The sequence below is a fragment of the Enoplosus armatus genome, chromosome 11 (assembly GCF_043641665.1).
Source record: "Enoplosus armatus isolate fEnoArm2 chromosome 11, fEnoArm2.hap1, whole genome shotgun sequence".
NCBI lineage: Eukaryota > Metazoa > Chordata > Actinopteri > Centrarchiformes > Enoplosidae > Enoplosus > Enoplosus armatus.
The window spans coordinates 20,718,464-20,844,768 of NC_092190.1; the positions used below are offsets into that span (position 1 = coordinate 20,718,464).

The 126,305-nt window shown below is 42.2% G+C and overlaps 4 protein-coding genes and 2 non-coding genes across 6 annotated transcripts; all 6 read left to right on the forward strand.

Moving 5' to 3' along the window:
- Positions 1-4,313: 4,313 nt before the first annotated feature.
- Positions 4,314-88,201, forward strand: tmeff2a (transmembrane protein with EGF-like and two follistatin-like domains 2a). Its single transcript, XM_070915171.1, has 10 exons — positions 4,314-4,503; positions 14,677-14,786; positions 38,555-38,684; positions 48,323-48,349; positions 72,841-72,937; positions 80,612-80,760; positions 82,650-82,709; positions 82,899-83,028; positions 85,922-86,080; positions 88,105-88,201. Exons 1-10 carry the CDS (start codon positions 4,314-4,316, stop codon positions 88,199-88,201), a joined length of 1,149 nt encoding a protein of 382 aa, XP_070771272.1.
- A 1,934-nt stretch (positions 88,202-90,135) lies between these two features.
- trnas-aga (transfer RNA serine (anticodon AGA)) lies at positions 90,136-90,217 on the forward strand. The gene has a single exon. It is a non-coding gene; the product is annotated as a tRNA-Ser (tRNA).
- Positions 90,218-97,352: 7,135 nt separating this feature from the next.
- Positions 97,353-114,030, forward strand: cavin2a (caveolae associated protein 2a). Its single transcript, XM_070914612.1, has 2 exons — positions 97,353-98,016; positions 110,218-114,030. Exons 1-2 carry the CDS (start codon positions 97,465-97,467, stop codon positions 111,091-111,093), a joined length of 1,428 nt encoding a protein of 475 aa, XP_070770713.1. The 5' UTR covers positions 97,353-97,464; the 3' UTR covers positions 111,094-114,030.
- A 1,273-nt stretch (positions 114,031-115,303) lies between these two features.
- On the forward strand, positions 115,304-115,385 carry trnas-cga (transfer RNA serine (anticodon CGA)). Its single transcript has one exon. It is a non-coding gene; the product is annotated as a tRNA-Ser (tRNA).
- Positions 115,386-115,992: 607 nt separating this feature from the next.
- nabp1a (nucleic acid binding protein 1a) lies at positions 115,993-119,098 on the forward strand. Its single transcript, XM_070914644.1, has 6 exons — positions 115,993-117,065; positions 117,305-117,443; positions 117,627-117,698; positions 118,056-118,140; positions 118,391-118,460; positions 118,743-119,098. The coding sequence occupies exons 1-6, from the start codon at positions 116,972-116,974 to the stop codon at positions 118,943-118,945; spliced, it is 663 nt and encodes a 220-aa protein (XP_070770745.1). The 5' UTR covers positions 115,993-116,971; the 3' UTR covers positions 118,946-119,098.
- Positions 119,099-122,280: 3,182 nt separating this feature from the next.
- Positions 122,281-124,007, forward strand: LOC139292015 (C-X-C chemokine receptor type 1-like). Its single transcript, XM_070914128.1, has 2 exons — positions 122,281-123,221; positions 123,573-124,007. Exons 1-2 carry the CDS (start codon positions 122,281-122,283, stop codon positions 123,586-123,588), a joined length of 957 nt encoding a protein of 318 aa, XP_070770229.1. The 3' UTR covers positions 123,589-124,007.
- The last annotated feature ends 2,298 nt before the right edge of the window (positions 124,008-126,305 follow it).

Consider the following 126,305-nt stretch of genomic DNA (forward strand, 5'->3'; position numbering starts at 1 on the left):
CTGCCAAGATTGAGGAGGACTCATAGTGAAAGTAAGTTTGGCAACTGTGTTACAGGTGTCAGTGATGTAAGCAAGGACTACAGCTTCCTCTCCACAGCTGTGTTATTGAAAAATAAGCAAACACTTCATATGAAGGGCTCTCTATTGCCTGCAGAGAAATGGTTTAACCAACTTCTCAAATTCCATTACACCAAATCATATTTTACTCCTGTGGTACTCTTCTTTCACATACCAGATTATACATAAGGTTGCCTGGAAAGCAGGAAATGTACAGTATGCCCAAAGGCTTCAGTGGACAAATGAAGACTGCTGGAAGCAAAGAGAGAAGCCTTGCTTTGAATTCCAAATTAGCACCCGTACGAAGGCAGCCTGAGGTTGCCTTGCCGCTATTCTGCTAGTTAGCCTTCTCCTTTCCTCTTCCTTGTCATAGTTTTAGGCTCCCTCTATACATATTCAGTCAACTTCTGTTGCTGTCCTCGCTCTGATTTTGCTCTGACAGACACACGTCATTAAACATCACATTCATTTGGCAGAGAGCAATTTGGGCTTCAGTGTCTTGCTCAAGCGAGTGGAAGCTGGCGACCACCAACTCTTTGATTATCAGCCTACGTGCTCCAACATCTGGGCTGTGGCTAACCCGCCATTATTTATACCTACTAAACGTATATTTCTATCTTCATTAAAAAAAAAAACTCAGCAAAAGGTTCACTTCCCACACAACATTATTCTGAGCTTTCACCCGCATTTTATGGCCTTCATCAGCTGATGGATATATATGTCCACCTTTTATCACGTGACCCAAATTCCATACTCATGTCACGTAATGACAACTGAACCATTTCCAGCTGATGAAGACCATGAGATGTTGCTGAAAATTAGTTACAATAAAATACTTTTTTGTACTACTGTACAACTACTATTTCCAAGGTCAATAATGAACCTTCAAACTCAACTTCATTTGTATTGTCTAAATGAAATGAATGAACAATGAAATGACAGATTACACACACAAACACATCATGCACGCACAGTGTAAAATGTACACACAAGCCATGATGTCACAGCAAACCTGTGGAATTTCTATAAAAGGAGTAGATTATTTATTACCCTTAGAAAAACATCTACTTCAACCAAAATGATTAGCCAAAATAAACTGACCCAAAATGTAAAGCTACATTCATCCACTTTTAGCCAGTGTGCGTCAGAAATACATCAAAACAGATGTCAGATAGATGCACAGCCATACTTCCACATGGATACTTATAGTAACACTATTACCGATGTTTTTATACCTGTATTAACAATGGATCTGATGACTGTGTATGTGAAAGATGTTGCTCATAGAGACAGATAATTATCTCCAGAGTCTGCAGTTGCTCTCAGCTCTACAGAGTATTTTTCAACTCATTTTTGTTTATGACCGTCAACTTTACTGTTTTGGTTCACTTTAACTGCTCTCTTCAGCATCATTTTCAGATGCAGCAAAGCTCTAAAAAACCCACTGATACGCAGCAGACACAGTTAGCAACTCGCTGTTGAAGATAGTGGAGCATTTAGCAGCTAAAGAGAAAGATATGTCCCTCAGGAGTTGAATGTAAATTCATCAGGTCTCCAGAAACATGCCTCCAATGAATGTTAAAGTTGCTCTGTATCTGCTGGATGTGTAAATAAGCCACTGTTTGCTAATGAGTTTGCAATATCAACCTAAAAGGTGATAATAATCAGTGTTGTGTTTACAGCTTATTTCCGCTGCCCCCACGTGGCCAGAAAAATCAGCTGTTGCAGGTTTAAACATCCAGCAGACACAAAGCTACATTAGCATTCATGTGGTGTTTCTAGCCACGTGAAGTGGCTCATTCTGTTTTCATTTCCACCAACTCCTGAGAAAAATATCTCTGTCTTTTGCTGCCAGATGCTTGACAGTATTTAGCTGCCACTCTGTCATACTGTGTCTGTCTGCTGTTTGGTGCTGGGCAGGTATAGAGAAAAATGTGTTTACCAGTGTTTTTAACTGGAAAAGGCTGCCTGTGGGAGTTGAAGAGAGTATTCATATGCTCGCTCAGGAGGCTTAAACCCCTCTGAAGAGCTGCGGGGATGATTGATAATTCTACAAGAAAGCCTTTCACATTACATTTAGTACATTCAAATTCAGAACATATGACCAAAGAGGTGTCACATCATGTTTACATGTGCAATGTGCAAAGGAGCTAAGATGTTCCTGTGGTGGTTTGTACTGCCATGAGAATAGCTGCATGATGGGGTGCCTTCATTGACAGATGTGTCCTGGTGCACCTCTAGGGTCAGGGTGATAGATAGGTTAGTGTCATCAACCCCATTAGCTGAGACAAACGATGGATATTCCCATGCAATGATCTTTAGCTAAGTGAAAGGAAATACAAGCTTTACTTGTTTACAGGCAACTCCTTTAAATCATGGGGTCAAGTGTCTCTATAGTCGTGACAGGCCTCAACAGCAACCCCTTTGTTTCCTCTAGATATTCCATGCGCATGGCTTCTAATTTCCTTGGTTCAAAGAGGGTGAGTGTTCTCAACCTTATGTTGGACTTGCCCTCTTTAACTTGTACGCAGATGCTGTACACTTTCTAGGGCTTTCATGGTCGAAAGCCTAGTAGCTGCATCCTGCCCTGCGTGACAGCAGTAGGTTAGGCTATGTCCAAAACTATGTGAATAATATTGAGGTCTCTCCGGATTGCCTGGAGGCAGAGACCCAGGAATAGCATAGCAGTGTCGTTTCAAAGCGGAGCAATTATCCAAGGCCAGGCTGGGCAAAATCGATTCCTGGAGACTTTTTAAATGCTCCTGGCCAATTATAAAGGCAGTGCTTCCTCCCCTGTACCCACTGCCTATCAGTGGTGTAGGCATCACCAACTGATAGGACTACAGCACTGGAGCACTCTGTGTTTCTTTACTTTTCCTTTTCTTTTTTATCTCTCTCACTCTGTCTTCCTCTCCTTTGCCTACTCCACCAGTGAGATATTCCAATTATTACGGAGGAGCACGAACCCCCTCCCTGCTCGGATCATGCTCCACGTGATCATAACCAAGATGGAAACCAGCTGCTGGTGAGAGAGAGAGAGAGGGAGGGAGAGAGAGAGAGGGAGGGGGAGAGAGAGAGAGAGGGGAAGAGAGAGAGAGGGGGAGAGAGAGAGAGAGAGAGAGGGGAAGAGAGAGAGAGGGGGAGAGAGAGAGAGAGAGAGGGAGGGAGAGAGAGAGAGGGAGAGAGAGAGAGAGAGGGAGGGAGAGAGAGAGAGAGCGAGAGAGGGAGAGAGAGAGAGAGGGAGGGAGAGAGAGAGAGAGAGGGGAAGAGAGAGAGGGAGGGAGGGAGAGAGAGAGGGAGAGAGAGAGAGAGAGAGAGAGAGGGAGAGAGAGAGAGGGAGAGAGAGAGAGAGAGAGCGAGAGAGGGAGAGAGAGAGAGAGGGAGGGAGAGAGAGAGAGAGCGAGAGAGGGAGAGAGAGAGAGAGAGGGAGAGAGAGAGAGAGAGGGGAAGAGAGAGAGGGAGGGAGGGAGAGAGAGAGGGAGAGAGAGAGAGAGAGAGGGAGAGAGGGAGGGAGGGGGAGAGGGAGAGAGAGAGAGAGAGGGAGGGAGAGAGAGAGAGAGCGACAGAGAGAGAGGGAGGGAGAGAGGGAGAGAGCGACAGAGAGAGAGGAAGGGGGAGAGGGAGAGCGGCAAACACCAACTCGCTGCGACTCTGAACGCACCGCACAAAGTGAACGGGAGGACCGCTGCGCTCGTGCAGGAGAGAGCTGCTCGTTTCAGCCCGTGGATATATTACACAGCTGCCGTCGTCTCCGAGCTCTGTCTGTGGGATACTCTGGCTGCATCCTCTCTCAGTTTTGCAGTTTTTTTATTACTTCCTTTTGTATCACCCCCCCCCCCCCCCCCCCTTTATTTTTCTTTCCCATCTTTCCTCCCCTCTCCTCATACTTGAGCATCATCCCCTTCTCGCAAGTCTTCTTGCCTGCCTGGCTAACTTTTCCACCCGACTCCATCCCACACAACCTCCTCCATCGCTCACCAACCTTCGGCAGTCCCCCCCCCCCCCCCACACCAGCACCACCACCCTCACCCACCCACCCCCCCAGTCCTCCGCTTATTGCAGCAGCCTCCCCTGGATCGGGCGGAACCCACTTGGTCAGTCTGCACGGGGCACTGCTACATGGGGCGCGCGGTGTCGCTCGGAAAATGGTCTGCTGTCGGTCTCTAGGCGCCCCGTTGAACCTGCCGGGATTGGAGTTGTCGGTGCGAGTCTGCGTCTCTTTCCCTCCTCGCCCGTGCTGTCGGGGCCAGTGAGATATGGGTCCCTCTGTGGCGGCGCAGGCACCGCTCGAGGAGCCCCGACGGCTGCGCCAGTGGAGCGGGACGGCGGGAGGCTGGCTCAGGATCACCCTCGTCTCGTTTCTCGCCACTTTACCTGTGGAGCAGCTGCGCGCCTTCCCCTCCTCCCTCAGCGACTGCCAGACGCCGACCGGCTGGAACTGCTCCGGTGAGAGTCATGAGAGGGCACCGTTGCAGTCTTGCTGTTTGTGTTTTATCTAGATGTGCGACCACGGTCCAATTAGACTAGAAACCCACCAGGACTGAGCGGCATTAGAGGACAGAGTCAAAGTTTAGAAGCGCTCCTGCAGCCTGACTGACGCCTCGGTCTTGTTATTGCACCTTCGTGTGTTCCTCCAGTGGCTAAGCCCTGCCCGGGTCTGCTGCGGGTGCTGTGGAGCGCAGCCTGCGGATACAGAACACCGCAAAGCCCTGTGATGAGAGGATGCAGAGTTTTGTTTTTTTGGAGGGGGAGGGGGGGGGGGGGGGGTCGCTTGTTGTGCGTTTAGCCCTGTGTTGAGTTGGTCTCGGTGCACGACAGCGAGGCATTCACTGCCAATAATCACTTGGCAGACAAGGTGGTTGTCTCCGGATGCTTTCGATCCGAGACAGAGTGAAAACAGCAACAGCACGAGGATCATTTTAACGAGAAGTGTAGCACCGGACACCGGGCTGCAGATCACGGGCTACTTTATCTGTCTAACTTGGACATTAAAGGTCCTGGTCAACTCCTGGGTGTTCAACCTTCTGACCACAGATAGGTTTGAGCATTGGCTCTAACCCCCCCTCCCCCCTCCCAATTCTGGAGTAAATCGCGCCGAGAAATGATACATCTAATTTGATTGGCTCCTTTTGGCATCCCAGCCGTTTGATCAAGTGTTATTTTAAATATACCCGGAGTCGTTTTCATTTACAGGCCGCCGAGCTGTAAACTTGTTTTCTCCTCCTCGGTGCCCAAAGCGGTAAAAAGGAGCGGACCGGGCTGCAGAGCACGGAGCCTCGCCTTCCCTTTGTAAATCAGCCGGCTGTGCCGCCATATATTTCCCCTGTCGCCTGTCCAAGTCTGAACCCTTAAAATAGCTCCGAGCCGATTCCACACACTCGCGGGCAGCAGCACTATTGATATTATAGCTCATAACAGCCACGCATCAATATGGAGTCATGAGTGCCGCATGCAGCCTGAAACTGGCCCTCGGTGGGCTATACTTGGGTGACATGTTCATGTCAAGAGACACGTTTTCATGATATATTTCCAACACCATAGAGAGGGTCCGTGTAGTGACAGGTAGCTGGCAGGAGATCCAACAAACACTGACTGCTGTATGATATATTTCAACAAACAAGGCTCCCCAGTCAGAAGACAGGGACCTCATTTGGATATCAAAGTTTTTTTTGTTCCAAATGAATTTGATTATGATAATAGGCTAATTAAGGATCTTAGTTAAAACACAAACAAGCCCAAAGGAGAAATGTCTTTTTGATTACTGTGATTCATAACATTTGGAAGATTGCTGTCATTATTTTATGCATCGTTGGTATTTCAATTCTTTAACAAGAAGAAGCTTCAGAGGGACTTCTGTGACAGTCTAGTTTTCCTAGTGCTCTGAGTAGCTGGTTTTTCTGTTTAAAGACACTGTTTCAGTCTTTAGAGTAAATAGCAAATGCCAATAGTAGAGATAAATTAGCTCATCTGTTTTAAAATATTACTTTGGAGTGACTCACCCTGGTATCTGAGCATATACTCTATTTCCAATTCTCTATCGGGGAATCTGAATAAACGTACACTAAATGGACTATGTGCATGTGAAAGGCCTCCGTACTACATGTATTGCACTATATTGGAGGATACATGTATTGTATTGCATTGGAGGATCATTTTGTGCTTCTGTTGATGGTGGTGATGATTTACTTATGATGACAGATGATGGTACACATCCTGTCCAAATACACACTTGCCTGCCTCGCCACTTCCTGACACACTCTCCTATGCATTTCAATGAAGGCTTTTATCAAACAGGCCTTAAGGAGGCTTAAGTGCATATGCTCAGAACAATGCATACACACACACACACACACACACACACACAATCAATTAGAATTAATAAAGTGAAACGTGGTCCACCGTGAAAAAAAGATTTCAGTGATAATAAAAAAAAAAAACAGACAGTAATTGCACAGGGCTTAATTATCCACTCCTTCCTGCATATCATGTACTTTAACAGCAACTCTAATGTGTGACAGTCTTCAGTCCAGGGAGAATAAGGCAGGCGGAAAAACAGTTTGGAGTTTGAGTTCAGTGTCACTTTAGTGCTGAGACGCAGATAATTATGGCCAGTGGTGTCGTGAAAATGGGAACCGGCGGCCAGTTTCAGCAGTGCTGCCTTTGAACGAGCACTGAATGAGATTCTGTTTCATGGAATAAAATGGAGGGGGGGGGACGTTTTTCACAAAGATTGTCATTCTGTTTGGTTTGCATCAGTGGATCGCCATGAACAAGTGCCATTGAAGGCTTCACTGAGGCAGAACAGAGGACCCCAAAATGATGTTGACACTAAGTTAATCTTTGTTCTATTGTGAGTGCAGGGATAGACTTTGTCTCGAGATGCCTTTGGTGAACCCAGTGTGTCATTGGCATAAATGCAATGTGTAAAGCGGCACCAGGCAGGATTTGTGCGAACACTTAATATGTGGGTCATATATCAGTGAAACTGCAACAGAAAAGAGCACTTGTTCCCACTTCTTGACGTGCTGTTTGTTTTGCAAATTAGCCAAATATATGGGTGCTATGTATGGGTATGGGAACCTGTGATCTGAAAAATAATGTTATAGGTGATGAGTAAAGGAGAGAGAGGCACTTTTCATATTTTGACATGTGACAGGAAGAAAAGCACAGGTGTAAATACTACAGTTTGGCTAAATTCCATTTAGTTGCTTCGGTTTCTGGTGAGACTGAACTAAAGCAGTGAAGTTGTGGGCGGTAAAACCAAAACAATGAGCTGAAAGGCGCTCAAACACATGTAGCTGAGGGGAACTGTCGAGTCTGTGATAATTCTCTCTTCGCTCTTCATCACTATGAGCAAAACCTTTCATTAGCTCATATGAAAATATTGCAGCTTTAAGTCGTTTTTTAAAACCAACTCCCGAAAACCTGATAAATAAGCAATGTGGTGCTTGAGATCTCGTAACAATGGTAAATTACCTACATGGGAAAGCTGGTACTCCATTAATTGAGTTCCTACACAAGTAAATGAACATGGAAAGCCAAGTCTTCTCAAACAAATTGGACAGTTTTTTTATATTCATCCAGCACAGTCGACTGTGTAGTCAACATTTTGTGTAATTATCACAGTCAAACCATTGGTGGCATTCTGCCTGTAATATTTGGCTCGCGTCGCTTAAGATAAATGAGCGAAGTCTGTGTTATCTTTAATAGGTGCACTTTCAGACTTTGGCCCGAAATCCGCTCGTGTCTTTTTGCCATTTCATTCATCCACAAGTTGAAGCTGCGAATGTTAATATTCAGTCCAGTTCTGTTTAATCAGAATTAAAATAGTTGTATTGTAATGGTGGTACGACCCCCATGATATACCTTGCATCCCCTGTGGGAGAATTTTCTGTGCAGCGGCCACAATCCCCTTCTTCACTGACCCCCCCCCCCCCATTGTTAAGGCCATGTGATGCTTTGATAGTTGAAGTGACAGAGATGAGTGCAGAATATGCAAAGCCCCCTGTAAATCCCATCAAGTGGAGTGAATTACCAGTAGTCTGGCGAGAATTGGCCATCTGCTTGGAACTCTGTCAACACGGAGGTCAAAAGCACTTCTCTTGCATGCAGGTCCACACACCTCTGACAGAAAAGCAGCGGCAGAACGCAGTGAATTATAAGACGAGGTGGCGGTAAGGAGGTCTAATCAAAAAGGGATCAAAAATTACGAATTGGCAACTGGCTGCAGTCAGGGAGTTTTTAATAGTGACTGAAAATGCTTTCTTTTCCAGAGCGGAAAAACACATTTAAAGACTTTCTGTAATTAAAAGACCCAGTTCTGATTATGATTTCAGTGCTTTTTGGGCCTTCTAGCTCAGCATAGTGAGGGCTGAACTATAACTCTCTCCATGACAAACATCTGAAAACCTGTTGCAAAGTTATAGGGAAAAAAAATCCCCCGGCACGAAAGAGGTCAAGAAAGGATGTCTCACCAATGTGGTTGTTCAACCTTCATTATTAATTCAGCCTACTTAATTATTGATCAGAACAATGCTTAAAACAGGGGGTGGGGGGGGGGGGGGACTCCTCGTTCTTCTTAGTGTTGTGAAATTCCAGGTAGGTAGGAGGAGATGCATTTGGCTGACAAGCTCTCTCTTTTAGACAAGTAAGTGCTTCGCTTGCCATCTTAATCGTTAGCATACAAACATTACCTTTTCAATATTTGATGTTTGCCAGCTTGTTTTCGTTAATTATTCAGCCTCACTGTAATCTCCTCCTGGAACGGCAGGGTGGGAGCAGGAAGTGTAAGTTTCCCAGGCCTCTGACACCGTGCAACTCATGGCCTGTGCACAGAACCCGTATCAACCGGCACCCATTAGCATCCTGGGGACGTCTGTACGAGAGAGGGAGATTTCGTTCTATAATCTGTGTGCTTATAGTTAAAAAAAAAAAGTAAGTGAACAGGAATTATACAAAGAAAATAAGTGCAGAGAACAGACAAAGTGGCACCACACCTCGTGATGAAACCGTGAAGTAAACAGTAAAGAATCACAACTCAAATCGTCATGAATGTCATATTGAATGTTATTAATAGCACATTATTGCTCACTATTGCACAGGAATATGTCCTCCTTCCATTGTTAAGGTGTTGTCCGGTTTCTCTCACCATCGCCTGCTCTACAGTGACTTTTTGCAGTGTTGTTGATGTAGGAATTGGAGTCTGTTCCGTTTCTACAGTCTTTAAATGTTAAATTGTGTATATATATATATATATATATACATGAATGTAAAAAAAATATATATATACTAAAGAGCTTCTTCTAGGTAGAATTATTTCCTTGCTAATTACTGAATTTTCACTTTAGGTTTTATGGAAATTGTGATTTGAAAAGTGAGTATTTTTTTGTCGTTTTTTGGACTCGTTCTCCCCACAGTGCACTGTGCGATAGCCGGTGTGTCACATTATCACTCACCAAGACACCTGCCCAGTTCTCCTCTGGTCCTCCTCCCTCCTCCTCATTTCTTCTAATCCTTGCCGGCTCCCTGTCCCTCGGAGGCTTGTAAGGTTGTTTGTCATATGGGTATGGATACATATGTCAAACTTCATCAGTGTAAATACTATTATTGGGATTCATATTTCTTATTTTTGAACTTGGGCTTGGATGCTCTTCCTTATGTGACATCATGTCCAGTTTCTCTGTTTTGAGGTGGAACGCTACCTTACGAAATGGAGATTCATGTTGAAAATCCAGTCACTACATTACTTTCACTGAGCTAGACACGCCAACCTAACAGTTGCTCTTTAAGCTCCAGATTATTGACCAATTATAAGACAGTGTTGCAGTATTTCACATCATATTAAAGAAAGATTCCTTCACTTATCAAGACCTCCTTGATAATACTCTGCTCCCAGATACTGACAGTTAGGGTTGATTTGTGTCTGTGGGTGATTATATTCATCCTGAAAGACAGTTCTTATCGCAGGGACGTTGTTTAAGTTTGGGAGATCTAAGAGTTGGAAGGAAAGAGGAAAAGTGTTTTGCAGTGTTTACTGTCACTTTTTCTTTTTTACCCAGGCTCTCTGTTTTTTTCTGTTTTGGACAGGCGCTCTGTGTTTCAGCTCAGAAATGGATCCCAGGTGTTGGGAATACAACAATAACAGTAAATGCTTTATTTTGTTAAATGGTGTGGATGTGGATGTTGCAGCCAGAAAACTCTATGGGTGCGCACACGATTTGTGTTTGGATAAACCTAGAAGCCCAAGTAGTAAATGTGGACGTTTGGAAAGGTGCTGTTGAACGTATCATGTTTAGATTTAAACCAGACTTTGAGTTGTTTCATACAGTAAGCTTAAATTTCAAATCAGACAGCCCTTGTTTTATCCTTTGACTTATGTTCTTTTTAATGGCGCAGGGAAATTGCTTTGTTATATCAAATCTTTGTTAATAGTGTTGCTGATGTTTTCAGAATTCAAAACAGCTCAAGAGAATCTGAAAAGGGATTGCAGCAGTGGCCACATTTGTTTTATGGGTAAAAGACACACATGGCAAGGATGGTGAAAATTAACTTGCATGTCGGGGGGTGATTGCGTGTCATTTACTACTGTGAAAGTAACGACATTTTCAAGAAGATTGCATTCCCTGAGCCCCCAACTGACACGCATGAGAAATTGCCTCTCAGGTTGTACCAGTACTGTAAATCTATATTTGTACTCGCTTCAAGGCAATCATTGTCATATAACTAATTGAGATTTGTGCTGGAATTCCTTTGAAGCCCAAACCCTGTTGGCCCTGATGTTTCTGAGAGGTGATCATCTGGGACATTTATTCTATTATGTTCTCTACTTGTTTCCTTCAGAGGCTCGACATCCATAACAAAAGCCGATACGTCACTCGTGAACAGTTCACAGAAACTGTGATTCTAGGCAAATTATTTTTTAATTTATCTGTACGTCTTGTTGTTCATACGATGATGAGGATGACTCCTCCCTCTAAGTTATTGTTTGCCAGTGATACGTGTGTTCTTCTTGCTCCCTGGCTCCTGAAGATGTCCAAGCTGCACATCTGTTTCTTGGTGAAGAAGAGACGGTTTGATGGCACGAGGAGGAGCCGCATTCTCTCTTTTTCCTTTCATTTAAAAACAAATGCTGCTTTTTTTTTTGTTTTGGTTTTCCACTGTCCAGGAGACTAAAAAAAATCTAACTATCCAACTAGTAGCTTGGAGTGATTTCACAAAAAATGACAATACAAAGAGAGTCTACCAGCTGGCGTGAAAAGGATCTGATACTCTCCAGTCATTTCTATACACCTAGCCAGTAGTATGATTGTCATCATAACAATGCCTCTCTCTAGTGAGTTTCCTCAACATGTCAGTTGCATGGGTGCCAATTTTTTAGCAGGTTTCCAGATTGCCTCGTATGGCCCTCTTGGGGCTAAGGGCTTTGTTCCATCCATGCACTCCAAATGTCGAGACCTCTCATGTCACTGTTCTTGGCTGGATGATTGTATATTTGCACAGAGAGCTTGCACTTTATGGTCATTCAGGGCCCTGGCAATAGCAGGTTCGTTTTAGCATTGGGCCTCTCTTCCACGGGGTATTATTGCCTGATAGGTTGTTCCATGCCAGGGAGGGCTTTTAGAAGTGGGAAGGGGCATTGGTCATTAGAGTTAGGTTACAGAAGTGTCCATTACAATAAGACACCTATGAATAGAAAGTAGCATTGTAAAATATCTGGCTCTGTAATGTGGACGAGTCCAAAGCTGAGGTAAATATTTCTCTCTTTTTTTTTTTTGTGATAAAATGTGCTTGTTAAAGTTTCTACCAGACCAAAGACGAGCTGTTCATGGGGTTCATTTTTAGTTTCATTAAACCTTTTATTTGAGAACAGAACTTGTGAGGTTTTGTTTCAGTAGTATCTGGAACCCTCCTGGAGATTAGAAATGTAAAGGGGGTTTCAATGTGCTCTTTTTTGATGAACTGGAAGTGATTATCACTGAAGCTGATGCAGATTGGCTGTTGTTTGAATGCAACTCATCTGAGTGATGTTAAAGCCTTGGGCACATATGACTGAGACATGTAGTAGAGCTACATGCTGGGGTGGTGGGTGGGAACAGTGTAACATTGTGAGAAGACTGCTGCTGAAGTGTCCTTGAGCCTGACAGCAACATCTTGCCTCCTCCAGGCGAGCTGTTAGCAAACTGAACTTGGCGTTTGTGCTCCCTGTAGAGGACGGCATACCAGAAGAGAACATCTGTATGAGATCAGTTAAGCACTCAGTTAGGAGATTTTTGTTCACACTGGAGTTTCCTGGTTAAATAAGGTTAATTAAAATAACCTGAAATGTATTTCTCAGGTACTTACATCGACAATATGTGTAATAAAAGAGCACAGTCATTAAACTCTGTAGGGTTTAACTGTTCTGAATGTAGACACGTAGGTGAAATACTTTGCATGCGTAGCGTCCTAGTTTACACAGTTTTCCATAAGGCCACAAAGCATGAACTGAGACAAATAAAGGAACAAACCCCACATTGTTTGTCTTCGACCCTCAGAGATGAGTATCTTGGATATTTAGCTTCAAATTCCAATTTCACCATGCCTTCTGGACTAAAGGCTCTTCTTGAATTACAGTATTTGTCTAATTTAATGCTTCCGTTATAAATTTTATAAACGTATAAAACTGCCAGGCCCAAAAGCTGCTGTGAAGCCACAAAAACATTATCTTGGATGTCAGTTAATTACCCTTACCAGTAGGCACAATAACAACTGTTACATAAGGTGTTGCGTCGGTATCCAGTCATCACAGTCTGCACACTTCTGTGTGTTGTGTTGCAGCAATGGCCCTGTTGTGCTTTATTTGCAAGCACAGTGGGAAGACAGCTTTGCCGTTCTCCAGAAATTGAGACGCAAAGAAGTGTTTGTTTATTTGTGCTATAGAATAACTAGCAACTTCATGCTTTGAAAGAATCACAAATGTGCGTCCACCGTGACACAACAGTTTACAGTTTACAGCTACAGTTGAAGACATGTAGCTACTTTTAATCGGTCTGCTTCTTCGCCCTGCATGTGCAGCCAAAGGTGAGAAGTAGAGCTTGACCGATGGACTTTCAAGGCCAACAGCAATAATCACGTTTGAGTGTAAAAGAAAGTCTCATATCTATGTATCTTATATTTCTTTGTCATCAACACATTAACACATTTCTTTTTTGGCAAGGATCCTTAAAATGTGACAGCTGTATTATTATCTAAAGTAACTTGGCTTAAGAAAAAAAAAGAGTTAACTACAAACAGATGCAGCAATTCAATGCAGTTTGTCATTCATGAATGTGCTGTAATTTCGTGATGTATCTGAAGATTTATGCAGATACTGACATGCCTGTGATGAGCTAATATAGGCATTGTTATATCAGTCGAGCTCTCTTAAAGAATCTCTCTTAAAGCTGCTGATACACTAAGCTCTCCACGTACGCACAGAATAAACAAATCGAGAATCAGAAAAAAGTCTTCTTTTGGCAATAAACTACATCTCCAAACAGAGTGTAATCAGATCCCTCCATGTTACCATCAGGTAATTAGTTGTTCATCATCAAAATGACCACGAAGTGTTTTATTTTTCCATGAAATGTTCCCCTTTAACAACTTAAATCATAGGGTATGATTCCAAACTAGCTTCTGCAAAAAAAATAATGCAGCTGGAAATGCTTTGCTCCCCATGAATTAGGATGACTGTGGCCCCTGCACATATCTTCAGAATCATGAGTTTCACTTTTTGAATTCATATCTACAGAAAACTTGGAATAATCTTTTGCCTTGAAGTTAATGAGATTATACTGTAGGGTACGTTGGCCCCACTAGCACAAATCATAATGCTGTCTGCTTTAACGATAACATTTCCAGCTCTGTAGCAGCTGGAATTCGGTCAAATTTAGACCTGTGTCCTTTGAAATGCAAAAGCCTACATGTACATGGTATTGCTTTTGGAAGCAATCAGTTCAGGTAGACTAATAGCCCCTAGCTCAGTCTACAGTCCCATGCCCATGTGACTCTTTGATTTGATTCAGGATGCTTTGTCGGAGTCATTTGAGATCTCTAACGCAGCCTGAATTGGATCATATCCCAGGTTTGCCTCTCCAGGACAACGCCCTGGGAGTCAGCCTCGTTGCACACAAACTAATATTATCAGGAACAAACCTGAATAAATGAGAAAAGAAACATGATTTATGCAGATGCAAAATGATGTGAATGATATGCTGTGGCCTCTGCCGTGACCAGGTGTCACCTGTAGTGAACGCCTGTGTGAGATTGTGGACCGACACCCGAGACAGCGCTCTCTCCGCCACCGTCATCAAAGCCCCAGATGAAGAAATATCTTTTGTTCATCCCTCCAGTAGGGTCGAGAGACCAGTGTTTTATAAATGTATTTCATCATGTTGGCAGCTAAGGACAAGAATGTGCACTAGCATTGTGTTTTCAAAGTGCACAATATGTGATCAAAGAGTGCATCGTGCTGTGGGAGCCATGACTAATGGCTGAGCCTCATTATGAGCGACCCTGAATGGGGCTCAGGTCAGAGTTGCTTGAGGGCTGAACAGAGAAACACTTAGTCACTGATGTCTCTCGTTGGCTTTGGTCCTCCAGGTTTTGATGACCGTGACACGGACCTGTTCTTGTGCGACACCAACACATGCAAGTTCGACGGGGAGTGTCTAAGAATTGGGAACATGGTGACCTGCATTTGTGACTTCAAGGTAAGACCTGTTTATTTATTTCTTTTGAGGTCTTTTTGGTGTTAATTGACTGTTCACTAAACCACTCTCCAGATTGTCCAGTCATAGCTTAGCAACCGTAACTAGCAACAGCAGACTTGTCAAACTTCTGATGTTGAAGCGGTGTGCATGGTGCCATCGTAGAGAATTTGAAGGGTGGTGTCTTTTTTAAAGCCTCTCTAAAACTGAAAACACAAGAGCAAAGAGTGCAAGGTTGGCTTTCTTACTACCGGTGCTACCACTATTACTACTACAGTTGTAACCAGGCATTACTCCCAAGGCCATTTCATTAACTAATTACATTCATTTGTGGGGTTACAGGTTATGAAAAAAAAGGATTTGGAGATGTTTACACTCCAGCAAGACAGTGGTTAGTCCTCATCCTAAAAGTCTTTTCTTTTGTAACGTTGAATGTGAAACATTGTGAAAATACGAACAGTTGAGCCGAAGACAGCGTTTCCAGCTAATTGGTGGAGCTATCGTTGGGTTAATTAGATAGTGAGCTGCAGCTGATGAAATCTGCCAGTGGCATCTGTCACTTCAGCCGACAAAATTGACGGTCACTGGCTTGAAGTGGGAAGCCCGCTTATGCACCATTATCATTGTAAACTGCGTATTTGAGACAACGCAAAGTAAATGCGGGCAGCAGGGCTTAGCGAATGGTCAGTCGAAGGAGGGATGACAGGTGTTATGGGTTGCTACAGTATTTAGTTGTACAAGATTTTGTGAAGAATTTCAATCATCATTTGATGTAGTCTAACAGGCAGGTGAGAAGAGCTGCAGTGTAACATGCCAGCACTACACGTGTCTACTCGTTATTTTGATTTCAACACAAGACTTCTAAATAAGAACATATGTTGCTGTGACTTAAAACTGTAAAATGATTCAGATGTCAAGTGCTCACAGTATGATTCACAGCACTTTGTGAAAGAAAACTTGAAAACTTGGCAAGGCAAACCATATGTTGATGAAAACATGTCACTGAAAACGTGTTGAGTTGATATATATTCATATATTCATATATAATATATTTTAAAAGTCAAACCATATTTAAAAAAAAAAAATATATATATATATATATATATGTATATATATTAACGATATATATAAAATCAACTGGATCGAAGTCCATTGTCTTGATTGGACAATATTAGCTCCAAGGGGAGGTGGTTGCATAGCCTGAGCCCAGTTTATAGCTCCCTGTGAAACCCCACTCTCCTGGACCGCTGTATGTGCTCCTCATTCATAAACAAGACTGCCAGTGATGAGACCAAAGACTGAAAGGCCGTTAATGGCATAAATCTGGGAAATTATGCTGTTCTTGATAATGACTCATACTTAACTTTACGACCAGACCTATAATAAAAAAGGAGCAAACCAGTCAGCCGAGTATTGATTTTGGTGTAACGTTTGCAAGCGTTGCCGACGAATATGCTATGCAGAGAGGCCTAGATAAATGAAGCCTCTGAGATCTGAAGACATAGCATGTGTTCTCATCCGTCGCTTTTATCAGCACGTCATCGGCGCAGCCAGGCACTAGGCACGCTGACACTCGATTGGTCACCAGCTTTTATCTCAATTTGGTACTTCCCTCGGAGCAAACGTTAACAGAGGCCTGTAGATAAATGACATTACAGCTCCATTCCTCTTCAGGAGATCTCACACTGATACTGCTACCGCTGTGCACTGAGGCGCTCTCTATGCTTTCAGAAAGGAGCAGGTCATACCACAATGTCTGGCTTAATACCACGGGTCTGAGGTCAGCTCAGCTATGCATCATCTGTTTGTTTGTGTGGAAGGTGTCTTCATTTCATCAGTCAGCGTAAACATGACCTTCCTAGCCTAGCGACTGTTGCCGTGCCCTGAAATAATCAGTCACTCCCAATCAGTATCAAATAAAAAGGCCCAAGATTTTTCTCCGGTTGGCAGTTCATTTAGGACTGTCAGAGGAGACATGACAGTTGTATAAACTCTCATCTTGGATGGATTTTCTTTTGTTCTAACAGAATCTATCGGTGCGTGCGCACACACCCTCGCACACAAAACCCCCCAAGGAAGAGACATGCTAGGGGCTGTGTGAAGAGGAAGTGAGTTTGGTGCGGTGGAATCAATGGACACTATTCATTGCCAAGATGCATTAGATTCACCTCACACTGACTATTGAAAGAGGCAAGACTTTCACTCACTAAATGGAATCAAACTGCTTCAAAGCAACATGCTCTCTCGTACCTGAAAATTAGTTGCTTTTGTCAGCTAACACCATACCCTGACTAATCACGTAACATTTCTTTGTAATCCATCTCACAATAGCTGCTGGGAAAAGCTATTGTTGCCCGTTTGGCTTTGTTAATGGCAGGTCACAGTGCTGATTCCCGAAAGGGTCGTCCGCTCTAAAAATATGTGCGCTCATGGCGCCGTGCAACACTTCAACTAAAACTGTCCACCAAAGGGTAAATGGCACATTTCATTGCTTTCTGTAATGGAGTTTGGGAGTCACTGGAATTGTTTCTCAAAACACACAAACTGTACACGCAGCTCTGATGTCCTGCTGAGTTCTTGACAAATGCAGTTTAAACACAGGAATCACAGGAAAGTGTTCGAGTTTTTTGATATGATGTTGCTTCTTGTTTTATTTTCCTTTATGATTGTGTGCATTTAGTCCATAATTCAGTTACTTTTTTTCCTGCAATAACTGTTATTATTCGCTACTGTATATTAGTGGTGAAGACGTAACAGTGCTGCTTATTAGTGCAACAGGTCAGTTAATTGAAGTTATGGAGAGGAGGTTGGTGGAGGATACGGTTTTACCAGGATCAGGAGCGTAATCAGGAACATAGTCCATAGATGCATGCAGGTCTGAAATAGGACTTTGCATTAAAACAGTAGCTATTTCATTTGTCTTTCACATAAACCTGTATTTATTTGACTTCTTAACGGTTAAATCACAATGCTAAATAAAATGAAAAAAAATAAACAAAGCCCATCGGCAAAACATCTGTGCCTCTGAAGTTATTATTTGTTGTTTATTAAACCTTTTTTTATACATGTGAGCTAATACGACAACCTGCCAACAGTAAGTTAAAATGGCCAACAGTAGAAAAATGAATGAAAATACTTTGCAGTTTGGAGAAAAAAAATTATTGGACACAACCAAAGCATCTAATGAAACTCTGTGTAGTGCTGGGATGTTACACTGCAGCAGATTGTGAGTGGAATATTTGTAAAAGCCTCCAAGGTTTAAGGAGACTCCTGCAAAAGATTCTTTGCAGATGAATGCGGGACAGGTGTTAACACAGCAGTAATGTCAGTAATGTGATGGGTCATTTATGTCAGGATTACTTACAGCTCAACGCTGCTGACTACAGGCCTGCGTCAAAAAGTACTTCTAGTCTTCCAGATTTGGAACACGTGTCAATAAAACAAGGACAAGAAAGTTCAGCCAGTCACTGCACATTATTTTTCTGTTGTTGGCACCGGAAATCTCACACCTACTGAATTGAACTGATATAGTACTCCTGAATAACGTCTGAGGAATGAGGTATGGTTCACAGTCAGGACATCTTCAAGTGTAACCCCAGAGCGGCACTGTCTTGTTTGGAATGTTTTGCAGAATAAACAAGACAGATGCACCAAATTGTATGTAGTGATTATGTTTCTGGCATTTTCGGGCTCTCTCTGGCTCATGGTGGTGTTGCTGGCTACAGGCGTGTGGGGAGGATGCTTACTGTGGAGAGGTAGAGGGCATCCAGCTTGTTAGGGATATTCTAGGAACACTTCAGTTTATAACACCATATTGAATGATGCTGATGATTCTCATTTGGGCCAAGTTATATATAAATGTTTGTTTTCACATAAGAATGATGTATCAGACAGAACTGCCTCTGTCGCTGTTGACATGTTTGTGATGTGGAGTCAGGCACATTAATCCAAGTGAGTCATGTTTGACGACAAAAGTCATAAAACTAGAATTACTGTCTGTGTGTGTGTGTGTGTGTGTGTGTGTGTCTGTGTGTGTGTGTGTGTGCAGCACCATACCTTTGCATGTCGTCCTCCAAATGACTATTCCAAATAATTCACAGTTGCTCAGGTAAATTCCATCACTCCAGTAATAAAAATGTATTGTAGTGCAAAAAGCAATGATTGTTGTGACTGCAGGCTTCAAGAATGAGGTTTCACCCATGTTCAAAATGTACTGCCACAATGTGAGAGTGCAGGGACGTGTGTAAATGGTAGTTAAATTTAAATGAAAAGGCCATAAAGTCAACATTACTCAGAGAATTTTGTCTCTTCCCGAAAACACAACAGCTCTAATGCTGCTTCAGGTAGTGTGTTAAAACTTCACAGTATTGTCTCTCTGTGTGTGTGTGTAAATAAATGGACATTGCAGTCACAACAAATGAATTGCAAGTTTAAATCACGGCAGTCTTAATGTTCATACAGGCACATTACATTTACAAGCAGCAAAGATGGAAGTAGTGTATCGATGACCGCTGTTCACGTCCGGTCTCCTACCAACTGTCAGTGCTGGTTACTTTTAACCGTGACCACGATCTTTCCCTAACTTCAACCAAGTTTTAGTTGTCTAGACATTGTCATTCACTTTGCAAGACTGTTCTGTTTATTCTACATTAAGGCTCTGCATCAGAGGTAGACCGATAAATCAGCCAGGTCGATATATCACCCGATATTAGCCTATTGCAGATAAATCAGTGTCGGCATATAAGCAACAAGAAACTGCCGTACAGAAATGCCCAACTAGGTTTGAGGTCATTTAGAAACAGTGTCACTATTACACAGTTTCTGTCTAGTTGATGTTCCAGCTGTAAAATGTCCCGATCAGTATGTATCACGGTCCCAATTCTTCTAAGAAAAAAATAGTTTTTACATTGATGCATATATCATCAGAAACTCCCAAATATCAATATCAGTATCAGTCTTACAGTCTGCATTCGTGGACGTGCTAACACATGTTTAGTTAGCTTAGCACGGTCATAAATGTCGGGGCAGACATCCACACTGGCACCTCGTGGACGTGGGCAGATGAGCGAGTTTACTTCACACGGACCCTCGCGGCTACGCAGACTGTGAAAGTATCATTTGAGCTTACGCAACATTAGTTGACATGTTAGTGGCTTACAGCCATTCCTCTACATGCGGGCAGTATCCTCTGACATCCTAATACACAGTCAACTTTATGGTAATGTGCATTCGGTCAGCATGGCATGGTTATTGACTTTATATAAAAGAACTTAGGGTAATGTTGGCAGCACATTTGGTCTTCAATATGCTCCCTGCTGGTTGTTTGATGTGGCTACTATTCGCTGTAATGCCTGACCTCAAATTGCTCTCCCGCTTTTCACTGCCGGAAGCCGCCTAATGTTTGGGTTGTGATGGCTTGACTGCTGAAGCTCGCCGCACTTCAAAGAGGGATGAGAGCTAATGTGGGTTCATATGATGTTGATGGGAGAGTGTGGAAGGGCAGCGCGCCCTTCATATTGCACTAAACAAGGACCCGTGAAAATGCTTTGGTACACACCTTTCAAAATAACACACACACCCACACACACACACACACTGGCCGCAAATGCTAGCATGGTGCTCCAACTGCTGGAACAAGCCTGACCCTCCCTCTCCAACCTCCTCCACCTTTCCTTTCTCCAACTCACCTTTCACACACACACACACACGCACATCCGCTCAAACACACGTTTATGATAGAATGTAAAATAACGAAATACCCGCGATTACACAGATACACACACATTCAGACAGGCCCAGGTGGTACTGACACCAACTTCTGATGCAGACCCCATTCCATATATTTGCATTCATTTGTAATCCTTTTATCCAGGGCCATGTGAACCGACTGGGACTGAGATTTTGAATAATGGTGAATTTATTTTCCTGATGCAGGGAAGCTATAACAGCAGGCACAGATGATGATAAGCATTGGACTGTGACTTAGGTGACAGAAGGTAAAATGCCAACCTGATCTCAGGGTTACTTATCAGATTTTTTATAAAAGTAGATGCACCTTGGTTTTCACACTGTGCAAAATCAGTTGCAGCACTTGATAAGATTAGCAATGAGGGGCCTTTCAGTTTATTTTGAAAACAGCTAAAGACTAAAGGTGATTGGATGTGCCCTACTTTTTCAAAATAAGTCATTTTGAATGTAGCTTGATTTGTTTATAGCCACAAGTTAGTTTCATACCTATATTACTACATTATGAAAAAGCAAATTCCCATCAATGTGCATAACAGTCATTTTGTTAAATTAAAGCCAGTCTCAATTCCTAATGAGTAGTATTACATTAGATGCCTTACTGTTACCTGAAAACAATAAAGCATTTACTGTAAAGTGCTGAGATTCGTTAGGAGGTATTTGTAGTTATATACTGTAGTTTGCATTTTATGAAAAAGCATTCCACATACATCCAGCTTAAAACTTTTGATGCATGTCATCCCTCCTTACTGAGGGTTTTTCTCACGCTGTGCTACATACATTCACACTGTAGCGAGGACATTTTCAAGAAAGATAACCTCAAAAAACGGCACGTTTTCTTATTGGATTGGTGATGGTGATGGTGTTGGCTGGTGAATAAAGTCCATTCAACGCCCCCTTGTTCTAGCTAAGCAAATTAATGTATTCCCCTTCTACAAGAAGATAAGCGCTGGATTGTTTCATCAGTGTTTTGCATAGCCTGATCCTCTTTACTCCAGTTCTTTCAAGCCTGCATCTCCTGCTGTCTCCTCGCTGCCTGCCGTTTCTTTCCGTCCTCTCATCTGTCTTTTTCCAATCACTTCTCTCGTGTATGTGGTCCTACTGTAGTTTGCCATTTACCCCTAGTGGCTTCTATCCACGCAGATAGATTTGGGTTTTATCTGCAGAGGTTATGAGATATCCATGAGATTTCTGCTGCAACTGCAGTGCAATGGATGAATGGAATTTTGTAGTTCTAAGCATTTTGTCATCCTTCAAAGTGCTTGAAACTACTTTATACAGAAAAAAAAACTCTCTTTGAAGATCTCTGGATTATCCTGAGTAGTTTCTGTGAAGCGTATTGAGTTTGTCTAATTTTTCAATGCTTGTGAATGTAAGTGAAATTCCATTCTCCTCCATTATAGTGTATTAGAGCAGCAGCCAAAGTGATCTGCAGATCCAAACACCACCTGTGAGAAAGCATGTATGCATTTTATGTAATTGGGGTCGATCAGTTGTTCAGGTTCTTGCTTCTCTCCTGTCAGAGGTCTCTGTGGCGGGGCTCCACCACCTCTTGCCTTTGCATGATAAATATACCAATTAAAATCAGCAAGACGAGTTAGCACAGAGGCACGTTTCTGATTCATATATTCGTGGTCTGAGCTCGCGATGATGAAGGAATAGAGTATTGTGGCACATGCTGGTCTGTTTCATGGAGTGAGCTGTTGACATAATTGTGTTTGTGTGACGTGCTGTTATGTGCTATTTATATATTGTTAATTTTCTGTCCGACAGGGATACATTCTTTTTTTTTACGGGAGCTTTAAACAGCATGTATAAGCTGTATGAATGTGTACTAAGCTTCGGGCTACGGTGGCCCTGAGGTGCAGAGCACAACATTGGAATGAATATCTCCACTGTTTTGTGCAACCACAATGTTGGGGACGATGAGGTGATATTCTTTCGTCCTGCAGTGGTCAGGACAGGGCGCTCGCTTCTCTCCTCAGCACAGCCCCATCCGAGGTCGCTCTGTCCTCTGTGGTTCTGTGTGTTGTCTGTTGATGGTGACACTTTCGCTTCCTTGTGCTTTAACATTTTTTATTTAATTTTGGGCTGCGACTAGCAATTATTTTTATCATCTATTTATCTGCAGATTAATTCATCGACTAGCTTATGAAAAAGCATTCCGCGTTAATTAACTATTTTCTATAAAATGTCAGAAAGTATTGGAAATTGTCCATCCCAGTTCCCCAGAGCAGCAACAAAGCCTTACAGTTAAGAAGGTGGAACCAGCAAATGTTTGTCATATTACCTCAAAAAGTAGTATAATGTGTGACCTCTATATCAAAAAAAGTCGGCCATAAGTTTTAAACGGTGCCTGTAGCACGCTTGTCCTTGTAGCACTGTCTCGTTTGCACTAGAGAAAAAAAAATCCTGCACCTCACCAAAAAAACAAGACAGGAGGCCACCCTAATTATTATTATTATTATTACTCAAGTTATTTTTTGGGGTGTGGTTGTGTTTTCTAAATTGCTGCATTTTATGTGATGTTTTTTTTTTTCTGATTGTTTGATTTGTTTTTGAGATTTATAATTTATTCATGTGTTTTCATCAGGCAATTGTCATCACAGCTTGACTTTTTCACATTTACAATTATATTGAAACACCAAGATGTGGCTGCTTCTTTACATTCCAGCTCTAGCACCAAGATATACTGTATATGATATCCATTTATCAATGACAAAATGAATTTCTACCACATTGGAGTTGCCTGTTACACTGAGACGACTTAGTCAAGGCGGAGAAGGGAGACGCGGACTTGGGGAGGAATTGTGTCGGGCGTCTCTCCTGAAAAACGGAGCATCTGTGTCAGCTCCTCTGTGGCTCTGGCTGGCCTGTCAGACACTATTACAGAGGAGCCTGTCTCCTGTGACTCGGCTGGGGAGACTCCGCAGGGACTGGCGGGCTAGGCCCTAATCAAGAGAAGACTGCCAGGCGGTTAAAGAGCAGACGCATAAGCCAATCACCTCCCAGTCTCCCTCTATATCTCTCCATCTTGCCGTTGTCACAGTAACTCCCGTCTCTTCCATTACTCTCTGTCTGTCTCTTTCTCTCCCTCACTTGTCCAAATAGCTCGCCCTCCCTTGTTTCTGTCCTCTGCTAGTCTCTCGTTGTCTCTCCTGTCCATTGTGAGGACTTGACCAGTGTTTGTAAACAGGGCAAGGCATCATGGGAGAAGAGTTTGTCACTTACGCAGACAACGCTTGACACCCCTCTGTCCAGGAGGTCTGTGGAATACAACACGGTGTCAGGCACAGGACAGATTTGTCACTCTGACGGCACTCCTCAGGGATCTATTGTTGGTTTGTTGGGGTTTTTTTTCCTGTTCACCTTCTCTGACATCGACTGCCTCTAAGTGTCTGGGGTACGGTGGTTAAAGCTTTTCTAAAGCAAAAAATTTTTGCTGGGCCGATGGAACACAACATTTGTCTGCAAGCCTTTTTTCAGTTGGTACTAACTCCAATCTCTCTGGGAAACCAGGTTTGATATGATTCATATAATTGATTAATAAAATTAACCCAACTCTGTCTGTGACCATTATCTCAGACACACCAACCACGCCACTCCTTTTCTTCCTTAGTGAGCACTCCTTAGGGTTTTGGTTGTGTTTGTTTCCCCCATGAAACAAGGTCAGTCCCCCAGCATGAGGCTAATAATCTACAAATACCTGTTTCAGACTTAACACAGTGAAACGGGATAAACCAGGTGGATCTAAATGGGCTCAACTCGTGCTTTTGTGAACCTTCTTCCAGCCAACACAGGTCTCAAATTTTGATATAAAAGGATGAATGTTTCTATCCGAGAAGATCATTTTGTTTAATACGTTTGAAGTTTAAACGTTTTTGTTACTAGCCTCTTGACTAGACTACATCTTGTTTCAAAATGGCAGTGACGTGCCAGACCGAGTCTTGTTTCAAGATACTTAAACTCTTGAATCAAGGGAAATTGTAGAATTATCAACGAGAATGTTTTTTTGGAGACTGAGGGGGATAAAATGACCTTAGGAGGCAAATTTTAAGCAATTTACTTGATCCATCTACAGCCATAATGGATTAATCATTAAAGCAAATACAAACGCTGTCAGTATTTTTCCTAAATGAAAACTTTATTTAAGCAATGGAGACACTGTAGGCTGTATTTGCAAACCAACCAATTAATTTAACATTTTAAATAATAATTATTCATCAACATAGGCACATTATTTGAATCATAAATTAAAATGAGGAAGAACGCTATCACTCAAAGATGCTCCTGCAATCCCTATTTATTACTCAACAAAAGTAATAATTCTGCAGTCTGTTAACTGTCAAGTCCTTAATGAAAAAAAAAATCTCAAATCAGTTTTGCAAGAGAGTACATATGAGAGAAGTATGTACAGAGTATGATCAAAGGTCCAGCCATATTCCCATCACGTTTTCTACACTGTTTTCCATCGTTTAAGGTTTGACTGGCGCTCTTTTAATAACGGCATCTCATTGTGCCCTCCTCCTTCTCTGCAGTGATTTAATGGCACCCGACTGGAGAATTAGCGCCACCAGCTGTTTATCTCGATGTGCCTGACTCCTAATGTTCACATAACAGAAGTGGATGGAAACATGCATTCATTTGCATATCTCTTGCCGATTTTCAGTAAAATCGTTTAAAATGTGCATTACATTTGGATGGAACCCAGACGGTAAGCCACGGCAGGGATTAACCTGTCACAGTAGCCTCATATGAGTGGCTCAAACAGAATGCATTGCACTGATTTCATTCATTAATATCGAACACAGTATTTGTGCGCTAAAAGACGCACTCTCCCTCCTTTCTGAGCTCCCTTACTACCCCGCCCCAGCACCAGGCCATGTCACAAACGCTGCACCAGACGTCAATCACATGGCGACAGGGCTAGCTGATGGAACGAAAGAGGGCGCATCAGAGACGCAGAGGAATCTTGGTCTAGAGCGTCTGTCTCTTGTCATGAGCCACAGGTGCTCGCTGCCACCACCACAAGCACTGAGGGGTCTCTGTCAGAGTTGATAAAGCTGCAGCTTTGATAAGTGCGAGAAGGCATAAGTAAAGATTGTGCCCGGGGATCTCAGCAACTGAAGACAAGTCTTGTGGAAAGCAAGTGCGGCGCTCGGTATGGGCCGAGCAGACAGAGGGTTTCAGAAGTAGAATGTGCTGGGCGGTGCCGTCTCCATCCTCTGAGGCTAGCCCTAGTTTCGTGGAGATGTTTATTATTGATAGAGGTGGATGATAGCCTTGGGATGAATTGCATAATCTAGAGCCGCCTCTAATGGATACAGGAAATGGATCAGGCTATCAGTCAAGTCTCTGTGGATGAAGGATGTGTCTGTGTTTGTATGTGTCTCACTCTGTATGTGTATGTTTGTGTGTTTGCACCAAGGCTGGGTAAATGAATAATAATATGCATTGTGTGCATGTGATTACCTAAACATTGCAGCATCTTTGGGTTTAACTCGTGACAGTCCTGAAAAAAGAAAAAGAATAAAAGGTTGCAGGGCTTTCTCAGTGGGAGTCTATAGCACACATTACTAGAAAAAAAACCCAGCAGTCTCAGAGGAATGGTCTGTGAAATGTCAGGTGTGTTTATGTTTCTTCATGAGCCAAGCTCTAAATATATTTGAAATCAGCTTGAACACAATAGAAATACATTGCATGTATTTCAAAAGCACTGATCATTTGGTGTACAGATTTTCCCAAGAATGTACAATAAGCACATACTTGAAGAAGTAGTGTCAACTGCAGACACCTGTGGGTGTGAAATTAATGGGCAGAAGTAGTTCATAGCAAACACCAGTAGTGGTTCAAGGTTTAGTGGATATCCTTGGCTTAGCCCAGAAACCTGTGGACTTCTAGGCCAAGGAGTCTGGGAAGATCATTTGACAGATAAATACTGCAAATGAAGTAAGGCACACTTGAAAATATAGGTTGAAGAGGGTGAATTGAATAATGTTCACTGCAAAGTTTAAAATTTAAATCCAAATAAATTCTTTCTGATCTAAACAGGAGACATGGGCGGATATTACAGGGGGGACAGGGGGTCTGGAAAAACATGCAATGTCCCCCATTGTAAACATAACTATATCATTTAAATATATAATAATAAAGATTGAAAGGCTTATTGCCTTCACGCACTCATTAGTTGGGGCGTCCTTTTCCACCTTTCGAAAAGATGGAACAAATGGAAGAGCTTCAAACTTTAATATAACATTTTATACACAACTCGCCTCTCTTCTGATGTCTCTACATCATCTGTCCTAATGTGTTGCAGTCTGCGCTTGAGCACTTGAGCCTTGCTCTGATAGCTACCGTACTGTCGGCTCCTGGAGCACATCCTGTCACAAAACAAATATTTATTATTGAAACGGGTTCAGTCATTTCAGTGCAACTGAAGTATTTTTGTATCTCAGGGTTAGCCACTTAATACTATCCAATTGCTCCCTCTAATTCTAAAAATTGCATTCTATCTACAGTATGTTTACGGGGCTCTACTATAATGATGGGTCCAAAAAGACACTTAACCAGATGCAGTTTATTGTGAATCCTTAGAAGTCTATTGCTTTTTAAGTTTTGTTATATTGCTCTACCTCAATTTCTCACAAATGAGCAGTTTTTCTGTACCCCTTAGTTTGTGTGTGGCTTCATCATCCTTTCCATACTGCAAAAGCCAGTGTGTACGACCCACAACACACGTCCTGTTTGGAGTAGATTAATTTTTTCAGAAAGGAAACACTCGAACAAAACAAAAATGACATTTAAAATTAACATATTTTTGAAGTGCTGAATGGGAAGATTTCTGCAAAAAGCACCAAGACATTGAAAGTCTGAGCACGATGGCTGTGGAGGCTCAGCCTCCTCTTCCTCGAGACTGCAAGTCATTATGTACTGTTATAGAAATAATCATTACATCCAATATGTATTTTTATGAAACATCAAGTTCACAGCAAAATAATGTGATTGAAAACCTGTGTGGCAGAAAGACCCATAGCAACTGTAAGTAAAAAATATCAAGCAGTCCTCCAAATTAAACAACAAAATACCCTCCAGAACAACACACATAAGCATTTTCAGATCTGACACCATTATCAGCAGGACAACATCATTCGTCAGTGCCTTCCAGAATCGTTACAAGTCATGGTTTCAAAGATAAAACTGCTTTCTGATCTGACACAGTAATTAAGTCAGTTAAGGTTTAGTTGGGTGTAGGCACTGAAATTATTTGGTTAGGGAACAATCATGGTCGTGGTTAAAAAGAAAATGTCTGTTGAAAGGAAATTGGAAACTCAGCTGAGTCCTGTGTCAATGTCCAATGTTTTGTTTACCCATCCATCCACTGTGACCTCCTCCTTCGGACTTTGTGGCTCTATAAAAGTGTCACTACACTCCCTTTACTCCCAAGAACAAGTCAAACTTTTCCTCTAGAGATGTGGATGCTGTTTTTGTAGCTAAATAAAACTACTGTCTATAACTGGATTAAGGCTCTTGCAGCCCACATCACAGTCTGAGGAGTCATGGTGAGAAATGTCTGTCTCATAATGTAGTTGTGAAGTTTCTAGCAGCCTCCTTGAACGGGGAAATGGGGTCCAGGGAGAAAGATTCAACAGGCAAACTGGTGGGAAGGCTGATGGTAGCCTGGTTCCACACCTCTGAATCAACCCCACATTTCACATTTGTACATTTCCATCTGTGATGAAACAAGATGGCAATTCAGTCTGATTATCAGGCTGGGCTGAGGGGGCTTTAGAGGTGACTGTGCAGTTGAAAATCTAACATCCCTGTTAACTTGTGCATCATAATGTCTGAGAGACTCTGGAGGAGTTTGCGGCAGGTGGAAGAGGAGGGCACCGGTCCTTTCTCTGCTTCTTTAGGCGTACTTCATTGATGCACAAACATGTGTCAGGTTTGCTGTCAATTCCATGTGTCTTTGTCTCCCGTCAGGTGGCTTTGGATACACTCAGACATTTCAAAGGAAGGATTTGAAGGCCACGTGATGTATTCTTGCAGATCACCTTAGCTCCCAGCTGGGATCAGTGGATTCCATCCTCTTGAAACAGTTTTCTACGCCCTGACAAAATGTCAACGTTGTCATTGAAATTCATTCTATATGCTGCACATGCTGATGAAGGGATAGCAGTGTAGCGAAGCATTTCATACCCCTATTTTATGTTGGGGTAGTGCCTGAGATGCTTGCACAGAAAGCTTCCCAAGAGTGTCCTTCAGCTGAATGAAATCCCTTTTCAGCAGTTCTGAGCCACTGGCTCTGTATTTAGGAGGATACTCAACAGTGCCCACATGCACTATCATTCTCTTGAGATATGAGCATTCGAGTAAAAGTTGTTGAGTTGGCCCTGTTATCCTACTTACAGTAGTGTCATGTGGACTGTTGGTTTCTTTTTTGTTGGCTTTTTGCATCCTTAATTGTTGTCTCCCGCTGTTAAATTGTCAATGTCATTGCATTTATTTATGTCTGAGCTCGGCAGCATTCCTGGGGCTAACATTAGCAGGGTTAGCATTGGTGGCCTGCACTGCTGTATCGGCTCATATACTGTAGCCTCGTCCTGCCAACTCTACCTGTGATGGCATGTTTGAGTGGAGCGTTTGGAATCAGTATTGGCCTCAAAAGGCCTCCAGCATCGGCCGGGCAATAACTTTATGTAGTAAACTTTGCTGAAAATAAATTTGTATCAATAGCAACGAAAATATGTTTAGGATAAGTAAATACTCAAATATATAAAACTACTATTCATAACTAAAATGAACAATAAATTAAGCAGTCTGTGGTGTGGGCAAACCTGTGTGACGACTTCTGATGTATTGTTTTTGATATCGAGAAATATGTGACTCATGTAAATTTAGCAACTGCCCCTTTAAAATAATGCACACGTCAGAGAAAGTGGGAAACGTCAAACATTGAAATTCTGTATTGCTATTTTGTGAAACATTATTTTGGTAATGATTAAGTTTAACCTCCTAAGTTGTGTTGTCATGGTGGTTGTAGACGAAAATGACATAACTGTAAAATGAACCTAATAGCTGAGATGAAGAGGTTTTGATCATTATCCATGGTGACACTGTGTTGGAGGTCACATGTTTATTTATACCCACCCCATTATCACGGATTGCCTATCAGCTGTGAGTGTGACCTCGTACTAAGTAACACTCTGTAGTGAAGTGACTACAGCGGGGAGCTGCTGTTAACCAGGTGCTCGTTATTAGCTGCAGCATTAGCACGCTCTGTTCTATCTAACCTAGGGAAACATGGTGAAGCTTAGTCTTTGATTGTTCAGAGTCAGCATTGGGGGTGACAGGAGAATGATAAGTTAGCAAGGACTTGCACAGGTTTCTAATTTGGTAGATGATCCTAGTTAGATTTTAGTCTTAGACATGAGACACTGGGAGTGGAGGCATTCAGCCTACATGTAAGTCCATACCAGTCTCGGGACTGCGAGTCGCTGACAGAAAGGCTGCCACAGTGAGTCCATTTGAGTTAAGGCCTTCTCAGAGAATAGCGCCTGCCAGATTGCCTACATGCGCAGCAGTCCCTTGTTAGCATGGCAGCACTTTAAATTTGCCAAACCGAGCCAGTCATATCATGAGGTTGTGATATTGTCTCTGTTGATACTTGTGCAGCTGCTGTCTAAATGTGATGCAACAAGGCAGGGAAATCTGTTGACCCTGTGTTTGAGGACAGTGTTAGTGTCCTTTCAAGAATATTAAGTGCCTGTAATCTCTTGTTGATAAGAATTATCAAATTATTTAAATCTTTAGATATTTTGTCATAACTGTAGCACCTGTACAGTGACATGTTGCCTCACTTCATCAGTCAAGAGCCTCTATGTAGAGAAGGACAAATACAGCAAAATAGCATAAGTGGCATAAAAATACCTCTATACTGAAATGTCAGGGTTATTATATTAATTGTTGTATCATATTCTAAAACTGTTATAGAGTTACATAGTCATAGTAACTCTTCATTCATTTATTATTTATGTATTAGTAATGTATTATATTTTTCATTGTGGTAAAATACACTGCACATACACACATATACTGTATGTATATATGTAGACATATACAGCGACCTTGTCTGAGTGTTTACCACCTGCAGGCACTTCATAAGTGGACATCAACATAGAAAGAATGGGCAGCTTATGAGTATATCAGTGGGGATTGCATTCCATAGGGGCAACATATGGACAGCTGAGAGTCAAATGTGTTTGGTTTCAACTGATGTTTTTGTTTCTGGTGTTTAATTAACCCCCTGTAGAATGTGTACTGAAGGGTAAAAGCCCTTAGGTATAGGTATCGATGCCACGGCTGTTATTTTTTGCCCGTGTTTATCATAGTCGTTGAGTTTCCCATAACTCTCTACTGAGCCAGTTCTCAATAAGTTGAGTTCATGTCCTGAGCCAAAGTATCAAATAATTTGTTGCTGAAATCATTTTATTTTTGATGGAATGATGGAATATGTTAAAGTCCACGGCAAAGTACTGGACAGTCTTTATACTCCCAACTGTGCCTGGAAATTTCACCCAGTAATGTACATATTGTAACCCTTTATGTAATGATCAGGTCTGGAGGCTTAGCCGCTCATCTTTATGTATCTGTGCACTGAACATTAGTGTAGTACAGCACCTGCTGTCTCGGTGGAACGCTTTGCAGATGCAGATTCTCCATAAGGGGCAGCTGTTATACAGGTGGCAAACTGTGCCTATAGGACAAGGAAGTAGAAGCAGCATTGCTACTGGCTTTACTCGTTTCAAGGTAGGCCCTGTTCATGCTAAGTGTGAGCCATTAAGATTCTGTTATTTAAGAAAAAAAATCAAAAGGTGGTACGTTAGGAAAACTGGACCAGTAGATGCAGTGTTCATTCCATCTGCTCTGTAAGTACGGGGGCTGCAGCTAGATGCCCTGTTACATCTCTCACATTAATTCTTCCAATGGAACAATCTATCTGCATTATAACTGTTAAATAAACAGACAAATGTTTGTAGTGGTGCTGCAGGCAGCGGCATCTGCTCACAGTTCACTGAGCTTCCTCTAAGGCAGCGAAACACCACATAAAAGCACACAACGCAGTGAGGGTCAACTATGACAATCAAGCCCAAGACAAAGAGAGTCGAGATTTCTGCTAATATTGTGGAGGTTGTCAGGTACATTGTGGTTGTATTCACAAGTGACGGTAAAATGAACAATGGGATTAAATGCCAGCTCGATCCAGTAACTGCAGTAATGCGTCAACAAACACATGACATGCAAAGTTACCTCATCTGAAATGTGGTTTCATTGACCATAAGGAGCCCCGGGGATCTTGAGGACTTTGGGAATCTGCTCCTCTACAATGACATACATTGCTTCAGGCATTTCAGGCACTTGGTAAAAGTGTCCCCCTGGGTGCCTCCCTTTTAGAGGTATTTAAAGTACAGTAACCTGGCATCAGACCCATGGGGCAGACCGAGGCCACACTGCAGGGACTCCCAACTGAGTGGGAAGCACTTTGGGTTCTCCCATAAGGAACTTTGTTGCCATTTTACGCCGGCAGATAGGGTGTCTTTGTAGATAAATGTATGATATGACTCAACCGGTCACCGAGAGTCCGGTTCTGTTCAATGTTTTTCTTTGCTGCTTTCCTGCTTGCTCATGGTGGGAACTGTTGGGTCTTATGAAGAGTACGTTCTAGACCTGCTCTTTTGAGATAACATTTGTTGTGATTTGGTGCTATATAAATAAAATTGAACTGAAACTGTTAATGGCCATTTGACACAGTTTGCAAAAATGCCACTAACTAACCCTTCTCAGTCATAACTCAAATCTGAACATACAGTCAGAAGAACTTCAGACCTTGCCTCCTAATCATCATGTTTGATAAGGTTTCTTCAGGATTAAAAGTAATCCAGTGATAGTTGTCTTTACATCCTTGGGTACACTGCAAACAGGAACTGCTAATAAATGTAAACAAATAAACGCTATAAAACAGGGCTCAAGGTGTAGCCCACAGTGTAACCCACTGAATCAAACCTTGTGCTTCTTTCCTGCATCGTCCAAAGCATTACTGGGAACTGTAGTTCCAAAACTTAGAACATGATTATGCCCTAAATCAGGGGTGTGTCCAGAGGGGTGGTACAGGCCCTAAAATGTGCAAGTGGATATCTCACTTCAGAATGACACCCCCCCTGCTGGGCTGCAGTCCACGCATACCTCAGTGTGACTTCTGTCTGCAGAATTTGCAAATATCTGACGAATTGTTTTTTGGAATGATGATCATTTTTGCATATGTGAAGATGGCAGGGTTTGGGTGGAGTGGCGCTCCATTGGACGGGCAGATGAGTCATTTGTTTTCTCACTTATTGATGCTGATATCCTGTCATGTTTGCTCTGGCTGCGTTTCGCAGAGCTCTACTCCTCAAATTGGCATGCTCCTTCCCTCCGCTACATAGCCACGCACTGATGCGTGGACTGGCCTTCACTTTGCATCTCTCCTCTCCTTTGTCTCATGTGGTTTCCTCTCATGTGCTTTCTGTTGTGCATGTCCCACCCTACCCCACATTGTTCCCCTCATTCCCGACATTGCTATCGTGCTGTCATCCTTCCGACCCCATCACTTACACTCTTTCACCTTTCAATCTCATCCTCTGTACCCCCTCTGCTCCTTCACCCTGCTGGCCTCCCTGCATCTCCCTTCCTCTATCTCTTACACCTCCCTTCCTCCCTCCTTTTCCTCACATCCTCCTCTTCATACCTGCTTTTTCACTCTGCATCCCTACTCCTCTGCCTCCCCTCCTCCTCCCACCACCTGTCTTTGTTCCACCCGTCAGCTGGCAGTTATGTCGGATGCTCGGTGAAGTCAGCATTGGGGGCTGCTATAGAGGCACGGAATGAATGATGATGGTTCTGCTTGTTTTGCAAGGTTGTTGTGTGTTGCGACCTGGTAAGGCGCAGATGCCTTTTTTTGTACAAAGTGCTCCAAACGTGGATGTGCCGGTTGCTTTGTGTGTGTGTCTGCACCGATCCCAGGCAGGTAGAGAGACAACAGGTCCTGGCTGCAGTCCCAAAGCTTAGTTTTTGTAACTCAGATGAAGAGAGATGTGGGTAGGCAGAACCACAGCAGCCCCTGCAGGAGGTTTGTGGAAACAAAATTTCTCGTCACAAGAGAACAGAATGGGTGGGAAGGGCCTTGAAATGGCATGAAAGAATAAAGAAAGAAGAATAGAAACTAGCTTAAATGCACACAAGATGCTGTAACTCTGAAGAACAGAAATGTGGGTGTGTAAGTATGAGCAAGTGCACTTCACCTGCATAGATACACATTCTCTTCCATATTTCCTGTCACTTCCCGCTCCAGTCACACACACACACACACACACACACACACACACACACACACACAGGATCATCGACACCTCTGCTGTCGCTGTGTTCTCAGTCGAGACGCCGCACGACTGTCCAGGTTTTGTCACAGCGGAGGTGTGGGGCAATGTCTGCGACTTTTGCAAAGCCTGAGCCAGCGGGCACAGAAGGCCGTGCCATATGGCCCCGGCCAATGGCCCCCACTACCCTGTCTGCAGAGAATAGTGGAGGATCAAATTGTGTCACCTTCTGTCTCATTCACCCCCTCCTTCAGAGTCCTTCCTTCAAATGGCTCTATCTTTCAAACGCATACGTCAGATTTATTTTGGCACTCTGTCTTTTTTCATTTACATTTAGCTGACAGTCATCTGGGCCAACTTACAGTAAAGTGCAACAGCTGACGAAGCTTATATTTGCAGACTGCCGACATCACACGCTGCTGGTTATCAAGTAAACTTGAGGATCAAAGCTGCAGCGCCCCGACAAAAGGCTATAACAAGAATGTCTTTGTCTCAATGTGGTCATGTGCTGTGTGAAGAAATGCGAGTCTGTTTGAAAGTTTGAAATCTGTAACCTCAGCTCGCTGTCTTCCTCACTGTCACCTCAAGAGAAGTCCCAGATGAATAAATAAGAACTTGGCAGATGAGTGTCAAGGTTTTTTTTTCTTCAACAAGACTGGTTGAAGATCAGTTGAAAGATCCAGTCAAGATGAAGACATGCAATGTTTTGTGTCTTGTCTGACTGTCTTATTTTATGTTTGGCAATCTATTTCCGCTCCAGACCTGTCTAAGTCACTCACTTCTGGTCCGCCTCACCTACAATACAAAATGGGGTACACTCAACATGCTTTAAGAGTCCTATAAGACCCAGGATCCTCCTTTATAGGGTTAGGGATGAGTATATCTTGCACACAGCTGCATCCTCCGTCTTGCGCTTCCTCTTAGGGAGACGCAGGTTTTAAATCACCCATCCTCTCCCTTTCTGCAGGGGAGAGAGCCAAATACCGGGGAAGATCAAGAGATGGGGTGGGGGAGTTTTCACGGAAAAGAAGACACTCTTAAAAGACACCCGCAGGGTTCTGCCGGGCAGCTTTCCCTTCCGTTGCATCACGCCTGGCATAAAGTGAGAGTCCCCAGGTTAAGAACAGCCTGAGCCAGATGGGAGAGAGTGTGAGTGTGAGGCGAGGGGGGGACAGAGGGGAAGGATAGAGGATGGCAAAAAAGCACGGGCCCTGCAGTAAGCTATTCCAAGCGCCTTTGTGCAGTTGCCATTTTTTCATTCTCTCCCGCTCCCCTTTGAGGGGATTTTCTATTCCTCTCCCTCTCTCTGTCTGTGTCCCCATTTCTTCTTCTCATTCTTTTTTATTTTTTATTTTATGATGTTCTCTTTTTTTTTTTTGCCTTGGTTTCTTCAGGCGCTGTGGTTCTTTTTTATCGTGCCAAGTTTGTTTAGCCAGGGCTCCATCTCTCTCGCTCTCTCTCTGCATCTCACTTCTGTATTTTTCTCTCCTTTCATTAGCCCTCAGTCCCCTTCTGTCTCACTCTCATCCATTTCCACTGACTTCTTCTCCCCCCTAAGCCCAATTTCGCTCATCAAGTTTGCCTCTCGTGTTCTGTACAGCCTCTTTCCTTCCTGCATCTCAATCCCTTTGATCAAGAGCCATTGTGCAGTTTCTCTTTCCCTTCTATACTCCACCTCCTCCTTTTGCTCCCCCCTGTGTGTTCTGCCGTCTTTTTCCCCTCAGCTGGTTAAAAACGGTGTTCACACTTGATCGTTACGATGCTCCTGGGCTCCTGAATCGATGGCGTTCTTATTTTTGTGCTTCTCCTTGCGGCCATCAGACGTTTGTGTGTCTGTGTCTCAGCTGACATCCACACCAGCTAAATTCTGAAAAATGTGAAAGCGATGTGTGTTTACACTACTGTTTTCAGGTCCCGTTCTTTAAGATCTCTGTCCACACTCAAACACCTGAAACGTAGGAAAGCTAATCTCTTAGAGGAGTTATGTTATATATAAATATATATATATATACTGTATATGAGTACAATGGGGCTGGGCAGAGATATAAACATAAGGACTGGGTCAAAGCACAGAGTTGAATTGTTGGTCATTATTTGGGGGAATGCAAATACAGTAAATGGCTGCCTGTTTTCCCTTAAGTCTTAATGCCAGTGTTATAGCTTTGCCATGTTAACAATGTGAACAGTAACTCCTGTGCTACTGTGAACAAAATGTCCTCTGATAAACAAGCATCAATACAGGTTATTGACACCTGTACTGTGTGATCGGCTATACTGGCATTTAAAATGAGAGCTCATAGAGTGGGTTAGAGGTGTGCATACGTTTTCCTCTTTACTGCTTCACAGCACCTGACTGTGTCACAGCAGGCTTACGCCATCGTTGTAACAAAGCTCTCTTGTTTTCTCATGTCCATGCTAAAATTTGCGGCAGAGATTTTCAAATGTCTTCAGAAACAAGCGCCTCACATTTCAGGCTTAGAGTGAGCCAAGGGCCAAAACGGAAATAAAAAAAGGATGCATTGTCAAATGTAGCTGGCTTAGTGTGGATGTAGAATCAGCGTGTTTCTACCATGTTGGAGTTGGAGTGTCATGTGCCTGTAAACATACACAGATTTGCATGTGTTAATGCCTCTCCATACTACGTCCTTTTTATGAGAGCCATGTAGAGTCTGCGAGGGCACAGACGGATGATTTGGCCCAGTGAGAACAAATTCCAGGTCAATCCATTAGAGACTTAAAGGGGAACAGAAGTGGAGACAAAGAGCCATGAGCTCCTTAGGCTTGTTCCTTTGGGGACTCTCAAGCAAGCCCCTTATCCTTGTGATGTCACACCCAGCAGGAACACATTTTCTCACATTGCCCATTTTTCAGCACTTTAAAATGCAATCAGGTTATGGGCTGTGACTACGGAGTGACAATTTCTCTGGACCCCTCTGATAGCCATTCATTCTTCGCAGGCAATAGAGGGGAATATTTCTCAATTGAATAATCACGTTTGTTATTCCTGTGGTGTAGCACTGGCGAATCAATATCAAATCAATTGAATATCTCTCCTCTACAGTCAAAAAAAAAAGAAAACTAAGACCCGGCGCGCTAGTGCCATCAGTCATCTGAAAAATCTAGAGTTGCTCCGAAGCCAACAAACCATGTGGGGAAATGAATGAGTAATGGTCTCCAGTGCCTTAGCAGCTATTTTGCTCAGTGCCCTTGAGCAAGTCACTTAACCTGCTGCTGCTCCAGCGGAGCAACAACAGAGGTGAGCAGCAGTAGATGGTGGCTGTTTTTTTGAAGATATATGCAGCATGAATATGACCCATTTTCTTTTGTTGCTAATTTTTTTTAAGTTTAACTGACTAAATAAGTAACAACAAAGTAAGAAGAGAAACAAATTAAGACTGAAAAACTGAAAAACAAATATTGCTAAATCCTGATTGGTGCATGGAAGTACATGACATCATCTTTTTCCAATTGAGCCCCCCCATTACGACAAGCACAGAGAAAGAAGTACAGAAATACCTCATGTGAAAAACCCACAGTAAGAAGGTGATTGAGAAAATATTTTGCTTTCAGGGCCTTTAAAATTGTGAAACGTTCAGTCTGTTTGTACTGTTGTACAGTGAGTCCTGGGCTTGCTTTGGTGACTCTAATTTTAGTTAACAACCTATTTAGCCATTAATATCTAGTTATAATCTAACCCATCAGGGACATTGCAAGGCTGGCAATTTCACACTGAGAAAATATGCTAAACATCTTATGTTATGTACAACAACAGAAAAACAAACACACATCAACCCTTGACACTTAGTCACACATTATTATTCTTTTATTAAATTGTGTGATGGAAGATGTTTTTTTATTTGGTAATATCCAATCTGGACCCAATATGGATTCCAACATGTTCAACTGAGGGCATTTTATTTTGTTCAAAGTTTGAATCGTACACAATTTTAACCCCCCTGAACCACCAAATTTGCACTGAAAGGACTAATGGGGTCATAAAGGAACAACAATCTTTCTTTCTATAATGTCATTTATTTCTGTTTTGTTTACCACCGCATATTCATACCCCAACATTTGACAAGCGTAGGTGGTAGGATTGCTCCAAATAAAGACAGGAAATGGAAGCTTTATGAATCCAAACAAAAAGACATTCTTATATCACCTACCTACTGGGGTTTTCAAAGGTTGAGTGTGTGTTTCAAGTAGTTGCACTTGTTGTTTATTTTCCTTTCCAAATGTACGTTTTATGCTTTTATTCATTATTCATTTGTGGATTGTATTTGTAGGTGAGAATATATCTCTTTTTCCATTTGAAAAGTCAACTCTGCGGAGAACAGAGAAATAGCAAAATACAATGACTAAGTCAGTTCTTCACATTTGTTTTCTAAAGTGGCTTTAATGAAATGGAGTTGACCCTTACCAATGCCTCACAGACAGCATGTGATTAAGTGCGTAGCAGTGTTAAGTAAGTACTTACCCTGTCAAGACAATGGCAAGAATCCTGAGTTTCATTTGAGGACACACTCTCATTGTTTGTTGTTTTTTTTTTTAGATGAACTTGATATGACGACGCCAGCTCATCTTCTTACCTGTTTTCTCCTCTCCTGTCTGCAGTGCAACAATGACTATGCCCCAGTGTGCGGCTCCAACAATCAGAATTACCAGAACGAGTGTTTCCTGCGCAGGGATGCCTGCAAGCAGCAGTCTGAAGTACTTATTATGTCAGAAGGTGCCTGTCCTGCTGGTATGTACATTTACATTATGGCACCTACACAGTTGTATACACAAATAAATACACTTGCACACACACACACACACACACACACACACACACACACACACAGAGGAGCGCTGATACCAACACACTCCTGCAGTACACACTGAACATTTCACTGAGCATTTCCTGCACGGTTGTCTGTAACCATGCAGACGATACAAAGCAAATGCAAAGCTAAGATGCTGGAAATGTGAACCTAATCCAATTGTAACGTTTTATATGCAGTGGTACAATTTTCAGGCTTAAACATTATATTCATCAATACATGCTTCCAGTGGATGGGATGCAGTAATTACAGACTGACGCATTACTTCAAAGGAATTACAAAAAACGCATGATGAAAAAATTGCTAGAAGGGACAGACTGATGTAATTTTCCCAACTTTAGTGTAATAAATACGACTCCAATGACAATGACAAGCATTCTCATTGAACAGGTGAAGATTTCATCATAGCAAACAATGTCCTCACAAGAAGCCGAAGACAGCATTTGGCCAACAGGCCTGTTGAGCAATGCAGAGAGTTAAACAAGTTCATTATACAGTTTGTTTAAATTTGCCATGTTAAACAGAAAGTAAAAGAAAGCTTGACAGCTATGACCTTTCGTGATGTAATTTTTAAATAAATGTCAAAAGGCATAAAATGTAAATACTTGCCAAATTGTCATAGGTAGTTACTGTAACATTGGTGCCAAGAGGCATGCTCAACAAAGCAGAAAATTGAATGACTGAATCACACATCATCTTGATGGCCATTTCCTTTTTTTCTGGATTGTGTAGACATTTTGTTTTCTTTTATCTTCTTCAAAGAGTACTTGAATTAATTCTGTAAGGGATCCAGTAAAGCTGCTTGCATTTTTTCATTTTCAAATAAATACTTATTGTATGACTAATCTCTAGAATACAAGAAAGAATATATTTAGAAATTATCTGCTCACCGCTTTGTATTCGCAAACAATGCATTCAATTTAATTACTCTCAGTGACACCTGACACTGAATATTTTAATGTCCACCTCACAGTTAAAAGATACATTTTTAGCTATGCTTGCAGCGGGGCTCTTGGGATGGCAATGTTGGACCGTCTGTCAGTCAGCCACTTAAGTAATTAAGTCCCGACTGAAGTATCTCGGTGATTCCCTGACTTCACCGTAAACCGTACAAAATTTTAAATTTTCCCAAACTAGACATTTCCAGCCTCAGACGTTCAGTTTTTAGTGCTAATTAGCAAACGTTACCATGCTAACACGCTAAATTGAGATACTGACAGTGGTGAACATCAGCATGTTAGCACTGTAAGCATGTTGCTATGCTGACGTTAGCATTTAGCATCTCCATATTTCGTTATCTTAAGCCATATCCAGTGCAAACATTCATTTGACTGCCGTTGTTGCACTTCATCCAAGTGAAGGAAGGAATGCAAATGCAATTACTGATGATGATGATTGCATGGAAATAGTCTCCTAAAGAAATATACATTTTTTTGTCATATCCAGTGAAATCTTTCAGATTATTGCGCCATCACTAACTGAATGAAATAATGTAAGTAGCTTTGGGTATATAATGAATGTGCAACATGGATCTGTTCAGTGTGCACAGAAATCAACAGGTGAAGTGTTGTGTTGACCTGTAAATCTATTGGGGGGCACACAGTATATGGTGGAAACTCTGGCACCCCTTAAATCCAGCGTCAGTGCAACATGTTTGTAGTAGAAATAGCTATTGACGTGGCTGATTCTCTTGAGTCTTGGTTAAATCTGGACACTCCTTGGTTCAAACTTGTAGCATCTATTTTTTTTGTTTAAAGAGACTATTGGCTAAATATGAATAAACTATGTTTTAAGTGCTGGCAATTGGCCATGGTAGAAGCAGGATAATACTTTTGCCAAAAAAAAAAAAAAATAGAGGCAAACCTGCATCAATGAGTAATTAGGTTCCCTCTTGTTTTTATCTTTTTATATTTTCAACAACTGCAGGCTTGTAGATTATCCCTAACATGTAGGGAATTTCCATTTACTTTGACGAACAAGTATATTGTTTCCTTTTCTACCCTTGCCACTGATGGCATCACCTGTTGTTTTCATCTTCCCATTGGCTGGAAAGAGAAAGCACGGCGTGTGATTATTTAACATAATTGGGAGTATACTGTTCGCTCATATAGTTTGGTGTTTAAATTGCTGAGCGGGCGTCGTCAGTCAGAAAAGGTCAGCCACTTCATTAGCCGTGTTGCGGAGACCATGTGCTGCTCAGAGTACGCAGTACTACATAGTTATTTAAGATTCTTGGTCATAAAAGGTTTAGTAACCTTTTGTTATATTCATTTACTCTATACAAATAAGATCCTCATTACTACATTTTCATCCCAATGACTGAGCATAAGCTGTGACTGTTTTATTTCACACCCATTTTTACCAATGTACAACGTTTGTTATCTTTAACACCCCGTTTCTTTGGTGTGCTCTTTTTGAAACTGACCACAGTGACTTAAACGACTAATCTAATCTAATGAAACATATGTTGCCTGTGTTCATTGTACTATCAGTCCAAGAAATTTCTATACACAAAAGCAGGCTGTGATTTTTTTCCCCCTCTGGTTTTTATTTCATTAGAACATGTGTAATTAGGTTTGGCCTATGTAATGTGTTCAATGCTATGATGACAAATCCAATGAGCATATACTTCAGAACAAGCATTCCCTGACGCCCACAAAGGAATTCTTTCTGAATCTACCAATTAGTGAGTCACGTTCTGAATAATATGCTTAGTTGTGAATGAGTGAATCTACTGGCAAGGTGATGTTGGCTGTTTTGGAGGCATATGTGAATCACTGCTTATTGCTGGCTTGAGTTGAGCAGTCGCTGACTCAGTGACAGGCAGCCGGCAGAAGTCCAAATGGGCACGGCGCAGCAGAGGGAACATGTGGGGTTTGAGGTGGAAATGTTACTGCAGTAACAGCAGTGGTGTCTGTGTGCCAGTAGGCAGGGCTGAGCACAGTCACATGAATTGCTCAGCCAGTTCTCTAAATTGCTTGTTTGTGGGTTGTGTGTGAGGTCCTTTTCAAGACATGTGATAGTGCAAGCCAGTGTGTGCGATATGACTTTGTGTATCTTTTGAAAGAGAACGGGATAAAGAAGTATTTGTGAGAGCCCAATGCAGAGTTCAAACAAGGACGTTTTTGTGGTGCAGTCTTGTGACAAACACACCATGACAGTGCTTCTATATGCTCTATTCACTGTCTCATGTTACATTTAGATGTAGACTTTATCCAGAGCACAGCCACAATAAACAACTATACTTCCCTCTCTCGCTGCCAATGTTCTATTCAGGGAAGTCTGATTTATTACCGAATGTGAGTTGCTCGGTGCACGGTGAAAATGTCACTTCATTCTAACGAAATAGCCGTAAATAACGTTCACTAACGCAACGCTAACTTGCTAACTTACCATTAGATGAGTCGACTACCCGTACAGCTACTGTAGCTAACGTTATGTGGCGCTCAACACGTTCATAAAGTTGTTTTTAGTATGATTGTTTTGACCATGCGTTAGCTTGGTGGCTGGCATGAGCCGCTCAACACAATATCACATAGGACTAGTCGCTTTTAGATGTTACATATTATACCTTTAAATCCAATATGAATGCAGCAGTGCCCCAGAGACAAAAAATAATAATTAAAGACTATTTCAACTAATTAAAAGACACAATGTAAGTGTGCTGCTGTACCTCTTTAATAACATTGATGTGATTGACCGACTACCTAGGGATATGGAGCTGTTAAGAGCAAACTACACAGAGAAATGAAGGTATAAACCCCCCCTGCATTCAGGTTTATCTCCTGGTCAAAGGCTGGTGCTGTGTCCTAACTCCAATCCACTGATTATATGAGTTATACTATACACATTGTCTTAGTATACTACTCGCAGTGAACAACACATTAAAAAATCATGCCCTCGCAGCACGACTGCTGGCTTGGCTTTATCACACATAGACAGGTGTTCTGCCACCACGAGCCTCCAGAACAACTTCAGTGCTCCTTGTCACAGACTCTCTGAGCTCTACTGGAGGGATGAACCGCATTCTTTCATTTGATGTCTCGATGATGGTGGTGTCGCTCGGAAATCTGCTATAGGTGTAAAATAAAAAATACATTGAACCTTTTCTCCGTTAGATACAGTTTTCATTGAAGTACATGTCATACCGACAAGCTATTATGACATAAAGTGAAAGTCAAGTTTTTAAGTTGAATTCTATTTTAAGCACCACAGCAATAAAATAACTTTTTTTTTTTTTAACTAGTGCTATCTTATATAGATTTTGTAAATTAAGAGGAAGTATAATTGTTAATTGACACACTGAGTGATTTGTTCCAAATGCAGTTCATTTAAAGTGGCGAAATCTATGATGTCATTAAGATATTTAACAGAAGAGTTACAAATGCTTGCTTTTCATTTGGAGGTTAAACACATGAGATTGCTGTGTGGGAGCTTTCTTACATAACCAAGTGTTAAACACAAACCTTTCATGTGGAAAAGTAGGCCAGGCAGTTACTTCTGAAGTGTTTCCTCTCTGCTCTCCTCACCACTTAGCCATTTAGTTGATACTCTCAGCTAAGCTAACTTAAAGTGAGTGCAGCTGTGGAAAACGTTGGAATATCTCGATTAGCAGCGATACATTTATTAATAGTAAAGAACGCAAGTGTCAGAACTACTTTACCCAAGCTGTACATGTACTGCCACAAAACCTTCTCTCTCTCTCGTTCCTTCCCTCCCTGTCCCCCTTTACATTCCCATCTTCCAAAATCCCATTAGCGGCAACAGTACACAATGTAATGGATATATGTCAGCTCGCCGGTGCCAACTTGTTTCCCTTGCCGGGGTCAGAAATGGTAGCTTTAGATGTAGTGTTCATAGTGCAGCTCTGGCTCTCCAGTCATGTTAGTGGATCAGTGTCAAAAGGCAGGGGGTCCTGCATTGTTCACTTTAAGAAAACAGTCTCACCACAACGTCCATTTGGTAGCTGTTCTGGGACTTTTGATCATATCACATGATCTTCATCTGTATGTGGAATTTACATAGGTGCCGTGGAATTGTAGGTAGAATTTCAGGGTTGTTTTTTTGTTGTTGTTTTTTTTTTAGCACTTTAAGGACTTTTATCTAAGTCTGACTTAAATCTGCATTAATTGGTTTTCGTGGCCAGCATAACAAGCTGTAAACAACAATGGCTTATTATTACTTTATTCCGAACACGTTTGACGCTGTCTCTTTAGCTGCTAAATGCTCCACTGTGTTCACCAGCTTGGTCTCTAACTGTGTCTGTTTGCCGTTTGGTGTTGGGCAGGTAGGGTACAGTGGGTTTTTAGAGCTTTTTCCCTGAAAGTTGCTGGTTATTCATCTTCCTTATTTGACTCTTGTTACATTACCAGTCTTTTCTTGGGCTTACTGAACATGACGGCCCTGCAGGACCCTCCTCGATGTTTACCAAACCAAAGAGCCACCTGACAGCACAGTTTATGTGTTCTCATTAACCCTCTTGGATGCTGCTGAGGCCAAGAGGCCAGACGTTAGAGTCTGCTGTCATTCCAAACAGTAAACAGGAGGCCTGCTGAGGTGCCAGTTTCATGCTAAGTGACGGTGCTGAGGCATAGACAAATATGATTTCATAGTAGCCGTAGCCTTCTATGTTTTTGTCCCCAAGGAAAAGCGTCTTGTAATGGCTTCTGTAGAAAAGTGTGCGCATCATGCACAATGTTATATCACAGAGGTTTAGATTTGTGACATCCTACAAAGTGGGGTATTTTAGCCCATTATTGACTTTTTCAATCCAACGTCTGTCAGATGGAGAAGCAAATTTACACTTCCTTTATTCCAATTCACTCCAGTCTTTACTATCTTCATGTCATCAACAGATAAGGAAGTTGTGATTTAGAAGTCGATATCAGGAAGAGCTCTCTGCGGTACAAAGCCAGTAAAAGCTGATTATCACAGGATGGTACCACTTTCCTATCATATCAAGTGCTAGCCCGGCCCACTGAGGAGCGTTAGCTTAGCGAAGTGAAACAAACTAAGCAGTCTATTTTCCCCAAAGGAGAGCTTTAAGCTAAGGCAAACGCTAACATAGCATTTTCCAACTCAGTTCACAAAGTGAGCAGTGTGACTTCCAGGAAGTCATTAAATGGGAAGGTGGGAGACGGTTTAATTGACACATTGTTAAAATGTTGATGACATGTTTAATCACCATTTTGTTGCTGTGAAATCCCTGAGCGCTGACAGATGACAGGAGCCATATGTTTGGCTGATGATTTAAGAAGCACACTCTGGGTTATCAGTAGACCAGGAGTTCAATGAGAACAGTAGCATTACAGTACAGGAGAAGTCATCAATACACCACTAACTCTCTGTGTACAAAAAATATCTGTCTCATCAGTGCTAATGAGTTGCAAATTCTATCTAAATTCAAAGTATGTTAAGTAATGATAATCTAATACATTATTGATCTGATTTTCCTCCAAGGAGGTCAGAGGTTAAGATGAGCAACAGAGCAGCACCCCAGAGGGGATTCAATGTCTTTCTCAAGGACTAGACTAGAACGTCACTGTTGGATGATTCTGCAGAATCCTTTGATTACATCCAAATGTGTGCTTCCTGTAAGATCTGAGCATGGCAAATATGGTACCGTTAAGATTAGGAGAAGACCAAATATGAACGTTAATTGCAGGTCACCACCACCTCCACACCCGTACTTTCCGCCTCGGTAAATAAATGGCACATCATCCAATATGCACATCATTCCTGGGAACACTGGGCTGGTTGGGGCTTTTACTTCACTTCAAAGACCCAGCTCACTTCTGACCTTATAATTTTGGATCTTTGTTCCATCTAGAAAGCTAAGATAGATCCTGGGATCCACTAAGGTCAGTAGATTAAAAACCCATGTTTCCTACTATGTTGAAAATGTTCCTATCAAGTTATGCTTTCATCATTTCAAAGGTGCCCCAGACAGAAGCCCTTAAAGCTGATTTTTTGCAGAATTCGAATTCAGAATTGAAATTCATCATTTGTTCATGCCAACATCACAAAATGTGAGGAAATAATCTGCCTTTTGTTGCTGTTGGAAATATTGCACATGCGTCGTGTTTGCGAGAGAGTGTCTGCAGCCATATCTTCTACTGAAGCCTAATTTTCAAGCCTTATTTTCAGTAGAAGGTGGAAAGTTAATGTGCAAACAGGTAGCGATGTGTGTGTGTCTGTCCAATACTGTCCAGCCTGTGGTGTAAGCAGCACAGTAGGGTTAATAATGATTCCCTTAGAAGTGTCCTCTCTCTCCTTCTACGTGTTCTCTCCTCTTCTAATCATTCGCTCCAAAACGGACAAAAAAATCAGCTATTGTCAATGAGGTAACCATTTTTTTTCCCTCTTGGCACCTCTCCTCTGCTCTCTCACTCAGTCTTCAGAGTCTCTCACAAAATAAAATTGTGTGGTATCTCCTCTTTGTGACCCTTCATTTGGCAGACAAGCGAGCAGAAAAGTAAGCTTGTGCCTATCTCCCTGGCCATTTTGTTCTATTTTCCAATGCCAGCCTTTCTCTCCTCAAACCTCTGCCCTTGTACAGATACTAAAGGTTTTTATTGATCTCCCATGAACCCCTTCTGACTTCAGCCTGATCCTTCAAGCTAAGCCTTTTCATGAAACACTGCACATTTAGTGTCCCACATGTTCCAAGGTCACTGGAAGTCTGCAGATTTAAAGGGAGGTGAGACAGAGGAAGGCAGTTTTTGTGGAGGATGTGCATGGAGATTTTTTTCCAATATTAAAGGAGCAGTGTGGAGTTTCTATTTACATTCAGTGTCACTGAACAAAACGCATTGTGTGTATCCTTCAACCCCAACCAAGATCAACCCCTTACTCTTCCATTCATTATGTAATTATGTATAATTACACCTTACCTCTGCTTTCTTTCACTCAAGAAGGAGTTGAGATATTTACCTACATTACACACAGTAAATAAAGCAATAATATACAAAAATATCACCATTATACCAAATGCAATAAAACATACAAACACATATGATATGCAAACAATAAAACAGACTTGATTGAAATAATCAATTCATTTGCAGATACATACTGCAAAGAAACTTAAACGACTTATTTTTTTTATTTATATTGTAGGTCTGTTTTTAAAATGACCTACTTTTTTACTAGATTCTTGAAATATGAAGTATGACAGACTATTCCATTGAGATGTGGCTGTATGCATAACTGTTTATTTCTGTTTGTTAGCGTCGGTCTTTGAATTGAGGCAACTGTGACCTCTCCTCACCTGCCTTGGCTGTTAATTGTGGATACTTCCAGAAAACAATATTTTTGAATACAAATAAGGTGGTTGTTTTACAGCTTAGACAAAATGTCGTGGTTGTTAAAATAAATAAGGTTCGGTGGAAAGTTTGCTAAATGATTTGAAAACATGGTGTCTGTGAACCTTTTTCTCAATTTGTAGTAACATGTAGATCAGCTGATTCAACACGCAAGTGCGAGTTCATTGAGAAGCATTTATTCTACCCACAGGCTTTTTTTTTTTTTTTTTTACAATACAGTTAGCCCCAACTGCACTATTAAAGGGACTGGATTATTCTATGAAAAAAATCAGTCAAACAGAAGAAAAAAATATTTTTTCCTAAAATTAGAATTTCAAATTTGCCAGTAATATAATCATACTTTTCATTTTCACTTTCCCCATTGGCACAACTGACCGTCTGCTGCTCTGACCTCAACGCATCATCACACTGGAGACACGTTACCCCGTCAGTAATGTATTTTATTGAACCAAAGCTTATGCCATTAAAGTATCAGGACAGCTTGCTGGTCAGACTTCATGTGTTTTGAGGCTGTGATGGCCCTAATACTCCAGTTAGTGTGTGCACCACTTCTTATAACCCCCCCCCCCACACACACACACACACACACACACACACACACACACTCACATGGGTATTCGTGTGGAGCAGAGCTATTATCCCCCCTTTAGTCCTCTGAGGCCCTGCGTCTGGTCTCTGGCCGGGGCATTTTAACAGATCGCTTTATGTTGCAGCTCAAGTTACACGGTGCCTGTTCTTCGAAGTGCACATCGATATCCCTTCCACATCCATGCTGTTAAACAATTCAGTGAGCTCACTGTGTTTGAGGGAGCTTTACACGGATTCAGTGGGAAAGCCATGGAGAAGGAGTCGCTGACATGCAAACACATTGACAACTGGAAATGGAGGTTATACCACAGAAAGGTCCACAGTTGGAGGCGTTATCATCAGCGTACTGCTGCTGAATGGGGACGGTGCACCTCCGGGCGTCCTCGCTAGCATCTCCTTTCTGTTTCCCTCTTTTTTAGATCGGACTCTCAGTATCAGTCTCTGCGCCATCTTTAGAGAAATCCCGGCTCGCTCAAACACACCCACGAGCATGCAGAGTGTCTTACTCTTCACACGCATCCACTCAGGCAGATACTCACATTGGCCAAGACACACACTCTTACATATGCAGACACACACCCGCTTATTCAGCTTATGTCTGGCTGTGTGAGCCTCTGGTTAATAACTGTGTTTGTTCTCCTCTGCAGATGCTGGCTCAGGATCAGGAGACGATGGTAAGATTACTCACCTCCTCCTCTTCCTCCTCCTCTGTTCTAACTCCACATGCGCTGCTTTTTAATATGTTTTTCTGTGCTCATTGTCTTCCTCCACCAAAACTAGGTTTGCAACACAGCAGCATATAAACAGACATGTGAACTGTACGTCCAGAAAATCAAGTTTATTATAAGAAAATTGGATTATTCATGGCCCTAAACATAATACAGTAAAAACATAAAACAAGTTTGATTTGAATGTACTTGTTCTAATTATCATTAAATCATTAAAAACATCCAAATAATGAACTTATTATTACTATTAAATTATTATAATTGAAATATATTCGTTTTCTTAATTCGTAATGTTAGGTTGCTACTTTTGAATTTAATGGCATTTGTAAAAATTATTGATTTATTTAAAGCTGCTATAATCAATCATTGTACATTACTAATGGATCACATGACTATTTGCATGTGAAGAGGTCACTTGTAGTGTTGAATTTACGGAGAATTATCAGCCAGCTCTGCAGTTCCCCATGGCCCCATAGAGTGTTAAAGCGTCTTTTAGCACATTGTTTTGGTTTGATGGCCCCCAACTTTAATGTTTTGGTTGAATCTCACTGCTGTCATGATGTGTCTGCAGCTGCGGCAGGCAGCTGTTTTCAGCCATGAAGCTTACAAACCCAGTGTACAATACCTGCCCAGCACTGAACAACAAACAGACAAAGTTAGCAACTAGCTGGTGAACATAGTGGAGCATTTAGCAGCTAAAGAGCCAGATATTTCAATCAGGAGGCCTACGTTCATCAGGTGGACACACACAGGACCCCATATGAAGGCTAATGTGGCCCCATATCTGACAGATGTGTAAATACAGTTTGCTAAAACGTTTAAAATAGCAACTTTATAATGTGATAATATGTCAATGTTGTTTACAGCTTGATTCCACTGCCCCCAAGTCAACATCATTTCAGCTGTCTAATTTGATACGATCAGATGTGATATCATTGTCAAACAACAAAAGAGCTTCTCTGCTAAACATTAACATGCACTAACCATGTTAATTAAATTTAAAACAGCTAACCTTTTTCAGTCTCTGTCTTATTTGTTTTGCTATATGTAGCTGTGTCAATAGACATTGCATTGCATTATTATATTTTGTCAAATCAAAGAGTTCTGAAAAAGCTCTTTGCTCTCAGCTGCTGCTGTGAAGAGTAATGCAACCGTGACAGAAAATTATAATAATGAAAATAAAGGCTTGTGATGGATTTTTTATGTCAAGCCTCAGCAAGATAATTTTCATATCGAAGGCAGGAAATTATTTGAGAAATTGAAAGCAGGGTTTGGAAAATCATCAGCAATTACACAACTTTCGTGTACACGGTTACACAATTCGTAGTTGATGTTTTTTACTAAAACATGCAACATCTTTGGCACAGTCCTTTTGGGACTCCTAATCTCATCCTGATTAATTTGACCAAGGTTTTTTTTTTGTTGTTGTACAACTAGGAGGCCCCAAATACAAATCCACTTATAAAGAACACATGCACTGCCTCTATAATTGAAAAAAAGCACTGAAAATACTCTGTCAGGGGTAGTCTCAGAATGACGACATGTTCCTCTTTAGGATTGTGTGGAAGTGGAGGAAGTGTTATGTGTTCTCCCTCTCACACTGCTGAGAGAAAGGGAGTAACAGTGGCTGTTTTCTCAGAATGAATGTGTGGACAACACTGCAATTAATAAACACTGGAGCTGAAAGAGGATGGGAGTTTGAAGGGGGTGATAAGTATGTGAGAGTTTATTGTAATATGATTGGGGTTGCGAGTGACTTTTTATGAATAACTTTTGTGTGAGTAACTAATCATGTAAAACCTCCAGCTGATTAATAATGTGCCATTCAACTAAGACTTTAATTTGTTGCCTAATTGACTAACAAGACTCAGCTCTAAAGTCAGGGCAGACAGTACACACTGTAGTCGAGCTCATCTGTCAGTGCATGTTGGTACGCATGCATATATTGGCTCTCGTCCGTCTCTATCTGTCCCCCTGTGTGTTTACCCATGCAGTTCCTTCATTAACTCTCATGCACGGGGCTTCGGCAAGCATATACGAGAGCGAGATTGGGAAAGAGATTAGTCCTCCAAAAACGACGGCATACAGACGGATGAACGAGCGGAAATGAAACTGGTGCTAGGTCAACCAGAGAGAGAGAATGAGAGGGTTTTGGTGGTGGGAGGGGGTGGACAAAGAAATGGCCCAAGGAAAGTCGCAAAATAGATAACAGAACTGAGGAAACAGGCGGCGAGTGATTCAGAGATGGAGGGAGTGAAGGAGGGCAGACAGCAATAAGTAACACGAGGAGGGCAAAAGAAAATGACACACACATTTTCACATACTGTACGTCTTCTGAACACTATTCAGAACATTTGCTGTGCTTTACATTGAACTTTATCATTCCCTGTGACGCAGCAGGGTAAGAAGCATGAGCATTAGCACTGTGCTTTGTTTTCTTTTCTTTTTCTTCCTTCAAGTAATGCCATGTAAGCTGGGTCTAACTCTGTGCTGTGTTGTTTGGTGGGCAAGGATCACACTTCCCTGGGGTGTTTTTGCAGTATTTTATGGCAAGGCAACCATCTTATTTTCCCTGCACTTGTAAAGAAACAAAGCCTACTCTGAGCTTTCCTTGGGAAAAGTCTAGAATGAAAAGAGTAACGACGAGAGCATAATGTGCTCTAACAAAACAAAAAGATCAATAGAATTCTCATAGAATAAATAAATAATCAAATTATTACAACCCTCTGAAAAAACAAAAAAGTCAAATTAGTCAAAAAAGACAAATTGATAGCCTTGTATAAACATATAACTCACCTGCATTTGCTAAACCCCTCCCCCAAATCCATTGTCCAATCATAGCTTAGCAACTAGGCATGGCAAAACCTTGCCTAGTTAAGACCTTTTCATAACCAAAATTAAAAGTGTAAGGAGTGGATTAAAAAGTGTGTTTCTCTGCTCTAACATTTAGCAGCGTTAGCATGTCCGGCTAACTTCCACAGAATCCACATACGATTTTACGTGAATGTAAAATGCTCTTTACAAAATTTTGAACAACAACATGCAGACTACTAAAAATTGCATAAAATGAGTGTATTGCTATAAAAAAACGGGGTGAAGAGTTTAGTGTCATTGTGCACATTAAAATAGGCCGTCGTCCTCTAAAAACAAGTGAGAAAGTTATTTTCTGAATATCCCCACGAAAGCTCATAATGAATGCTAACCTTTAAAGACCTCTGGGCGGTTTAAAGTAGGAGCTCGAGAACTGTCCTTATTCTCAAGCTGTCAGATCAATGTGACGAATCGATCATTCAGGAGGAAAAGAGACAATTAAGAAAAAATAGCCCGGGGGCAGAGAGGGTATTTGTGCAGTAGAGGAGTGAGAGGCGAAGGAAGAGGGCAAGGACAGGAGGAGGAGAAACACAAACACACCCTATAAAGATAGAATCATAGCAGAGGTCAGAATAGATGGAGAGATACAGTAGAAGAGTCGGAAGGGAAGGAGGAGGGGAGTTGGCAGGGGTGGAGAAAGAGGAGAGCTGCTGGTGTTTTATGAGCAGGGGAGAAGGTTAAAGAAAGTGGTTGTAAAAGGCAGGGTGGACTCCTATTGAGGAAACCAGCAGTGGAGATCCATCCTGGTAAAAATCAAATGTATTTTAATGGCCAATGATAAATCTACACACATAAAGCTCAGGTCAGCTGCGTAGTTGCCAGTTTCATTGGCTGTATATGTGTGAATGTGTGCGTGCAGGGTGCAGGCTAGCTGCAATGCATGTCTGCATTTATGCTTGTCTTCTCTTGTGAGTTGGTGTTTTTTTTTTTTTTTTTTTGATCTGATAAGTGAGTCAACTGTGCAGGGAGATGCCCTGAGGACATGAGTCTGGTCACATGGCCCCTTTAGTCAGAATCAGACATTTGTGCAAATCAAATTGTACAGTGGAGAAATTGAATTGCACTCACATGATCGTGGAGGGACAAAGGACAATCAAAGCCTTAAACCTAAAAGACTTCTGTGTGTACAACAAGTGTATTTTTAAACAAGACTAAGAGTCTGCGGCCATGCTAGCAGCTCAGAGAAGCTGCAATACTCATTGTAAAGAAAAGCAAAGATACAAGTTGTATGTGGTTGGGAAGACATTTCGCTCTTTGCTCCCACTGGCAGGAGTTGGCAGCTGGGGAAGAGTGGGTAGGAGATGCACGTTCATGTCTGATAAGTTAACAGACACAGATGTTATCACCAGTACCAGTACCGGTTTGCAGCAAATCACTGATCTATCTGACATCCAATCCACAGATAGTATACACATAGGAACAAAGGCACAAATCAATACAGGTACCAGGACCTCACGAAAGACACGATACATACAAGACCAATCATGTCTTATGCGTTGTTGACAAGGTATAAAGTCAGTTTCTGAACATTTAGGCATGAAGTATTTGAATAAGTAGAAGTATTTATGATATGTATGGTACTGGCTGTAATGTCTGTGCAATTAAAACAACATTAGTCTTTTTATTAATGTCTCCCACTGCTCTGAGTTTAGCGCATTACCATGCTAACATTTCCTAATTAGCATAAAGCACAGCTGAGACGGATGGGACACTCATACATTTTGAAAGTATTTGGTCGTACACCAAAGTATTGGACACACTGACATTCTGACTTGATGATGTTGCCAGAGGAAAAGTTAAGGGATCACCAAAGTTCACAATGACCATGAACGTCTGCGGCAAATTGCACGGCAATCCTTCCAACAGTTGTTGAGACATTATACCACAAATCTCAACCACATGGTGGCACTAGAGGAAAAGTCAGGGGATCATCAAAGTTATCAGGATTCACTCACGTGAAACCGTGAATGTTTGCACAAAATTGAATGGCAATGCATTCATTCAAGATATTTCAGAAGTGGTGGACCGACTGACCAACATTACCATCCCTAGAGCCATGTAGCTAGCATGGCTACAAAACAGTACATGGAGTTGATCACTAAAAACCTGTAAAATATTTTAAAAAATGTACGAAAAAGAAGCACATTTCACGTTTCACCTCTAAATGATCTTTCCATATTGAATCCAGCCTGTTTAAATGTTAGTTTGCCAACCAACTTTAATTATTCACTATCTTTTTAAAATAACTAAATGTACTTTAGGTCAATGCTTTTCTCTGTGGCTTTTTCAATTCAATATTAAATATGTACTTTTTGACAAATCTTCTTGCCGACCTCAATTAGTCCGAAATAGAACCAGCGAGAATACTGGTTAGGAGCCAGCAGGATACTGCTGCCTCAAGGCCCAAAGTCAAAGATTTAAACTCTGTCATGCTCTGTGAGCTACTGCCGTTAAAGTGACCTAATTTCACTGCGGTTTCGAGGGGTAACTCTTATCTAAATGAAGTGCTTTGTCAAGGTCAAAACAGTGTCCCGTAACTTATCAGAGCCATTTTTCAGTTTGAATGGTAAAAAACGACTCCATTATGAGTCCTTAGCGGCAGGGAGAGAGCATCGGGACTGTCTGCAGTCTAATTACCAGTATTTATGGGGCATTCGTCTAAGTGTCCCTCTGTCTTTTCAGCTACCTGATTTCCTTTGTGTCTCTCTATAATTACTCGCTGAGCCTTGTTTTAGCGGAGACTTTTCAAGCACTAGTCCTTCAGCACCGTCAAAAGTATACATTGTGTGTATTAGTATGTTCATGTGCACATGTGCCACACCTCCACTCAGTATTTCACATTTACTTTTCTGAGTGTTGACTAATGAAAGGATAAACACTGCACTTTGCTTAATTGAAATACAATAGCCTGATTGGGGTAATTAATCTAATGATCAGACCTACAACAGTATGGATTTGCAAGCACTTCATTAATTTGAATTAAGGGGCGAGGCTCCACTATGGTGCAATTATGAATTCAATTTCAATTGATCTCCCATGGTCGATATGCAGCAATGCACAAAAATGATTATATGAGGTAGCGCACAACACTATTATTTTATCGACTCTCCAAATATTGTGGAGCAACGTATTCAATCAAAAGCCTAATGCTCCTGTAATATTAGCTAAGAATAATAAAGAGTAATCTCTGACTGTCTTTAGTGTGCAGGGAATAGATGTTGGCCATACGGTGACTCTATCTACCTGGTCTGACTCTGGAAACAATGGCAAGTTCGAACAGAATAGAATAGAACAGGATGGTGAGTTAGGTAAAATAGCTGGCTGACCTGCGGTTCCCCTGGTGATTGTTCCATCCGTCTATTCCCGCTTCAGCAGCCTCCACAATGACGAGCTGCTGCCCTAGTCACACTGCTATTGCTATGGTAACCAAGTTAGAGGTTTAGGGAAGTGAGTAATCTAATCTTCCCACTTTGTGGCATAGCGATAAGGCTCACCACCGCCAGCCCACCCGTGTGTGTGTGTGTGTGTGTATGTGTTTGTGCGTGTCCTATTTGGTCATTCTCTGCTGCATGTCTTACTCACACACACTCACACACACACACACACACACACACACACACACACACACACACAGAACCTATCTAGCCAATATGTTCCACCCTAATAGGCAGGTGAAAGCCGAAGGGCAGATAGGCTTCCAGTCTGAACCTCACTGAAGTTGACATTCTGCACCAATATCTTCAACATTAAAGGACAGCTGCACTGCTTTTATTGCAGAGGTTAGGTGAATTTTGAGTTCAAACAGAAAGGTTTGACTTGTGTCAACAATTTCTGCAATATCAAGTATTCAGATTTAGATCATAACATAACACTGCCAAGTTACCCAGCTACACGCACACAGCACGTCGCCGTGAACGTGTTCAGCTAAGTTCATTTGCTGTATATGTTTCTTTAGTTACTGGACAAAACAATGGAATAATCATGATGATCATCTGTCCATCAACTGACTGGAAGAAACAGCTGTAAAACAATTAAGAAATGCCTCAGATTGTCACAAACACTCTTTTTTCTATTATCACAATTTGAGCCAGTAGGTTCGATAAAAACTAAAATGTTTTGCAGATTCATATCAATGTTTTATTTTATTGTTGTCGCTGACGTATGCGGGGAGTCAAAACTTTTTCAGTGTATATATCGTTAGAATCAACATTAGCCTATCTTACATTTACGCTGCATTAGACTGTGTTTCTGCATGTTATTCCACTGTTGGCTGCCAGTGGTCCTTGTCTCAGTAGGTCTACTGGTTCTGTTGGCTTAAAGAGAGTCCAAAAGAAGCTACCAAGAAGAGAGTAATTGACCACTGTCTCTGTAACTGAACACCTTTTAAATCATTATATACATACACACACCTCTACCACCGCTCAACCAAAAAACTGTGCTAAAAGTTTATGTAGCCAGTAAGTTGTGAATACTGAACATATATACGGGGTTTCCAGGACTACAGAACTTCAGCAGCAAACATTAGATAAATTACTGAAATAAGAAAATAATGTTCCTGGTTTATGATTTATAAAAATTGTCTTTTAAGTTTAATGTTGTAACATTTGCTTCACTGGCTAACATAGGTGCTAATAAAAGCTAGTTGGTGTAGCAGTGGTTGGCAGAGTTTTTTTTTGCCCTAAATAAAAATATGTTATGTAAAACATTGACACTTTAAATCCAGCAGCGTTGTGCATGGTACACATTACCACGTCATTCCTTCGCTTTTCATCATACGTAAGTCACTTTAGATAACATCTACCAAACGGCAGCATTACACACCTGATTTCAAACTTGCTTGGAGAAGGTTTTGGACCTTGGTCTGGGAAACATGTTGTGCACACACACAGCCTCATGGAAAAGGAAGAGCACATGAGGTTTATTGTAATGTACGTCAAGATAGTCCCTACGTTAAAACATATCTATCTCACGGCCTCTCAGAGCATACGTTCAGGCAGAGCACATGAGAGGCCGATAAGCCTTTCTTTAGGCACGAGGGATAACGCCGTAATATAGGCTGAGAGGGATAGGATCTGCAGAAGAGATAGAAGCAAAGTCGTTAGATTCCTTCATCCACTCACGTTCACTCTCTCACTCGCTCCCTCCTTTTTCCATCTCTCACCTCTGCTGCTTTTGCTTTTCCTGCGTCTCTCCAAGGGAATGTATCCAATCATACAACTCTGAAATTATTATTAAAATTTCCATTGCCTCTGTGTGTGTGTGTGTGTGTGTGTGCACAGCAGGGGCTCTGAATGAGATGAGTTGGGGTGGTGGTGGTGGTGGTGAGGACAGTATCTGGTGTGAGGAGGGAGCGTAAGCGGCGAGTGGCAGCCGCCGTGTGTCAGAGCTATCAGTGGAGGTGGTGAAAAGTGGGACGGAGGCTGATGAAAATAGCGGGGTCACCTTTGGGCCAGCCCTCGCTCTCGCTGGCATCAGGGATTTTATTGTCATTTTTTTTTTTTGTCATCCTGAAAATAATGGAACAGGGCTGAGACGGAGAGAGTGGCGCGGGAGGGGGGAAGGAAGATTGTGCCAAAATCGGGGCCAATGGAAAGGGAGGGACACTGGGGTAGAGAGATGGGAGGATTGGACTTCTTTCTGTAATGGCAGGATTTGACTGGGATTAAGAGAGGGAACAGGGGAATCAGGTGGGCACTTTTGGAAAGAGTGTGTGTGTGTGTGTGTGTGTGTGTGTGTGTGTGTGTGTGTGTGCGAGGGGGCGTATTCACGGAAGGATTTTAAATGGCTGCTGTGAAGTGTCCCCCTTCCTGTTTGAGTGTAAACTCACGGTCAGCAGTTGTGAATCTTATCTAACTTGAGAAAAATAGATTGTAAACGTGCACACACAGCAGCAGCTCCTCGTATTGTCAAAACATACAGTGGGTAATAAAACAAATGACAGATTGTATCTTCATCTTCCGGGGGAAACCTGGCATAATATATGTCAGCCCAGTGATATTCAGTTATATTGTGCCATAACCATCTGCTGTATAGTCTTACAGTGTAACTGTCATGGCTGTAAAGACTGTACTCAGGGAAACAGATAGGATGTCCCAGATAAATGAAGGCTCATAATCCTTCATGCAGCAGCAGTGGAGACATCCACCCGACCTTTTGGCCCTCCCCTGGGGATTTCAGGTCATGCCTTCTTATGTAAGCCTGATAAAAACATTTGTAATGGGAGAATAATGCTTGTCTCTGCTCAGTTTCTCTGTATCAGGATTTAAAAATGCTGCTATTTTTACTACTATTATTTTCAACATGCCCTATTTATTCACAGCATCATAGGTGTTCAGTCACATTGGTGATAGACTTGGTTATTTCCCCGTCTTTTTCTAGATTTTGAATTCCAAGCTCAATTGATGCTCGTTTTAGAGTTTCTCTTTCTGCAGATCATTTTCCTCAAGTTACAGTTTGGTCAAGTCCCCCACTTCTGTAATCACGCCAGCTGTCTTTTCCTTTTGTCAGCAGCGAGCTAGAGCGGCTCATTAGAGGCCGTGTGCGGCTGGATGATGCTAGCAAAGCAATTTGAGCTGCGAGCTCGCAGAGAGGTGTTGGCCTCAATTTCAGGTATGAAGAAAGAAAGAAAGAAAGAAAGAAAGAAAGAAAGGATGGCGAGGAGTCATATTATGGCTTCTCTTGTGGGTCATTCCAACACGCAGAAGAACATTTTCTCATTTGCCTGAAGATAATTGCAGCACTTATTATTCTGCTCAGTTAAGCAGCAACCCAGAACAGGTCATTTTATATGGGACTTATAGTCACAGCTAAGGTGTAGTATCTGGACACCTTATTTGTTATTGACCTAACACTGGGCTCCATTGTTGTTCTTTTCCAGTTAACATTAGAAATCATGAAATGAAATACAAGAATAAGGTAACAACAATATAACATTTAGATGATCTAAATGTGCTTTATAAAACAAAATATTTACAATGTGAAAGACTATTTGCTTCAATATACAATATTCTGTAATATTTCCTCCTTAACTTAAGTAGTTTGAACCACCATTTCTGATTCTTCTGATCGACAGTGCAAATGAGCTCTCCGCTCACTCTCTGGAGGTCTTTCGGTAGCGTTGTGCTCCATATGTAAACATCTGAAGGCTGTTTATTTGCGGGCTCCAACGCTCTTCCCAGGAGGCGCTAAAGACTTTGTGTTTTGAGAGCAGAACTCATAGGTTGTGCTTTGGGAATGCCCAGCGAGGCTGGCGGTTTGTTTACATTACAGACATGGATCATATTGAGGGTTGAAATGGTAGATTGGCAGCAGAGGGACAGGCGGCGTGTTTATTTACTCCCTGAAATTGTGTCTACGGGAGCATTGTGAAAGTGGTCAGATTAAAAGTGCTGCGTGATGAAGTGAAGGCTAGTGAAGAAAATATTTATTTGTTCAGCAAAGGCCTCTCAATATTACAGTACATTGTGAGAGAAGGACTAGCATTCAAATGGGAAGTCAGTCTGCCTCATCTCTTTCAGCGTTTTCGGTTTTTATATCATGTTTCCCAAACATTCCTTTCAGCAACCTCTTGGGTGATATTCAGCTTTTAGCGACCAAGTTTGTCGCCACCATGATGTAACGTGATTTGCCACCTTCACTGGTCAATATCCAATCACATCCTCTGGGCTTTTTTTGTCTTTGAGGTAGCTTAGGCATCGGCTACAGGCAGGAAAAGCAAGGAAAGACCTGGTGAGTAGGTGAGGATGGGCTGCGAATGGGCCCAAATGTGCAAAAAATTGTTATTAATATCCAACATACAGTTTAAAAGAAAGATTATAAAAAAAATACAGTACCTTAGATAGACATCGCTCTACCCTAACTGACACTGGACTTAACAGTGAAGTAGGAGACGTGAAATGTCTGAAGTGAACAAATCTGCTTATTTATAGATTCAGTGAGGAAGAAGGAGTAAATGTCATTTTGAGAATTTTTAACAAAGTAACTGAACCACCCTATTAGATGCAAATTAGTATTAGTATTTTAAAACCTGTCTGAAAGGGATCTTTTGTGTTAATGATTACGTTCTCTGTTGGGCTCATTCATCTTTCTTCCTCTGGCTTTGGCTTGCTTTTCTACCATGTACCATCAGAGTGTCACGCATTAGGAGAAAGGAACAGCAAAGACGTGTTGAATAGCTGTCAATCACATTTCTACTGATGGTGCTGATTATTAGGTCACCAAGACAATTATTAAACTTTGCAAATCTTTCGAAGAGCTGCAATCGGCAAAAAAAAGAATTCACTTTGGTGTCTGAGCATCTTTGCTCTGTTGGAATATTGCCCTGCCACATTTCTCCTTCCAATGCTTTTCACTGCCACGGAAAACTCAGTCAATCCAAGAACAGACGTGTCAGAATTCATTGGCAGAACGTTGTTCTCATATTTTTGCGCTGCAATCGATAATTAAACTTGTACAGTATCACACTTTTTGAAGCAAATCAAAGTGCTATTTAGACATCTTGTAGCTAAATCGATATTTTAAATAAGTTACATAAATGAAACATTAAATAAAGGCAAATATTGAGTAGAAGGAAAGATTTCACTCTTAAGTACATCAAGGCAACAGCCCCCCCAGAGAACCTTGTGTAGTACATGCAGCGTTTGTACCTTTGTTGCACAGCGTCCTCTTTATTGGATTGTTTCTGTCGTTCTCAACAATAACTGCATTAAACGAGGCTTCCTGTGGGAAGGAAAAGTAGAAATGCCTTGAAAGTGTTTATGTAGTCTGCTGCTGCCACATCCCTTTTTGCTTGTGGTGACGATGAGCACTTCTGACTAACACAACTAGCTGGTGAACATAGTGGAGCATTTAGCTGCTGAAGAGCCACATATTTATCATGGGAGATGGTGGAGACAAGTCCTTCAAATGAAAACGACAACATACCTCGTTTGTAACTGCCCTTTAAAGCGACCTGACTAACTGTTACAAATTAGAATAAAAGAATCCTGTTTTACGATGTGACAGTGCTGTAGTTATAGTTAAGGTACAAAAACGACTTGGTTAGCTACAGGGAAAGATCATGATGTGGGTTAAAATGACTACTTTGTAAAGGTTAGAGGAGCTTCATTGTCATGGTTACAATAATAAAAATGTGGTTAAGGTCAGGGATCATGGTCATGCTTAAAAACAACACCTTTGACTGTCAGTTGGAAACAGTTTTTGTCTCTTGAGTGAAAACGTATGCCGTTTTTGGGCGCTCTCCGGAGGACAGTCTCAAACCAAACCAGAGCTAAATGGAGTGTGAATATTGAACTCACATTGTGAGGGGGACAGAAACCCCAAATGAATGCTAATGCCGCTCTGTGTCTGCTATATATGTAAATAAGCCACAGTTTGCCAACAGGTTAATGCAATGTTGTACTGATGCACAAGCTGCTGCACTGATAAATTGCATTTTCTTCGTTATGATTTTGTTTCAGTGCAGATATTTGTGTTGTCAGATATCTCGGCCAGTGACCACCAGCTCTTGCCTCTTCCGTCCTTCTCCCCCGACTCATATATCCTCCACACCCTGACACGGCTTTACTCTTCCTCCCTTTTCTCCAGCTCCTTTCCTTTCGCCTGGTCTGATCCCCAAACCTCTATCCCCTGTAGCTCTCTCTTTAGCCGCGGCCAATCCTCTCTGGCGGTCTTGTGCACACAGGATTAGCCATTAGTCTCATAGTTTTCTCTCCCTCTTCCTCTCGAGACCAAACCCTGCCACCACTGACCCACCGTCCGGCTGTCCAAGGCTCCTCTCCAACTCTCGGCAGTGCGAGATTGGCCCCCGCAGGCTGGTGGTGAGATTAGACGTGGCACGGTGGGGATCCGCGGGCAGCCAGCTGACACCGGTGGAGTTGGTACAGAGTAGTTGCAGGCTGGAAGCTGACATTTCCCGAGATTTTCTGTCGCTGATATATAATGCAGCAAGCAGGTGATGAGGACAGAAGGGGCATTAGTGTGCCAAGATCAGCAAAGTGTGTGTTTGCCGAAAGACAGAGTCACTAGATGGGAAAGTCAGGGGAGTGTCTGCTCAGAGAAGGTGTCCATGCAGGTACATACAATGTTCTGTCTACAGTATACATCAAGTCTACGTTTTTGTTGAGCTTGATTCCCTTAAACTTAAAGGATGGATAATGAAGTTTGTCTTAATACGATACTTAAATGCCAATTGTACGTTGAAAGAGTTATTGGTTACTGTGTCCTCATGGAAATCTGTAAGATGGGGAAGAAAATCCACAGTCCAGGTTCAGTGTTATATTCAGCGTGGAACACAAAGGGTCTCATTCAAGAGCATATTCATATTCTTATCCTTTTTGCTCTTGAGTGTCCCAAGTCAGATTCACCAGACTCTGTTACCTGGACAAAAGCTGTAAATCGCTCGTTTCAGCCTGACGAATGCGACCAATAAATAAATAACATAACACAAAAGAATAATAATAATGAATAACTAATAAATAAAAATTAAAAGATGTAGCAAAGTATATAATCACTCCAACAGTCCTGCAGAGAGACAACAGAGGGGGGGGGAGTGTCCTGAGTGTCCCAAACACTGGGAAAAGTAGGTCTGTGAGTGTTGTATTGTGTTATAGATTGGGGTCACCACTATGGTTGAACAGTCCGATGGCAGGAGGTTCAGATAAGCACCTGAAGCGTCCATTTTGCACCTGGGTGGGATGATCCGGTAGCTGAGAGAAAATTACAATTTTGGTTTCTTGGAGAGATATACACAGCAAATACTTTGTGCAATACAAGTGATTGAAGCGCTTCTAAATGGCTCACAGCAATAAGTAGCAAGATGGAAATGGAGCTTTTGAAACAACTGTCAGGTACTGACAGTCCATGTGAGCAGGAAAGCTTTTTAATAGTAGCTTCCTACGGGAGAGCTGCTACCTCTCTGGCTAGTTGTTCGTGATGTCTGCTTCAGTATGAAAGCAGTGTTTTAACACATCAAAAAATACAAGCCTCAAGATAAGATTCAAGCCTGGACTGATGCCAGTTCAAAGTCAAAGCTAACTTTTTTGTCAATGAGCTGATGTTGAAGAAGTTAGATTTTTTCACAATCAGCCAGGGTCAGTAAAGGCTTCGAAATACCCACTATCACTGCCAAAGTGCCTTGCATTAAACAGTAATATGCTTCAGGGCCACTGGCGCGAAATATTTATGTGTAGGAGGCAAAATTGTATATTATCAACTGATTTGCAAAGTGGTTGATTAAATAAGCTACATTTATTTCTTTGCTGCTTTGTTTTTTCATCATAGGTCACAAATAAATGTACAGTACATGAATATATGCCTTGAGCGTTTGTCTCCGTGCATGCAGAAACAGGCTTTTACAGACAAGGGCACGCACGTATTTGTGTTGCTTTACCTGTGAAGACTTTCACTTGACCACCTTCACAAATGTTTTAATCAACCTAAGTCTAATGCTAACATCCTGCTAACTATAACAGTAAAGCTCAGTCTAATCCCTGCCATATCATACACCTAAATATAATGATTATATGCTAAACCGTCCACATTTTCAATCCTTGTGAGGACTTTTTGTTCCTCATAGCTATAAATTCACATAAAAAAGACTGAAATAAAAGCACGCACAAAAGCACTTTGTCTGGCTCTCTCTGTCTTTCTGTATCATTTCTCTCTTTTTCTCTGTTATTTTGTCATCTTTTTTATCCTTCCTGAGGGATATACACAGACTGACAGATGATATAAAGGGCCATTTTGTTGCTTTTTAACATTGATCAGGTAATACTTTTGGGAAAGTTATGTAAAAAAAAAAAAGAAAGAAAAGCTCCACTGAAAATGTCTGATACTAGCTACTACAAGCAGCCACGCTTGCCATGTTTAGCAGTAATAACCACCAGCAAATGACACAGTATATAATTACACTGCTGGTCAAACGTAGCATTAGCTTACAGAAACAGTCATTAGTGAGCTGCTGTCTTGCCTGTCTGCCATGTGGGCTTGCCACCTGCAAGGAGAGGAATCAGGGAACAGAGAACAGCAGGATTACGTAACAAGTGGCAAAATTTGGATGGCCTTAGCTTCCAGTTGGGACTTTCGGTTTAACTTTGAGCCACAAACTTAGTCAGCAGCACCAGGCTAGTACCCCCCCAGTTCTTTTTTTATGCTAAGCTAGCTAATCGTCTCCTAGCTCTAATTCCAGATAATGGACAGCACAAGGAACTCTCAACAAAAAAGCAAATAAATATCCCAAAATGTCAAACTATTGCTTTGAGTCTCCATATGGGACATATTGGAGCTGTAATTTGACATCTAATTAGCCATACTCAAAACACCTAGAATAACTTGGTAGTAACATTTTTGCTTGGGTCTATAATTTGGGTAATTTTAAACATACAATGTACTCAGTATAATGAAGTGTGTCTCAGGACATATCCACTGAAGCTCCACACTGCAGCATAGGTCAGGGTGGGCTATTTGTGGCCCCTAGTAGCCACATGGGACTGGATATTCTTTGTATGAAGGACCACTCTACAACTAAGAGTGCATCACAATTTTCCACATGGGTGAATAGAAAAAGCTAGACAGAGAAACAGAGGATGTGTGTTACTCCCTGACAGCTCATTCCTGTATATTCTCCACATTGTGCCGGGGTTTGGAGAATAAATACACCAAGGTTAGAGAGGCCTAGCTGCTACTGCGAACTGCGAGGGAATTTAATTGAATTTCCAACGAGCATGCTGATCTGACATATGGATATGAAATTCAAAATCCTTGTGAGCATGAGGACAAATAGTGGAGTAATAGTTGGAAGGAGAGATGGACAAAAAGAAAATCATTGGCCAAATAATGCCCATCCGTTCCATTTTGATGCCTTGGTGGTGCCCCATTCATATAAAATTAAACAGACTTGAAATTAAGCCGAAACAAAGGCATGACTGATTTAGTGCAGGTGATGAAAAAAAAAATCACTTTCCAGCTTAATAGACAGTGAGTGCTGTGGGCCAGAGCTGTGGCTTTGTCATAATGCATTAGTAAAATCAAACTTAAAATAGATGGGTGTCCTCTGTAGGGAGGAATGGCCTGCTTTCTCCCTGTGTTATTTGAAGTCCAATGTGACTTGCTTTAGGCTAGTTCAGCGTATTTCCGGATTATAACAGGAATCTTGTCTGGGACACAACACAGGAAGGGACTGTTCAAAAAAAGGGGCCATGGCAAATATAGAGGAAGAAAAGCACAAAAGCTGATTCCACACCCTGTTGTTGGCGAAGTAGTGCACTGTGAAATGATTTTAGCATAATACTGAGCTGTATTGAGCTTGTATTTTTTATGGTATAAATCAACGTAAACTCAAGTATTTATAGTGGTTTTTATTTCTCTTGTAAAGGCACATGACTGACTGAGGGACTATATGAAGACATAACCAAGGGGAAGCAGGGGGAAACTATTAGCCTGGCTCTGTCCAAAGTTCAAAACTACACCTACCAGCACCTCTCAATCACTAATAAACACATACCTCATTTATTTAATCTGTACCCAAACAGTAAAAATGAAAAGTTGTAGGTTTATGGGGAATGTATGATTCTTTCTTGGCAACAAGTGTTAAAGAGCCAGACTCTTTAATTAGGAATACAGAAAATAGGAAGGTGTAGACAAGCCAGTGCGGTTTTTCCAGCAACCTGAATGCACTTTTCCAGAGCTCTGGTTGACTGCAGATAGGTGACAGGATTGAAAGACAGTCACTGAGCCATTCAGGCGAGAGGAGAACAGAATGCCGAGTCTAATCCTCTCAAAGCTGGGAAAGAGGAAGTTTTAAAGCCATAATTCCCTCCTTTTAATCCATTCAGAAAGGCTCTGACCCAGTTGGGGACCTTGTTCATGGATTCATTAACCGCTGCTCGGTCACCAATGGTAGCTGTACCTGGCTGCAGCTGCTCCCAGGTACTGCAGGATTTGTAGTGAGTCAGAGGTCATTGTGTTTGTGTTGTGCTTAAGGTCTGAATATGAATTGAGCAAGCTGTGTTAAGAGTTTTGTTTTTGTTGGCTTGTTCGGGGGGCAGGGAGGATTTTAGACAAACATTCATGGATGCAACTGAACTTGCCCTGGTAGCCATCTATCTTGATTCACATCCCCCAGGTCCATCCCACAGAGCAATGCAAGTATACGTTATCGTCTGCTCTTTCTCCTTGCTCTTGCCTAAAAGCACAAATAAAAAGGGCTGCTTACCTGCCTGAACAGCTGGCATCTTTGAAATTAAGTGGCTGCATTTTCAAAAGGCAAAACTTGTCCAAAGTTAGTTAGGCTGCTGTGTGCAAAATGCATTAGCTACAGTTTGTCAGCCACTCAGCCAAATTCATTTTAGTATGTTGTATGATGTCTCTGAAGGTCCGACTGAGTTTATTTCAGAAGACCAGTCTCTTATTTGGATGGTAAAAGCTTGAGAAGGAATGTGTTTGAGTGACAACTGATACAACCACAACAACAACAACAGATAATGCAACCAATGATTGCCAAAATGTCAAGTGTAAGGACCAGTTTCTACTACTAGCTACTACCTAGCATGCTGACCGGAGGTTATCTGCTGAAATGTTTTGGGATGTCAGATCCGAAGTACAGAAGGGTTTTCTGGCACAGCAGCAGGTCAAGGGTACTAAGCAAGTACACAAGCATCGGAATCAGAAAAAAACTTTATTGTTCATGGCAAAGCGATGGACATTTTTCTTTGACGTGGCTCTGCCATTGCACCGCAAACTACCGGTGAAAGGAATGAAGAGAATCGACAATATGTTGTGACAGTAAAGCTGCAAGGTCACATGCGAATCATCTCTTCAGCATTCACCAGCATGCCTAAATTACAAATGGGCGCTGTCATTTTTGATTGGGTCTTGCTAAAACATGAGAGCGAGCTAGTAATAAATCCAGCTCGGTGAGGACATTATCTGAGTTATGGTGTGCGCTCAGGCCAAACTTGGGCGCTCGGGCAAAACGCGCTCACTGCAGCTCAACAGCATCCCTCCTTGTGTTATTTCGTGGTGCAGTTATAAACAAGGATATTTACAGTTAATCTCAATCATCCTGAATGAGAGGTCAATCCCACCCACCTCTTGAACTGGCTGGAAAGCCTGGCTATGTCGCTTGTCAAAGTTAAATTAGATTGAATTCTGCACAAGGCGAATGCTCCCTCATTTGAATTAGTGGAAAGCAAATATTGGTCTGATCCAAGCACCTTCAGTCAAGGTAACGAACTCCAACAGTCAAAATCTGAAGCCTTTTTGTCAGTGGAAGGAAATAAAAAGCACTTTATGTCCTCATTTCCAACCCTCTAAGATATTGCTTGATGGGTTTTATGTTGTTCACAGGAGCAATACTACATGGAGTGTGTTTTGTGCTTCCCTGCCAATGCCCACAAAGCATTTTGATAGTATCATTATTTATATCACAGTCATTACTGCCCCGTGCCTGATTCATTTTGTCATTTGCGTCACTGGAACAACCGCCCTTGGCTCACTTTTTGGCGGAGCTTGGCTTCTCCTCATCGGCCTTATGGCTGACAAATGACTTTGTGAAAAGCGATATGGTCTCCTGCAGGGAAGAAAAAAGAATAGAAATTGAATCCTGGCCTCTGTCGTCAGTCTCATCTGTCATCTTTTCAATATTGATGTCCATTATGTTTATGGATTATTTGGCTGTCTTCTGTTCTCTGGCCCAGGTCGCCTTGTCGGATCGGCCACTTGGGGCAGCGGCCCGTTGATAATGCCATTTTGATTGATGGGCTTCATAGTTTAATTGTCAGCAGGGCCTTCTTTTAAAGGAGCTCCCCTTGCAACTGAAAGACTACATCTTAGATGAGTCAGATTTCAAACTGCATGTATCGCTTGCAGTGTGATGCCATAGATTCAGTATCATCATCCCGGGCCCATTATCAGCTGTTTGGCTCATGTTTGTTGCTTCCTGTATCACCTTTCATGGATCACGTGTCTCTTTACAGGAAGAAAACAGGCCTGGATAAGATTTATCACACCTGCCAATGGGCAACTAATGCTGTCTAATGCAACAGCCATGTACCTTCATGAAGGTTGTAATGTTTAACTTTTGTTAAAACTGTTTTAGAGAGTGTTGATTCAATTTAATTGAGGCTGTGTTTTGTGTTGCTGTTTAATTGTATTGTGTTGTACTGAGAGATGTTACTAATATTGTGTCTACCTCATTTGTAGCAATGGCTTACAATAGGTACTGCATGCCTATAAAAGGCCATATTATAATATTACAGCACATGGCCATCACTCTGAACCAATCAAATGAGTAAAATGCTCCGGGGGGTTGAATAAATGGCTTTAAACATGTTTAGTCTGAACCCAGTCCAAACCTTTTGAAGGGTGGTTCAGTAACAGGGAGCCATGTGGGGTTTACACTGACTCTGTTTCAGCGACCACACACACACACACAGCCTTATGTAGGGTGCATCAGCCCATGTCTCTTTCCCATTCTTCTCCTCTCCGTCTGTCCCCGGTGTGTTTGCAACCAAGGTCGTAGTGGTCTTGCTCTGTTTTCCAGGGGTGTGTGGGCTTCATTCATCATCCGTATGATAGCCGCATGCTAGAGTGCGCTAAATCTCCTGTCTGTGTCTGGGTGTGTGTCTATGCTCAAAGAAATCTCATTCTCTCCGTATGCCCGCTCAAATGAATGATCTCTCTTCCTGTTTTTCTCCATAAAAACCAACACACCACGCCTGTGCCTGTGTCCTTTTACACACAGCACAGTATATGCTCATGTAGAAAAATTATGCTAATAATGTAAAATCCAGATTAGATATTGTGAGGAAGAAACGAAGGCAGACAAAGAACAAGAAAGAACCTAAAAAACAAAATAATGGACCTCACTGTATTGTAATTTTCTTCACTTTAAAACAGGGCTTTATATCAGAAGGATGAATGTTAGTGTAGCTCTATTGCAGCGTCTTCCCTCTGAATGCATTTTGGATGTAGCTGACGTGCTTTCTCTGTGATTTGTACTTTTCATAAACTTGTCTCAAGGTTCAGACTGAATGCATGGGCGGTCATAAACGGACGTAAATTTTGTGTGGGCGTGAACAGAATTTAACAGAGTTGAAATGAGACAAACTTAATACTCCAATTCATGAATGTATGGCGACAAAAGGAACATGAGAGTAGTCTGAAGGAAGGTAATTGAGGTTCCTGGAAAGTTTTGAGATCAGTGAGCGAGCCAACAGCTAACATCTGTACTGTGTTTTGGCTGTTTTGGGCGAATAAACTAATTGCAGAAACAGTCGCGCATCGTCACATTTGTCTGGAATGTTCCTTTTGTTGTAACGTAGTCAAAAAGTCTCTTTGTAGTTTTTGCCAGAAAAACGACTGATCAGCTGGTCAGCCCTTCCAGATGTACTTCACCTAAAATTGCTTCCCACGATGATATAAACCAGTGATCTCCAGTCAACTTATTAAGGGAATGAATACTGTGATGAATGATTTTATTCTTTATACTTGTCCTTAATTTATATATGATTTGCTGTATCATCACAGATATACGTTTTCCAGCTTGCCATGCACAGCGGCTGTTCTGTTCAGTCGACCAGTGCTTGTTGTGCAGCCAGCTGCTGCAGTGAAATGAGCTCAGAGCCTGTCACACTGGTGTCCTCCTTCACAGCAAACCTTTCCCCTTCTCTGTGGGAAAAGGCTGCAGAGTGCACGGCCAGCGTGACCTGTGGAGTCTCAGGTTTAAATGAAGAAGTCACGGTGTTGAATTTTGTTGTGTGTTTATGTGAATCTGTGTGCCTACATGCATGCAAATAGTATTTACAGCATGGACACCAGTAAGGAGATTAAAGACACTCTTTAACCCCCTGGATGAAGCTCCACAGCACCTGTGAGAACCATTTTTGCTCTTCTGTCCTTTCATCTCTTATCCTGCTTATCTCCCCTTTAACTCATCATTTCTCTCTAATCTCTTCTCCTCTTCCTAGTAACTTAATCTTAACATTTTCTCTTTCTTCTTCTCTGCTACACTTACACAGAGAAAGCATTGAGTTTATTAACGCAAACTAAAAGAGGTGTGAGGAGGAACAAAGGAAAGAAGGGATTTGGTAGAGATGAAGGTGAGGATAGGGCAGCAGTCGCCGCTCTGGTCCAGGCGTGGATCAATACTAGGTGATGTAGGAGCTGGTGGGGGGTGATTGCGGGGGCAGTAGAAAGGCTAATCATTTCAGTCATTACCCAGCCGTGTCTCCTGATTCCCGGGATTAGCAGACGCAGAAACAGGGGAGGTGTTGTGTTAGTGCTACAGGAGACTCTATCAGGGATTTGAGGAGTGGAAAACACTGCCTGTCCCTAGTCGCCTTTGGTAATTGTGCCTGCAGCACCGTGTATGGGGATCTGGGGAAGAGTGTGTGTGTGTGTGAGAGAGAGAGAGAGAGCTATAGAAAAGGACAAAAAGAAGAGGGGATGGAGACAATGTTGGCATTTGGGTCGTGCGCGTACCTGCATGCACACGTGTAAGAAATATGAGCGGGCGTTACAGCATCGTGTACAGTCTCTCTCTCTCTCTCGTGGTAGAGGAGAGTCGTGGGAGAGCTTACATGATTGCCTGCCCACAAGCCTTTATGTGGAGCTGATCATTTGACAGAGTGCGAGCAGCTCGAGGGCCCTGCCGGAGCCCCGGTGAAAACTTCACACGCCACAGCAACATACACGACAGGTGGAAATAAGGGGAAATTACATTCACGTAAGCGGTCAAAAAGTCACAACTGGCTAATCCAATCAGCTGCAGCCGCAGCCCCAGTGTCAACAGCACCTTAAACTCTGATGTGAGACAAAAAAAAACACAAGCTCCATATAATTGAACTGTCATGCACAGTTGAACCCTTGAGAACAACACAGACAACATGCCCTGAAAGTATATGAATTAACAAACATGGATTTGCAAGTATTGCTTGCATTATTGAGTTTTAAAGTGGAACTTCACCGATTTCTACGCATCAAGATCAGTTTACTCGTCGTGAAGAGTCGTACTCAGTGAGTGGCACTGTGAGTTGTATAATGTCTCCTGTGGCTCAGGAGGAAATAATAACCCTTGTGATGGAGACAACACATTTCTAACAGAACACCCACCTTACAAACTGGGGGTATTGGGTTTGAAAGACATGGACATTTACCGGGGCAGGGAGGCTCGAACAGAAATATGCTATTGACTTACATTACGGGTTGTGTAGGATCTGGAGTTTGAATCACACTAGGGACTAAAAGTACTTCAGCTGATAGAAGAGAAAATGATGAAAAAATCACTATTGAATAGCTGCAACAGCACATATGTTACTATATGATGAATGAAAACCAAGTTGAATTTTGACAAAAACCCTGCGGTATAAATATAATGTAGATGAGTAATTAGTAATTATTATACAAATGTTATATATGTACATATCTATATGGGGATGTTCTAGGAATATTTTACAGGGCCTGAACTGATGAAGTAGGTAAACTAGAGCTCCAGACATTTGTTTGTATTCTTTTTTTTAGTCCCTAATATGGGTCTAGCTCCCAAAACACTGGATCCTACCATACATTTCCCACAGTACAACTGGTCCTTTCAATCCCCACACCTCCTGTTTGTAACAGTTTTTATTTAAATTTCAAACTTTGGAAAGCTCCCTTGAGAGCTACAAAAGACATTGTCCAACTGTTTTCACTGGCTGATTTTCCTCGTGACCAGTAAACTGAACTTCATGAGTATAATTGATGGAGTGGCCCTTTAAATAAATGAAATGAGAAACAAATACAGCGTAGTGGCCACTTTTCTTTATATTGATGAGTGACCAAATGTTTCCCCTCAGGTTTCTGTCAGGAGCTGATCGATCTGGAACTGACATTTTACAGATAGTTTTGTTAAACTACGATGAGATTCATGATATCAGTAGGGAGTAATAGAGACAGTCGACACAGCTCATTATTGTTGATATTAATTAGCCACAACTCCACACCACCGTGAAACTATAAGCCAAGTTTTTCAGAGATAAACGGCCATTATTTTGAGATGCCTTCACTTTATTCTATGCAAAAAAAAAAGCTGTTTTCTGACTTAGTCTTTTTGTTTAAATAGATTGGATTCTGGAATTGTTAGAGTCTTTGCTGACCTGGTTGCAGCGAGGACTATTTGGTGTTCAAGCTTCACCAGTGGGCTACGCGCCAACGCAGCTTCACACCTTGTAGTCTTGCCAGTCCTGTGACCTGAAGGTAGAGCGAACCGAACCAAAGCTGTGAATACAGAATGTACATCTCGCCACCTGACTGCAAATGTTCAGCATTCAGAGGACATGCCGCCTCACCGCCATGGCTGCCTTCCAACACCTGCAGCTTCAGACACAGCTTCAAAAGGGGAAAAAAAACATTTAAAGCAAAGCAGGACATTTGAAAGGAGCTTAACATCCTCAGCAAAGGAACTTTTCACTCTTGTAGGCTGCATTGTGTTTTTGGACACAGGCAAAACAGGCGAATGAAGCTGTTGGGATAATCTGACCCAACAGCCACGAAATCCATACTGAGAGTTACGGAGGAGGCAAGTCAAATGCTAACTAGATTCAGCAGTGAAAGACAGCGAAGTAAAGTTAACTGACTTTGACCTTAAGATAAGAGTCAAACCCAACTTAAGCTTGACAGCGGAAAATCAGGTTAAACCTCTCCACCAGAGTGCTTTCCAATTCATCCAGAGTGTCACCAGGGATCACAAGAAATAACAAAAGTTTCAGAGGGGAAAATGAAAGCAGCGACACGAGGGAGAAATACATGGTGGCAGCAGCGTTGGTATCTGTGCATGTGTGTGTGTTGGGGGAGATTAAAGATATGACATGGGGAAATGATGCCAAGTTCCACCTCTTCGTCTTCTTTTCCAGAGTTGTCCTCATGGGCCCCAGTGAGTTTAAAAATAGAGCTTTTCTAATGGAGACGAGGGCCAAGGGGAAAGAGAAGAAGAGAGAAAGCGTGCAGAGACTTGAGGAGTCCTCTGTGGTAGGAGAATGCAATTTGAGATTGGCCAGATTGCTTTTTTTTTTCTTTCTTTTGGTTCCTTCTCCCCCTCGGCCGCTCATGAGGCGTGATATGCACCGGCGGGGTCCCTAAGCCGCCATAAGCCTGACGCCAGTACCCACACGGCCACCAAGGAGTCGTCGCTCTCACAGCGTGAGAAAATCAGCGCCGATAAAATAAAAGAGGGACTCCAAAGAGATCAGCGGGGATATTGGGAGTGATAGGTGAGAGTCAGGCAAGGAGGAGAAGAGGGTGGAGGAAAAGGAGGAGGAGTGGAAGGATGAAGGAGATAGCTGCGGTGGGATTACGGCGGGATATGGCAGAATGTAAATGCACTTGAGTTGTCCCGGGCTGATTTCTCACGGTCACACTGCATTGTAAGAGGTGCATTGTTACGGGCCTTTGTTACAGGTTTGTCCTCCCGCTGAATGAACCAGTTGGTGTTTCAGACAAATATAGACACAGACAGGAGGTGTTGTTACAAACCTGTCTTGGATGAAACAGGCATTGAGCGCTTTCTTCTGTCTCTTTCTGTCACCTTTCAGGAGGAGAGGGCTCGGCCGAGGCAGGCCAGAAGGAAACGTCCACATGCGATATTTGCCAGTTTGGGGCTGAGTGCGATGTGGACGCCGAGGATGTTTGGTGAGTTTGCACACACCCACAAAATGCTCGAAACTGCCATTTCTTGTCAAAGCCATGCGACACCAGTTGACCTACACAGCAAGACTCAAGTCATCTTGACATAATTCCTATCAAAAAACACCCCCTGTGTTTGTTATTTGCAACATTTTAGTAAGTTTGAACACTAAGATGAGAAGTCTTCTTTATACTGCACACCCCCACCACTGAACACCCACTGAGGTTTAGTGCATGGTTGACCATTTCATTTAACCTCAATTACTAGAGCAGGGCACAGAGAGAAAGGAGATTTTCGCTTATTCTGGAAATCCAATTACATCCTTACAGGACTTGGCAATGTCAGGCCAAAAATGACTTTGGCTCACACAAGGAAAACTAGTTCAGTGAAGGAACAACGTTTGTCAGAGATTTAACCATTTATTGCAGATGAGACGGGTGCAGGTAATGTGTTATCAGCTCCCCCTCTCACGCATTAGCAGGGAAGCAGCTCAAAACATCCTCAGGGGTACATAATAAACATGCGAGTGCAGAGCCCAATTAGATGAAGGCTCGACTGGCGAGTTGTTTCCCGCACCAGACAGTAGCATCAGGGTATTTGCTTTCTACAGCATGATTGAAGCGTAAATGAAGCAACATTACTGATTTGGTGTGGAACAAGGATCTGCTGCTATCAGCAAAAGGAAGGCAGTGCTTACACAAAATCCCAGACGTACTGCTAGAAATTAGAAGTGCCCTGAGAGTATGACTCTATCAAACCGCTTGATGTAATGGAAAGATAATGTACCCTGGTGTGCAATAACCGTAATGCCAAGGAACAGTTTCATGATGCATTCTGAGCCTTGTTGCAAATACCAAACAGCTGGAGTCCACTCCTGCTGATGCCACCCACTTTCACAAATGCAACTTAATATTCTACTAAAACACAGAAATTGGATTTATTGGCAATTTCTTAGTCCCCGCAGGTGGAATTCATAAGGCTACAACAACACAATGTACTGTGGATGATGTGTGCACACCAAACTAAAAAACATAAAAGAAAATGGAGCCTCTAGTGCGTATGCAACATAACTGGAACAAGTCAATAATGTGTCTCGTTAAAAAAGCAGTTGACATAAACAGACATATGAATATTTCAGTGTCCCTTCTTGTAAAACGGAAACTACAAGTGCTCCTTAATCTTTCAAAAGCCCCAAGGTGTTTTGATAGGACTTATTCTGGTGAATAATCAGACAGGTAATTGCAAACCAACAGCAGGTAATTTTCATCAAACAGCAGCCAACCACTGGCGTAGCGAAGGATCATTTTGATTAAAATGACAGGTTATTCTAATCAGGCGGCAGCTGATTTTAATCTGACAAACCATCAGTTAATCAAACAATGAGTGGAGGGAGATGACTGTAATCAAAGGCCAGGTGACGGTAAAGTGATGGGTTTGTAATAATGCGTTATTCTTATTTTCATGCAAACAATACAGAGTGATAAATAAATGCTGTTCTGTAAGTCGTGAGCCACTGTTGGAAGTGACACTTAAGGATATGTGGTAACTTGATAATCAGACTGAAGTGCCATTTTGTTTTCTCTCCATTATTCTGTGTTTTCATTTCGCCCTAACCAATCAGTAGTGAGTGGTTTATCCATCCGGCCAATGTTATATTCAACCGCCACAGAAGCTTCGTTAGAGGTTGCCAAGAGCAGTTAACTAGCGTTGGTCCGAGAAGTATTCAGTTTTGAGGGACTTGTTCAACTTCAAGGGAAATATGCTTATGCACTTTCTTAGTTAGATGAGAAGATCAATGCCACTCTCACATCTGTAAGGTAAATATGAAGCTACAGCGAGGAGAAGGTTAGCTTAGCTTAGCATAAAGACTGGAAACAGTCCGTCAGATAACAGTCCCACTAAAACCACAACTTGTCATGTTAAACACCATGTTAAACAGTTATTGTACGAATTAAAGAAACATGTTAATTAGTGAGCTTTAGAGGAGCTCGTAGGCGGGCCTTGTTAGCTTTTGGGCGGAGCCAGGCCAGCTGTTTCCTGCCGTGTCTTAACCAACTGCTGCCTGTAGCTTCATATTTAACGGACAGATATGAGAGTAGTTTTGATCCTCTCATCTGAATCTCAGCAAGAAAGTGAATAGATGTGTTTGGAAAAAAATTCTAACTATTCCTTGTTGCTGTTTCTGTCAGGATCAGACTGTACGGTCACTGTGTCAGATTGTACAGTTTCCCCCCGGGGATCAATAAAGTATTTCTGATTCTGAGATCAGGCGATCATGGAGTCACTAATTTTTGCTGTAACTTGGCCAACAGACATGACTACAAGTTAGATTCCAACCAATTATGCTGTCTTTCAATGACTTGTAGCGATTCAGTGGTCTGGAACCATGCAAGACTCAAACGACTATAAAAGTGAATGAATGCACTACTTTTCAAAGTGTAATGTCGAGACACTTGTAACTGCTGGTGGCATCATGTTGCCTTGGTGAAAAATAATCCATCAGAGTGGATTGGATTGGATGTTTTTGTTTCATTTTTTTTTATACCTGCTTATTATTCTTAAACAGTTTGACAGCATAAAGGAATGCATGCCTATTATAATGAAGGGTTATTTTCATAATGTGCTTCGAAATGATGCTCTGACTTTCATTGAGCATGAAGTCAGGGGAAAATTGCTATTTTATTCTTTATCATGATTTATGACTCACCATCTGGATTCAGATAAGAAAAATGTGCTCAGTGATGTGGCCGAAACACTGTATGTTGGCTGAGCTATAGTGCGTTTGACCCCGCTGTGGCAAAGAGCCTTGCTATCCTTGCACCACCCCCCTGTACCTCTCTGTACTCTGGAGGCAGGCTGCAGGAAAAAAAGACTAATTTGGGATTGATCTTTAGGATCAATAGAGTGTCACGAAAAGCCATTTAGATCCATTTGTGGTGTAAAACTGTAATTACCCACAAAAACCCATGCTTTCAAACCCATCAATAGCACCCGTCGGTGTTGATAGAATTAAAGTAGAGGAGGAGCAGATAGCAAGCTAGTCATAGAGAGGGGCTGCAGGGACACTTGCTGTGTGAACGCTGGGTTTAGACCTCTTGAGAAAGGAGCTGGAGGCTTTTCAAAGCTGGCACTTGTGTCCTTATTGAGGCCCATTCTGTGGAGAGCAAAAGGGAATTTCCATGAAAAGCCAGACAAGTCACAGGCCAACAGGCAAGGTGGGAGACTGCCTTTATTTTCCATGCACACACACATATACACACAACATCCACTGGCAGCCCTCCACGCATTACTGACATGGACAGATGATGAGACAATGGTATAGACATGTAAAAGCCTGCATCTCTTTGTCATTGTTTTGTGACTTTGTAGTCATTTTGTGACTCTTTATAGTTGTTTTGTATCTCTTGGTGGAGGTTGTGCTTCTCTTTGTGGTTGTTTTGCGTCTTTTTGTAGTAGTTTTGTGTCTCTTCGTGGTGGTTTTGCATCCCTTTGTAGTCTTTTTGCATCCCTTTGTAGTCATTTTGTATCTCTTTGCATTTGTTTTGCTTCTTTTTGTAGTCCTTTTACGTCTCTTTGTGGTCTTTTGCATCTCTTTGTAGTCTTTTTGCATTTCTATGTATTTGTTTTGCGTCTTTTTGTAGTCCTTTTGCGTCTCTTTGTAGTCTTGTCGCCTCTATAATTGTTTTGCGTCTTTTTGTAGTCATGTTGCGTCTCTTTGTAGTCGTTTTGTGTCTCTTTGTAGTCATTTTGCACCTCTTTGTAGCCATTTTGTGCATCTTTTTGTAGTCGTTTTGTGTCTGTTCGTGGTGGTTTTGCATCCCTTTGTAGTCTTTTACATCTCTTTATAGTTGTTTCATTGACTTTCCAACAGAAATGTTAACCGTCACTTCAAACAGAGGCTGTTATCTATCCATTATTACTGAACTCACAATGTTTAGTACCACAAAGTACAGCAACATTATTTCTGTGTGTGTGTGTGTGTGTGTGTGTGTGTGTGTGTGTGTGTGTGTGTGTGTGCGTGTGCATGTGTATTCTTAAGTTTTTTCTGCCTCTAATCAGTTGTATACATATAAATATCCTCTCTTCTCTCTTTCTCCCTTTTCCTCTCTGTTTCAACATTGCTGATTTGTTATCTGTCAGTATGTGTGTCTCTCTCTCTCCTCCTCTCTCTCCCTGTCTGTCTGCCCGCCTCTCTCACTCATTTTCTCAAAGGATTACAGTGAAATTCGAGGCTAAGGATTATGAAAATCAATGCAATGTTCAGTTGCAATAAGGTTTGCTGCTAAGGATTTGTACACATCATGAGGCAGTCAGTGGATATGTTGGCTTCAGCTACTCTGTGTGTGTGTGTGTGTGTGTGAGAGAGAGAGAGAATGTGTGTGTCTTACAGTGTGTGCGTGAGTGTTTACATGTGTGTAAAGTGGCCTTTTCAGTTGAGAGCCAGCAGACAGTCTGGGGGCGGGGGTGGGGGATTTTGATGGGAGGGAAATAATTGCAGGGAACCAATCAATACGACACATCCTGCTAAGAAAGTATCCTCACGCACACATGTCACACACACACACACACACACACACACACACACTCGGGTATGTACAGTGCACACATTCACACACACCGCTAACTTTCATTTAACACTTCTCGGCCCCTTTGTACCTCTCAGCAGAATGTGTGAAGCTGTGATTTGGTGTGTGTGAGAGGAAAGGGGGAAAACAAGGTTTATCACAAAGCGATTGCTGTCTCGTGCATGTATATGACTGTTTGTGCACGCCTGTCTGTGGGTGTCTGAGTGTGCGTGTGAGTAGTAGGATGTGTTGACGCACTGCAGTCTAGTGGTATAATGCCTATTGTGGAGAAAGTGAGAGGCCTCATTAAAAATGTATGGAGCCCCGACATCAGCCACCGACCAACCGCGGCCTCTCTGAAGGGGGGGGGGCGGGGGGGGTATACTGTGCATTCATACATGTACATGTGTGCAGTGTTAAGCCTATACTTTTTAAAGTGGTGGATGTGTGGAAAATTTTCTTTTAGCTCAGAAGCTCTCAAGATTTTGATTTGATTCTTAGTTCCTCACGATTCTTTCATGCTGAGACTATTCTCATTTAGATGCTTTTTACGATAACGCAGACACTTTAATTGTAAGCCTGATCTTGTCTTGAGGGTGGCTGTTGCAAAATTAGAGTCTGCTTTATCATCTTTAAAGGTTAACCCAAACTACAGATATTTTTCCTCATTTGCCTCTGGTGATATGTAGCTATGCAGATAATTTTAGCTTTAACTGATGGGGTCTTTAAGAAATCTGCTTGCACTTTAATACAACGGGAGTAGGGGCGTGTATCTATCCCTCTTAGAGGACTTGACACTTTCCACACACAAAGTCCATGATCTGACACAAAAAATTATAGTAGGTAAATTTGCAACAATGCACTGTGATTAAAAGCCAATACAATTACAAATTAGGTGCGATTTGGCAGATTTGATATTTTTACTTTTTCAACAGAGATATATAATTACTAAAGGAGACTATTATTCGCCACCGGTACATGTCATGATACCGCTGTGTATTATTCAAAGTGATAATTCAATGTAAAGACTTCAGGCAGTGTTGTACACGGTAGAGTCTGACACTTTTTTCAGTTTAGACGGTTTTTTTCTCCCTAGCTTGCAAGAGCAGCAAAACATCTTTTCACAGACAACATGCTCACTATGGATAAAACGGAGTGGCAAATTCTCCACTTCCAATGGAAACTGTTGACAGCGAGGTCTTGAGGTCAAATAAAACCCAAACTATCTGCATGGTTAGAGATCGTCTCGAGGTAGAAAATATTATGTTCTTTGAAATGTATTTTTCAAGTCATGGGGCGTAGTGTAACCCTCTGCAGTGGCAGGTCATTCGTGGCGGCGTCGGCTCACCTTCAGTGTCGTGGGGTTTCGGATTCTGCACGCCTTTATGCAACTGTGTCTTCTCTGATGCATAACGAAGCCTTTCTTCACATCATTCTTACTTTGCTGATCCATCATTACAGCAGTAGCTGAGCACTGCCACGCTTTGCTGCACGGCGTTTCAATCAGCATCAATGTCAGCAGTAAGATTCATCATGGCTGATTGTGAAGGTGTCTGCGTGTGTCTCTCAGTTTGTGTGTGTGTGTGTGTGTGTGTGTGTGTGTGTGTGGGCACACGTTTATGTGTTGGCGGGCGCCCACGTGGGCGTGTATGCAAATGCAGCTGTAAGACAGCTGAATGCCTGTGCTTTACTGAGAGCTTGGCACCAGGGGAAAATGAAAAGACCGGGAGAATAATGACAGATTTATAATTACAGAATCTAGCGTTGAGCGCTACTCAGCAGCAACTGTCTGGGGAAGGCAATCTGAGTGTAATTTCTGCTGATCAGGCCTGCCACACACTCAAGGGTCACACTACACGTATACCAAAATACACACACACGCACACAGGTGTGTGTGTGCGCTCACTCCCTCCCTCTGTCATTTGTGCAGATGAGCCCACACACACGCAGAGACACACAAACACAGAATGTCTCACACTTAAATTCCACCCGAAAATTGTGGTGCGACTGCAAATTGCCCGGTTAATTTGCGAGAGCTAAAAGCATCGAGTTCGCGCCTGATTCTCTGAGAGATGAATACATTGCAGTCTGCCACAAAAAATCCACCAGAAATATCAGCTTTCTGGAGGGAAGCAACTGATTCAATATGCAGAGTAGACAAAACAGGACTAATTTTAAAGCATATGGATGTAAGCAGCAATTGACAAAGACAAAAACTGAAAAACCTTGAACTTGCACTTAAAGTAATCGTCTGTTGTAAGCAGTAAATTCATTAATCTTAAACTAATCAGTGATTATAACTTGCAACAGAGAATATCCATTTGAAGGTAATGAACGCCAGGCTTTAGCTCTCAGCTGCGACAGCGACGCACCAGACGTGACTGTGGCCTGGAAGCCAGTGTTGTCCTCGTCGTCATCGAGATCATTTTTTGAATTTCTCAGCCGAGCGGCTTCCATTGAAGGACGCTATAAAGACACGGTGTAATACCAGAAACAAACTGCAATCTTCAGTGACTTCTTGTCGCCAAGCTGCTTCAGCGTGCTCTATGATAGCATTAGCTTAGAAGTTATTATTTTCTATTTAAGCTGTTTTGAATGTTATCGAAAATAAATTATGTATCTGAAAGCTCGAGAATGGTGGCTGTTTTTTTTTTGTCTGCTACAATTCCCTCTGCAACACTAAAATGTACAGCTTTGTTATCTGCAATTCTTTCATTATTAATAGCTTCCTGCCATTGTAACGGTACATCGTTTGTCAATCAAGCCTTCTGTGCAGCCTGTCTCCTTTTTAGCAAAGTTAAATCCATTTCCTATTGTGTCAGACTGAATGTGCCAAAACCCAGTCTGAACAGGATTACTATGCATGGTCCAACATCCTGACTGAGTGCAAGCTGCACTGTGTTTTTTTCCTTTTTTTTTTCTGTCTCATTTTTAATCCCTGAACGAATTTCAGTTCGTGTCCCTCGCAGTCAAACACATACATAAGTCTGTCCGGAATAAAGATGCACTCATTTTCATTAATATTTCAGATCTTGTTTGTTTTAGATCTTGACATAGATGGTGAATAAAACACCGGGACATTTACTACTCTTAACATTACTTCTTGCTCCGCAGGTGTGTTTGCAACATCGACTGCTCCCACATCAGCTTCAACCCGGTGTGTGCCTCAGACGGTCATTCCTATGACAACCCCTGCCAGGTGAAGGAGGCGTCCTGTCAGAAGCAGGAGCGCATCGAGGTCAAGTACCTGGGCCACTGCCAAGGTCAGAGCCACACACACATGCATACATTCACTCCAAAAGACACAACAACGCCTTCTCTCACACACACACACACACACAGCGGAAGCCGTCAATCTGTCTGGCAGGTGTTCACTTCAAGTTGAAGTGAGGCCTTGGGGGCAGATGAGGCAGCTTGCAGAGCTAAACGCAGACAGCATGATTCCATATCTCCCTCCAGCTGCACTTCCAAACACATTTCATAATTACAGATATTTTCACTCAATCATATTTTGGAAAAAATGTGCAAAGATAATCCTCAAAACCCTGCATAGCCTCCGCTGCTATGTATATTGATAATTTCACTGAATGGTAATCCCCCCCTCCCCCCTTTTAGTATCTTTTATTTGGGTGCAGTATTTGTTTGTAACGGTTCCAGGGATAAAGTTATTCTATTAATCTCTGTGGTTAAATCCCTAAACTGAGTCATATTGCTAATCCACGTGGGCGAAGACAAAGGCACATAAGACTAAATGTGTTTATTTTATTTTTTTTATTTGAGGAATGATCCACCAACATCTTAATTTCTTTCTTATTTTGCGACTGCAAGACCTGGCTCAAACTGTCATCAGGTGGAGAGAGAGGCAGAGGAGGTGTTTCAAATCTCAGTAGTCAGCGGCTTTTATTGTGTATGAGTACATTTGCGAAAGCATTTGATCGGCTCTGCATTCACCCGGGGACAAACGGGACAATTGATCGAGGTGTGAGAGCCAAGACGAAGGCTTTGAGAAGTAATGGGACGTAAAGCAATCAGGGCTAACCAGCTCTGGAACACAAATAAAAATCTGTATTCCCACACGTTGCACCCTTTGCGTCAGACCACCCTGATCGATTCAATCATGCTTCCACGCCTTCTGTTTCAGCCAGGAAAGTGGAGAGAGAAACAAATGTCATGACGACTTTAGAGCTAAACCCCGTGTCAGCCAGGATGCCAAGGTGGCACCTTGATATTTAGATGGCTGGTCTACAACATTTCCCCGTGTGCCACTTTATATTATATATTATTGGGAAACAGTTTTATGTTTAATTCTTCTTATTCTAGAAATAGTCCTGCTTTCTACTGTAGCTCATACTGACCAACAAAAGATTTTTCATTTTTCATGTGTGCACTTACGGCATCATTAAGACCTGAAGTTGTCATCCATGTGTGGGGCTAGTAAGGAATTAAAGGAGGAAGAGTGTTTTTTAGCTGTCGTCTGTAACGTCTCTCCTCTGAGCAGTCTTAAAAAATCATTTAGTCTTGTATTTGATTTTTCCTGCACGGATGTCAAACATACAAGACTTCTGATCCCACCGAAAACGCTGCTTTGTTTCTTTTCTTTCATTCTCCCTCTGGTGTTTTACCAGAATAAGTAAATAAGAAAAGTAAATAAGAAATAACAAATTAAAAGATCCTGGCACATTTCCTCGCATCATAAAGCTGAGGATTACTTCCACAGACTCAGTTTGAGGGAATGAAGTCACTGACCACTGGAAGAAAAATCAATTATAATAAAATGATAATGACTGGAGGGAGGTTTTGTCTAGCCATTGTGAGAAGCGGAATTCAATGCCGCGTCAATAAGGTGAGCGAAAATGCATGATTCCCTCTGATCCTTTGTGCCCGGTTCTGCCCCATTCCTCCCTTTGTTCAGTGCAGTACATTAGGGGGGAGTGGTTTCTGACTTTTGAAGAGAATAGTTCACATTTGTACGCATTAGCCAGGCAGGTGCACACACCACATGGCGGCTTTGTCAAGATGATATTTCACATTCGACTCTCTCCATCTGCACTGGCATCAGTTTGAGCGTGTCACCCATAATGGAGGGGGTTGGAGGTATGGGAGAGGTTGCAGTGACCAGAGATCAGTTTGAACGTGTCTTTGGCCTTTCCAGGCGACATCATAACCGGGAACAAAGGCGGAGATGGACACTTCGCACGGACCGACCTCACGGGTGAGTGCATGTGTAATGGTTAGCGGACTGGCAAATAACATGTGCTGCCAGTCAAAGCTGCACCGGCGCTGACTCAGGTCCGTCTGCCGCTCTCAGACTTTTTTTTAACAATACAGTAATGTATGTGCACAGGCTGCCATGAGCATAAGTATCTATTGATTGTGTGTGTGTGTGTGTGTGTTCACTTAGTAGAGGAAAAAGAGGATCAGAGGAACGGGCTGGTCCGCGGCCTGTACATCCCCTGTCCAGATCACTACAAAAACTACTGCGTCCACGGAGAGTGTCAGTTCCCCAGTATCCTGGCCCAGCCCTCCTGCAGGTACACACACACACACACACACACACACACACACACACATACAGTATTACTGTATTGGTGAGGACAAGGGGCACTATTTACGATCTAATGACACAACATTTTGGAAATTCCTACTAAATAGTTAGGTAACCAAACCATTTCTAAATATGGTGTAAATTTAGCACAATACGCCAAGTTGGGACTATTGAATATTAATTCATAATGGGTTTAATGGGTTTTTTAATAGCTAGCAATCAATAAGGCCATATTTATAGTAGCTAATTATGCGCTGCAGTGCATGTATTCTCATGTATCAATCAATTCAACTGTATTTATCTTCTCTATTGTTAGCTACAATGTTTTTTACGGTGTAACTCTGACTGTAGTATGGCTGTAAACAAATCTTGTCGTGTAATTTAAGCTGGCTAATCACTTGTGAAATTGAGCAAATGCAAGGCAAGCGCTGGAGCCCATTTCTTTTTTTAATCAGGCTTGTTTACCTCGTATGAGTATGAGCCAGTGTGCTGAGAGGTAGGCGTGTCTGAGATCCGGCTGTTGACCAGTCAAATGTGCTGCGCGGCTTCACATTAATCCCATGTTGGATTTCTCACTGCTAAATGAGGATGTTGGTGTTTCCCTCCCTACACATTATGATCTTGTTTCACACGTCTCATTTTGATTTGCTGCTGATTTCATCTTGAGAACACTCGCTCTGTTGCACCGTCAGCTGTCTGCCAACGGTAACACTTGGCTGTAAACAAACCACCGTCATTGATGACTGACACCTCGAGTGTATCATCAGCTAGTTCCCAGAAGCTCTGAAATTTTTTAGCATTGATTACAACTGCGAAGAGAACGTAACTTTAAATACAGTATCATCTGCAAGTGATCAACATCATTCCTGCTAAACTGAACAACCTCCTAAAACTTGAAGAGTAGTCCTGAGCAGAGCGCTCCAATAACTCAGACAGAGCGGGTGACGCTAACACAAACAAACCGGGGATAGTGAGTGATGCAATGTTACAAACGCAATGGTAAATCATAGCAAAATGAACACATGTAGAAAATGATAATGTAATGTGTAAGATTAACCTATAAGGGACAAGTGGTGAGTTCTCACCCACTTTGTCACAGACCTAATTCTAGTCCTAACTCTAAACCATCCCCTTAAAGGATGATTACAGTTCTATTACAACTTGGATTTTAACTTTGGTTATGATAACTGTGTACTCACCAAACTGAACTGAGATCTGCACATTGGTTCAATGGGGTATGGGCTTGATTCTTGAGAGAGGAAGTTTAGCCAGGACTTGTCTGTAATAATCCCTCACTACTACTCACTAGGAAACCTGTGTGCACACATTTTAGCCCGCAAGTCAGTCTGTGAACTGTGATGGATGTTCACATTGGTTTTCCCTTGAAAGCTGAGCTAACCTGAGGCTTTGTTTCTTGCCCCGTCAGACGTTTTTTTTAGTGATCCATCCACATCTCAGCAGTGACTTTGGTGAATACAATGTCGTCCAAACCAACACAAACAATGGCTAAACAAAAATAAGATCCACAAATTGGATATATCCTATAAAGAGGAAAGGAGCAGCGAAACATGCTCACTTTGGAGGATTTGTTCATATTTGGGCCTATAAGTATAGAAGTACAAGAAAATGCAAAAAAAAAAACAACAACAACAAATACAGACACACTTCACACACACACACATACTTGCAGACACACAGTGCACATACATACTCACATAAGCACACAAAATATACTTGGACGCAGGAAACACACACATGCATTTACATAAAGGCACAATGAGGGATGATATTAAAACCCACCACCCACACACACACACACAGTGGATGTACTCTACATGTGTGCCTCTCTGGTCTACCATCTTTTACAGCCTGATAGTGCAGCAGCCAGGGGGTCTTGGTATCTCTCGCTCCCTCTATCTCTCTCCTTTCTCTCTAACCTCGCTCGTCCCAGCTCGCCCAGCCAGACATTCTTCTTGCATACAGAGCAGTGCTCAGCAGAGAGGGCGTGGGGAAGGTCTCTGCTGCCCCCTATTGATTGCAGGGATTGGAGGTTGTGTCCTAATAATGAGTGGGGGAGCACAGTGGTCTCTACGGGAGCGGTGCATGTCTGTGTGTGTTCATGTGTGTGGAAACGGAGCACGAAACCCCAAACAGAACAAGGTTGTAATGTTCATCTCACACACTGTCAGGTCGAAGGGATAGTGAAGGAGACTGTGTGTGTGTGTGTGTGTGTGTGTGTTGGGCTGGTACCAAACAAGGATATGCAGGTGTTGGTGGGTAACAACCTCCCCAGAGAGAGGAGAAGCAGGTAAAGAAGAAGAGATGGAGAGGGAAAGAGAGATAGGAAGGGGGGCCATTTTAGCTCCTCTCTGAGGACAAAGATCATCTCCATTAATCTCTCTCTCACTGTCTGTCTGTGTGTGTGTGTGTGTGTGTGTGTGTGTGTGTGTGTGTGTCTGGCTCTCTCAGACTACATCCACACTACCAATTACATGTGAAAAGGATGTGCGTCCACATTTCCTTTTTGGGTTGTTTTTGTAAAAGCTAATTCCAGCTTTAGGCAGAGGCCCAAAGCAAAGAGAAAATGATGCGTTTTCAAATGTAGCTGCTTAGTGTGAACACACTCTCTCTCCTTCCCTTTCCCACTGCAGACATTATCAGTCATGTTCATCTGAACAGTCACAGCAAAGAAAAAGCAAAGTCACACAAATGCATTGTTCCACCACAATGTCGGTACCAAACAGGTACAGACGTTTCAATTAGCAACACAAAAACAGTGAAGCTGTTAACCTCTCAGTGCCAAGAAATGACTCTCTTTTTCTCTCTCTTGTGTGTGTGTGTGTGTGTGTGTGTGTGTGTGTGTGTGCGCGTGATCTCAGCTGTCACTCGGGTTTCAGAGGCCCCCAGTGTGACATCAAAGAGTACAACGTGCTCTATGTGGTGCCAGGCTCTGGCAAACTGCACTATGTCCTCATCGCCTCTATCATTGGAGCGCTCCAGGTGGTCATCATCTGTGTGGTGGTGCTCTGCATTACCAGGTGAGTCATGCCCCCACTCACCCACACACACGAGTGCGCACACGTTCAAACACAGATTACTAATGAGCCTGGGAGCAGTATTTTCCGTGTTGTGTGTATTTGGGAGTCACGAGGGGGGCTGTGGAGCTCCCGAGCCTGGAGGAAACAGCTGAAAGGTCACCTTGCTTGCACCACAGAGAGAAAGTAGTCACTTTCCCTGTGGACACACACACGCACGCACACACACACACACACACACACATCTGAAAACATGCAGCGTGTACATACAAACATAGATACACAGAGGTATCTGTGTAGGCAAGCATACACACTTGTGTTTGAACAGGCATTTTGTATTCACAGTAGAAGCCCACCCACACACACACACCCACAAACACACACACACATACATATATAGCCTGCAGCTTGTCTGCCTCCGGCTGACCTAAGCAATTTATGACATTTAATAAAAGATTTTAAAAGAGTTTGGGCTGAGACGAAACTGCTCCTCTGAGCGAAAGAGGGGAGGAGGAGGAGGAGGAGGAGGAGGGACGAAATGAGAGAGGGAGCTGTTGTAAAGGGGGAGGGAGAGAGGGTACAGACTGAAGATAAAGACGGTAAAAGAGAATTATAACACCGGATACAGTTACACAACCATTAATATTTCCTGCTGCTCTGTGATATTCATTTAGAGCAGAAATATAGAAATAAAAGTCCACAACCTTCGTTGTTACACTGGAGTCTAGTGAATAAACACACGTATAAATGAATGAATGAATCTATGCAGACATACATGTCGGTGCCCAGTGACTCCCTCACCTCAGTGTCCTATCTCTGCAGACAGGCTGAACTATAGTTCATGTATTTTGTTTTATGAATGTTTCTGGAGGTTTTATGTGATTTCCACTTATTATAAAGACTTGCCATTCACTGAAAGGACAAACAGGTGGGAGTGGAAAAGGTCATCTCTATGCTTTGCCTCCTGTGCATGACATTCTGTCGCATCTTGGAAAAGGTCTCGCTGCAAGATACCAAGTTGTTACCACATAATTCCATATTCCTGCTGCTGACAAATCCTATAAAAAAGACCAACACCAACAATGCGTTAGTTTGTCCCTCAAAACTCAATTGTTGCGAGCAGTTAGCTTCATGAGCAGCAGTGAGTGTTGCAGTGAGTTCTGGCATACTCGTTTTGCCCTGGGTTTGGCCTCTCAGGCTACATTCAGGTTGCCCTGTGTCATTGGTGGAGGTTGTTGAATGTATGCAGGCTGAGAGGAAGACTTAATCTCTACATTTATTTACAATTACAAATTGAACATCAGTTAAAGACAAGGCAGTAAATGACAGTTGTCAAGATGCTAATACAACATTATCTAACATAAAGTCTAAAGTCTAAAGATTTACATTAACAATACAAAGAGTGTCATGGGATTTATATTTTCGTTATGCTACTGCTAATTATGGAAGCCCAAAAACCAATTTCCTCATCATTTGATGTTTGCTAAATTGATAGCAATGTACATAAATGCAGGAAATTGTTTTGTGTGTGTGTTTAGGAACCTCTGATTTCCTCTGATGTCCCCCCACTTCTGACAACAAATCTCAGCCCTTGCTTGAACAAGAGTACATTTTGGGGACTATTTTCAGCCGGGGACTAATACACATTTTCTGCTCGACTGAGTACTTACAGCACCAGGAGCATGTATGTGGGACTGAATCAAAAACCACACAGTGTTCATTGTAATGAAGCCACGTGTCACCCAGAGGAATAAGTTATATCAGGCTTTGGCTGCGCAGACAATTCTTGTTAGCAGGATCAATGTCACTGTTTATTTTGGTCTTTTCGTAGGATTTCTTCACAATAAGAAACATATTGATTTCCAACCTTATCCTTTCAAGAAATCATTTCAGGACAACTTTATTGGGGTCTATAAGAACATCAGAATTACATCATGATCTTTCACAGCTGCAGAGTCCTCCAGGAGCATAGCTTACCCCTTTGTGTATCTTCTTGTACCCCCTCCCTCACCTTCTTCTCTGTACAGGAAGTGCCCACGGACCAACAGGATCAACCGGCAGAAGCAGAACAATGTCCACTTCAGTTCAGAGAACACCATGCGCGCCTCCACTCGACTTATCTGAGCCCAGACACACCGGACAGAGTCCCCCACCACTTTACGGGGCGCTGCGGTGTTAGATGTTCCCCCTTGTAGGCCAACCCCCCTGAAAATTAGGATGTGCTTCCCCTCACTCCTCGCCCTCTCTCCCAGTATGAACTTTTAAGAATGCCCAGGGAGGATGGTGGCATAGCAAAGACAGAGCTGGCATACCAGTCAGTGATGGGACTCACAGTGGGGTAACGTTGTCAACAGCTGCCGCCGCCACCAACCCCCCCAGCCGATGTTTCTCCTTGCACCTTGTCACTTCCGCCCAGGGTTTTTCTGAAAAACTGAACCACAAGGTGTTTGGGGGGGGCAATGAGGATACTGAATGTGTGTGTGTGTGTGTGTGTGTGTGTGTGAATGTGTATTAGATGTGTGAGCTTTGTTAGAGGTGGGTTAGCCGGTGTCTGTCATTTGTAGATGAGGGGTTAAAGCAAATCGCGGTAGTGCAAAGCAGGGTAACAAGGCTTTAAATGAGGTGTGTGTTGTTTGGTCTGGGAGGGGGGTGGTGGGGTGGGGTGGGAGGGGAGGGGGGGAGGGGTTCGGAGCTACACGTGATGCCTTGCACCTTGTGTTATAGGAGACCTTTGACAGAGGGCACAATGTTATTATAGAGCTCTCTGTTCGGTTGTGACAATGACGTCAGCTTCTGTATCTTGGGTTCTATTTACAATAGTTATTACTACATTGTCTTGATGGGGTCATTTTTCTGTAAATGTAAATAAATAATTTATATCACGAAATGTACCATGCTGTGTCGGTCTGTGTTTGTGGTGTGGCTTTCAGAAGCAATGACTTCATGTTGTTTATTATATTTAAAGTTTTATATTTGTAATTATGTCAATCATACACAGTCGATGTCACTCCTTAAATGGTGGCACAAATAATAACAATAACTTCATTATGGTTGCAGTTCCTCAAGATGCAGAACGCACCTTGTGCTCCTCAAAGAACCACTGCTTCACTTCAACAAGAATTGCACATTACACCAATGCCACTTCATCCTTTCACACATTTCAGAGGAAAACACTGTACTTTTTTGTCTTTCTACTAGTTACTTTAAAAATGACATGTTTTCCATACAAAACACATGAGCTTATAGAACGTGATGCATTTATAGATTAGACTAACCAGCAGTAGAAGTAGTTCAAATTGGCCCCACCTTGACCAACAGTGAAATTATACTCATGCATTAATGCATCAGCAAAATTAATCTAACAATAAAATATATAACAGTATAATGTTCACATGAGCCCTTTTCTGCATTCAGTGCTTTTACTTTTGATAGATACTTTAAGCAGGCCTACATTTTGCTGATAATACTTGGGTACTTTTACTTTGAATTTTACTTAAGTAAAGGATCTGAATACTTATAATACTACCTCTGTCACTGTGCCTTTGTATCCATTTCAAATATGTTTTCAAGACAGTTTCCAAATCCACACGTAGTTCTGGCTGCTCCTGGCCATACAGGACCAAATATATTTATCAAAAAGAAGGGGAGCAACAAAACCGGTGAGTAAAATACTTTGAAGTTGTTCTGTCGCACCTGGTGAGAATCTGATTTCATTCCAAGTCTATTCTAGTAAACATTCATATTTCATTATAGCCTTGCCCCGACATGTTTGTTTTTCTCACTGTAGTACATTTTTCATCGTCTTTTACTTTCCAAAGACCTGAAGTCAAGCAGGCATGCAGGGAGAAATGTCAATCAGCTACGCGTGTCCACCGCCACAAGGTGGTGCTGTGTTCACCACAACCCGGATGAAAGCCACACAGCAGCTCTCTGCTACCAACTTCACAGATGCATGTGGGCGGAGTGATTAGACGTGATTGAGTCCAGTCCAACTACAGTCATGCAGCGACAATGGTAACTGCAATCTATTCGTCTGGTACCACAGACGCAGACAGAGAGTTGTCGTGGCCGAGTGGTTAAGGCGATGGACTAGAAATCCATTGGGGTCTCCCCGCGCAGGTTCGAATCCTGCCGACAACGTCACTTTTCACGGGACACGGGACATGCTGCGGGACACATTGCGTTACAGACACCGTCCACCCGCAGATGAGATAAATGAAGAAAATGCTGAATAACAGTGGAGGACTTCCTGATCCCTGACACAGGAGTTGTAACTATATAAACAATAAATGCAGCAGGGACTTCCTGGTTTTAGCAGTTTTTTCTGATGTGTAATTTGTCGTCCAGTTTGTAAAATACCCGAACGTGACTCCGTCATGCAATGTGATTGCATCAGTAATAACAAGCCAAAGATTTAACATAAAACTCATCATGTTATTCTGCATTATGATTTGTTTACCTTTAACTTGTAATACAGTCATTTTTACACTGTGATATTATATATTTATTTATTCAACTCAACTTTTTTTATAACACTGCCTGGTTACCCATTAATAAAGTCACTTAAGAGCCATTGATTCACTGAAGGAGTTGAAGTATTATCTATAACCTTAAGCAAAAACAAAGCACATAATACCACGTATTCCTCAACACTCCATGCTTTTTAAGACATCAAAGTCACATTGCTATTGGAAACACCACACGACTGTTCAAATCATAGTTGATGCATGAAGTTCTCAGGTGGATCTGTGCTCAGGGTCACCCATGGTTCATTCTGGCGGACTTAAAAAGGTTCCCAGCCCATGTAGGCATGCAGAACAGGCATGTGTTTGTTTGTCTGAGGGGCAGATCCCCCGTCTTATTAACTTCAAAAAATGTCAACCCAACTTTGTGCAATCACACTGTCAGTGTTAATACAGAAACACCAGCGTTTATATGCAGTAACCCCATGTGTGATCTGAAATATATCTCCTTCCTATTCTCACCCACAGCCTTGTACTTGACCTTCTTTAACCTATTAGGAAGAGTCTGTGAGGCTGTTAGAAGTGAAATAATGTCTAGTCCCACAGTCCATTCTTTATCCCTCCCCCAAATTAAAAAATAAAAAGCTGGAGTCCCGTAATACGGAGCACTGATTTGTGCCCACCATTTAAACCCATTATTCAGTGGTATGTGAACATAATAGGTAAGATTTATTAATACACGTATTACATGCTCTGCGACATTGTAGAACAAAGTGAAAGAAGCTGAACTCAACATACATGACAGTAATCTGAGCGCATAAATTATTCAATCGAGAGCACAGATTCAGGTTCTCTGCAGCTCAACCCCTGGGCACACACACCCCCATTTGTATACACGTGTGTGTGTGTGTGTGCAGAGTACCCGACCCAGTCAGTGTAATCCTGTCAGTTTCCTGTCTTCTCCTGCTGGTTTCGGCTCAAATCCAGTGGGCCCGAGGCCAGGGAGGAGTAGGAAGGAAATTTCTGTGAATGTCTGAGTATCTGCTCTCATCTGAGGTCGAGGAATGCGGTGAATGCTATCATCATCATCATCATGCCACAGTGGATTTCACTTTTACATACTTCAAAAAACAACTTACATATACAGTCAGCTAGACCGTGGTGAAATCCCAACTTGTTTCCAGAAATAAAAGACTTTAGTCACATGTGGACATAATGTGATGTGATTTTTTTATATCTGCCATCTGTGGATGCTCCATTTGCCGCTATTACTTGGATTTGCATGATCATGTTAAACAGAGTCAAGTGCAGGTTGACTGGGCACCAAGTTTGTTACAGGAACAGCTTGCAAGAGATTGTTGGTCCTTTTAGATTAAATCTGGACATAAAACCGCTGCCAACAGTACACTGTGGCCCCTTTAAAGTGGCCCTGCTGTCTCAAGTCCAGAGGGTCTAACTGCACACCTCACAGCTGGGGACTCCAGGTCTAATGGTAAAGTCCACCCCTGGTTCTTTTTTTACTCAGGCGAGGTCCTAGCAGTCCCACCAACCCTGTACTTGGTGCCAAAGGTAAACTCAGAGGTGCATTTTTACCCTGTTATGATTTAATGTACAAGTGAAATACAGAGGAGTAAAAGCATGGCCACACACTGATGAGCCCTCAAATCAATCTCAGATGGCCTCGGGTTTATTCGTGGTAGACAAAGAAAACGACAAATACTGTTTTCAACACACAACAGAAATAACTTCCAACACGCACATTCTCGGCCCGACACCTACTGAGCCTAACAGATAGGCACTTAGCTTTGGAATCTGACACTTATCTTAGAAATGCTTAGAAACTCCTCATCTAGCTCCTTACCATTTTAGACAACCTGTTTGAGTGTGCAGGCTTGATTTCCAAGGCATTCTTACGTAGATAACGTGCACGCCACTGAATAATAAAACTTCCTCTAGAATTACCGACGGTGTGGGGAGAAGCATCTGTGCAGAATGTGTCTTCAAACCATTTTGCTGGGAGACACGTGCTTGTCTCTCAGCTGTCCACACTTTCGGGAAGCATGGGACTGTATGACTGGCCAGGAGAGCCTTCACATTGATTTTACAATCAACAACCTGTGCCTCAACTCCTTTGGCAGGGAAGGATTGGCCCATTGGTTTGAAAATTGATGGTGTTGGACACATGAAAACATACACACGCACCAACAAACAAACACACGCACACATACGCAAGGCATTTTCCTCACATTCTGGGGTGTGTGTGTGTGTGTGTGTGTAAAGCTCAACATCTCAAAAATTGGTCCATTAGCTTCAGAATTGATAGCATCACAAAAAATCATACACTACAAAAACACACACACACAAACTCCTCTTGTGACGTACAAGGCCACCTTTAAGTGAGCGTGTGTTAGACACACGCTGGTCTGTGAAAAAGGGTCATTTAAAGATCCATCGCCATCTGTTTTGTTCCCAGCATGCCATTTTCCCCTCAGTGGAAGCCTTTGATTTAGCGACAAAAGGGTACCATTGCTGCCTCCTTTCCCACTGTGCGAGCAGACATCCAGTCTGAGCTGGTTATACAAATCAAACACTGCCGGGCATCCATCATATCATCATAGGTATGACCACCTGTGTGGGACTGTTGATGGTAATCATAAGCATTAGGGGTCCCATTTAAGCACTGATCAGGGGACCTGTTTGTTGTGTCGCAGATAACACATAACCAGGAGAGAACAAAAATGACTCTGAAGTATGAGGAAGCAGGTGGATTTGTTAAAAAGAAAGAAAAAAATGGTTCTGGCGTGCACAGATAATCATACTCTAGATATAACGTCAAATTAATACAGAAGAAAAACAACAAAGCTGCCCATGTCTCAGGTCTTCCCCCAAGATACAAATGATTTGAAAGTTCCTCCTCTGGCTGCGAACCCTAGTGCCACTCCACTGTAAAAGATACAGGACAAGATTGCCTTCAATTGCATAAAGTTGCATGTTTTAAATGTTCAGTGGTCAGTGGGTCTTCCAGCATGGGTCTCCTGGCTGCTCTTACATCCAGCCTTGAAACTAGAGGGGACAGAGCTTTCTCTATCAAGGCTCCCAGAGAAACTCAGGCTTGCTACTTCAGCGTTAACCTTCAAGTTCCTTCTTATATATAACTTTATTTAACCAGGAAAGGGCCTCACTGAGAATAAAAATGCCCAGGTGTCCAGGCCAAAATAGCAGCACCACAAGTTCCAAAGCATATAAGGCTTATAACTTATAACATATTTTTAGAGAAAAGCCTTTTCATGTTTACATCCTCCTGCCTGCTCTTAGCTGCTGTTTCTTATTATTTCTTTATTTCATTATTATATCTTTTATCTACATTTGATTGTATTGTCTTCATTTTTGCTCCGTAATGCACTTTGTAACAGTTACTTAAAAAAGTTCTGTATTTTGTTTTGTATTTTACCCCATGCAGGAACTTCAATGTGACCACATATACTGTGCATTTAACTACCTGTAAATACACATATGGTATCAAAGCAACTGTAAATAAAAATGCAGACAGTGCACCTCCAAGTATTTCCTCCCCGTCATTATAGCGTAATGTCTCCATCTGTGTGAGAAACCATCGTTAAAGTCCCCATGAAGTCTGCCTCCAGGTGTTTATGTTGCATTCTTGTATCCTCGTCGAGCGGGCAAACATATGGCCTGGAACAACACAGAGGACAACGGGGACCATGTCACCGTCTTCCTAAGCCAATTATGCAGTCAGCATAGACAAGGACTGTAGAACATGTAAAGGTGAAACAAAGAGAGAGATTTAGTGTGTGAAAAGTTGTTCCTGCCCACAGTAAAATGTCTTCTCCACCTTTTTGTGTGTAAAAATGCATTGTGGGTTGGTGCTTCAGGTAAAACAAAACTAGTTAGAGTGCCTTTAGGAAAAGAAAACAGAACATCAATTATTTACTTTTATGCAAAAGGATTCAAAACAATCCTCCACTGAATGAGACTGCGTTTCATATTCACAGAAACTTGTTGATCAACCATTCTTGGAAAAACAGTCACCACCCAGGTGGTTTGCCAACAGCCGACGGTTACAGCAATACCACACCCCCTGAAGGTTTTGAAGCAACTCCAGGAAGGTCTCCCAGGATACAAAGCTCACTCGCTCGATGATGCGACTTGCAGCAGCATGTTAGTTGAAACGACAGAATATGCTGATTGCCGTTTCTGCTGCAGTAGCTTCACCCATTACTCCTTTCTGGAGGATTTTCACAGTTGAAGATTTGATTATGGAAATGTTCTTCAGCAAAATAAGAACATTTCAAAATGGAGTTTGGACTGTAACTGTCAATGACAGGAGAAAATAAGACAATGAAGGGAGTCAATCATAATCACCTTTAGCAGAATATAAAGGCATGAGTTATGATTGAAAAGGCAGTAAAAAATCTTATTGGCTGTTGCTTGTTTTACCCACTGAACTGTCAGAATTAGGTCATGCACTAGCGTTTCTTGGCCTCCAGAGGGCAAATACATCCATCTCTTCCAGCTGACTTGTAAAGACGTCCATCCACCAGCTCTTTTTTAACTCATTCTAACAGCTTGTGTGCCATGACGTCATTGTTTTTTGTAGGAAGGTTAGCAGCAAAAGAAAGACCCCTTCAATAAATAGCAAGTGTGACAAAATAGGCAAGGGAAGGACAACATTCCTTGACACAACACTGGGAATGTGTGAAACATGTATCAGACCATCGGGAACACTGGAGGAATTCAGGAAAGCAGATGATAAGTTACAGAGCGAGGAGGAAAAAGGGGAAAGGGAGGGATGGATAAAAGAGGAAAGGAAATAAGGGGACAGTTTGGAGAATGACAGGATGGGAGTGTCATGCCCCCCTGCTCTATCCCAGGGGTGAAAGTGGGAAAAGTCAGAGTTCAAGAGTTAGGAACGGGAGGTCACACTTTCATGTTGACAGAAGTGTGTGTCTCCCAGGAGAAGCAGTGACGGAGAGAGGGGTTGGAAACACTGGGGTTTTCAGTTAGAGGAGGAAGGAAATTTGTTTGGGCGAGTGTCTGTCTAGCACTTCCACTCTACTCTGACAGCTTTGAAGCTTGTTGAGCGAGTAAGCACAAGACGAGGTGTTAGTCTTGGATGTTGACATGGGAGAATCTGTCAAGTGCACGTCTGACTACATGTGTAGCTGGTGAAAAGACTGAGCTGTAACAGAGAAATGGCAAACTGGGGCACAGTTTTACAGTTTTTTTGCATTTTAGGGAAATATGCTTATTTCTTGCCAACCGTTAGATAAAAAGATCAATATCACTCTTGTATCTGTCTGTCAAATAAGAAGCTACCCGTTTAGCTTAGCTTAGCACAAAGACTGGAAACAGGGGGTAACATCTAGCCCGGCTCTGTCTGAAGCAGAGTCCACCTACCAGCACCTCTTTAGCCCCCTAACACATAACCCCTAACATATCTTGTTTATTTAATCTGTAAAACCAAAGTGTAAAAAAAATCAAAGGCACCTTTGATACCTTTGGACAGAGCCAGGCTTGCGAGTGAAAGTGACATCAATCTTCCCATTTAACTCCCAGCAAAAAAGCAAATAAATGTATTTCCCAAAATGTAGAACTATTCCTTTAAGTCAGCAGAGATGTTTGTATTGTCACTGCCAATCTGAGGGCAGCAGAACTGGTTGAAATAACTCCAGCAAACACTGAAACAACAACACAAGTTAAGGTGTGCCTTTTCTGCGTGTGCGTAAAAGTAGTTGCAGAAGGCCTAATCTCAGTTTAAGGGTGTGAATACTTTGTATTGATCTTAGATGAGATGGAGGCTGACAAGCCTTTACCATCCCAGGTGGAATCCAATAAAGCTCAGGTGTGGGCTTGAATGCTTTGCACTGCAGTGATAAAATAGATTCTTGCCATAGTTTTATTTTAATCACACAGATACACACACCCAGGCACTCTTGTTGCAACACACTGATACATTCACTGTTTCACTTTAAAACATGCTAGATTGAAAGAGTGTGAATGAAATATTTACAGTGATGGTGACAAAGAGAAAGATTGAGAGAGAGAGAGAGAGAGAGAGAGAGAGAGAGAGCAGGGCATCATGTCAGGACACAGATGAGCTCATTGTTGAAACAGGGATTTCCACATTTCCATGTCAGTGTGCCCCATGCCACGACAAAGAGCTGAAAAACAAGAGGGGGGAGAAGAGGGGCACTCATAGGGCACATCCAGTCACACACTAACATGTAAGCACAGTGAGACACAGACCAGGCATAAAGAAAATGTGGACTATAATTTAACTCAGCTAAGTTCCTGAAACACACAAGAGACACTGGCCCACAGATTTGGATTGTAGTTTTATCTTCACTATTGTTTTTGTCGTCCACACACACACACACACACACACACACACATCCCTCGATTACAATGCAGTCCAGTACAATTCGGTAGGCCTACAATACAACAAAACACACCAGCGAGTGCAGTAAACAAAAGTAGCCTTCACACAATGTTGGGCAAATGCAGCCAGGCATGCACAGAGTGGAATGGTTGGCAGTCACATGAAAACAAGGAAGGACACACACTCACTCACTCACACACACACACACAAACACACTCTACCTCTATTCTGTCGATAGGGATAGGGTTAGGCCTGCACGGTTTCCATAGCAACCACGCCCCTCCCTTTGGCTTGCAGGGGAGGTGTTTTGAGAGTTCACAGCGTGTTTGTGCGCGCGTGTGTGGACAGAGACAGGCAGACAGGGGCGTGGATGCCGAATCAACTCCAAGAAGTAAAACACCCAGCCTTCAGTCCTCAGCTGGAGCGAGTGGCAGCAGCACCACAGAGTCAGTGAAACTCCTGCTGACTGTTAGTGTTGAGGTGAATCACCCCATTGAAGCGGGACATTCGACCACCTGTGAACCATGGAAGACGACTCGTCCCACGCCGAGCCCGGCAGCGTCTCCGGGAGCACGCACACCATCCCGCAGCTGCAGCAGCCCGAGAACACGGAGATGCTCATCCCGAGCTTCAGCCCGTCGTCCGCCCCGTCCTCCCCGACCCCGACCAGCACCCTCTCCAGACTGGGCTTTAAAAGTCCCACCAGCCCGACCGCGGCCGCGCCGGGCAGCCCCGTCGACCGCGGCCAGGTGAGCGCCATCACCGTGGTGGCGCTGCTGGACAAGCTGGTCAACATGCTGGAGGCGGTGCAGGACAACCAGCAGCGGATGGAGCAGCGGCAGGCCGACCTGGAGGGCGCCGTGCGGGTCGTGCAGGGGGACGTGACCCGCCTGTCCAAGACCCACATCAGCACCTCCAACAGCGTCAGCAAGCTGCTCGAGCGCTCGCGCAAAGTCAGCGGGCACCTGAAGGACGTGAGGGAGCGCATGGACAAGCAGGCGGTCCAGGTGAAGAAGCTGGAGGCGAACCACAGCCACCTCCTGAAGAGGAACCACTTCAAAGTGCTCATCTTCCAGGTGAGGGAGCAAAACAACAAGTAACAAATACATGGTGCATTACAGATTTGAGTTCTGTGTACTAGTCACAAAGATCACGACACAGGTAGACTGTAAGGGTTTATGAGGCTCTGGAGGGAAAGAACCCTGGTGATGTCATTGTGATGTCATCAGGGTTATCCCAGCTTAGGCTGGAGACATAATATTTGTGGCTAATAGAAGCCTGTGTTACAAACTGGAGGTGTGTTTGGAACTTGATAGCCTCTAATGAAACGCTCTCAAGCTGCATTGTAGGAAATGTAGGAGTGTTTTTGAAGCTTGACTCATACTAGAGTCTAAAAGTCTGGATATTTCAGCTTATCAGCTCCCGCAACTTTATAAAGTGCAATACTAAATGGCCAAACTACCGCTTTTTAAAGTTTAGACTTTTTATTTCATAGGATATATGTGTGTATTGTCATGAACTCCTAATGAGGACTCACTCTAGTGTGTGAGTGTGTGTGTGTGAGTCATATTTGCATTCGTATTTGACTGACTGAATGTGTGCACATTTCGTGTATGCCTGGTTGGCACTGAAACGTGATATGCCGTTGCACTAGCAGCACTTTATTACATTTTCAACACTTCAAAACTTGTTGAGCAGGACTCAGACAACCTGTAGAGCTCAACTGACGAATCATGTGGCGAGCTCTTTGCAGTTTTCCGATCTGGGAAATGTATTTCAAACACACCCACTAGTAAGAGTGTACATTGTACAAACATGCTTAATATGTTCTTGTCTCTGAATATAAATTGAGATCTGAACAATCTTCATACACATGCATGTAAGGCACGTCCTGTGTGTGTGTGTGTGTGTGTGTGTGTGTGTGTGTGTGTGTGAGGAGAAGGGTGTGTCTGGGAATGGAGCTATGGAGGATAATAGAGGAGGGCTCAGACACTGACTTTGACTGGATCTGTTTACACCCCACAGTAATAATTCAGACAGACAGATGGCTTTTGGATGGATTTACCACTTCAACTGCCGTATCTCACCTGTGAGGGTAAAACTCTATACTGGCACTGAAAAAGTGATAAACTTCCCAAATTGCCCAGGAAATGGAAAGTGTGGGAAATGTCCTCACATAACCCGTCGCTCACTGATCTCAAGACTTCTGACTCTTCTGTTTGCACGGCACGTAAAAGATAGACCTTCACTTCAACCTGGATTCTTGATATGCAGATAAAGTCTATTTATCATGCGGTTGCTGTGCAAGATGAAAGCAGCTCCATGTTGTATTTGACAGATGCATTTCTACTCAACCAAAAAAAACATGATCCAGGCACAATCTCGGTGTGCTTTGTGTGAGGAAGTGCGCGGTTGTTCATACTTGTATTTGTGTGTGTGTGTGGGTGCGTCTGAGCGTGTGTGCGTACATGTGTGTGCCCAGGCAGCGAAAGGGGGGCCTTTTGTTGACACAGCCAGAGCCGCTGAGAGCTCTTAACTGCCGCTGTTATCTGGTTTCCCAGGTACTGAGGCTCTGTTGTTCAACTGCAACAGGTGCCAAGACCTTACCCTGCACAAGGTGCAGTGTGTGTGTGTGTGTGTGTGTGTGTGTGTGTGTGTGTGTGTGTGTGTGTGTGTGTGTGTGTGTGTGTGTGCATGGCACTGCGGATCGATTTGATTGAATCCCCGGTCAATTTTGACGTGCTGGAAGGGAGTGTCCTGTGGCTTTAGAGATAGTGAGAGTGGACGGTGCCGCTTGCGTTCGATGTATTGTCAAATCCCGCGCGTCCTTTGGGTTTTTCTACCTTCTATGCATCATGTGAATGTGTTTAACCAGTGTTCTGTAATCTTTGTTTTGTTATAACTTCATCAGCGCATGTAGGACTGTAAAGTGGACTTTGTGTTGCTCATAAACTCCAGTTAAAAGTTCCTTTTAATCGTGAGTCAAACTAAGAGCTGTGCGTTTGCAGATGGGTGTAGTAGGGCCAGGTATGATCTCAAGGGCGTGTGTGTACTGCATGTGCGTGCAACTTGCCCATTGGATGTTATGCTGATGTGATGTGTTGGGTCAGGTGTATGCAGTTACAGAGCTGGTAAATGAGAGTTGGCGTGCCTGAGGGGAGCGGGGAATGAAAGAACTAAGTGCAGCCCTTGTTCCTTCTTCTTCCTGAGTTTGTGTCGACTCTTTTTAATGTGTCCATCACTTTCTGCCTCACCTCACCTCTTTATTGCCTCCAGTGTTGTGTCTTTTTCTTGATTCTCTCCACCTGGTTTTCTGCTCTACTTTTTTACGTCTGATATCTTTTGGTTTATGTTTTTAAATGTCCAACCACCTTTCACTTCTGCCCTCTCTCCCTCTGTGTCTTTTGTCTGTTATACCAACTCCAACTTGCATGTGACCACTTTTTCCGCCATAGATCAAGCCACCTGTCCTGATTCTCTGAAACTACATGGAAGCACATGCTGCGCGCCTCACGCTAACTCTTTGATAACGCACATTCGCTGCATGCCCGAGAGCCAAACTCCCTATACCAGCCCTGTAGCTATTGGCCGAGGGGGCCCTCCTCCTCCTCCTCCTCCTCCCCTCTCCGCTAGACAAAATTGATCCAGAACACTCATCACCCTGTACGTGCCAGATGAGGTGGAAACACAGAGGGCTTCTGGGTAAACGTCCACTATTGCACAGAGCTGGGGTCTATACCAGCTCCGGGCTTTGGCCACTGCTGGTCAGAAATGACAGTGCTGTCTGCCGCTCTGCTGCGTTCCTGTGCATAACGAGGACTAATGAGGACTTAATTACTGCTGCTTGGGCCTTGTTTGTTTGTTTTTTGTGCACCAGTGCTTTTCCTGTGTCCACATGGCCCTCCCCTCTCGAGGCCTCTTCCCTTGCACACACAAATTCAGAGTACACACAATTCCCAGCCATCTGAGATTCCAGTGTGTACAGTGTAGAAACTGTTTGCAAAGGTAAAACGTTTTGTGTTGGATTATAGATATATTTCCTTTTTTCTATTATTTGTCACCCAGATTCATTTCATTTCCTGAGAGTTTATGTATCAGAAATCATCCTGGAGATCTTATAACTTATTTTTATTTGCATCACCGTGGCATATTTACACAAAATACGGCATATTTGGAATTTAATTTCCTGCGACAGAAGTCATTTATTTCTGAGTAGATCTTAATCTCCCCACCTGTGTTTATTTCACAGCAGAATTTCATCACAACTAACGAGTCAACCACAATGGCAAATTGAATTGGAGCGCTGCTGAGAATTTCATTTGTTCCCTCGCTTTGCACACGAGGGCCTGTCTCAGAGTTTAGCTGGATATTTAGCCACGAGAGGGGAGTTGTGTGTGTGTGTGTGTGTGTCTCTCGAGGTGGGATGGGAAGAGGATGTTTGGTGATTGTCTGTGTTTTTGGGATCCCTAATCGCAGAGTGGCAGGGAGTGACTACAGTCACGCTGTCAAAGAACATTCATGTCACATTGCAAGGAAATAGAAACACGCTCCCCAGCCAAACTAAACACAAGAACTGCATGTTTTTTGTTGTGATGGAAAAACGTGATTCTTTTGTTTGTCATTATTCCATTATACATGCATTAAATCATACTCAAGTTAAAGTGAAACCTTCCAGTCTATCACCACATCCTGACTCGTCGTTCAGTACAGAAGATGCTTACAAAGGCTTAAAGATTTTGAGTGATTGTCTTAACTTAAGTCCTTGTCATTTTGTTTGCCTTGCTACCAATCGTCATAGTGCTTTTGTGTATTGACACTTGACCAAAGGTTACGACTTAATCTTTCCGCAGCAGGAAGTAGAGGCTGTTTTTCCACACTCATACTCTAAGATGGAGGACAAACTGGTAATTGTGTTCCCAGCCTCACCCCAAGCTCTTACCTTTAGTGTAATGACACACAGCTCACTACTCTGGAGTTAAAGAAATGGAAATAATGGTCTAATAACTAACTGGTGTTCCTGTATGTCAATGGGAATTGGTCCCATCTTGTGCATACAAATCAAATGTGACTCAGCTGAAGCTTTACTACAAGAAAAACCCTTAAAGCCGAGCCCTGAAAAGGCAACAGTGTGAGAGAGAGCAAACTTATTTGAAGTAAACTTGAACATAGAACACCTACTCGACTAGCCTCATCCCAAAAAATATATGCTCAGGGGTAATCAAATATTAGAGTGTAATTATAGTGTGCATATTGCGTGCGTTCAGTGCAGAATCTTCCATTATAAAATCATATCCATTTCCACAGGTTGGAGCAGGCTGCTGGCTGTAGGCTACAGCTGGGATTTGTTGTGTGTGTGTGTGTGTGTCTCCCGACCAGGTGATATAGTGCACCAGCTTATAGCCCAAAGCAGTGCATTCAAACATGGTGGGCCTACATGTAAGCTTCAACCCATGGAGGTGTTAGAAGTAGTAGGGGAGGTAGCTCAAACTAACAGGCTAGTTTCTGTAACACATGCAGCTATTGTCACCGATGTGGACAAAGACAAATTGACAGAAACAGAAATTAACAGAAAAATGACATTTGTTTGGAGTTGGAGGGTGTGTGAGCCCTTCAGCTTCACCGTGAGGACAGGGCTCAGCTAGTTGTTGAAGCTAATGATGGTCACTCAATACCTCTTGACCGTATCTTGCGATTTAGGTCAGAAATATTGCAGTTGGATATTTTCCACCAATCATTCAGCCCTGCCAATAACCAGCAGTACACAGGAAGGTGACTTTCATACATTTTGAGGTTTGAAGTATTTGTAGAAGAGTACTGCAGGATGTAAGACTCTGAATAGTAAAACTGGTTTCAGTGATAATAGTCTAACATGGCTGCACAGCCTTTAAGGCATGCTTTCTACATGAACAATGAGGTTTGTTTACAGCATGGCGTCTTGCTTTGTTATCATTCTTATTTTCCCTTTGGGGTTCATTCCTCAGATAATCCCCCGGGTTTTCAGAAAATAACAGAAAATAATGAGGGGAGAAGGAGAGATAAATATAGAGAGAAAGTCGACGGGCAGACTGAAAAAGAGGAAGTAGGAGAAAGTCTGTTTTTGTCAATAATGATAATAAGAATAATAAGTGTGAGTTTGCATAAGGGATTATACTTACGTTTGCAAACTGTATGGGTGGGTGACATGCGTTTGGATGGGGGAAATGTTACTTTAACGGATTGCTCTTCTGCCTGATGTCACATTCAGGTTTGACAAGTCTGCTCAACTGTTTCGGTCTCTGCGGCTAAGGCAAGTTTGCAACTGCAGATTCCTGGTGTGGAAGGCTGCTTTTAACCGCTTTAATAACACAGAGAAATGATGACAATGTTACAAAGTCTGAGCGAGCGTCCGCGACAGACGGACAATGTATGATCTGGCACGTTAGCTAGACTACTCACGTTGTGTTTTCATTTTTGTTTTCCGTGACCTAAAAGTTGATGGTATTAACGAAACAAAATGATTCCTTAAACTGAAGTTTTTACAATACAACAAAGCTGGGTATACAAAGACAAATAAAGGTGGCAGTTTAGCTTTCCAGCACATCCCATGATGCACTGCACTTCAGAACTGCCAAGAGCACATATTCAGCATGTTTTTCATTATGCCTGCCTCAGGTATTGATAAGGTAATGACATTAAGCTCTTTTGCACACTTGCACTCACTTGCTCTTTTTCTTATGAGCTTTCTCTTTCACACTCACACAGCGTGACCTGTTAGATGCAGGTAGTGACTTATTGAAGGGATAGACTAAAGAAACAGTGCTGGGAGTTTTTGTGCTGGTGGTATTCTGCCAAAGAGGATCAAGGTCCTATTATACAATCAGAAAAAATGAAAACAACTAACCTCTTTTGACTCCTCCTATCACCTCCCTGATTTTCTGTGCCATTAGACTTCAGGACTACATGTACATGTCTGCTCCTTCTTGACTTTTCAAACCCCAGCGTCCATCCAATCCACTTGCCAAGGCCACAACATCCTTGGCAGGAAAAGGGGGAAACAATAGCCATGTTGAGTTCTCAGTGTTCTTATTTCTCTGCTCTTAAATAAAACATGAAAATAAAACACGTCTTGAGATAACATGATGGCTTGGCAGCTTCTCTGCGGACGCTCATGCCCTTTGACCTCTATGCGGGGGTAAACATTGTGACAATTGGTGGTAGCCTTATCAAAAATGCTCTTGGTATCTCCGCACAGCCCTTATCAAACAATGGCTCTTGATAAACACAGTTTGGGATTGTGCAGAAGCAATGTGCGAAGGGGGATCTGGGGAGATTTGAACAAAAGAGCTAAAGGAGATTAACGTATCAAAAACTGGAGCGACAAGAACTGTAAACGTACAGGAATGCGTTGCGGTGGGGACACTGCAGAAGACACTTTACCTCATTCATCATACATGCAGAGGGGATGGTGCAAGATGAGCAGGGTTTAGCGATATGATCTGGTTGGTGTAGAGGAAGTGCAGTAATTGACAGGGAGCGCAGTGGTCCAGTCGACCATGGGGTTGTTATAATGAACACCATGCCATGTATGAAATTAATTATGAGAATTGGAGGGCATATATCATTAGAATATGAAACATATCATCATCCCAAGTGCACAGACTGCTATCCTGTAAATTATGGGTCGAGTGAACAAGTTCCTTCAGACGTCCGACATCATCATTTATGTCATCAGGAATAATCGTCGCCTCTCTCGATTGCCATGATCTTTCTTTCCACCAGCACGTCAGCATGACATCGTGCCTGAATTGGTTATTGTGTTGTGTGATTACGCAAGCTTACAAAGCCAGTAAACACATCGTGCTTCCTTTTTGTGAGGCAGATATGGGAGGGGCGTGGATGGGAAAGAATGCCCTAACTTGTTATGCAAATGTTCATTGGTATTAATCCAAGAGGCGTGATTCAAAATTGACACAAAGTCGCTGACAAGACGTTTAGGATGCTTTTTTTAGCATACTTGGTATGGTGTTGGGCTAATATCTTAACAGTGGTATTTGTATGCACATTCGTTAGTACAAGGCAGTGTATAGAACTCCAGTACACTGAGTACAGTACATCGAGAGTTTATCATGTTACCCAGTCCCATGACAAATAGCAGAATTCCATTTCCTTTCCTTCCTTTCCCCCATCCTTCCTCTGTCCACAGATGGCTCTTGGTGCACATTGGGATGGGGGGCGGAGGGGGGCGTGATGTTACGCAACAAGCTGGGTAGGGGTGAACAACTCGCTGCACTGTAATGGGAAGGATGTAATCAAAACATATGCAAAACAAGGCAAATTAGCACAAATGTGTGTGAGGGTGCAGAGACTATCATATAAGGGACAGTGTGCCGATGAACAGGATAGGCAAATGTAGAGAATAGAGGGAGGAAGAAAATGTGGAATATTCAGAACCAGAGATTTGTTTGTTTGACATTGTGCATTACAAAAAATGTGATGTCAATCAATAAAAAGCATCTGAAGTAGCATTCAGTTTGTCTGCAATCTCTTTTCCCCTCATTTTTTTAAACTAAGCTTCCTGTCTTTCTCATCCTGTAACAAAATAATTGCAGGGGCTTTACAATAGCAAATGTGAGCACACATGCGTTTGTGTGTGTGTGGTGGTGATGGTGTACCCTCTCATTGGTGCGGTCCCCCGGAGGCACCTGAGTCACTGTGCCAACACACCTGTACTAACCTCGCCTGTTAGGATTAAAGAAAACCTCCTTTCGTCGTCTGAATCTGAAGGACCAGGAAAACACACCTGTTCAAATTGCTAACACGCACATTAACACACATAACTCACTATGTGCAAATCTGCAACACAAACCATAGATGATACAGTATTATGGTTCATATGGGTACATAAGTAGCTTTCTTTTTCTTTTCTTTTTTTTGCGTGTGCATTTTGATTAGTACATGTATGTGTTTTTATTGGTTTTATTCTGCATGCATATGTGTGTGTTTTGAATCTGAACTTTGTATGCTACGAAGTGCACACACATTAGGGCGGGGCAATAAAGGATATCGTTTATCAACTTTCAGTGAAATTGTATCGTGATATGAACGTCCATATATAGGATGTAAGAACGAGACCATGAGGCTACAGCCATGCCATGCGGCTCTGAGAGGCTGAACTCTGTGAGGTGCTTTGAGCTAAATGCTAACATCAACATGCTGACATGCTCACATTGACAATGCCCACATGCTGTTTAGGAGGTATAAAGTTTAACATGTTCATATTCAGGTCATTAGGATTCATTCCTGGAAAACATTTAGATATTTCGGTATATATAGATTTATTTTTATATATATATATATATATATATATATTGATTTCAACCGTATCACTCAGCCTGTAGTATAAAACAGTATATCACTGTGCACACACACACACAAACATACATAAACAAAGGAGAGAGAACAGATGCAAAAGAAACAGTATAGGGTATCATCACACATATGGTTTAAACAGAGACACACACACTCCCAGAGTAATTTGAGCCCATCTGAGCTCTTTCAGTCAGTCCTGCCCCGCCCTGATCTCTCCCTGTTTGAATAGAGCAGGAGACTCCAGCGAACTGACTTACATAAGCTATGGCTTAGTAACACCTAGCAGGACTTGCAATTAGATGGCAGTTCCACCATGCAACTACTAAATGAGATCTTGAACTCCATTACATAAGTGTAGAAAATATCCTTGAAGTGTGTGCCCTAATGTAACATATAGTACACTTGCTGTCGCACTAAATCAACTTTGTTTTTGGGGTTTGCTCCAAATTTATGTTAGTTTTTCTTTCATCTTGCTCTGTTAAACACTTTTTTTAAACAATGGCTGATGTCCTACATGGCTGCACACAAATAATACACTGGCACACAGACACTCAAACACACACATATCACATTCTCAGTGGCTAATGAGTGCTTGCTTAGAGGGCACATTAATTAATGGAGTTCCCAAGAGAAAAGTCCACACACATACACACACAGGACAGACCTGGGTCAAATGGTATTTAGTTTGTTGTAGTGTGGATGCCAAGATTGTTGGGGGTTAAACTGGTGAAACTCATTTCACACTATTTTACTGTTTGGGCAGCCAAACACATAAACTGCATTTTGACCAGTGAAACCAAATGTGTGTGTGATCAGCATAAGCACGCTTTACTTCAAACTGACAAGTGAAGCATTGATTGTACTTATCACCTTGAGTAATGCATGAATCAATCAATAAAACAACTTTTTAAAACGGTGTTACTACAGCCGCTCTAGTGCAGTATGTAGTAGGAGAGCTCAGTTGTCATTGGAGGGTGTTTGAGTTTCAGTTGCTGCCTCCCACACACTCCAGTACCCACAGTGATTATATCAAACATGTTTGAGCCAAATCAAAAAGTCCATGGCATGCCCAGACTGGAGCAGAGATGTCAAGATTGAATCTTTAGAAACCTTTACACCACCAAACAATCAGGGAAGATTAGTGTGTATTATCAGGCAAAGCTCCACTGAGGGTCAGGAGAGGCCATATTGGCTCTGATTATCTAATCGTGACTAGTCCGATTTGAGGTGGGTGTTTAACCCTAAGTTATCTCACACTTGATGCTGATTTAAACTATTTGACTCTATCTGAATTGAAATGTACACACAGAAAAGAGAGTCAAGCATAAGTACCACAGGTATTGAAACATCAATTCCTATTAGCTCTCCGCTTCTCTAAATGCATTTAACATGCTCAGTCACATAGTTCCCGACTTTCTCACTTGATTCTGCATGTACATGTTCATGTACATGTTCACACAGTGTCAGTGGGTGTGGCACACTGTCCGACCAACAGCAAATTGGGGCATCCAGATACTGCTCATTCAGATATGACAGGAGGGAGCTACAGAGAACAAAACTAAAAAGGGAGGAATTAGTCTTAAACCAAATCAACTGTTGTGGTAACCAGAGCTGTTCCCCAAGGTGGTACCTTTTTGTCTTTTTGGATTTCAAGTTACAAACCTGCAGTGCATAACAACTCCCAGCTTATTTGGGACAATGGCATACCCCTAGTGGTTGTTGGTGGTATGTAAAAACTCACAAACTGTTTACTTACACAGAAAAGCAGTTCCTTGATGTTTTACAAGTGCTATCTATAATGAGGAACACCAGAAAAATTGTGTTTTAAATTGACACCAGAGGAGGATATGTAATTTACCAACCCGAAGTAATCAACCCTACTGTATTATATACTGTGCTATATATTGTAAAGATCTACCTTTACCCTGAAAACGTGGCCCTTTTCTTGGGGTTGATGTTGTGCCTTTAAGAAAACGCTGACAGATTTATTAGCATTAGCTGGGAGATACCACACATGCTTGGCAAGCACCTGAACTGTGAATCATGCCTGCATGTTTGAGATCAAGGCAAGAGCTATCAGGTGTCTGCAAGGTGGGATAAACAGGAGGGGTTCTGTATGGCTTTCCCCTCTCCAAGAGCCTTTCATACGCTATGAAATTGTTTAGGTGTCTAAATGGAGTGCTGTGAACTGCTGTGGATCAGACTAGGGTGCAAGAGCAGTGGGACATCATCCTGAGTGCTCATTTTCAAATTCCCTCAGGTCTCCCATGGACAGTTTATGCAATCAGGACAATGCATAAAGTGATCCAAAAGTTCTAGGAGTGGTTTGGGAATGAAACGCATACGTTCTTGATGGGCTAAATCTCTTGTGAGTACAGTATTTGACACTATAATAATATTGATTCGACTTTTTAATCACCGCAGGAGTATTTCACTTTACTTTTTGTGCAGTTTACAGATCACAATCACAGCCCCATAGCCACCTTACAACAGTATATCCTCTAATATAACGTCACAAATACTCATCTCACACATGACCGTAAACACAGCAGCAAATAACAACGTGTCAAACTTGGCTTGAATGGGCTAAAGTTGGCAGTGACGGATGACAGGTACAATACTACTGTCCTTTTCAGCAAAACCGTTGGTGATGAGTGAAGAATGGACACAAGGCAGGAGTCTTCTAGACCATCTGGTTGGCCCGGTCCTTAAGTATGTGGTAATGACACCCTAGGAAAGATGCATTGCACAGTCCTTCAACAACCAATGGCATCCTGTAGCTTTAAGTACTCCTATAATGTCTTAAGAGCTGCCATGCATTCTTTGAAATGCAGTCATACTTTAATGCAGACTCATGCTTACAATCATGGTGCACAAAAACAACTATTGTTTAAAAAGTATGTCATTCCTATGCGTACTGAGGGTGACCTCCATCATCTCAAATATGAGTAGCTCCACTATTGATCTGTGACTGCATATAGTTTCAATACCAAATTGTAGCCACAAAGCTCATATTCAGAATTAAACGCCAACTAGAACTAGCCAAAGCACTGTGCTACTGTATTCCTAGCCCAAACTGAAAATTACTTGATCAGAAATGTTCAGCACTGTGGGGGGTGTGAAGGCCTTGAATCAGTTCAATTAAGCCATTTCCTGGATTTGATTTGTTGTGGACAAACGAAAGTGTTGTGCCTGAACTTTAAAACATAAAACTGTGATGTACAATGTGCTGCATTATGTCAAACCAAGTGTCCACTGGTGATACTGTCACAGGGAGGGTTTTGTGAGCATTTCAAATGTGTAGTGGAGTATGTCAACCACTGAAGCTTTACCTTCACTCTCCACTCACTCCTGGGTGTGAAGGGATGGGGGCAATGGGGGGTGGGAACTCTAGCTCATAAATGCCCAGTGGAGTGGAACATTGTATGTGTATGCGTATGTCTGTATGTGTGTGATTGCGTGATCGTGCACAGATAGATAGGCAGCAAGTAAGAGGAGGAAGAAGAGGCTGAGGAGAACCAAATTCAAACTTAAGATATTGAACTTACTTCTCTCTGTCTCACTCTGTTTATGTGTCATCAATGTGTTCATTAAAAAGCAGAGAGGGATATAAAAGAGATAAAATGGAGAGAGGTGTTTGACTCCTGCAGAAAAACAGATGGAATTCCTCAGATGTCCTGAGGAAAAGACTGGGGAGGCATGCAGAGACTGGTTTCCTCAGTTCTCAGCAGCTCCAACCCAACATGTGTAGTGTACAGGGTACATTACTTGTAAAGTTGCCTGAAGTCTAACCCTGATGATAACCAAGTCAAACAAAAGATATCATGAAGGCCATTCCTTATCAAACTAAAGCCTAAATACTTATGCATAACTGATCCAAATGGCAGCCCTCTTAACCCACCTGTTTCTTTCCTTGTGTTTCCTTATAGGAAGACAATGAGATCCCCTCCAGTGTGTTAGTCAAGGACTCCCTCAAGACCCCACAACCAAGCCAGTATGACGCAGAATCCACCCACCCTACTCCGTCTGTTATGGGCTCAGTTGATGGCTACCATGCCCAAGAGGAGGGTCTTCAGACCATTAGCCTGTCCTCAGATGAGGATGATGATCTTGTAGCACACAGAGAGGAGGAAGAGATGCTGGAGGGTGAGGAGGCAATGGGTATGGGCACTTCCCGCACATTTGAGAGAAGAGCTGACAAGTTCAAGCGTTCCAGCCTGAAGAAGGTTGATAGCCTCAAGAAGGCCTTCTCGCGCCAGAGCATCGAGAAGAAGATGAACCAGATCACCACTAAGATTGTGCCACCGGAGAAGCGTGAGAAAATCAAGAAGAGCCTCACCCCGAACCATCCCAAGAGCCCGACTGCCAAGACCTCCTCTTTCAAGGTGTCTCCCATGACCTTCAACGTCAAGAAGGTCAGAGACGGAGAGGTCCCATCACAAGACATGGGCTCACCTGGGGAAGAAGCCCATGTGGAAATTCCTCCTCTGGGAAGCTTAGATGGAGAGATTCCCTTGGCCGAGGTGCATACCCAGGAAGGCATTGTGGAGGAGATTCAGGAGGCGCTGAGTCCCTCCACCCCAGAGAGCTTGAAGGCAGAGCTGGCAATCAATGGAGAGGCACCAAGCATTGAGTGCGAGATTAATGGTGATCGTTCTGCTGGCCTAGCAGTTCCAGAGAACGATGAAGATATTGGTGAGGAGGAAGAAGAGGAGGAAGAAAAAGAGCAACATAAAAGCCCTGTTGAGATAGCAGCAGATACCCAGATTCCAACAGCAACAATGGCTGTAGAGCAAGTGTCTTAATATGATTTAATTTTAGCGAGCATCAATTCTAGTTTCCCATCCTTTCTTTACTTCCTAAAGTTTCTACATTTATGAACACTAAGCAAGCGCAAATTATCCCTCCATTGTAAACAGTCTTGTGTTCTTGTCTTAAACACCCATATACACTGGAAACATTCTCTCGGCTTCCTAAGGTAGACCATCCTTGGACCATTCCTGTATTACTACTACTTACCTTGACACAGACTGCATAAGCAACTAGGTTAACAACTACACCTCGCAGTGTAACAGAATCCAGTGCAAGTGCTTCCTAAACCCTATAGCAGGGTTGTCCAAAGAAAGCAACATGGCACCAATGCACCATAACTCACTTCCATCAAGTGGTGCCCACGTCTTCAATAGCAGCACATCTCCAGGGCGCTGGGCCAACTATCTCCCTCCTGCTGTGTTTGTCTGCCTCTGGAGCTCTTTTTCTTCCTGACAAATAGCCTCTTTGTTCTTTGTGTTTTTTGTTAAAATAGTAAATCTTTGGCAACAGTGGTACTGCCCACAAACTGTTGAGGCAGTGTGTTGCCAGGTTGTGCAAGAGTTGGAATGGGGAGTTTCTAGGTTTTCAGTGAGAAGGTCCTGGGTTGTTTTGTAGTGAACTTGAGGTTATTTACTGAATTCCTTCAATTTGTGCTGAAAAACCCCAGATCTTAACTAGCAGGTGACTATACTTTAGTAGTCCAAGTCTCCTGTCCTTCACCAGCACTTGTCAGACTTGCCAACTTTATCATTGATGACCTTGAAAAATATTTTCAGAATTTGTGACTGTCAATTGAGTAAGTAACAATAAACCTCAGGGTGCTGAAAATTAGAATAGGTATAATTTGAAATAGTTGTAAAATTACAAAATAGAAGATAACATTATTTGCAAATACCAGCTAACATGTTTGTGCTCAATCACACTGATACAAATGAAGGACATCATTGCAGGATAGAAGCTGCTCTAGATGGCGAGACAATAGAGACACAAAGAACCCTACATGTTTTAGTACTGACACACTAAATGTCCCTTTTACAGCCCCTTACAGTCTTTTCTGCAGGGCAACTTTGTATGTTCATGTACAGGAATTATTTTGTCTTTTTCTATGTGCGGCACACTACTCTCTAGGTATTTACAGCTTATACACATGAATGATTATTAGTAATTACTAATAGTAATTACTAGTAATTAGTACTTTTATGATAACTGCCTTGAGTGTGTGTACTTTATACAGTTATGTTGTATCTGTGATATCTTTTTTGAGTTAGTATATGATACTTGGGTGTTTGTAAGTCGTCTTTTTCTTTCAGGCATCCATAACTTGCATGGTGAAATGTTTACTTAGTTTCATATGTTTAAGACATAAACAATATCTTATACATTTTCCAGGGCACCATCACTAAATCTCCTTCTCCTAGATACATGCCCACAAATACTCCTAAAGTGCCTTTACCTTGCAAAAGCTGCTATAGCTAATTGTTCTCCTGAGGGGATGGATTCCTATGTTTATGTAGATAAGAGTGATAGTAAAACATGCCTGAAGTTTTTTTTTTTCTCTTCTGAGGAATTCCTTGCAGTTATCACTTCATGGGGCATAGTCAGTGTTTGATACCAACTACATAACGGAGGAGGTGCAAATACAGCCACAGTCATTAACATTCAACTTCACGTTTGGAAGTCATGCCTGAAAGTTTCTATAAAGTGACCTTTCTCTTGTTGCACATTGTTAGTGCTTTACCAGCCTTAGTTACAGATGTCTAATGCCATGACTCCCTAAAAATAATTTAGCAAGTGATACCAGGTGCCAAGGCTCCAGATACTAGAGAGGTCACAGAAGTTGATAAAGACAGAGGGCAGCATTCCTTGCTTTGACGGATGACTCCTGCTCAGCCCATTTTTCATGCTCTTGGCCTCCTTGTTGAGACAAGAGTGCAAAGAGAGGAAAAGGCTCTCTGGAGCCACAGGTGTTCTGCCCCTGCTGAGGCTCCTGGGCATGAGCTTGCTGTGGAAGTGGGGAAAGTGTGGGTGTTGGGAAGTTTGGGAAAGGACTTTAGTTGTTGGAAAGGATGATAAGTTGCCTTGGGGTTAGGCATATGCGCAGCTTGGCAGAAAGGTGAACTGAAATAAATTGTAGGGGGTATACATACTCATATCTGGCACTGCAGCCATTATATTTTTTTCTAGATGAGACAGAGCAATGGATTCTTAACTTATTTAAGTCAAAATATGGTGCCCCAAATATTTTGATATTGTATCTTAACTGTGAAAAAATCACTGCCACCTGCCAGTTTTCTCAATTGGATCTGTAAGGAGAAAATAAATAATAAGACATAAATGAGTTCAAACAAACCTGCGTTTATCAAATGTGCTTAGTCATTCTGAGGATTCTTTCATTCTTCTTTGTATAAATCATCTTACTGAAAAGGGATCGAACGCTAGGCTTTTGTGTACACTCTGTGTACTAGAGGGTAAAATGTGACTGGCTTTGAGGTATTTTCTGCTCATTCATGCAAATGTTTCTTTGGTGATATCTCTGTCTGCCAACGTTAAAAATGTAATATCTAGATTTGTGTATGTGTGTAAAAGTCTGTTTTTATTTGTCTTGAAATTAGACAGTTTAATCTGGATCATATGTGAGAATGTTTTTTTGTTAGAAAGTTCAAACACCAGATGTCTTCACTATTGTCATGTAGTGATATCGTGTTTAACGCGGTCTTTGTTCATACAAAGTTCTTCCTTTATGGCCTGTTCATTTAGTTAACCACTTCAACCAAAGACGTTTCCCTCACAGCAGAAGATTCCCTGCCACTTGAGTGTTTGAATGTAGCCTACTTCTCCTTAAACCTTTTTCAAGCATCTTGTAAACATTCAGGCATTTCCTTTCAAAAATTAGTATTGTATACATCAATAAAGATTTTATAACATTCAAAGTTTGTTTGTGGTCTTTATTTGCAGTCCTTGAGGTAAAAGGAGATGAGTAAATGTCACACATTTCAAATAAACTAGATAATTAGTTAAGTAGTAAATGTACTGTGTGTCATTCATGCACTGTTTGGAAATAACTGGAGGTCATAGCATTGTAATCTAGTAAACCTAAATGTTTGTAGTAGGGTAGTGGAGGATTAATCTCAGTGGAAGGAGTGGTTCAATTGCTTAACCCTTATTTACATAGTTTGTAGATTCAGAGTAGACTATATGAAATCAAGATAGGGCAGGTGTTGGGGTCAGCAACAATAAAGGGTCGTTCCACCCAAATTACAAAGTAACCTTTTAGACTTTAGACTTTATTTATCCCACAGCGAGGAAATGTACAAGTCACAGCAGCAAAGACAGAAAGGTGCAGAAACTATCTAACCAAACAGTTTTAGTGTTATTTGCCCCAGTTTTGAGATATCTGCCTCTGGTATGTTTGCCCCCACCCCATTACAATGAAGGTTTCTGGAATTTCATTTTTGGTGCTCAAAACTCTGAAAAAAACTATTTTAGCAGAGTCTGTTACTCTGAATTATTTTCATTGGAACTACTTTCTAAGGTAGAAATAGTCCCTATGAAAACTATTGACTGCATATTCTGTACCCAGAGTAACATATATATATATATATATATATATATATATATATATATATATAATATTATTTTTGTAATTTGGGTGAACTGGTCCTTTCCAATTGGAACTGTCTGCAAATATGTCGCTACATGCAAAAGTGAAAACACAACTATTCAAGACAGTGCTCTGCAAATAAAGAACACACAGGAGTCAAACAAACAAATAAGCTCCAATTCAAGAAGCGATAAGTCAAAAAAACGTACAGCAGCAAATTCAGTGCAAAACGGTATATCAAGTGGGTTATGTGTAGCCTATGAGTTTACGTTGTGTGGCTATGTTGTTTACGACAGAATAAAACAATGCAGTGGTGTCGTACGTGTTTTGGTAACCTATAACGTTAAATGCTGCCAACGAGAGTCGTTTCTCAACTTCCCCAGGTGAGCCGAGGTGTTTTGATGGTGTTTGTCTCCCTCATATGTCCGAACCCAGGCCAACACCCTGTACTTCATCCACTGCATTATTGTCATTGTCATTATCGAAGGCACAGCTATAATTAGCAAGCTAAAAACACAAATCTTTGCTGGGCAATTTTATGAAATAGCAGATTGCGCAACTCATAGTTAAAATGAGTCCCTACGACTATATTGTTTTATGTTGTCACGGTGGCCGAGAGGTTAAGGCGTTGGACTCGAAATCCAATGGGGTTTCCCCGCACAGGTTCGAATCCTGTTCGTGACGTTATACCTTTTTTGGATATTCCCCATACATGCTTTACAAAGTTTACACACAGCAAACCAAACCAAACTGAGATATAACTAATGTAATGCTGTGACATGTTTTGTACATGTGAATAACTACGGTACTGCATTTTGTGCTCCGATCACTGTGAGTACTTCTGTGGTCAAACTGGCATACATTTGATGTTTAATAATAAAAGTTAACAATTAACCATGACGACATAAAATCCAAGAGTAATGTGTCTTCATGTAAAAAAAAAAGAAATCACCATTTTTAGTCTCACCGTTGACACTATACTCTCACATATGCGCTCTTCTTCTCGCGTTGTTTGCGAATGAAATTAATTTGGTACAAACCAACCACTTTCTCTCTTTTCTGTTAGCAGGTAAGCACATTGTTTGTTTATATTTGTGACTGCATTGTCTGTACAAGTAGAAGCCTGACGATTGTCAGTATCCGATGACTCGATTGTACAAGAGCACACAAAAAGAAATTTCTACGTGTATATCCCCTTCTCTGTGTAGGATAATGGAACTGGCCGAGTTAGATAAAATTGACCGGCAGTACTCCCTTACGTAGGTTTTGGGGGCATTGTTGAAGCAGGGGATAGCGTGTATTGAACAGCTTGTGCAGATTTTAAGTACCGTTTTTGGGCTTTAGTATTGTTTAACCTAGGCATGAATAACCAGGCTTTTCGAACAACTGCAACGTTATAGGGGCCACACTAAGATATAACTCTAGACACACTAGTCCTATAACAAAGCATTTGGCCAGACTGCGCGCTAGCAAAGCTAACAGTTCCTTTGACTCAAAAGAGGCTCACAAAGGAAATGCGATCGATTTGAAAATATCAACGTTAACTGGAGTTGTCTAAATGGTCGAGGGAGATAAAGACTATCTCAAAATAGTCCGCAACACAGACAATTTATCAAGCACTGGTGTAACTTGCACCAACTTGGGCGGTGTTCGTTAAAACAGAAACATCTCAAATTTGAGTCGCGATTCTGGATTTGTCATCTTATTACTAACGTTACTATTTATGTGACTTCGACATATAACGTTGGGCCAACCGCATTGCTAAAATCGTACAGTGCTTATTAGCTACAGTGGTACGTTTTTTTTCCCACGTTAATTTACGTTATGTGAGGAGTGAAGCTGCCGTTATGGCGATAGTCGGGAAACGAAAGATTCACAGAGATTCATATCCTGAAATGGAAAGAAGGTAGCTTACTCGCTTATAGTACGCGCTAGCTAACGTTTAGCGAAGTCTTCCTTAGCAAAGCTATCTAGCCAGCAAACTGAGTCATCCTGATAGTTTGCTGTTTTCTAGAGGCCAGTTAACTGAGCTGTTATGGTATTTGACTTGAGTGTAATCGACTATCTAAGAAGCTGGCCCTTGTGTCTATGAACAGTCACGATAACGTTAGTGTTTTTGAAGTAGGGGTGAAGTTGGCTAACGGGCTAATCACTTCGCTGAGCTAAAGCTAACGCTGTAGCTACCCATTACAAAGTAACGACAGCCAGCAGTTATTGCTAACGTTACAGAGTTTAAGTGACAGGAAGGGAACGAACCGTGGTTGCCAACAATGGCAACCCCCACAAACGAGGCCTTGTTTTTGTTAAAGGATGTGAAGCCTGGCTCGAAAAATCTGAATATCGTATTCATCGTATTGGAAATCGGTGAGTAGTTGGACTGTGACACTAAAGCGTCTCTCCCCATAACATCAACTCGTGTCTTTTTTTCTTAAAGGGACCAGCGGCAACGTACCATATCACTTACAGTAAAATTCACCGTCTACAGACTTGTTATTAATGAGCTCGTAACAATCAAATATACATATTGGCAATTTAACCATGGTTAGATGTGTTTTTTTTAGTAGGTCTACCGTTATCTAACTTGCATTTGCTTGTTCTATTAGGGCGAGTAACCAAAACGAAAGATGGTCATGAGGTGCGCTCCTGCAAGGTGGCAGACAAGAGCGGAAGCATTGCTATCTCTGTTTGGGACGAACTCGGCAGCCTTATTCAGCCAGGGGACATCATCAAGCTGACCAGAGGGTAGGATTGCTCCCAAGCTTGGAAACTGATTGCATGACCAGTGCTTCAGTTTTTACTGACAGATCAATGCACGCATGAATACTTTGCATTTGACAGGTGGTTATGTACCTGAGCAACTTGTCTTTAAGCCTAGGAGAAATAATCTTTTGTTTTTCATAAGTTTTAACTTGTGATTTCTGTTAGCTATGCATCCATATGGAAAGGCTGCCTGACCCTATACACTGGAAGAGGAGGGGATCTGCAGAAGATTGGAGAGTGAGTAGCCAGCCACAAATCTATTCATACTTCAGCAAAGTTCTCAAGCATCATACAAGACAAGGGTGTGAAGTTTGTCAGTAACATGTCGATTTTAAAAGATGGTTGAAGAACATCAACACACAACTTTATTCTATCATCAAAACAGATTTAAATTGTCAGCTTTATATATTTTCACCTTAATATACATAACCTGTAATCCCAGGTAATAATTTCCTCTTTTGAGAGATTTAAAATCCAAGCCTTTCAAAACAACAAAAACAAATTTAGACGATGATTGTTTCAAACTTTCATCCCAACCAAACACACCATTTCTGATCTGAATGTTATGTTGAAACATGGGTTTTGTCTTCACAGGTTCTGTATGGTGTATTCAGAAGTGCCCAACTTCAGTGAACCGAATCCAGAGCTACTAGCCCAACCGAACCAGCAAAACAAGTCTGTGAGTAGCCATGCACCCACTCCCAACATGTCATTAACAATTGTGTTGCCGCCCCCTGTGTCCATAATGGGATTAAATATATTCATAAAACTTGGATCAGAGTAACGCCTAAAAAGAAAAAAACATACCTGTTTGATGGCCTATATTAGAACTTGAATCAGGTAACTTTGCATGTTAAACAATAAGTCTTCAGTCCAACCCATCACCAATGGTGGTAAGTGTTAAAGGTGACATCCTCTTCCACTAACAGGGTAAACCAGACCAGAATCAGCGGGGAAACTCTCCGCCCAATCAGAATTCAGGTACACCTGCCCCACCAGGTCAGTATATTTTCCTTTTTATGCAAATAACCACATTTGTAGGGAACAGCAGAGTAATGCATGTCCTGTAGAATGGTACACATTGATGGTGTCCGTACAAAATGACTGTAGACGGTTGGTGTAAGCTGTGAGTGTGTGTAAAGCTGTGTGTGACAGTGAGCCAGCATGCACAGTACCAGGACCCTGAAACCAAAGCGGCTAAATGGAATTTAGCCATCATTATTTTATTTACACCTGTTCTTTTCCTTCTGTGAGGACTTACTTTACATTGTCAACCCACAGGTAATGGTGCCATGCCGCCTTTTGCCAACAACAACCCACCACCTGGTGCACCCCGTGACCCTGCGTTCGGGGGCATTGGGCGACCCAACGGTCGGTCACCTGGCAACGGAGCGCCACCAGTCACTGCTGCAGGACCCCCAACAGCTGCAAAGTCTTCAGTTACCATTAGCAACGGCAGGGACCCACGGCGTGCCAAAAGATGAAATTGGGGTTGGGGGGGTCATTTGGAAAAACTATGGATGTCCCCATTTCCCTCTGCCACACTTGTTTTTATTTTAATTTTTTTTAACATTTCTGCCCCTTCCCCATCACAGCCTATATTGGCTTTCAAAAATAATAAATGAAATTGGGGACTACTTGCATCATTTTATGCAGGCTAACATAGTCAAATTTGTCGTTTGTCATGCGTAGCGCTCTCAGTAAGCAGCACAGTGTGATTGTGATCTACCACTTCATGCACGAGCAGGACTTCTTATACAAGTGGAGCCATGGTGGTTGAGTTGTGGTCAGCCTTCTCAGTCTACACCCTTGTCCTCTAAATATCACTGCAAATTGCCAGTTGTGTGCCAGTGTGAACCCCCCCATACGCTGTCCCATACTCCCCTTCCCTGTTATGTTCCTTCAAGCTACACACCCTACTTGAACACTTGATGCACTTTCTTCTCTTAATTTATGTCGGGGCAAGGTTGCCTGTCATTTAAATCAGGAAATCAGGTTCTGCTCTTTAGTGGAAAAGGCCTTAAGTTGGTGGAAATGAATTATTGGACTGAATGCACAAGCGACATTCTTCGAAGGGTCTTCTCTCTCTAAACCGTAACTGTATCTGAAGTAACTCTGTGACAGGAAAGGTGTTAGTTTTGAATTTTTAATGATGGGTAGGTAGATTGATAGTGAACTTTTTTTTTTCCCCCCTTCCCCATAGGACGTGTTTTTCTTGTTTGCCATCAATTGTACCTTGATCAAGGCAGGGCCACTTAAATTCTGGCGGAACGGTTCACCGAATAAATTTTACAGTAATTCTGCTGCCACATTTGGGTTTTCTGTAGTCTGTTTAACAGTTGGACACAAGTTAATGTCAATAAAATATATGTCAAGTTGGTTATATTGCACTTAGAAAAGGCTTAAAACTGCCTTGTATAGTAATATGGCTTGAACAAACAAATTGTGACTGTTAACATGCAAGGAACTAGAGTAAAGATATGTATTTATTTTTGGCACCTTTTCTGGAGATGTACACAGTTTGTCATTAGTGGTATTAACAGTAGCCTAGTCAAACTCCTACACAGCAGCTGTAAGAAGAGGTCTATAAACCCACCAAGTGACCACTAAAGATCTGCCGTAGTTTAAATTGACGCTGCCACCTTCAGAGCGCCGTGCTCCCACTAACGCATTTAAAATAAGCCTCCCATCAAGTCTCATGCGATTTAATTCTACAGCACCATCTAGTGTCGACAAAATACACTACATTTGTTAGTTTTGAAGGCGCTCCTATGTGTTATATCTGAGCAGTGGGTTGTGTACCTTTTGCTTCCTTTTGTCGTTTTTCTTTCTACGCAGGTTGTGGTAGAATCACACAATTAAACAGAATGGGGAACTCATTTTTAAAATATTTTAACTTCCCTTGTCACAGTATACTTTTATAAACCAAAAGCCTTTACATGAAGTATTCCAATTTGAAGCAATGCCTTGCATACAACATAACATGTTTCTTCATATCGTTTGTTGCACCAAGCACCTAAACATTAAGAGGATGATGTTGCCCCATTTCACCTTTTTACGCACTTGCACTTTCTTCCCTGTCTGGTGTTGTCCAAACTGGTGGAGCTGCTGTTCAAATGAGATTAGTTTACATGTGACACACATTTCAAATGACACAATGGAGTCTGTTTAGTCTGTCATATTGTTTTGTGAGCCACAGTAGGTGAAATGTAAGACAGGAATAGGGCTGTAGAAGAAGTTCTGTCTAAAGCTCGCAAAAGGCCTGTCCTAATGTTTAGTAGCCCAAGTGTTGATTTTTCTCCCAGTCCCTCAGGGCTCCCACAGCCACATGTTCAGAACATGTTTATGTAATTCCACTTGTGATAACATTGCAGTACTTGTGACACTGGAAGTTGAAACACATGAGCTGTGTGGCAGGAAATGTGATGCTGGTTGCTCGTGTGTCAACACAGATGCATGTCATGAGCTGGGAACTTCCTCAGCAGCAGTGGTCAATCACAAGTGCAGTCTCATCATGTGGTCTGGCGGATTTTAAATTTCACTGCATGTTAGGTCCAGGTAGAGGTTTCAGCCTGTTGCTCTCATCAGCTGTTGTGGCTTCTATTCTTTGAAATAAACAGCCAACCTCATATTGCCAAAATGTATGGAAGTATTACACATATGTTTTTATTTCTATATTAATTTCTTTACTATATAAAATTATTATCAAATAAACAATATGGGCGTTTTACTAAACCAGAGAACCAGGCAAAATTGACATAAAAACATTTCTGATGTACTGCATTTCTTGAACATCTTGATTATTCGTCCAGTGTTTATTTTGAATTCATAAACACAGCATGAACTAATGGTTTCTCTTTCGATTTCACATACAATGTGACAGCACATCTCATGACACCGATGATTCAGATAATGTGGCATGGGTTTGTTTAGGCGGAAGCATTTGTGGTGTGGGAATAACAAAAATATCTACTGCTGTATCAACAAACCCTTGACATAAGTAAAAAAGAACTGCTGGGAGTTTAAAAAAAATGGAAAAAGAACAAGATAAAAAGTCTAAATCTAAATCTAAATGAGACTGGAAATTTAAACGCCTGTATACAGTACAGGACAAATTGGCAATTGAAATGCATAATTGAACTATAAAATAAGTGTACTACATCTACAGAAATATAACATTGGTGACCTTTAACACAACTTCCAACTATGTTTTAAAGACGTGATACATGTTGCTTTCAAGTATGTGAAATCATATCTTCCTGTTTGAATTCTTGAGCCTATGGTGAGGGTGATGGGAGGGGTGTAGAGAAACACCCTGTTTGCTCCTCGTCTCCTTGTCTCACACTCAGTGCCTACCACAGAGAAGACATCACAATGACTGGTGAGTGCTTTCATCCTTAGAAGAACAACTTAGATAACTTATGTTGACTGGTGTTTAATTGATACATGTATTCATAGCAAGCAGGCAGTTTGATAATGTGTAGCCCTTAATACCTCACTGAAATATGTAATAGGCAAAGGGACATTATAGATAGATAGATAGAAATTCTGTATGAAATGTAAAGAAATGTAGGCTGCCTCATGATTCCTTTTAAGTCCTGTTTTTAATTGAACAGCACATTAGTTTTGCATTTTTATTGAACTTATGTTAACAGGTTACATGTATTCTGTATTGCTATCCTCAGATCCAAACACATCTGCTTTTGTCATAGACTTTGGCGCTGCATATGAAGAACTCAACTTTACTTATAATTACTCAGAGTTTGTCCTGAACCCTGAGACGCAGCCCTGCAACCACTTCATCATCCCAGATGCGGTGATGGTTGTTGTCAGTCTGTTTTATGTCATCGTCTTTCTGCTGGCGATTCCTGGGAATCTGATAGTGGCAGTGGTGATTGGCCTTAGCAAGCAGTCGTTGCCTCCCTCTGACCTCTACCTCCTCCACCTGGCTGTTGCCGACCTCCTGCTGGCCATTACTCTCCCATTCTGGGCCACCTCTGTTGCGCAGGGTTGGGTGTTTGGAGACGGCATGTGCAAAATTGTCACCATCCTCCAAGAGCTAAGCTTCTACTCTAGCATTCTCTTCCTGACTTGCATTAGTATGGACCGCTACATGGTGATTGTGCGAGCTATGGAGGCGCGCAGGGCTAACCGACAGTTAGTCAGCTGGGCCGTGTGTGCTGCTGTCTGGGCTGTTGGAGCGCTTCTGTCTCTGCCGGGGCTTTTCAGTTCTGCTTCCCCTTCTCAAAGCTCCAGTCAGACAGTGTGTACTGATGGATTTGATCCCAGCAGAGCTGACAAGTGGAGGCTGGCCACCAGAATCCTTCGCCACAGTTTGGGTTTCGTTATCCCCTTGGCCATCATGCTGCCCTGCTATGGAGTGACCATCCAGCGCCTCTTTAACATCCGTGGGGGGTTTCAGCGGCAACGAGCCATGAGGGTGATTGTGTTCGTGGTTGTTGCCTTCCTGCTTTGTTGGACACCGTACCACATTGCAGTGATGGTAGACACATTTTTCAGGACAAAGATAGTGCCGTACCAGTGCCCAGCAAGGATGGCAGTGGATCGGGCCATGTTTGCCACCCAGAGTCTGGGCCTGCTTCACAGTTGTGTCAACCCAGTGTTGTATGCTTTCGTTGGAGAGAAGTTCAGGAGGAGGCTGTTTCAGTTCATGAGGAAGATGGGCTTCTTGGAGAGGACAACATCAGTGACAAGAACCAGCAGGTCCTCGCTGTCATCTGAAATCACTTCCACATTCATGTGAGAACGCCAAAGAGACAATATTTGTATAAAATGATCACATCAGTGTATTTACTGCATGCTCTGAAGTGCTGCACAACAAAGAACTAGTTTTGATACTTTTTATGGCACTTCATATTTGATGGACTTTTCAAAATCGATCATTTAAGAAAAAAACATGGCCTTGAGTTGCTTTGAACATTTCCTCAAATTTGTAAATATTTTTTTAAATCTTTGTTCTATTTTTTTGCATCTTGTGTAACTTGGTTTTTGTTTCAGTGTATACCAGGGAAATGTTGCTTAAAGTTAAGCTGCAAGCATCAACATCCATTTTTTTGTGGTTACCCATCTAAATCCCCTCTCTTTCCTCAGTCACGTCTCATTCTGAGGAAAATGTGGAAGACATGTTTGTCAAGTGTGACTATATTTCAACACAGTAATACTGTGTCACAACATCAAGATGAAACCTTCGTCAATGAGCACCTTGAGATGGTGAAATATCTGGCCGATGTAATGAAGTACAGCATCTGAATGTGAATTATCAAAATGATTTTCTATGATTCAAATATCCAAACCAATATCACTGACCTTCGAAAGAGCGTTTTTGCTTCCAGCTCAAGGTGTACCACTTCGACTACAGCAGAAACATACAAACTGTCTAACTCCATATACGTTTGTAAAGTATTCAAATGTTTGTGAGACTGTTTTATGTATATTTAGCCGAAGACAGCACGTTGTCATTCACATGTCAAACTATTTGCAGTGTATGTACAGTTGAAATCATCATTAAAGTTCTCTATAAACATGTTCCCTGCTCTCTGCTTCTGATTAATATGACACCATTGAGTCACCTCATGTCACAAAAGCTTTTGCTCTTTAAATAAACAGCTGATAGAAGATAACTAATCCACTTTTTATATTTAGAGCCACAGCAGCTTGACATAATATAATTTGAGACACAGACAAATACCATTTAAAAAGTACTGTTTTATACTGCTTATAAAAAAAGAAAAATATTCAGCTTATTACTACATTACCTTAATCTGTCCACAGTTGATTCAGGTTTAAGTCATCCCACACAACCCAATCAGAGCCATTAGTCAGGAGTTAGGATTAGGTTGTATATGTTACATTACAACATTGTGGACATAATGGAACAAAGATCAAACCTTGGTGCTCCTCATTTATAATATGCCCGGCATGGAGCTTTTAGTAAGTAGTTGACTCCATGAAATAAACTGGAAACTAGAAAAATGGGGAAAAAACAAGCATAGTAAATTCAACAGTGTCCTAGTTACTGTGGATAATGCATAGACTTTGTTGCAGACCTTTTTATACAGACTGTTTTTCTTGTACCGTGTACCAAACCTGACATCTGAAAACCTAATCATTATATTATGTTACTGCGTTGTCTTGTCTTGCTACAGGATAGTTTTTGGTGTCTGACCGGATTTTCTGCTTGTCATATGTCCTTGAATCTGCTTATGTCAATATTTTAGAAACTTAACTCATTTCATTTGCTGCTTATCTTACAAGGTAAGTCTTATTTTACAACATTAAACCATTTCATTATGTTGGACTTACTTGCTTAAAGCAAAGCTAATTTGTTGAGAATGTGTTGTTATAGAGAATATGATGCATTGCTGTAGATTAGTCTATAAAGTTAAAATGAGCACAAAACATCTACAGCAGTAAAGTCCAACATACACACTGATGCAGCAGTGACATGAATCCAGAAACATCAGATATAATAGAAACACTGACAGGGGTCGTTTTACTGCACAATGAGGACGTTTACTTGTAGTGGGGTATTTTCACAGTGTGGTCTTAGTACTTCCACGTAAGTAAAGGATCTGAATACTTATTCCACCCCTACAAGCAGTATATGCGTTGCAATATTTCACAGTAACATTATATTTGAAGTTGTATTTGAGCTATTACAAGTGATTTGACTTAATATTTATTTAGTTTTATTTTACAACATCACACTGCTTCGTTCAGGTCTTGTATAATGGACTTGGCTTGGTCCCTAATCCTTGCTTAAGAATGCACACAATATACACACTTTGCTAGCAGTATACGTGTAGCAACAAGCTACACAATAAGATGTAAGGTTAAGTTCGAAGTTGCATTTTGAATGTTACTGTTGAGCTACCACAGGTGATGTGACTTCTCAATGATAATGTGTTGCTATATTTGAAGCAATATGCCTGCAGTAGAGTTATGTGCAGTTAGCAGTGAATTAGATTTAGATTAGAATAGTTGTGAGCTGCAGTATTAGGATTAATTTGACTTCAGTTTGATTGAAATGTATTAAGACACTGGCAGTAGGAAAGCATTTTTCAGGTGTTTTACTACCTCAGTGGATATGACAACTCCAAATCTTGTAAATCTGTCCAATATACGTCCTGTATTCAGTTTATGATACCCCCTCAACTTTCTCAGTAAATCTAGGAGATACTTAAAATATCTATTATAGGGTCAAAGCTGCCAGCTCGCAATGTTAATGCAGTGAGATTTTATTTTATTTTTCAGGATATTTGACCACCTCCACACATTTGGGACGCCTACGTCAGCCTCTACATTTGACCTACAAATTAAATATCTGTCCCATACTGACCACCCCCTCCTCTGTGCCAAGTGTTGCACCATCTCACATGTTCTACTGACCTCAGGTTGGCTAAAAATGACAAGGGGGCGGGAGCCTAGCAGTGAGTGGGCAGACGGCTCACCACGCAGCTGTCATTGTAAGGCTGGCTGGGCTGTGACTGTCATTTCCCCCTTCGGACTGACTGGCAGAGGTAGGGGGAGATCATGAGTGGGGCGGTTTAGCTCATGGGACACGGAAGAAGGGGGGGCACTGTGCAACTTGCTGGACAGGACTTGATGCTTGCACTCAAACGGAAGCCAAGCAAGAGCAGATCTCAAGGCCGCTGGGAATAAAGAGGAAACTTGCTGAAGATTAACACACCCTGTTCTGCGGAGAGGTTACACACCCCTGGGAAATGGTTACAACAGGCTGAAAAGTCAAAGAACATCAGGAAAAGGAGGGCCGTCACTTCCAAGACAAGTCAAGGGAGCTGTTAATGCAACATGATCCAGTGG

Bases quoted from the DNA above. Each gene is read 5' to 3' on its own strand.
- tmeff2a (XM_070915171.1), top strand. From the start codon at position 4,314: ATGGGTCCCTCTGTGGCGGCGCAGGCACCGCTCGAGGAGCCCCGACGG. The intron at 48,350-72,840 runs GTAAGATTACTC...GTCACCTTTCAG, and splicing joins CTCAGGATCAGGAGACGATG to GAGGAGAGGGCTCGGCCGAG. The intron at 72,938-80,611 runs GTGAGTTTGCAC...CTTGCTCCGCAG, and splicing joins GTGGACGCCGAGGATGTTTG to GTGTGTTTGCAACATCGACT.
- cavin2a (XM_070914612.1), top strand. From the start codon at position 97,465: ATGGAAGACGACTCGTCCCACGCCGAGCCCGGCAGCGTCTCCGGGAGC. The intron at 98,017-110,217 runs GTGAGGGAGCAA...GTTTCCTTATAG, and splicing joins TCAAAGTGCTCATCTTCCAG to GAAGACAATGAGATCCCCTC.
- nabp1a (XM_070914644.1), top strand. From the start codon at position 116,972: ATGGCAACCCCCACAAACGAGGCCTTGTTTTTGTTAAAGGATGTGAAG. The intron at 117,066-117,304 runs GTGAGTAGTTGG...TTGTTCTATTAG, and splicing joins ATTCATCGTATTGGAAATCG to GGCGAGTAACCAAAACGAAA. The intron at 118,141-118,390 runs GTGAGTAGCCAT...TTCCACTAACAG, and splicing joins CGAACCAGCAAAACAAGTCT to GGTAAACCAGACCAGAATCA.
- LOC139292015 (XM_070914128.1), top strand. From the start codon at position 122,281: ATGGTTGTTGTCAGTCTGTTTTATGTCATCGTCTTTCTGCTGGCGATT.